The sequence below is a fragment of the Cupressus sempervirens genome, chromosome 8 (genome assembly GCF_028749045.1).
Source record: "Cupressus sempervirens isolate cs-2001-9-10 chromosome 8, ASM2874904v1, whole genome shotgun sequence".
In the NCBI taxonomy this organism is placed as follows: Eukaryota; Viridiplantae; Streptophyta; class Pinopsida; order Cupressales; family Cupressaceae; genus Cupressus; species Cupressus sempervirens.
The window spans coordinates 146758771-146902949 of record NC_143125.1 but is presented as its reverse complement, the minus strand read 5'-3'; the positions used below and the strand labels follow the sequence as shown (position 1 = coordinate 146902949).

The 144179-nt window shown below is 35.0% G+C and overlaps 1 protein-coding gene and 1 long non-coding RNA gene across 6 annotated transcripts; one reads left to right on the top strand and one right to left on the bottom strand.

Moving 5' to 3' along the window:
- The first annotated feature begins 35826 nt into the window (after positions 1 to 35826).
- LOC149541970 (uncharacterized) lies at positions 35827 to 116876 on the top strand. Of its 5 annotated transcripts, none has more exons than XR_016355405.1 (6): positions 35827 to 36027; positions 40746 to 40820; positions 41018 to 41125; positions 73819 to 73876; positions 74291 to 74327; positions 116340 to 116876. It is a non-coding gene; the product is annotated as an uncharacterized LOC149541970 (long non-coding RNA). The 5 variants fall into 5 exon arrangements; XR_016355406.1 differs by lacking the exon at positions 116340 to 116876 and adding an exon at positions 80801 to 81053; XR_016355407.1 differs by lacking the exon at positions 116340 to 116876 and adding an exon at positions 80756 to 81053.
- Positions 37757 to 116590, bottom strand: LOC149541971 (replication factor C subunit 3-like). Its single transcript, XM_089797017.1, has 12 exons — positions 116453 to 116590; positions 111940 to 112564; positions 82758 to 82868; positions 82583 to 82615; positions 82182 to 82353; positions 40978 to 41156; positions 40733 to 40869; positions 39026 to 39121; positions 38840 to 38909; positions 38622 to 38699; positions 38410 to 38512; positions 37757 to 38306 (listed from the first exon to the last, which is right to left on the bottom strand). Exons 2-12 carry the CDS (start codon positions 112369 to 112371, stop codon positions 38251 to 38253), a joined length of 1467 nt encoding a protein of 488 aa, XP_089653143.1. The 5' UTR covers positions 112372 to 112564; positions 116453 to 116590; the 3' UTR covers positions 37757 to 38250.
- Positions 116877 to 144179: the final 27303 nt, after the last annotated feature.

Genomic DNA, 144179 nt, shown 5'->3' with positions numbered 1-144179 from the left:
TTCTTTATCCCTAGCTCTAATCTTTCTCTCGGCTGCTTTTTTGTATTTTTAATTTATTATTCCCAACATATGTAACCTCTTTATTATACCCATGTATTTTCCATCATTGTTTGACACTAGGCATCATCATATATCAGCATTATTCGGTTTCCTATAGCTACAATCAGCAGACAACGTCAAGTATTATCGGCTCTTTTGGATCCTTCTTCTGAGATTGTTAGTATTCTATTTATATTTGTCTGTGTACTTGACGCTTATTTTTTCCTACTCCGTTGAACTTGATTTAGCTACAGTCTTAATATGGAAACCAATGTTAGCTTATTTCATTCCTCAGAGGTTCATACCATGGCATTTAGAGGTAATGTAAAACTAGAAAGATGGAATCATCTTTTAAATCCTGTGGATGACATGACTAGGATTGTTGTTAACCATGTCTTAGGGGAAGGTATTTTCAATTATGAATTCTCTTGGAGAACCAACAACAACATTGTAGGTTCTTTTATAGGTTGTCTGGCCAGAGCCAAAGTGGAGAAGTGGGCAATTATTAGGCTTTTTTATAATGTATTCAATCCAACTTGGTGTATAGGTATTGAAGAAACTGTTAGAGTATAGATGAGAAACTTAGGATCCTTCTCCTAGAGCTTTACATGGTGCATTCACCTGGGAGCTTCAAGTTGGCCATTGTCCCTAGATGTCCCTCTTTGGTAATCCAATAGAATGCCTTATTTTCTCAAGAATGGCTGAAAATGGAAGCCAATATCCATTTTCTTGTCAGGTGGAGAGGGATCTTAGAAGACCATAGAAAGGCCTGGCTTAGGAACTATCTCAACATCTTCAATTCATATATTCAACTGGGAGTGGAGCTTGATAACTTGGAAGCTTTGTATTTTTGTATCTTGAATATGGAAAAGTCTAGTAGGGAGAAAAGCACCTTCGAATTTTTGCCAAATTTCCAAGCCAAGAACCCTAAGGACATAGTAGAAATCATCATGGTGTATTGGAAATAGGAAGGTTATAGTTTATTGGTGTTCCTTGCTTGATAGTTTTTTTCGGTGTCAAATTTTGATCATATCGGATGCTAGTTGGAGGTTTTCTCCCCTTCTTAATCCTTTCTTTCCTTTTGGCATATCTGTATCTTGGACAATATCAGTTTATGTCTCTTAGTTTCCTCCTTCATTGTTTAGGTATTTGTTATGTTTTGGGCCCTTCCTTTCTCCTTGATTTTGTTGTTCTCTAATTATGATAGGTTTCACTTGCCCTGGGTAATCAGTATTAATGTAACCCATGTTCATCTAATTTTAGAATAGAATTATAGTTCCTGATGAATTTTTTTTTTAGTTTTTGCAATATTTGTATGATGATTGTAGGCTATGCATATCGGTCTTCTTATAAATGTATAAATAATGTTAGAATCTTGGTATTAACTTCAGAAATTGGTAATATCAATTTGCAAGCTTACATTCCACACATTGCAATTCATGTAGGGACAATCAAATTTAAATTACATTCGAAATGTGAAAGAAAAATATAAGGAAATAAATAAATCAACTATAGTAAGCAACAACAAAGAGGCAATGAAATCTTTTAATGGAAAATTTTGATCACTCCTAATCTTTCCCAACATACTACAATATAGCATGCATGGATTATTCACTAATATGGGCACTACAAGCATGTATAAACATTAAAAGGACATGAACAATAAAAATTGATAAATTAGATGGTATTCTACCAACTCATAATAAACTACATACAGCTAAGGATAAAAGTGTTAAATTTGTTAAAGAAAAGGTTCTATCCAATCTTGTTGGATCTCTTCATTTACTCTTGTTGGTCTAATACTACTAATACCTGTGGAAAGAAAGGTCATCTTCGATATGCAGGTTAGTAGAAGGACTATCTTAGGAGGTATATGCAGTTGCAACTAGCATCATAAGTCTGAATTTGGAAGACAAGCTGACTACTACAAGAAAAGTTATTCCTATCAATATTAGATCTAATAATTGGACAATGTAAGATCTCATTAATTAGGAATATATTGGGGAATGCCCCTTTTAAACTCTGTATAATATAGGACCTTGGTCCCAAGCAAGACTGAAAATTTTCTTACTCTTTTCTTTCCTACCAGTGCTCATTTGAACGAAGAACATTGTAACTATCTTTTTAACATATAAATATAATATAAAGGCTTCGATCATTTACTAATAAAAATAAAATAAAATAATTATATAATTTTATCTTAAAATATTATCTATGTATTAAATATATTATATTCTATTTTAAAAATATATAAATTATTACATACATTTGAAAAATATGTTTTATATTAAACATATTATAGCTTACATTATTATTTATTTACTTCAAAAAAATTAAATTAAAATCATATTACTGTAATATATAAGTAGCTAAAATGATGGCTTAAAAAATAGTAATTGTTCTCATATAAGACTCAAATCTATTTAGCCAATCAGATAGTTGTTAGAAAGGTTAATCTTTCCTTGGATGTATTAATTGGGATATTCCAAGGATCCCTAAATGTAGTTTGTCCTCTTGTACACATGTGGAGGACATGTCATTGTTTGTCCTTTATTCCACATGTAAGGACAACTCTTTTTTATTCCTTTATTTAGTTTATCCTCCTTAAGAGGATTGTGACACTTTGCACACACCTATTATGAATGTGGCATTCATAGAAATCGGAGTTACAAATGCAACTCCTTTCTCATCTCTATATAAGAGATGCTCCTCCTTCTTTCTTCTTCACTCTTATCACTTTGATGTTATTGTATTGAGCTATTTTTCTCCAACACTCTCTCTCTCTCTTCTCTAGGCATTTGCCTTCATTCATAATACTCACAAGGGGTTTTCTTTGCTTTCCCCTTATAAATCCTTGTCTCCATTGTTGAACCATCTTGGTGTATGCTCTTGGATTTTGCTTATCTTATGGTAACATTGTTTCACACTTAACTTACTTGGATTGTTTCTTGTTCCTTGCTCAATCTTATCATTTCTTACATGGTATCAGAGCTTGGCTATCTAATCCTCGTTTTAAGTTTTGTTTTGAAGGTTGCCATTCATTGGAGCACACCTTATTTGGAGACGTCATTGAGAGAAGAAGTTTGTGTTGCAATTTTCTGCTCATTCTAAGATCCTTTGTGTGCAGATTTTAGTGTATTTTTTTTATCATTGCTTACTAACCCTCTTTGGAAGGCTTGCCACCAAAGGGTTGTCCTATAAAAATTTCAAATTTTTTTTCTTGTTTTGGAAGGTGAGCCGCCAAAACAAGAAATATTATTTCATATTACTCATTTATTATTAAGTTGTGCATTTCCTTTTTAAAATAAAATAAAATTTATTTCTCTAATATTATTATTGTAGGGTATTCTTAAATATCCTAAGTATTACTTTCCTTCATACAAAAGGTTCATTAAACCTCTTTATATTTTTTTTTAAATTTAACTTATATTTTAATCATTATCTCTTTTGAAATTTACAATATATCTCTTTTAAAATCTAAAACTTTATTCTACAAATTTATCTCTTTTAGAAAGAAAATCTATGAGTTTTAAAAAAAAATATTAAAATTCTTTCCCTCCCTTCATTAAGTTTTTTTTAGTATCTTTCCTTAGATCGATTGTTGTTTCTAAATAAAATCTCATTTTTTAAGTTTTAAAAGAAACTCTAAATAGAAACCCTAGCTCGATATTATTGCATGCGAACGCCTCCTCTTCCTACAAGCCGCTCAGTCTCCAAGCAGATCTCAATTTAGTCATTCCTCATAGGCTTTTTTCCGTAAACTAATTCCTCTCTTCCCTACTGAATGAATTGTCATTCTAGTGCGCTAAGTGTTGCATGCGAAGGCAACCGTGCCTAGCTGATCCTCCATGGCTTGAAACATATCCTGGCTTCGTTGATCACGAACTGCAATTTCCCAACGAGAAGCGTCAGAAACCTAGAGGGGGGCACATAAAGAATCTTGCTCAGTAAAATGTGAATTATTATACGCCATAAGCGCAGGCCCTTGCCATTCCTTGAGCTGCTCGCACAACAAAGACTGTGTCCCGTGCGTTCAACGATCTAGACAAAAGCACACTTTGGTGGCCCTAGCATCATCCGCATTCTGAATTATCTCCTTGAGAACAGTCGTGCCCTCTGGATAATTCATTTAAACTTCTTTAATTCTTCGTGTGAGGTCTACTTTTTGCCCGAAGTCTTCCACCAGAAGGCTTCGCCTTGGGTTTCTCTTCATCTGGAGAGAGAAACATTCAAGTAAACACTAGAATGAGAGAGGCAGTAAAGCATCTGAAGATTCTTCATCTTGATCTCGTTAGGGTATCTCTTTCTTTTTAATATTATTTATTTTTAGCATTCCTGAGTTGATGCATGTCACTTTCATTATTATTTCTCCTGCAAATACGGTTTTAACTTTATTCCAAGAGTTGCATCTTAAACGTTTTGGGTGCTATTTTTATCACATAGCCTTTTACGTTATCATTAGAAGCGTTTGAAATTTTGTTTCCTTCTTGCATGCAATTCTATTGCATTCCATCATTGTTTTTATTTGGCATATTATTAATATAGGCATCCTAAATATAGCGAATTAGATTCATTTTCATTTTTTTTTTAGGCTATTATCATCCAAATAATGCTTCTGCAAGATTCTGTTTTAGGTCTATCCTTGTACTAACATTTTGTTGCAGAATTTTATTTTTTTTTAGTTCCATCATCACTTTTTTTTCAAAGTCATATTTCTATTAAGGGGGGGCATTTTTGTTCATAAAAATGTCAACCTTAATTCCAGAAATAAAACTTAGTTATTCTAATTATCATTCCTGGAAAACTCATATTTCATTCATTTTTCGTTTTAAACACCTCTTGGAAATAGCCACTGATCCTTCTCTTGAACCTGGTTCAATGGCTACCCAAGACGAAAAAGATACTTGGAAATCTAAAAATGAAGAAGCTTTAGGTTTAATTGGTATTTCCATTATTCCAAATTTATATGTGTTAATTGCTCATTGTTCTAAAGCTCATGATGCATGGTCCATCTTGCAAACCAAGTATGACAGTGGAGATGAATACCGCAAAATACAGTTGCAGGATCAACTTGAAGATCTCAGGTATGCAGATTTTAAGAGTATGGATGAATTTCTGTTAAAATTTGACTCTCTTAAAAGCCAAATTATTGCCTTAGGTATTCAATTAGAGGACATTCGTTTAATTCATCTTATTCTTAAAAAGTGTCTTCCTAGACAATTTCAACAGTTTATAACTAATATTCATGCACAGCTTGCTATTCCTACTTTAACTTCTCAGTTAACTTATGTTATTTTTCAAACTTTATTAAGACAGGAAGAAGCTAAGCTAATTCAGTTTGGTACCCTTAAATCAACTGAACATGCATTTGTGTCTAGAAATTCAAATAATAATTTTCGTTCCAATAATAATAATAATAACAACAAACAATATAATACTAATTCAAATAATTCCAACAATAAATTTCATGTGAAATATAATAATAATAACAATCATCATAACAACACTCGTAATACTAATAATCAAAGTAAACATTCCAATTCCAAACCTCATTGTTCTTATTGTGGCAAAGATGGTCATATTGTCAATAACTGTTTTAAAAAGAAAAATGATAAAAAACCTATAAACAATAGTAACAATAATCAAAAATCAAATCATAAAAAAGGTAACTCTACTAGTTCTAATTCTTGTCATGCTTTTACTTGTAGCTTTAATCTTTGTAGACCTTTAGAATGGATTGTTGACAGTGGTGCATCACAACATGTAACTTCTCATAAAGAAATTTTTGATTCTTTACAACCTGATATTGCTAACATTCCTATTCAGTTAGCTAATAATCAGACTTGTAAAGTTGAAGGTTTAGGTGATGTTACTATTCCTAATGGTAAATTGCATGATGTATTATATGTACCTAATTTGAAAACTAATTTGCTTTCTGTTTCACAGTTATGTCAGGACTATAAAGTTGAATTCTACAAAGATACATGTTATTGTTGGATACAATTAAGTAATTGTGTATTGTCTTTGATGTTACACAAATGCCATATCAGTTATCAGACAGAGTCTACCGATTTCTGTCGGTCAGAAAAATAGTTTACAGAGTCTATCGAGCTCAGTCGGTCAGTAAAGCCTTTTGTAGTGTACACCGAGCGTTCCTGTATGTCACACGGTGAGTTAGTGTTAACCGAGTTCGCATGGTAAGCTAAGGAAAGTTTAGTTCTTACCAAGATCACTCGGGTATCAAAGGATTTTGTAGCGGACGGTTAGTGTTAACCGAGTTCGCACAGTAAGCTAAGGAAAGCTTAGTTTTCACCGAGCTCACTCGGTAGTCGAAGACAACTTTTACCGAGTCTAGTCAGTTTTCAAAGGAAGTGGCAGGTTTACCGAATTCCCCGGTAATTGTAGTTTTTACCGAGCTCTGTCGGTTAACACAGGAAGCAGTTTTTTTTTGTTCTGTATTGACCGAGCAGCGTCGGCCAGTGAAGAATTTTGTTTGATTGTTAGTTCAAGCCGACTTTGGAATATGTTTTGTCAAGTTGGTTGGGCCGACCTGGTATTATGTATAGTATATAAAGAGGTGCTCAAGATGCGGAAAAGTGTGGAATAGAGAGTGTATACAGATAGTACAAGGAAGTGCAAGGAAGAGACTTGCGTGTGCCTAAGTAGAGTTGAGCAGAGGGAAATCTTGGAGCTGCAAAGATATATTTAATCAGTAAGGATCTTGTGGAGCTAAAATGAGATCTATATTCAGCAAGATAAGTTGCATGTATTTTCAGATCATTCATTGTTGCTTTCTAACCATTGTAACAGTGATTCCAAAATCTCCTAACAGAGTTGGTTTAACAGACATTCCATAAATCCTTTAACAGGGTGGCAATTCAGTTGAATTGTTCTAAAGACCTCTTACAAGGCCACTCCTAACACGGTGATTAAATCCTCTAACAAGGTCACACCTAACAGTGTGTTTTGTAACCTTTAACAGGGTTGGCTCCTAACAGGGCTCACTTCAGAAGAGTGAAAATTGGTGACTAGTTGCTGGTGGTTTTTCTCATATTGGGTTTCCACATAAATCTGGTGTCTATTGTGTTGATGATTACTTTCTTTTGCATGGTCGCTTATTTCAATAAATGCTTAATAAATTAACTAAACATCTATCAAGTTTTAAGCAGTAATTTATGTAGCAGCAGCAACTAAGTTTAAGGCATCTTTGGGACTTTTGAATTTGTTTTTGTGGTAACTGATTCACCCCTCCCCTCTTAGTTACCCCATCTTCATTTTCCAACAATTGGTATCAGAGCTTTTGGTGCTTGCAGGAGGAGATTTCAAAGATCTAAGCCAAAGATCAAGATGTCTTACAAGAGGGAAATCCCAAGGCTTAACCGAAGCAACTTCTCAGCATGGCAGGGATTAATGAGACTTCATCTAGCTTCCATTGGTGACACTGGTCTAAAATATCTTGATGAGAAATATGTAGAACCATCAGGTATATTATCAGTCAATGACATTGCTATAAAGAAGACTCATAACATTATGATGATTGATATTGCATCTGCCTTGAGTTATGAAGAGTTTGATGATGTCAAGGACTGCACTACTGCCTATGAAATGTGGGAAAGACTGAAAGAGATCTATGGTGGAGATGACAATGTCAGAAGAGCCAAAGCTGAAAGTCTGAGAGGACAGTTCGATCAGATGAAAATGAAAGAAGATGAAAACATTGCCAAATATGTTGAAAGAATTAAAACATGTGTCAGTGCTATCAAAGCTTCTGGAGGAAGTATCAGTGAAGAGACAGTCATAAGTAAAGTTCTTAGAACTCTACTTCTAGTTTATGCCATCGGGGTATCAACCATTCAAGAAAGAAGGTGTGAGGCCAATCACAAGATAAACCTACAGGCCATAGTTGGAAGATTGACAACATTTGAACTAGATAATTTTGATAATTATGTTCCGGCTACAAAGAACATTGAGTCTGCATTTGAAGCCAAGCTTTCACTCAAGGACAAAGGCAAGAAGAAGAAGGAATCTCAGTCAGAGAGTGAAGATCAATCAGATCAGAATTCTGACAGCAACCTTGAAGTAATTGAAGCTCTACTTGCAAGGAAATATTCAAGAGGAAGAGGTAAATACAAAGGTAAAATACCCCTAGTCTGCTTTTCATGTGAAGAAGTCGGTCATATTGCTGCAAGGTGTCCAAACAAGAAAGATAAAGATGAAAAGAAAGATAATAAATGGAACAGTAAGAAAGATCTCAAATCATTTAAGGATAAAAGTAAGAAATCATGTTTTATGGCTAAAGATTCTAATGATTCTAATGATGAAGAAGAGGATGAGATTGTTTACATTGCTGTAAAAGATGAATCTGACAATGAAGAAATGGCACTCATCTCTCACATAAGTAAGAATGATACATGGATCATTGATAGTGGCTGCTCACATCATATGACTGGAGATAAAACAAAGTTTGATCAATTTGAAGAGTATGATGGTGGCAGTGTAAGATTTGGAAACAATGAACCTTGTTGCATCAAAGGAAAAGGAAGAATCACTCTAACCCAAGAACTTGTATGTGATAATGCTTATTGTGTAGAAGGCCTAAAGCACAATTTGTTGAGTGTGGCACAGTTACTCAACAATGGACTCAAAGTAGAATTCATCCAAGGCAAAGCAAGACTGCTGAACGGTAAAGGAAAGCTGATTGGATCTGGTACTCAAACTAAAGGTAACTTGTTCTATCTTGAACTTGGTGAACATTCATGTTTTATTGCTCAAGTAGAAGAGAGTTGGTTATGGCATAAAAGGTTATGTCATGTGAATTTTGACAATTTGGTAAAGATAAGCAAATTCAAGAAAGTGAGAGGCATTCCTGATTTAAAGAAACCAGAGGTCGGTTTATGCAAGAATTGTCAAATTGGAAAGATGGGTAAGTCTAGTTTCAAAAGCAAAAATTATCAGTCTGAAGATTTATTAGAAATTGTGCATACTGACTTATATGGACCTATTGAAACTGAAATCTATACTGGTGAAAAATATTTTATTCTTTTTGTTGATGATTATTCAAGAATGATGACCGTCATGTACCTAAGGAACAAATCAGAAGCATTTGAAAAATTCAAATGGTATTTGGCAAGAGTAGAAAAAGAAATAGGGAAAAGATTGAAATGCCTAAGGTCAGACAGAGGTGGTGAATTCATTTCACATGAATTCAATAACTTTTGTATTGAAAGAGGAATCAAAAGATAGGTTTCAGCACCAGGTACTCCTGAACAAAATGGCATAGCCGAAAGAAGGAACAGATCTATCATGGATTGTGCAAGAACCTTGATGATAGAAAAGAATGTTGCTATCAAATACTGGAAGGAGGCTATCAGTACAGCAGTTCATACCTTAAACCGAGTACAGTTGAAAAAAGACTCATTCAAAACTCCCTATGAATTATGGTATGGCTATAAACCCAATGTAAGTTATCTGAAAGTATTTGGAAGCAAATGTTATATCTTGAAAGAATCTAGAAAAGGTAAATTTGATGTAAAAGGTGATGAAGGTATATTTCTTGGATACTCATGCAAGAGTAAAGAATATAGATGCTTGAACTTATCTACTCACAAAGTCATAGAAAGTATACATGTGAAAGTTGATGAGTTTGCAGAAAAGACTGAAGAAGAAAGCAGAAGAGAACCAGAAGATTACAAAAGATTCGTCTTCAGTGAACCGGATATAATATCAACTGCATCTGAGAATCAGAAACCTTCTTCTACCGAGTCATCACTAACCGAGTTGCAGGAAACATCTACCGAGCCAACATCTACCGAGCCAACGTCGATCGAGTCAGAGAATACCGAGTTAGAGATTACCGAGCCAGAGGTAACCGAGCATGTGCATACCGAGCCAGTTGATACCGAACCAGACCAAACCGAGCATAAAGGTGAAATGCAAGAAGATAACAACAAGATTCATCCAAAAGGAAAAGAACCTGTTCTAGCCAAGTATGTCAGGAGACATCACTCAGCAGATCAGATCATTGGAAATAAATCTGAAGGAACCATCACAAGAAGTAAGTTGAAAGGTACTTGTTTACTTGCTGATTTTGAACCTAGAACTGTCAAAGATGCATTAGAAAATGATAATTGGATTGAAGCAATGAATGAAGAAATAAAACAGATAGAGAAAAACAAGACATGGACTCTTGTACCCAGGCCTAAAGACAAAAATGTAATCGGTACAAAGTGGGTTTTCAGAAATAAGTTGGATGAAAATGGTAAAGTATCAAGAAACAAAGCTAGATTAGTGTGCAAAGGATATTCTAAAGAGGAAGGCATAGATTATGGAAAAACTTTTTCTCCAGTTGCTAGATTGGAAGGTGTTAGAACCTTATTAGCATATGCTGCTTACAAAGGATTTAAAGTTTATCAGATGGATGTCAAGTCAGCACTTCTAAATGGTATACTGGATGAAGAGGTCTACATTGAACAACCTGAAGGTTTTATAGATCCAGATAAAAAGAACATGGTTTGCAAATTGCACAAGGCACTGTATGGTCTGAAACAAGCCCCTAGAGCATGGTATGAAAGATTGCATAGCTATCTTATTCAAATTGGATTTCAAAGAAGTAATGATAACAGTAGTTTGTATATCAAGGAAGGACCAGAAAATAAGATTGTCCTGGCAGAAATATTTGTAGATGATACTGTTTTCACAGGGAATGATGATCTTTGCAAAGAATTTTTAGAACAAATGAGAAAGGAATTTGAAATGTCAATGTTCAGTGAAATCAAATTCTTTGTTGGACTTCAAATTCAGCAGAACAAGAATGGCATCTACATCACTCAAGCAAAATACATCAAAGAGATATTGAAAAAGTTTGGTATGGAAGACTATAAACCAGTCGGAACTCCCATGTGTACTGGACTAAAACTTACCAAAGAAGATGATTCAAAGGAAATAGATCAGACATTGTACAGATCTATGATTGGAAAGTTGCAATATGTAGTTCATACTAGGCCAGATATTGCTCTTGCAGTTGGAATTGTGGCAAGATTTTAAGCCAAACCAAGAGAAAATCACATGATGGCAATCAAGAGGATAATGAGATATCTGAAAGGAACTGAAGAATATGGATTATGGTATAAATTTGGAGGAAACCTAGACTTAAAAGTGTTTACTGATGCTGATTGGGCAGGAAACCTTGACGACAGAAAAAGCACAAGTGGAGGTGCATTCTTTCTTGGAAAGAGGTTGGTTTCTTGGACAAGCAAAAAGCAAAATTGTACATCTCAATCAACAGCAGAGGCAGAGTATGTTGCTGCAGCAGTAAACTGTTCTAATATTGTTTGGTTCAAGCAATTGCTACAAGGCATGAAGATGGAAATCAAAGAACCAGTTGTCATGTTTTGTGATAATACAAGTGCAATCAACATATCTAAGAATCCAGTAATGCATTCTAAGACTAAGCACATTGCAATCAAGTATCACTTTGTCAGAGAATTGGTGCAGGACAAGGAAATCAGATTGGAATATGTCCATACAAAGGAACAGATTGCTGACATATTCACAAAGCCTTTACCTAAGGATGCATTTTTGTATCTCAGAGGTAAGTTAGGGGTCATTCCCCTATCTGAAGTTCACTAAAAATAAGTTTTAGTGATGCATCAGCTCTTACAAAATTGAACAATCATCAGTTGATGCAGCAAATCAAGAAAATATTGCATATGAATCAGTACTAAAGGTACAATGAAATTCATTGAAATTGGATTGTCTTTGGCATGTGTTGTCAAAGAGGGAGAGTTTTACTGTCATATCTTTCCGAAATTTTATTATGTAATTCCTTCACAGAGGGAGATTACTGTAAGAGGGAGAGTTCTCTATCTTAGAGGGAGAATTGTTAATTGTGTTGTGTTGCTGTAGACTTGCTTTCAAATTTCATTTCTGCTATGACATGTTGTGTTGCCATCAATGTCAAAGAGGGAGATTGTTGGATACAATTAAGTAATTGTGTATTGTCTTTGATGTTACACAAATGCCATATCAGTTATCAGACAGAGTCTACCGAGTTCTGTCGGTCAGAAAAATAGTTTACAGAGTCTACCGAGCTCAGTCGGTCAGTAAAGCCTTTTGCAGTGTACACCGAGCGTTCCTGTATGTCACACGGTGAGTTAGTGTTAACCGATTTCGCACGGTAAGCTAAGAAAAGTTTAGTTCTTACCGAGATCACTCGGGTATCAAAGGATTTTGTAGCGGACGGTTAGTGTTAACCGAGTTCGCACGGTAAGCTAAGGAAAGCTTAGTTTTCACCGAGCTCACTCAGTAGTCGAAGACAGCTTTTATCGAGTCTAGTCGGTTTCCAAAGGAAGTGGCAGGTTTACCGAATTCCCCGGTAATTGTAGTTTTTACCGAGCTCTGCCGGTTAACACAGGAAGCAGTTTTTTTTTGTTCTGTATTGACCGAGCAGCGTCGGCCAGTGAAGAATTTTGTTTGATTGTTAGTTCAAGCCGACTTTGGAATATGTTTTGTCAAGTTGGTTGGGCCGACCTGGTATTATGTATAGTATATAAAGAGGTGTTCAAGATGCGGAAAAGTGTGGAATAGAGAGTGTATACAGATAGTACAAGGAAGTGCAAGGAAGAGACTTGCGTGTGCCTAAGCAGAGTTGAGCAGAGGGAAATCTTGGAGCTGCAAAGATATATTTAATCAGTAAGGATCTTGTGGAGCTAAACTGAGATCTGTATTCAGCAAGATAAGTTGCATGTATTTTCAGATCATTCATTGTTGCTTTCTAACCATTGTAACAGTGATTCCAAAATCTCCTAACAGAGTTGGTTTAACAGCCATTCCATAAATCTTTTAACAGGGTGGCAATTCAATTGAATTGTTCTAAAGACCTCTTACAAGGCCACTCCTAACAGGGTGATTAAATCCTCTAACAGGGTCACACCTAACAGTGTGTTTTGTAACCTTTAATAGGGTTGGCTCCTAATAGGGCTCACTTCAGAAGAGTGAAAATTGGTGACTAGTTGCTGGTGGTTTTTCCCATATTGGGTTTCCACGTAAATCTGGTGTCTACTGTGTTGATGATTACTTTCTTTTACATGGTCGCTTATTTCAGTAAATGCTTAATAAATTAACTAAACATCTATCAAGTTTTAAGCAGTAATTTATGTAGCAGCAACAACTAAGTTTAAGGCATCTTTGGGACTGTTGAATTTTTTTTGTGGTAACTGATTCACCCCTCCCCTCTTAGTTACCCCATCTTCATTTTCCAACAATGTAATAGATCCTCAAACTCAAAAAGTGATTGCTCATGCTAAAATGGATAATGACAATTTGTTTAAATTCCATGAATTTGCTAGTTCACGATATTCGTTACATACTTCTATTGATTTCAATATATGGCATGAAAGACTTGGCCATTTAAATTCAGATTATATTACTTTCATGCAAAAACACAATATGGTTGATGGCTTGCCTCACATTATTCCTTCTAAGATTGCCTGTATAGGTTGTATGAGTGGTAAGATGCATAGGGAGCCCTTTCCAAGTGGAAAATCATGGCGGGCAACTCATAAGTTGCATCTTGTCCATAGTGACCTTTTGGGCCCCATGGAGAATAACTCCATCCAAGGTTCTCGGTATGCACTTACCTTTGTTGATGATTTTTCTAGACGAACTTGAATCTATTTTTTGCATAGCAAGGATCAAGTTCTTGATATATTCATTGAATTTCAGATATATGTTGAAAGGCAATCTGGTTTTAAACTTAAAATTCTCAGAACTGATAATGGAAAGGAATATGTGAATAATGCTTTTCATTCTTATTTGAAATCATGTGGAATTAAACACGAGCTTACTATTCCTTATACACCACAACAAAATGGTGTGGCAGAAAGAAAGCATCAGACCATTGTTGAAATGGCTAAAAGCATGTTGCATGCTAAGAATCTGCATTATAAATTTTGGGCTGAAGCCATGTTTTGTGCAACTTATATTCTTAATAGGACTCCTACCAAAGCTCTCAAGGTTATTACTCCAGAAGAGGCTTGGTCTGGTAGGAAACATAATTTACATCATTTGCGGATTTTTGGATCTATTGCTTATGTTCATACTCCTAAACAGAAAAGGCATAAATTAGATGCTAAGTCATCTCCTTATATGTTTGTTGGTTATGATGAAAACACTAAGGGTTATCATGTTTATGATTTCACTACTAACAAAGTTCAAGTTGCTAGAGATGTTTGTATTGCAGAAAATGGAGTCCATGACTGTTCTGCTACACATGATGCAGAATTCAGTGGCACTAAAATTGTGCTGGTGGAGGACCAACCTCCTTCTCTTAAACCTACTCCTCCTCTTAACCCTTCAACTCAAGTACCACCTGTTATTTTTGCTCCTACAAGTAATGATATTCAAGCAGCTACTAATGATGCTTTTATTGCTAATGATTCTTCCTCTAGTGATAATTCCATTGCAACTAAACGTAAACCTAAATGGGCTCAAAACTTAATCAATGAAGGTGATGATTACATTTCTAGATTTGGTGGAATTAAACATAGAAGGATTAATTATTGTAATTATTCTTTGATGACTACTATTATGAATTCTAACGATCCTAAGTCCTTTGATCAAGCTAACTCTCAACCTCATTGGCAGAAAGCCATGCAAGAGGAATATGATTCTTTAATAGCTAATCAAACTTGGGACTTAGTCAAGTCACCTCATGGCAAGAATATAGTTTCATGTAAATGGTTATACAAAACAAAATTGAATACTAATAATGAAATTAGTAAATTTAAGGCTAGACTAGTTGCTAGAGGTTTTTCACAAATTGAAGGATTAGACTATAATGAAACTTTTGCTCCTGTTGCTAAAATGCCTACTATCAAATTAGTTCTTGCTTTAGCATCTAAAATGAATTGGCCCATTCATCAAATGGATGTTAAAAGTGCCTTCTTAAATGGTGATTTACATGAAGAAATCTATATGGCTCAACCTCCTAGATTTGTTAAGAAAGGTAGTGAAAATCTGGTTTGCAAATTGAACAAATCTATTTATGGTCTTAAACAATCACCTAGAGAATGGTATTCTAAAATTAATTCTTTCTTTATTTCTCAAGGTTTTGCTAGAAGTAAGAATGATCCTAATTTGTATATTAAACATACTAATGATGATATTATCATTGTTATTGTTTATGTAGATGATCTAATACTCACCTCTAGTTCAGACGCTTTGATTTCTGATATCAAGTTTCAACTTAAATAGAAATTTCAGATGACTGATTTAGGTATCTTACATTACTTCTTAGGTATGCAAATTTTCCAAACTCCTAAGGGTATCTTTCTTTCTCAAAGCAAGTATGCTTATGATCTTTTAGAAAAATTTAAGATGAATGACTCTAACCATGTTTCAATTCCATGTGAATTAGGAACTAAATTAATGACTGATATGAATACTCCTTTTGTTGATGAAACTTTGTATAGACAGTTGGTAGGAAGTTTAAATTATTTAACTCTTACTAGACCTGGTATTGCTTATAGTGTTGGTTTAGTTTCGCGATTTATGTCTAAACCTCAACAAACTCATTTTAAAGTTGCTAAACGAATCTTAAGATACATTAAAGGAACTATTAATATGGGATTATTTTATGATGCAAATTTTGAATTTATTTTGCATGGCTATACTGATTCCGATCTAGGTGGAGATCCCAATGATGGGAAATCCACTTGTGGTTATTGTTTCTTTGTTGGTTCAGGTGCAATTTCTTGGAAAAGCAAAAAAGAACACTCTATTTCCCTTTGCTCAACTGAAGCTGAATACAAAGGTTGTACCAATGCATCTAAGGAAGCTTTATGGATTAGAAGACTTCTTGAAGATATGGGTCTACCTCAACAATCACCTACCCCTATACATTTTGACAATCAAAGTGCTATTGCCTTGGCAAAGAATCCAATTTTTCATGCACGAACCAAACATATTTCACTTCAACATCACTTCATTCGAGAACAAGTTGAAGACAAGCAAATTGCTCTTCTTTATTGTAAAGGAGAAGATCAAGTGGCTGATATTTTAACCAAACCACTTTCTAAAGAGAGATTTCAGTTCCATTGTAAAAATTTGGGTTTACAACCCGTTGATGTCAACTCCCCAAGTAAAGATAAAGGGGGGGTGTTAGAAAGGTTAATCTTTCCTTGGATATATTAATTGGGATATTCCAAGGATCCCTAAATGTAGTTTGTCCTCTTGTACACATGTGGAGGACATGTCATTGTTTGTCCTTTATTCCACATGTAAGGACAACTCTTTTTTATTCCTTTATTTAGTTTATCCTCCTTAAGAGGATTGTGACACTTTGCACACACCTATTATGAATGTGGCATTCATAGAAATGGGAGTTACAAATGGAACTCCTTTCTCATCTCTATATAAGAGATGCTCCTCCTTCTTTCTTCTTCACTCTTATCACTTTGATGTTATTGTATTGAGCCATTTTGCTCCAACACACACTCTCTCTCTCTCTTCTCTAGGCATTTGCCTTCATTCATAATACTCACAAGGGGTTTTCTTTGCTTTCCCCTTATAAATCCTTGTCTCCATTGTTGAACCATCTTGGTGTATGCTCTTAGATTTTGCTTATCTTATGGTAACATTGTTTCACACTTAACTTACTTGGATTGTTTCTTGTTCCTTGCTCAATAAATAATTTTTAGAATTTATGAAGTTAAAAAACTTACATTTATACTATAGAAATATAAAATTTGCAATAAAATCAAAAACTATTGTAAATTGTGAATGGTCCATAAATTTAGTTTTAATCTAACTAATGCATCAAATCTAAATATCATCACTACAAGTATTAATAATTAGCCGATAGACTATTATATGAGAAACTTTGGTTGATGAAGGTGATGTCTCATACTTGAAAATGTTTCGGTTGTGAGAAATTTGCCAATTTTTTTGGATAAATGTGTGTAATGTCTTTCAGAGCAGTATTGTCTTTTGTGACATTTCAACAGACTAGAAATGACAAAAATTCATTAGTTTGGAGCATTGAAAAAAATACAAACAATGAGGTATTTCTTGTACAACAACTCACCTATGGTAGTTTTCCAACATGGGTGTGAGCAAAACCTAGGCTTTGGAGTTTACATCGAATGCATGAATGGTGTTGGTGTAGAGAAGCATCTACCCAGCTAACAAAATAGATGTCATTAAACATTTATTTATTATTTAATATTAAATTATAATTATAATATAATTATTTTATATTTTTTAAATGATTAAATAAATTACCTTAAACAACCATTCTATTACTAAATAGCCCATTTTTTTGGTATAGTGGTTGTCTCTAGCCAGAGCATAGATTTACGTGTTGACTAGGTGGTATTGCGATCAATTGGGATAGAAATAGATGATGCAGAGGATGTGTCATCATCGAGAGTTCACATGGGTTATGGCATGATGAGATTGGAGGGGAGGAGGCACTCATATGCCAACTCATCTTGCATATGTGATTGGGTTTCATTTTCTACTAATGTCGAATTACATATGCTATCAAGAAAATGAAGCAAAATCAAATGGAGTTGAACTTGATGAGTCTTCATTCGATTTTGCTTCATTTTCTATGTTTTCTTGTGTTGGGTGAGAGTTGCATAGGTGATTGGGCATGAGCAACTATTTGTTCTGGTTCAGATTGATGAGAGTGTGGGGCTAAAGAAGCCCCATGAGAGAAATGTAATGAAATTGCATTTGTATATCTTGAGAGGAGGGAGGAAGATTTTGAGTCAATGATCATTTGTGTTCTTGAATGAGTGGATTGATTTGGACCGATGAAAGGAAATGTAGAGTAGAATGTGCCATTTGGAGGCCCCTCGAGACATGTAACTGTGATAGGCATGGGGCATTAAGTAATGGAAGTCAAAGAAGGAAAGGACCTTCTATATGCTTCACAGAATAAGGGAGGAACAAATAGAAATGTTTAGGTCCCATTTGGTTGCTGGAATAAGAGTAGGAAATTAGGAATATATTTTCTACTTTTTGTTTGGTGTGCCAATTAGAATAGGGAATAGGAATACATATTCCCATTTTGCCTCTAAAATGAGCTTATGCCCATTCCAAAAAATAGTTGTTATTGAAATAGCCATTCCTATTCTCAATATGCATTCCTATTCTCCATTCTTATGCTTGCAACCAAACATGCCCTTAATGTTTCAACATGTTAATAGGTCTTAGCACTAAGGTACCTTGTTTAATTGGGGATGTGGCTTACTGTCTGTAGCCACTCCTAGTTTGGGTCTAAGTTCAAGATGCTAACATTAATAAAATGTGTGCAAACAACTTAGTCCTTTTTTAACTAGTCTAAAATAATACATGTTATTCTACCAATTATACATTATATTTTAAAGAATGACTTGCACATTTTTAAACATGTTAAGAAATTAGACTCATTTTAAATTTCAATTTTATATGATATAAATTAGAATAAATATTCTATATTCATTTATGTGATATAGAAATTTTGTGAAATCAATTTTTATTATTTATTGTTAAATTAGATAACATTATAATAAATTTAACCATGTTTATTCAATTTAGCATATATATCTTAAGTACATGTATATAAAAAGCATATAGATATCAAAATTGTTATTGAAAATGATATAGAATAATAATAATTTAATTTTTTTATTTAATGTAATATTAAATTATAAATTTGAATATTAAGACTTTAAATAGTACATGTATTAATCAAATATATGCAATTTGTAAACAAATTGTAATCTACAATGTGTTAAAATAGAAATTAATATCAAATATTAGTGTTATATAATGCTATAGAACTTTATATAATTTTTTTTAAAAATATGTCAATTTATTTAATCTTAAATATAAATGATTGAAACAATTATTGAATGACGATAATAGTGGATTGGATGAAACAAATAATGAAAAAATCTAATCTTTCAGGTGTAAAAAGTGGAGATTTATCATTTTTATGAACTACTATTCTCAATCTAATTAAAATATTAATTTATATATAAAATTTATTCACTTTGGGAGGAGCAAACGAAGAAGACGAAGAAGGAGATGGAGAAGTGCAAGAGAAGAAGGAGAAGAAGATCAAATAGGAGTAGAAGGAGGATAATACACTTGGTGTGCTTCCCCTATGACCCCTACTACATTAATGCGAAAGGAGGGAAAAAAGATGAAAGAAAAGGAGAAGAAGGAGAAGCAACAAAAGAAAGAGGAGACAATGAAGAAGGGATGATAGAGGAGAAGCAACAATAGAAGGATAAACATAAGGAGAGTAAGAATACACTTAGATTTCCCTCTCTTCAACCCTAATACATTAGATAAGGGCTATCAACTTGTTTTTTCAACTTTTATGCACCCTTGAAAATATTACGCAAAGCATATGTTGTTAAGTTTTTTTTCTTTTTATAAATATTTTATATTTTTTTTTAAAATATCGGTAAGAGGTCAAAGCCAAGATTCATTATTATTATGTGATCATATGTTGTTAAGTTATATGAGTACTTCTCCAAGAAAAAGCTTGGGGTTTAGAAGTGCAATTAAATTTGGGTTAGAATTAACATTAGGGCCAAATTTGAAATTATTTGCATATAACATAGATTAAAGATAGAGTCAAGGGTTAGGACTCAATAAGTATTAGAATAATAGTCAATATTACAGTTTGAGTTAATGTGTGATATGTTAAGCTTATAATTTATTTAAGATTTGAGTTCTATCTAAAATCTTAACTATAACTATCATCATCATTTTAGGAGATCTATAAAACCAATCTCAATTGTACAATTATATTGTATATCCTATAATGTATTATTTACCCATTGCATCTCCTTCTTTCTTTTTTTTGTGAAAGACTAGTTAAAATTAATTATTAGCCAAATACTCGAATGGATGACACTTGTTAGCCGATAGACTATTATAGGTAGGCATTTCACCCAAACCTGTTAGTTCATTCAAACCAGAAACCAGATACCATTAGTTGTATTCACCGTTGAAACCTACTCAATGAACGATTAATGTGAATCCTACAACAACCTTTAACACCGACTATATTTATTCGATCTCTAGATCTTGTAATGATTTATGTGAGACGAAGTATGAGGGTTTGAAGTGCCTTATAATTCACAGCTGGGGTCACAGCTGGGGATTTCTGAATTTGTTTCAATTGAATGGTTAACTTTTCCCTTCTGTTTATTACTGTATCTAGGAATGTTAAATTGCTGGTAGTCATTATTGGATGCCTGAGTTTGAATGTCATTGATACCTATTGAGCTTCGATTTGGATGGAATTGCAATATTTGTGAAGAATTCCATATCGTAGTGCTTGTTGGCTTAGGGGTTTGATTTGTTTGAGCTGCTACTATCAGATTATAAGTAGCAATTATATCCACTGTTATCATTGACCTATAGAATCTGCTGTAGCTGCCTTACATGAAATCTGGGCAGTGAGGGTAGTTATTGGTGGTCTGCAACTGAATTGGCAGATCTGCGTTTGAAGCTGGAAGGCTTGTGACACGCCTATCAGGGCCCGTGTCTCATATCAGACGCTTGTACTGGGGTTTAAAGCCCTACGATCTTTTATTAAGGGCTTCATTTGCAAGTCTATCTGATGTCTGATCTGCAATTTGGGGAGCTATTCCAACATCAGTTCTCTGCTGTGGTGTTATGAGATTATCAGTTTGGTGACCAGACCTGTGGACATGATAGCTGATTAGGTGTATGTGCTGAAGCTGAATCTGCATAATTGGTCTTCTGCAATTATGCTAAAAGCTATTCCTTACCAGGTTCAGTCCTTGTAATTTAAGTCATAAGATTCGAGTTCGAGTTCCATAAAATTCAGATGAACTTCGACAAGGTCAAAATTTTTGAAAAAATTCAACATTAAATTCATTTTATATAATTTTTAAAAATATAATTATATAATTATGTCTAGTAATTTTTTTTTTCTTTTGACTCAAATAATACTATTTTTCATTTTTTTAAACATTAATTAGCGAGATCTCAACAATTTAATCTCACAAGAAAAAGTGAAACTTCTTGCAATTGTAGGTCTATTTAAAAAAATACTCTCCATCTCAACTTACAGTTGTTTTGTTTGACTGATCTTTGATCTATTTGAATAACCCATATAATGGGTTTTATTAAAGAAAATAGTGCAATTTCATACATGAGTTATCTAAATAAGACATAATATTTCTTAGATTTTCATGACCTTGAGATATCATTCTTTTGTCAAATTTAAACAACAAATTTTAAACTTTGATTTGTTTCATTCTAATTAAAGGTTTCTATTAATTAACATAGCGCGCTTTCAAAGAAGTTATTTATAAAAGATAAAACATTTATTAGATTTTAATGACCTTGAAATATCACCATTCTCTCATATTTAAATAATAAATTTTAAACTTTATTTATTCAGGATTGAGAAATTATATTGATAGATGAATCTTATTAAGAAAGAGTGTGTGATTTTATTTATGAATCATTAATGAACTAAATCTGAAATACACTAGTCACAAGAAATAATAAAAATATTATTCAAGATGTTTTAAAGTATTTATATTATATATTTATGGGATTTTATATGGTATTTACCTTTGTTTTCTCTTATATGATAAAGTAGTTAATGCAAAATGGAATAATATATTTGCATTGAAACTATTAAAGTCCTCACCATATTCAATTACTCTTTCAAAAGGCAATTCAACCTAACTATTGAAATTAGATGATATATTTTAGTGAAGGTCACTAGTAAACAAATTGTCAATTCAACATAATTGATCCAGTATCTAAAGGATTATAACTATTAATATCTTTGAAATAGTTGACTAGCTTATATATACCTCTATATATATTACGCCGAGAGTAATCGTTCTTGAGGTGCCTATTTTTATTTAATCCCAAAGTTATTTTAATCGAAGTTGGGATTTATAAAAATAAAAATAGGCACCTCGAGAACGATTACTCTCAGCGTAATATATATAGAGGTATATATAAGCTAGTGGCAGTCGTGGCGCAATAGGAAAAATATTTACTTTTTATTTTTTATTTTGATAAGGTTACTATAAAATTGTTAATTAATTTTTAATTAGAGTTGTATGAAGTTACTATAAAATTATGGTTCAAATTTTTAAAAAAAATTAATATAAGGAGTTTAATTAAGATTAAAAATATATATTTTATTTTTGAGATATTGTAATGTAAAATGTTATAGTCATACGTAGATATATAGTTAGGGACAAAGTTACCATTGTAGTTAATGTTAACCTTAGGGATAGAATTAGGGTTAGGGTTAGCATTAGGTTTAGGGTTGGAGTTAGGGTTAGGGTTTGAGCTATGGTTAAGGTTAGGGATAGAGTTATGGTTATGGTTATTGTTAGAGTTATGGTTAAGGTTTAGATTAGAGTTATGTTTATGGTTAAGGTTAGGGTTAGAGTTATGGTCATGGTTAAGGTTAGCATTAGAGTTATGGTTATGGTTATGATTAGGGTTAGTGTTAGGGTTATAGTAAGGCTAAGGTTAGGGTTAGGGTTAAGGTTTGAGTCAAGGTTAAGGTCAGAGTTAGGGTTACGATTTGAGTCAGCATTAAAATTAAGGTTAGGGTTAGGGTTAGAGTATGATTATGGTAGAGTCAGATCTAGGGTTAGAGTTATGCTCATGGTTAAGGTTAGGGTTAGAGTTATGCTTATAGTTAGGGTTAGGGTTAGAGTCCAATCATGGTATATTTAGAATTAGGGTTAGAGTTAGGGGTAGAGTTAGGTTTATGTTTAAGGTTAGGGTTAGAGTAATGCTCACGGTTAAGGTTAGGGTTAGAGTTATCATTATGGTAATGGTTAGGGTTATAGTGGGGATAGGGTTAGGGTTAGGGTTTGAGTCATATTTTTAAAAATTTAATATAAGGAGTTTAATTTAGATTAAAAAATAATATTTTTGGGATATTGTAATGTAAAATGTTATAGTCATACGTAGATATATGGTTAGGAACAAAGTTACCACTACAATTAATGTTAACCTTAGGGATAGAATTAGGGTTAGGGTTAGCATTAGGGTTAGGGTTTGAGCTATGGTTAAGGTCAAGGATAGAGTTATGGTTATGGCTATTGTTAGATTTATGGTTAAGATTATGATTAGAGTTATGTTTATGGTTAAGGTTAGGGTTAGAGTTATGGTCATGGTTAAGGTTAGGGTTAGAGTTATGGTTATGGTTATGATTAGGGTTAAGGTTATAGTAAGGCTAGAGTTAGGGTTAGGGTTATGGTTTCAATCAAGGTTAAGGTTAGAGTTAGGGTTAGGTTTTGAATTAGGATCAAAATTAAGGTTAGGGTTAGGGTTGAAGTCCAATTATGGTAGAGTCAAATCTAGAGTTAGAGTTATACTCATGGTTAAGGCTAGGGTTGGAGTTATGCTTATAGTTAGGGTTAGGGATATGGTTAGAGTCCAATTATGGTAGAGTTAGAATTAGGGTTAGAGTTAGGGGTAGAGTTATGTTTATGGTTAAGGTTAGGGTTAGAGTAGTGCTCATGGTTAAGGTTAGGGTTAGAGTTATCATTATGGTTATGGTTAGGGTTATAGTGGGGATAGGGTTAGGGTTAGGGTTAGGGTTTGAGTCAAATATTTTTTTTAATTTAATATAAGGAGTTTAATTTAGATTTTTTTTTTTTTTTTTTTTGGGATATTGTAATGTAAAATGTTATAGTCATAGGTAGATATATAGTTAGGGACAAAGTTACCATTACATTTAATGTTAACCTTAGGGATAGAATTAGATTTAGAATTAGCATTAGGGTTAGGGTTGAAGTTAGGGTTAGGGTTTGAGCTATGGTTAAGGTTAGGGATAGAGTTATGGTTATGGTTATTGTTAGAGTTATGGTTAAGGTTAGGGTTAGAGTTATGGTCATGGTTAATGTTAGGGTTAGAGTTATGGTTATGGTTATGATTAGGGTAAGGGTTATAGTAAGGCTAGGGTTAGGGTTAGGGTTAGGGTTTGAATCAAGGTTAAGGTCAGAGTTAGGGTTAGGGTTTGAGCCAGGATTAAAATTAAGGTTAGGGTTAGGGTTAGAGTCCAATTATGGTAGAGTCAGATCTAGAGTTAGAGCTATGCTCATGGTTAAGGTTAGGGTTAGAGTTATGCTTATAGTTAGGGTTAGAGTCCAATTATGGTAGAGTTAGAATTAGGGTTAGAGTTAGGAGTAGAGTTATGCTTATGGTCAAGGTTAGGGTTAGAGTAATGCTCATGGTTACGGTTAGGGGTAGAGTTATCATTATGGTTATGGTTAGGGTTATAGAGGGGATAGGGTTAGGGTTAGGGTTTGAGTCAAGGTTAAGGTTAGAGTTAGGGTTAGGGTTAAGGTTTGAGATAGGATTAAAGTTAGAGTTAGGGTTATGGTTAGAGTCCAATTATGGTAGAGTTAGATTTAGGGTTAGAGTTAGGGGTAGAGTTATGTTTATGGTTAAGGTTAGTGTTAGTGTTAGGGTTAGGGTTAGAGTTAGAGTTAAGGTCAGGGTCAAGGTTAGAATTAGGGTTAGGGATAGTGTAAAGGTTAGGGTTAGGGTTAGAGTTAGAGTTAGGATTCAAATTAGGGTGAGGGATAGGGTTTGAATTAGAGTTAGGATTAGATTTAGGGTTATTGTTAGGGTTAAGGTTACAATTAGAGCTATTGTTAGGGTGAGGGCTAGATTTAGGGCCATGGTTAGAGTTAGGGTTAGGTTTAGAATTAGAGTTAGAATTAGGATTAGGGTTAGGCTTAGAATTAGGGTTACAAATATAGTTAGGATTAGAGTTAGAGTTAGGGTTAGGGTAAGGGTAAGAATTAGGGCGAGGATTAGAATTAGGGTTACAAATACAGTTAGGGTTAGGGTTATAAAAACACTTAAGGTTAGAGTTAGAGTTAGAGTTAGGGTTAGGGTTATATTTAGGGTTAGAAATAATGTTAGGGTTAGAATTAGGGTTAGAGTTAGGGTTAGGGTTAGTGTTAGGGTTATGGTTAGCATTAGGGCTAGCATTAGGGTTAGGGTTATAATTAGAGTTAGAGTTAAAATTAGAGGTAGTGATAGTGTTGGTGTTAGTATAAGAGTTAGAGTTAGAGTTAGATCTAGGGTTAGAATTGGGGACAAGATTAGGGTTAGGGTTAGAATTAGAGTTAGAGTCCCAGTTCAAGTTAGAGTTAAAGTTAGAGATAGAGTTGGAGTTAGGGTTAGGGTTAGAGTTACCTAGTTAGATTTAGGGTTAGGGTTATAATTAGGGTTGGGATTAGGATTTAATTAGGGTTAGGGTTGGAGTTAGAGCTATATATATTGTTAAGGTTAGGATTAGGGGTAGGTTTAGAGTTAGAGTCAGGGTTAGGGTTAATGTTAGGGTTAGGGATACAATTAGAGTTAGAGTTAGAGGTATAGTTAGGGTTAGTATTAGGGATAGGGTTAGAATTAGAGATAAAGTTAGAGTTAGAGTTAGGGTAAGAGATAGAGATAGATTTAGGGTTAGAATTAGGGTTAGGATTAGAATGAGCATTAGAGTTAGAGTTAGAGTTAGGGTTAGAATTAGTGTTAGGGTTAGGGTGAGAATTAGAGTTATTGTTAGAGTTAGAGTTAGGATTAGAGTTATAGTTAGGGTTAAAATTAGGTTAGGGTTAGGGCTAGAATTGGGATTAGGGTTAGAATTAGGATTAGAGTTAGGGATATATAGGTTAGGGTTAGGGGTAGAATTAGAGCTACAGTTACAGTTAGAGTTAGGATTAGGGTTAGGGTTAGAATTAGGGTTACAAATATAATTAGGGTTAGAGATTGAGTTAGATTTAGGGTTAGGGTAAGGGTAAGAATTAGTGTTAGGGCTAGAGTTAAAGTTACAAATAAAGCTAGGGTTAGAATTAGGGTTAGGGTTAGGGTTAGATTTAGAGTCAGGGTTTGAGCTAGAGTTAGAGTTAGAATTAGAGTTAGAAGAAGGGTTAGAGATAGAGTTAGGGTCAGAATTAGGGTTAGGGTTAGCACAAGGGTTACAATTAGAGTTAGGGTTGGCATTAGGGTTAGGGTTATAATTAATGTTAGTTTTAGCATTAGTGTTAGTGTTAGAATTAGGGCTAGAATTGAGGGTAGGGTTAGGGTTAGGGTTAGGGTTAGAATTAGAGTTAGAGTTAGGGATCAAGTTAGAGTTACAATTAAAATTGGAGATAGAGTTGGAGTTAGGGTTAGATTTAGGGTTACAATTAGGGTTAGATTTAGGGTTAGAATTAGGGTTGGGGTTAGGATTAGAATTAGTGTTAGGGTTAGGGTTAAATATAGTGTTACGGTTAGGATTAGCATTATATATAGTGTTAGGGTTAGGATGAGGGGTAGGGTTAGGGTTAGTGCTAGGGTTAGGGTTACAATTAGAGTTAGAGTTAGTGTTAGGGTTAGAATTAGGGGTAGGGTTAGGGTTAGAGATAGAGTTGGAATTAGAGTTAGGGTTAGAGTTTGAATATGGATTAAAATTAGGGTTAGGTTTAGGGTTAGAATTAGCATTAGAGTTAGACTAACAGTTAGGATTAGGGTTATATAAAGGCTTAGGGTTAGGGTTAGAATTAGTTATAGAGTTAGGGTTATAAAGAGTTAAGGTTAGGGTCAAGGGTAGAATTAGAGTTAGAGTTAGGATTAGGGTTAGGGTTAAGGTTAGGGTTAGGGTTAGGGTTAGGGTTAGATTTAGAGTCAGAGTTAGAGTTAGAGTTAGGATTTGTGTTATTATTGCGGTTAAGGTTATTTCTAGGTTATTAATCATATTATAGTTGATGTTAGTGTTATTATTATAGTTTATCTTAGTGTTAGGGTAATTGTCAGGTTAAATTTTTATGTGGGTTAGTTCTATTATAGTGCCGATGATTAGTGTTATTGTGATACAAGTTATTAATCTTTTTAATAATGTAATCCCTCCCTATCCCATCCTCTCTCTCTCTCTCTCTCTCTCTCTCTCTCTCTCTCTCTCTCTCTCTCTCTCTCTCTCTCTCCCTCCCTCCCTCCCTCTATCTCTCCCTACTCTCTAACTACACCTAGTAATATCTTCCCCTATCTAAATACACCCTCTAATCTCTCTTTGTCTCTAGTCTCTAGATATACCCCCTAATCCCTCTCTGTAATCTCTAGATACACCCCCTTATCTCTCTCATCTTGCTCTCTAGATCTACCTCCTAATCTCTCCCTCCCTCTATGCTCTCCAGATACACCTCCTAATCTCTCTCTCACTCTCTCTCTCCCTACTCTCTAGATACACCTCCTAATCTCTTCCCCCCCCCCCTCTCTCTCTCTCTCTCTCTCTCTCTCTCTCTCTCTCTCTCTCTCTCTCTCTCTCTCTCTCTCTCGATACACCTCCTAATCTATCTCTCTCCATCTCTCTAGATACACCCCCTAATATATCTCTCTCTCTCTCTCTCTATCTATATATATATATATATTTCCACTTATAAAAAATATAATATTATATCTAGTTTGTAGTACATATTGTAGGGCCCACTTGTCGTTGCACCAAAAGCCATGACTGTTAGTGAACATGGAACACCACATAATTAACCACCTGTGGGAAGGGGAGCACATCGCATCACCCAACAATCTCCCCCTCGACGCGCATACCAGGTGCTTACGCGGGTCGGGAAGGCACCGGGGAGATTTGAACCCATGACCAGGCCAAAACCAGGCTCTGATACGAATTACCGTTGCACCAAAAGCCATGACTGTTAGTGAACATGGACCACCACATAATTAACCACCTGTGGGCAGGGGAGCGCGTTGCATCACCCAACACATATAGGGTTAGGTTAAGATATATAATTTACTAAACGCTTAGTACAGTCATGTATAGAGTAAGAGTTAGAGTTAGGATCCAAGGTTTACAGTTTCATTTATATGACACTCAATGCTATGGTTAAGGTTAGTAAGTGGTTAAATGTTACACTAAAATAAGGGACATGATTAAGGGAAGTATGAGATTTAGGTGTAGTGTTGGAGTATTTGGAGTACAACTATGGTCAAATTTGGGATATATGTTATACAAATGATTCAAATAGTGCAAACCTTTAAATTCATGAAAGGGAAATTATAAGTCCCAACACAACTATTTAGATGATGTAAAAAGTGTGAAATAATATATAATAATCAATTTTATGGAAATTATTTATGCATGATAATGTGAGAACATTATATATTGTTGAATTTTTAATAATGCTAATGCAATTTTTATTGCAATGATTAAGAATAGTAATCAATAAATATACTTATCATTAAGGACATCTATTTAGATTTATGATTTTCTTTCCTAATTAACTTATTTAGTAGCCACATCCATTAAAGAAATATTTTGTACAATATTAAATTTATTTTTTCTTGTTCTCTCCTTCGTGAAAGTTACATAGAACAATGCGGAAACAAAACTGCCAATACAACTAATTAGAAGTAAAATTCTAAAATTGGAGACAAGAATGAACCATTTACAAAAAATAAAAATCTTTGTAATGGCATAAATACATGTCACATTCTTCAATGATTAGGATTCTTTTGTTTGAACAATGATCATGAAAGACTTCTTTCATCATTGAGGGAAACCCATCCACTTTTGTAGATGTGTCACATATGAATTTTTATGCATCTTTCATATGCATTACTTCTATTTCCCCAACATAGTCAATTGGAAATATTGCATTCTCCATAACTTTAATTATAGTTGTGCACATCTCTTTAATTATTTGTAGAAATTTGTCAAACTCGGTCTCAAAGAAATCATTTGAGTTTATTGAAGTAGTCAGGGTAGTATCAAATAATGTTTGATTCTTTGTTCGAGGCATCCATAACTCAAATAGTAACCTGCAAACTTATAAACAAACACCAACATATAGAAATTATCAGAATAAAAAAGTATTCATAATTAATACAAATTCTTTCAAATGAATAATTTTTAAAATAACATAAATAAAAATCAAAACTATTTCAAATGAAATAGTTTGATTGTAATGCTTGAAATATGGTGGCATTGTCTTCCACTTTTCAGACATTACAAACATAAATATTAATAAAAAATTATATATACTGTGAAAAATATTTAAATAAAACACATATTTAATCTAATTAAATAATGATAAAATATAAACTAAGCATATGATTTGTTTATTTTAAATTAATCATTAAATTTAATAAAATACAAATTTTATTGATAAGGTGACCTTGCCATCCATATTAATGATAAAATTTAATTATGAAACATGAAAAACATAAATATTTTAAAACATGCAAATATAAAACTATTATGAAACATACAAATCTAAAACATAAAAACCAAAACCATTTTGAAATATGAAAATCTAAAACTAATATGAAACATGCAAATATTATTCTAAATTGAAACATGCACTTTAAAACTGTGCAAATGAAATGTATTATCAAATATCTAAATCAAATAGATTTTGATTCAATTTGAATTCTAAATCTAAACCAACCATGCAAGGCTAAACTATAACTAATTTTGAAATTAAATCTACATTTAAATCTAAATACATAACTAAATCTAAATCTAAATGCAAAACTAAATTAAAAATAGAAATCTCACATGCAAAAAATTACTCCAAAACTTTAATCTACTCCTCTTCAAAAACTCTAATCCACTCCAATAATCTCCTCCTCTTCCTCCTCATAAAAACACAAAATGAAAATGAAATGTGGAGTATTTGTTTTATAACCCATGAGAGACTCCTCATATCCCCCAATAAATGTCTTTTGACATTCCACGAATTTGTTTCAAATTCCCCCACTCCCCACAAAAGATAAGCATGAATGTGCATGCAAAAATAAATTTAACAAAAAGAAAATATTATATATTTAAAAATTAAATGAAATTATTCCAGTCCTATTTTTTTGGCCTTATTTTTTCGGGTTCTATTTTTGGCCCCTTTTGTCAGGCCCTATTATTTTAGCATCCATTTGGCTTCATATGATTTTGGCCAGCTATTATTTGGAGAATTTTTCTATATTTTACAATCTAATAATGATAAAATATATACTTAAAATATATGATTCATGTACTTTAAATAAATCATTAACTTTAATAAAATATAAATTGTATTGATATGGTGACATTGTTATCCACATAAATGATAAAATTATACTTTGAAATATGAAAATATAAATACTTTGAAACATGCAAATGCAAAACTATTATGAAACATTCAAATCTAAAACATGCAAACTAAAACTATTTTGAAATATGTAAATCTAAAACTAATATGAAACATGCAAATCTAAAACTAATTTGAAACATGCACTTTTATAATATGCAAATGAAAAGTATTATAAAATATATAACTCAAAAGATTTTGAATTCAAATCTAAATCTAAATCAAGCATGCAAGATTAAACTATTAAATGTAAGCATAAACAATTTCGAATATAATTCTAGAAATCTAAATGGAACTAATTGAAATTGAAATCTAAATCAAAGTAGAATATTATAACTAATTTTGAATCTGAATCTATGTCTACATCTAAATCTAAATAGAAAATAGAAATCTCACCAGCAAAAAAATTACTCCAAAACTTCAATCTATTCCTGTTCAAAAACTCCAATCCAATCCTCCAATAATCTCCACCTCTTCCTTCCTGCAAAAACATAAAATGAAAATGAAATGAGGAGCCTTTGTTTTATAGCTTGTGAGAGACTCCTCATCTCCCCCAATAGACATCTCTTCACATTCCATGAATTTATTTCAAATTCCCCCACTCTACACAAAAAAAAAAACATGAATCTGCATGCAATATTATATTTAACAAAAAAAAAATCATATTGAAATTGGTTTGCCCCTATTTTTTAGGGGCATTTTTTTGGGCCTATTTTTTCGGGCCCTATTTTTTTCAGGCCTATTATTTCGGCTTCCATTTGGCATCCTATTATTTCGGCCAGCTATTATTTTGGGTGTATTTTTTATTTTATGATTTAATAATTTAATATTTTATTTAGAAGTTTGTAACTCCTGTCTTTTCTTTTTTATTGACAAGGAATCTTGACATATTCCTGTGCTGGGCATTTGTGTTGCCATTGTATAGAATGCCTCTCGGCGTAATAATAATATTTAATAGGAAAATTTCAAATTATTTAGTCCTAAACAAATTGTCAATTCAACATAATTGATCCAATGTCTAAAGGATTATAACTATTAATATCTTTGAAATAGTTGATAATAATATTTAATAGGAAAATTTTAAATTATTTAGTCCATCTTATTTATTAAAAATGTATATAACTAAAATCAATATACTATATTATAACTATCTAGAGAATTTTTGTTTAAAGTTAATAATAATATTTAATAGTGATATTGGCCAATTTGTTAAAAAAAAATTGCAAATAAGTATATAACTAACATCATCATACTATGTTGTAACTGGTACACATCTTGTCTTCACTCTATTGTAGATCATAGATGTGATCCAATGTTGATTTGAAATCTTTTACATTATTATCATTTTAAAAATGTATTCCCTTATTTCATGAATATTGCAAATCTGACATTTAATTAATACATGATAACCATTCTAATAACTTATTGCATTATTTTTGTTACAAACATGTAAACCTTGATTTAGTTCTTTCATGTTGGTGAGAAGACTATCAACACAAACTTTCAAAAGAAATTTTCCTATATTCCTTTTGATCAACAACCCTAAATATTGATCTACATAATGCTTGAAATGAAGTTGCATACTATTTTCATATCTATAAAACTATATTTGCAAGTTAGCTATGATTTCTATGAAATTTACACATTCACGAGATCCATTTATATTCTTGAATTCTAAATACTTTTTATGAGATATAATTTACAGACTAATGGTAGGAAAAATTGTCATCCATGTAGCTTTGTGTAATTTCCATTGCTTTCATGTTAAGACAACAATGGAAACTATCACAAGGAAAATATTAGAGAGATTTATCAAATTGTTGAGAGACAATGATCCATTTTTATGTATTTATAAACTTTGATGTATGGAAGTAGTGTTGAAAAGGGTAGCTGATAGTTACTCCACGTATCTATAGGTTAGATCACTTTGTTTGTTCACCACAAATAAAGGAAAACATTCATAAAAAAATTGTATACAAAATAATTAGGAAATAGCATTTCAAAATCATGTGTTGTGATTCATTGTCAGGGTACCTAAATATCAATTTAAGCATTCAAAGATGGTTGCATAAAATAAATTTACCCTATTGCATACATGTCATTATTAAGAAAGAACAAAAATCTAAGAAATTCAAAATAATAGAATCTATTTAGAAAAAAGTCACTTCACAAATAGTAAATATCTTCAATTTTTAAAAGGGCAAAGGAAATATTTTATTAGAATATGAGGGATTTTAGATGTATCAATGAAACATGTATCTCTACACATCTCTACGAAAAAATTGAAGTCATGTCACTTTGTGTTTCACTTTGGCAATTGATTCTCAAGATTCAAAGATAATAGAATGATGCAGATGGGTCACTATCTATTTGCATACATTTTAGATTTCATCAACATCAATGCGTAGATCTGTTGACACCTTTGGTTTATTGTTGTACCTTCACATAAATTCCAAATTAGATGAGTGTCTTGCATATATCAATGTACAAGTGGAATAGTAGAGAGAAAATCTATATTCAACAAGTAACAAAAAATGAGTGCATATTACATTCTTGATTAAAATTATTGATAATGTTATATGGATCTATGCTAGTTAGAGAAAGTATTTAAATATATATCCTGAAAATCAAGGTTCAAGATCCAATAATAATCCATTTTGAATATAATAATAACTCCATTTTTCACCCATGGTCGAATCATGTTACAATATTAATTTCATAGTACATGTGTAACAAATATCATGGCAAAAGGATGGTTTTGTGTCTTGAATTTCTACTTCCAACTATATGTATATCATTGAACCTAATTATCACTACATAGGTCTTATGTGTTTTTACTATTGAAGTAATTATTTTAAGAAAATTAGATATATAAAATTATTGTTATGCTAAATACAAAAATGAACAACAACATTGTGTGACTAGGAGTACAAAATAAGTGGCACCCACAAAGAATAGAAGAGAGATTGTGCACTCCAAGTACCTTGATATCGCACTTCATGAATAATTCTACAAATCTTTAATCATAATTTAGAATATTGAATCCCTCCCAACTATAAACTTGGTTGCTACATTTTAACTACTATTATAAAAATCCAACCTAAGGAAAAGCTTGTAGTCTAAGCATCTCAATTTAATTCCCAAGGATGCCACAAGTCAATCTTACAAAAAGAAAAATAGACATTTGGTGAATTTATATGTTTATGTTTGGATTTATTTAAGTCTAGTGATGATCTTTAGCAACAACTTAGTTCTTTATGATATATCTTTAGTAGATTAAAAAATCGATGATTGAATTTAAACGTTTATGATTGCATTTAGTTTGATCCAATAAGGATCTGTACCAATAATATAATTCTTTATGGTATTTTTTTAGTGAACTAAAAAATTGGTGACTGAATCTAGAAATGATGTGATGTTTCTACTACCTTGCAACATCCTTTCTTTACACTACATTTTCATTTGGCTATTGCTCTTTTGGTTTGAGATTGATATTATTCCCATCTTATTGCACGAAGTATTTGTGTGTGTGTGTGTGTGTGTAATTTCTTGGGCTATTGACGTTTGAATTTAGATGTGCAAGAAAGTCCATGGGATTAATTTAGAGAACTAAAACCAAACTTATGTGAAATAGTCAGCCAAGGTTACATCTATTGAGAGACAAAACCTCATTTGTAACAATGTTTTATTCGTAAATGTAAGAAAGTAGGAGTCATGTTTAGGTTGTATTACAATATAAGATCAAATATGACCCATACTATAAGGGTGTTCTAATAGACATTGAATCTTTACAAAATATCTCAGATACAAGTATAGACATTTTAGGCATGCTTCATACTATTGATGTTGACAATGGAACAACAAAGTTTTAATTTTTCAACTATATCAAGAGTTAAGTCACTAAACAACCTTCATATAGAGCCATCATTATCCTTTGACCGATATTCAAGAATGAAAAATAATACATATACTATTATTAGAAAAAAAGGAAGGGTCTCAATTGCACCAACTCTCACTATAGAGAGAATAAGTAGAAATATCATGCTTTCCATTAATATATATGACTCTATGTGTGTTACTTCATCAAATTTTTAATTGGCTACATTTATGCATTCCAATATCATCTTTCCCTAATGTGTAAAGTTGTTGTGTTATAGGTATGGTGAAAAGATTCGTCTTGTGGCAATGTAGTGCAATTTACTAATTTATGCATATTTTCATATATCCAATGTCAACTATTAATGTTGGAATTTTCAGAGTTCACGACATGAAACTCTTTAGAGTGCATCCATCCTAAATGTTAAGATTATCTCCATAAAAATATCATATCTATCCAATTGAATTAGTAAAGGGCAAAACCACTACTCTGGAAACACAATTGTGGTTATAAAACATTTTTTGGTAAGACTCAAATATAAAATTTGTCTGCCTTTGTTTTGTGCAATACCTATGCAATCAAGTAATCAATATGGAGGTGAATCTAAAACAGTTGTGCCTCCAGTCATGTTTGCAACTATGGGCAGCATGTTTTGTCTACACAACTTGGATTATAACTATGTTAATTATAACCCGATGAACATTTTTTGGTAAGACTAAAATATAAAATTGGTGTGCCTTTGTCTTGCGCAATACCTATGCAATCAAGTAATCAATACATAGGTGAATCTGAAACAGCTGTGCCTCCAGCCATGTTTGCAACTATGGGTAGCATGTTTTGTCTACACAACTTGAATTATAACTATATTAATTATAACCTGATGAAACTTGGTGATATTTAATGACAAATCAAAAGATCCTTCTAACCTTTCACAAAACTAAGCAAGAACTTAGATTAAAGAACCTAGTTGGTGAAATTAAAAGGGATGTTAAACTAAAATGTGCAAACTTTATACAATGTCTATGCAGGGACCACCATTCATCCAAATTGTTAATCAATAAAAAATGAAGGAAACTAATTTTATTCTAATTTATTTTGATTTTTAAATTATTATAAAAAAATCTCAAGGTTTCCTCATTGTATGGACAAGCTCCCTCATCCAAATAAGAAGCCAATCTAAAAAATTCTCTTTCGACTTAAAATTGATTATAAAGTAACCCATGGAATCAATGAATAATTTTGAAACATTGTGATTTTTATCTTAGATCTTTATTTTCATCTTCTTATATTAATTAGATGATTTTAACCATCTTGGATTTAATAATTAACTATGTCAAATTAAAAATGTTTAACTTTTTTTTGTTGGTTATATTCCTTTCATATTGTATTAAATATATGGCAAAAATATGCTAGCCACCTGTCTTATATAGACTTCCACCTTTTGTCACTATGAGCGTACGCCTTGCTCCTTTAAGTACAAGTGCTAGTGAATAATAATTGCAATAAAAAGTACGTTTTACGGCCAGGTTTTCCCCTCATCAAAAAATGGGCTGGACACTATTTATGTCCGATAGAAATCAATTAATTTATGTCCAGTCTTCTGTTTTGAATTTCAAATATTAGCTTTCAAAAAGGTAGAATTCAGAAAAAACGACTAACGGTACTAAACACAATTAAACTCTAAACACAATAAAACTGTGTCACGGGACAAATTTTGAGCGTTTGATAGACGATGACATTTTAACGTATATAAGAGAGCCTTCCCACCAAACCAACCTGAGTAATTGAGTTCCTCTTCTTGCAACCTTCCTACTAAACCAACTCAAGTAATTCTGTTCTTGTTCTTTTTCTGTGTAAATTGATGATGAGCCCAACCAATTGTTCGAGTTCTCCTTACTAATGATATATAGAAAGCGTAAGGTTTTGGAGGAGGAAGTTAGCGATCTGTAACTTGTTCAACCTTTTGGCTTGGTTAGTTGAATTGCTCATTCTTTGATGCAGAACTGTCCTTAAATTGGTTTTGATTGAGAAACAAAATCAAATAGTGTCTTCTTCTCTGAGATGCTGAGAAGTGGATATTGCTTGGAATTTTGGGGACTGCTAGTTAGCTGCATTGAAACCCCATCCTTGTGTGGCCATATTTTAGGAATGTAATGGTTTGCATTTTGGTACCGCATTGTAAAAGCAGTCGAAGTAACCGATTCTTTTTTCCCCTTAATTGATTACATGGTAAAACTTCTGCCAAAAACAAAATGAAAATATCCTGCTAGGGCATAATTTGCTTGAAGTATATATCGACGAGGTTGTCTTTCTTTTATCTTCCTTTTAATTTGTGTAAGTATGTAATTGTAATCTGTTCATAATCTTCGTTAGCAAGTGCCCGAGCTATTGAGATTTGGCAAAAGAGGATTTGAGGATTTCTTTCGGGTGATTGCACCTTGAGAAATAAGAGTAATGCAGATCCATCTGACCTTAATCTGTTGAAGCCTATGCTAACTCTGGAAGCAGGACAAATGCTTCTATCCTGCCAATTCTAGAGCCAATTATAATTGCATCGGAGACTGCCATCCTAATTGTTAGTTTATCATGCACAGGTCAAGAATCTAAATTGTGTTCCAGACAACTGTTGTTCTATTTCTTTCTTTGTTAATCTACAGGGAACATTGTTGCCTCCATACGTAATGGTTACATCAGGAATTGAGGTGAAGATACTTTTTCCTAGATCATAAATGTCATGCAATTTGTACAATTCAATTCGAATAATGTGGAAATTCTTATGCTTTCAAAATGTCATTCTTGTGTTCAAGTTGCTTTGTAGGGTCATATGTTCGGAGTCTTTTGCTTTTTGCGGGCGTAACATGTTTTGAATTTCTTTTGGGATTGTCTGGTTCCTTGTCATATGTTCTTGTCGTGAAATGTCAAGAGCCACTCAAATGTTTAAACAGATACAAACTAGACTGATAAAATCCATAGAATCTACCATGTTAAGTTCCAGTGGACTTTCTATGTAAGGTTTGTATAGGGTAGGGTCTAATTTGGAGAAATGATAAAACCATCTTAACTTTCTGTACTGTTCTTTACTTATTTCTCTATCGTCTATGCTGTTTTTGAATTTTTCTAGAATTCTGAAGTTGCCTTTATGACCAAGTAGAAGTTTGCACTTGAAATGTGATTTTTTAATACGCAATCTCATCGTACTAAATTTTTAGTTTGATAAATGTTCTTCTATGCAAGATTTATATGGGCGTTCCTTTAGCATCTCAGTATGGGGATTGCTATACGCCTCTTGCATGTTATATGGGGATTGCTATACACCTCTTGCATGTTATATGCTATTTATAATCAATTCAGTGCAAATAACGGGGAGGGCATCTACTATTTAAATACATGTTAATTTTCAGGGTTACTAGTCACACAATGATGTTGCAAAAATCCGAACAAGCATCAGAAAGGGCTTTCACTAAGATCAAATAACTTTGAAAGAAATCTATCTGTTGATAGGATAATCAATTTGAATATGAAACGTGTGAATTCACATAACAATTACTTTCCACCAACTCCAAGCAGAGGCTATAGATTCCTTGTTTCTATGCTTTCTAAATTTTCTAATCAAATGTACTCCTTTCTTGCCTATTTGTAACATATTTTGTTGACTTTATAAATGTCACATTAATAATACACTACATATGAACAATATACATTAGAGCAATAATATTACCTATCAGCTTAGGTGTGATGGATTTCACCTTAAAACTTAGTCCGGAACCAATGAGATTTTCATTCAAGTACGACAATGCAATGCCATGCAAAGGTCAAAGCTGGGGCACAACTGACTCCATGTTTTTTCTGGTGGAGATTATAAGACTGCATAGCAACCCAATGCCAGGTGAATTTTAGAGCGTGGGCACCATGGCTGACACCTTATTTCTGGTGGAAACAAATAAGACACTCATAATTTCTTTCTTATTTGTAAAAATAAGGTATCGCTTTAGAAGCCATAGTTCAAGGGGAATCAAAATAATTAATTCTGATACTTGGGTAACATTGGCTTTGAAAAAGTCATTTATATTGTTATTAATTTGTTTATATCAAAGTTCCAAATCCATCAATTTGTGGTAAACAGTGCCCATACTTTTGATTCCTGTAACTTCTGAGGAAGACTAGTGGGTCAGTTCCCATTGAATTTGATTTTGATCATGTTGGTCTCATTTTCATTGATTTGCAGACACTCATAAATCTGGCTGTGAACTCTGCCATTAAAATAATAAAAGAGAAATCACATGGAAGTAGAGCAATAAAACGAACTGAAAACTTGCAGTCATAATTCTGCTCTTTCCTTTGATAAATGCTTACCTTCAATTTTCACATAGAGATAGGCATTTCTTTTTGCATGCAGAACACGATCTTGAGTCCTTTGATTTTCTGTCAGAGGTTTTCCATCGTTGAAGCTATTGCCCTTTTCATGATTAACACCAATTAATTATATTAAGTCAGACAGCTAATAAGTTCTTAATGTTTGTTATAAATCACAGAAGCTGTATAACCTGGCAGACTATCATACTCACTTTGAAAGCTACATAGAGATTATGAAGTTCCATCTGCATATTGTCATCTAAGTTGCGCTTAAGTTCTTCCACCACATACTGCAAAATTAAATTTTTTAATGTGTTCATCAAACCAATGAATCCTATTTACAAAAGATACAAATTGTCACAGGCCTTGAAAAACATATAATGATTTAAGTTTCTATACTTGGGTATAATATGACAGTTTTGAAGCTTACACTGAAAACAAAACTCGGATTCACATTGTGCGTTGCTAGATTTTGAAGCTTGCCTCGGATTTTATAGAGCCTGCATGGTTAATGCCAAAGAGATCTGGTGTGAATTTAACGCCCAGTTACAATTTATAAATTTACTGGAAGTTCATAATTGACTGTAATGAATATGGTATTGAGCTTTGAACTCACTGTTTTGGACTTTGCTCCTCCACAATGTATTTTGCAATTTTTGTAATATCATCTTCCCAGCCTGTTAGAATCTTTTGTTCCTCTATGAATGGATATCTGTTAAGCGTCACTGGTGGTCAAGACTCAAGAGTATATTAACCAGATCATAACATTAAAATCACATGAGATTTATTTGATGAATATTCAAGCATATCTCCTAATCTGATTCTTCATATTGAAGTTGTATGTTAAAAATTGCAGAGGCAGCATTAAGAGTATATCATGCCTTAAGATTGGAGATAAATGATCAGCTTATAAGTTTTAATTATATGCCTACATTCGAAGTTTGTTCATACAGTTGCCAAGACAGAGGAGAAGGTCTCTTATTTCATCTAGTTCTGTTGATTTTATTAAATAAATATTCAGTTTTAATTATACGATCACACTTAAACAAGATATCTCCTCTTCTAGACTTGCCCTGAAGCTTCACATATTAGTGTCAAGTCCAAACATTAATGCACTCTTATACATTATTCTTTGATTTGAAGAAGTTAAGATACTTAAATGTATATATGATAAAACTGTGCTCAAGTTTGAATAAATTTCAAAGCTTAACTGAATAGCGTAAAACCACACAAAAAGAAAGAAATTTAAAAGTATAATTTTCATTTAGCAAGGACTACCTCTTACACACATACAGAGTGTTTCTTTAATAAAGAAAATATAAATCAATCTACCACAAAAACTTGTATAATCGATGATGTCATAATAGACAAATGGCATCAAGTCTATACATAACTCAGCGGGTTCGAAGAATCCTGACCAATTATTTTTAAAGTGTTTTGAACTAGCTAGGTCAAATCTTCAATATTTCTTCATCACACAAGATCTGATGTGACTTTTTAAACATATAATTTTTCCATTAAGGATAAGAAGTCAAATTTTAAGTACTTAAGCAATGAGGAGGTAAGATTGTTAATTTTCTGTATGATTAGTACTAATTGCTAACTACTCTGAAAACATAAATGTAATTGTTTCTTGATGCACCTGGGCAGAAAATGTATTGGTTTAGAAAGTGAGTCGACAGAAGAGAATTAGTATTTCTGTTGCAGTTAAAGAGCCTTTTCTTATATGGAGGATCTTTGACTAAGTCAGCTAGGTGGGCACTTTGTTAACTTGAGGGTGCTTGAGACTCAATCTAAGCTGACCACCCATACATTCAAGAGAAGGACACTTAATGAAGATGGAAACTCTATCAGAGGGCTATGGTACTATGGATGATTTGTAAATTAGTGGACATAGCATACAAATCAGTGGACAACCATAAACTAATAAGGGCTTTAGGGCTTAAAAGTAGAGATACAGAAGCCTCCTGACATTTTAATGCCTGGATTTGCACCTCGAAGTTTTCTTTGAGCCTAGTAAAGATTTCATGTGTATAATACTTAATAAAACACTTAATTTCTCATATTTTGGGGGCTAGCCTTGTCAAACATTAATGCCTCATGACCATGTTCTCATCAGTCCCATTATTTTAAAGCAAGAATTTTCTGACCGATTCTAGATAATTACAATCAACTATAAGTAAATTAATCATAGCATGATGCCACAAGATTTATAAAGATATTTTGTGCAATATGCATGGATACGTGTCTTTTGTAATTTTTATATTCTGTTTGTGTGCATAGTTATAGTTATAATAATATCATAGTAACATTTCATACATACTGAGATCTTGTAGAGGCCTCCAAGGATCTGATTGCTTGGCGAAGATTTCTGTCTGAATTCTCTGCTATTCGTTGCACAAAAGGTCTAGGTAAAGTCATCCTCTCTTTCTTTGCAATATGCTCAAGAACTTCTATTATCTGTTAGGATTAAAGTAAAACCACGTTTAAATGATCCTTGTTGCTTAATGCAAAGATTAAAATATTATAGACTCCTAATGTCAGTTGAGAAGTATGACATTTTAGTACCCGTTCATTTGTTGGAGGCTTAATTTCAATGACCTTGCAGATGGAACTTATGGATTGAAGATTGTTTACAGTAGAACAGCAGAAAATAAGCTTGCATGAGTCTTGGTGACGTTCCATTAGCCAGTGAATATACTGTTGAACATCACTGGTAAGCTTATCAGCCTCACCAAGTACTATAACTGCACAGCACAGTGATGTACATTTTCATATTATTAAACTAAATTATTAAAGGGATCAGATAAAATATTGAAATAGAATATTTTTGCCTCTAAAATAAACCATTCATGTAGCTAACTTGACTGATGTATGCAGAGTGCTTTCAGTATGTTAACATGTATACAACAATGAGTTAGAAATCCAACAGATCATGAATTTGTTTGTATCTTTTCATATATATGATGTTTTAACTTGGAATTAGATTATGTGTAGTTTTTTAAAATTAATTTTGTTTAAAGTAAAGACTGCAATTTTTTCAGTTTTCTATACTGATGAATGATAATTAGCAGGGGATCAGCTAGAGCTAGAATAGAAACAGAACCCTACCAGAAACTACCGCAAAGAAGTTGCAGGGCTCCTAGCTGAAGAGACACCCTTGGGGGAAATACTAGAATGCAAGGGACATGTCCCACCACTTAGATATATGTCTATGATTGTAATTTTCCCGTTATAAAACAAATAATAATTTAATCTTTGTAATGGGCCGATTGATTTATTTTATCTCAGACCCATTTTTATTTTTGTTTTCATAGTTTGTTTCGCTGTCGGCTATCTTTGTACACTCTCAGAAAGATTTTCCCGATGGGTATTTAAGCATGGCTTGTAGGAAGTTTGTAAGCATGCTTTGGATTATATTTCTCTGTATTGCGGATTCCTGTTGGAGTTCAAAATTGTTCGCCATTTCGGAAGTGAAAGATCTTCCCTATTTGGCTCGTACAGTTTCGGTGGGATTCAACTCTCACCCTATCCCATTGGGTTCATCTCTATGTGTCTGGCAAATCGAAGTATTATCTTCTGGTGGTAATCAATATTCGCATTCGACTCTCTCTTGTTGTGTAGATTTAATCAACATTCTGTGTTTATGTGCAAGCAAAGTTGTGTTTCTGTCACCATTATGTGATTCCGCTCTACTCGCTCCACTCCCAGCCTTCCATCCGTACTGCCTTTCACCTTCTTGTTCAGCCTCGGTAATCAAATTCCCCATTAAGCCACCGTACAGGCCATTATACTAACCGTATGGCTTCATTGAGCCACCGTACGGCTTCCTTGCTGCACACAACCCTCGTACGGACACCCCCTGCTAGGCAACACCACGGTACGGACAGTATACCATACGACTATCTCAATAGTTCCACCACTTCTCCATACAGGCTTCTTTAGTCACCGTACGGATTGTCCCTTCCTCCATATGGATAGCTCCTGCAACTGCATTTCCTCCCTCACGTTGCCCACTGTACGGCTCCCTTATCACATTGTACGTACATACTTTTCAGACTGTACGACCTTCTTTCAGCAACCGTACAACACTATTTGGGCCCAGTTTGAGTTTTTCCTTGTACTCACAAACTGTACGGCCTCAATTTAGGGTTGGTATATTGATTAAAAGGCTCGTTGCAGGTACAACACATTATAGTGGTATCAGAGCCCTTCGATCTTGCCAGCCTGTGGATGGTGAATGAGAGTTTATAGTCGGAAGAGAAGAAGGACACATTCCATTGATCGAACGGGAACCGATCGGTACCGAACTTGTGGCACTACTAAGGGAACTTGCCCGGAATCAGGCACAGATAACTGATAAGCAGTGACTCATGGAAGAAACTCTCAAGAAGTTGGCAGAGAACAAACTATTTGGAGAACAAAATGGTCACAGCGCGGACTTGGTGTCAGGTAAATCACACCCTTAGCCAACACACTCTTGACCTTCCATGTTGACTTTTCCACCACGGACGGAGGCACATCACGGAGAGAGACAACCAACCTTCGAAGAGATGAGAGAAGACTGGAAGAATGCAAACTTTGAATATGACACTTCCTACAAAGATTACGTAGATTTGAGAATGAGATACTCAGGAGGCAGAAATAGAGGGTACTTCAACAACGATCTTAGGAGAAAGTTGAGTAAGGTGAATCTATCTCCATTTGCCGGATCGGGTTCCATTTCAGCGCAAGCATGGGTAATGAAGGCCGATATCTACTTCCAGTTGAATCCTATGCCAGAAGAATAAGCAATCAAATTTGCCGCATTGCACCTGGAGGGAGTTGCGCATGAATGGTGGCACCACGACACCATCACATCAGGGCATGGTCAAATAAAGACATGGAATTCACGGAGATTGATAGAACGATTTGATGGGAAAGACCTTGAGCTCAATTTCAAAGATCTGGCGTAACTGAGACAAATTGGATTGATAGATCAGTTCATTGTGGAGTTTCAAAAACTCTCTGTTTTGGTCATAGACATTTTCGAAAGAATACGGGTCGTGCTCTTCATGGACAGACTAGCAAAATTGCTGAAAGGTTGGGTGAAGCGATTCAATCCATCCACCCTATCGGAGGCAATCAGTAGGGCACAAAGTATGGCATCGTCGTCAACATCATCCTCATCTTCTTGAAGTTACATCCGAAACTGCCAACGCTTCCTAGGGACAAACCTCCGCCCAAGAAGCCGTCGTTGGATGAAGCCACCCGACAAGAACTCCAAAAGAAAAAATTGTGTTTCAATTGCAAGGGGCCTTGGGAGCTTGGCCATCGATGCCTCGGGAAGGGGAAGATCTATTACATCGAGTTAGTGTCCAATGATGAGGACGAACACGAACAAGAAGAAATGTCAGTGGAACGAAGAGGCACAACTCACCTTTGATAAGCTAAAAGAGGTCATGAGCACTTGCTCGGTTCTTGCATTGCTTGACTTCACCCGACCGTTCATTTTGGAATGCGATGCATCCAGGGAGGGCATTGGAGCAGTTCTGATGCAGGATAAACACCCTATCGCCTATGAGAGCAGGAAGCTTACACCAGCAGAACGCCTGTATTCTATCTACGACAAAGAAATGTTGGCCATCGTACATGCACTAACCAAGTTCCGGCAGTATCTGGTAGGTGCCAAGTTTGTTGTTCGTATGGATCACAACAGTTTGAGATATTTCCTGAAGCAGGGGGACTTGAATGAATGACAACAAAAATGGGTAAGCAAAGTTCAGTCTTTTGATTTCGACATTGAATATGTAAAAAGGAAGAACAATGTTGTTGCATATGCCTTGTCGAGAAAACCCACCCTCTACTCACTAGACCAGATCTCAGCTGACTGGAAGGCACAACTATTGGTAGAATATTCCAAGAATACATTTGCTTGTCAAATAATGGATGGACACACACACGATGATTGGTACAGAGTGGTGGATGATATCATCTACTATAAAAACCGGATATACCTGGTGCCAGAATCCAAACTAAAGTAGAAGATCCTGAAGGAAGTACACGACTCCCCTTTGGCTGGACACCTTGGCTTCCTTAAAACTTACAGAAGTATTCGGGAGAGATTTTCATGGAAGGGACTGAAAGGGAACGTGTTGTAGAATGTAAGAGAATATACGGTTTGCCAACAGAACAAGTCCGAACACACTCTCCCTGTTGGGCTACTACAACCTTTGCCAATTCCAGAACATAAGTGGGAAAGTATATCCATGGACTTCATAACAGGTCTTCCCAAGGTGAACGGAAAGGACACTATATTCATGGTGGTTGATAGGTTGACAAAGTATGCACATTTCTTCGCCATCCCCTTGGACCTTCAGGCTGCACAAGTTACTGATCTATTTTTTAGAGAACTCTTTCATCTGCACGGCTTACCTTGAAACATCGTTAGTGATTGGGATGTACAATTTGTCAGTATCTTCTGGACATAATTGTTTAGGATGGTAGTTACAGAATTATCACCAAGCACGAGTTACCACATGCAGACGGACGGTCAAACTGAGATAATTTAATCTTTGTAACAGGCCGATTGATTTATTTTATCTCGGACCCATTTTTATTTTTGTTTTCGTAGTTTGTGTCACCGTCGGCTATCTTTGTACACCCTTGGAAAGATTTTCCCGATGGGTATTTAAGCACAACTTGTAGGAAGTTTGTAAACATGCTTTGGATTATATTTCTCTGTGTTGCGGATTTCTGTTGGAGTTCGGAATTGTTTGCCATTTCAGAAGTGAAAGATCTTCCCTATTTGGCTCGTATGGTTTCGGTGGAATTCAACCCCCACCTTATTCCATTGGTGTTCATCTTTGTGTATGTGGCAAATCGGAGTATTATCTTCTGGTGGTAATCAATATTCACATTCGACTCTCTTGTTGTGTAGATTTAATCAACATTTTGTGTTTATGTGCAAGCATCGTTGTGTTCCTGTCGCCACTATGTGATTCTGCTCTACTCGCTCCACTCCCAGCCCTCCATTCGTATTGCCTTTCACCTTCTTGTCTAGCCTTGGTAATTGAATTCCCCATTAAGTCACCTTACAACCCATTATACTAACCGTACGACTTCCCTGCTGCACACAACCCCCGTACGGATACCCCCTGCTAGGCAACACCACCGTACGGATAGTATACTGTACAACTATCTTAGTAGTTCCACCATTTCACTATACAGGCTTCTTTAATCACTGTACGGACTACCCCTTCATCCGTATAGACAGCTCTTGCAACCACATTTCCTCCCTCACGTTGCCCACCGTACGGCTCCCTTATCACACTGTACGGACATACTTTTCAGACTGTACGGCCTTCTTTCAGCAACCGTACAACACTATTTGGTCCCAGTTTGAGTTTTGCCTTGCACTCACAGACCGTATGGCAACAATTTAGGGTTGGTATATTGATCAAAAGGCTCATCGCAGGTACGACACATTGCAATGATACGATAAAATGTGACAAAAGTAATGATAGGGAACTAAAAAGATAACATGTAAGAATATTAGGTACTGACTATTATAAGAAGGGTAAATCCCACAGTGCACACATGCACACACACAAAGTTGCATTTGATATGCATTATCAAATATGACTATTAGCTTTCTGCTTATATTTGTCGTCGGTAGAAATTGTGTATCAGCTGACAGGTCCCTTCGGAAAGGTTTTTGTATGTAGCTGATGGGTCCCTTCGGAAAGGAAATTGTGTATCAGCCGACGGGTCCCTTCGGAAAGGTTTTTGTTATGTAGCGACATGTATGTAGCCGACGGACCCCTTCGGGAAGGTTCTTCGAAAAGTATTTATACACCCTTCGGGATTATTGTAAATTAGGATGGAAGCATAATGTACTGTTTGGCATATGCGAATAATAATAAGGAATTCTGCTATTCATATCTATTGTCTGCACTTTGATTTCCTTACCTAGTACGGTAAACATTTGCCGTCGTTGCTCGATGGACCTGGTACACAGGCAGGCGGATATGAATTAAATGCCGAATCAGTTGAACAAGAATAAGAATAAGTTGAAGGAAAATGATGAATTACGCGCAGCACAAGAAAATTTAATTTTGGCACAACAGGCTGAACGCAGACGGAGATTTCAGCAAGTTACCGATGGACACAAAAGCACTGAAAAATTGTTAGAAGAGACTCGACAACGACTTGATTTGGTGGAAGAAACGAGGGAGGAGTTTTGAACCTGCATACGCCCCGGGAAGAGAATCCTGACGGAAGGAGATTGACTCGCACGGCTCGAAGTGCCGAAGGAGCACGAGTGTGGAGTGACCTCTTCGTTCGAGATATACTTCCGGAATGAATAGCTTCGGTTGACGAAACCTCTTCTTCACCAAACAGCGCAGAAGTCGAAAACAACGCAGAAGTCGAAAACAGTGCGAGTGTTGCAAACAGCATAGGTGTTGAAAACAACACGGAAGCATAAAACAGTGCAGGTGTAAAAAACAGCGCGTGTGTAGAAAACAACGCGGGTGTTCAAAACAACGCGAGTGTGCAGAACAACGCGGGTGTGCAGAACAGTGTGGGTGTTCAAAATAGTGCGGGAGCTCAGAACAGCACGGGTGTTCAGAACAGCGCAGGTACACAACACAACCCCCAACATACAATAATAATGGCAGGTCCAAAAGAAAAGTTGCCTAAATTTGATGGTGAAGGAACTGCCGATCCGATTTGACATTATAAAATATGTGAAATGATCTGGAGAGCAAATGGCATAATAGATACGAACGAATGGGTCCGGCAATTTCCAGCCACCCTAGGGGTGTTGCCATTGATTGGTTTACTGACACAGATCCACAGAAGTTAAACAGTTGGGATAATATTAAGAAGGAATTTATTGCAGAATTTCAAATATTGCGAGACGATAATGAGATTGTGGTGGAGATATTCAATACTAACCAAGGGAAGAATGAAACAGTCTGAGTCTTCACCAGGAAGTTAAAGGACCTAATCAATAAAATGGAGAATAAGTCGGTTGTGGGCTACAAAAGAGATGGTTCATTGAAGGCCTTCGCCCGAAGTTGCGAAAGAAGATGAAGTTCGTGCCACCATCAATATACATTGAAGCGTACAATCGGGCAATGAACCTCGAAAGTGACCAGAAGACAAAGAAGAAGAAGAACAACTCGTTCGATTCAGATGACGATGCATCTTCAGAAGAAGATAACAGTGATGATGAGGGCAGCAACAAGAAAGTCCGTGCCCTCCAGAAGGACATGATTCGGATGATGAAGGAGTTCAAGAACATGAACAAGGAGACTAAGGGCAATGACCTATGGTGCATGAAGTGTAAGAAAGAAGGCCATACGAAGGGATCCTGCCCAAAAGATCAATTTTGCGAGATTCGCCAGATTATGGGACACTCGGTAATAGAATGCCCTTTCAATTTGAAAACAAGAACACCGCAGCAAGTGTTCCTGACATCGGAGGCATCCTCGTCAGGAGGGAACGGGAACACCAGTACGGAAGGTGCCACATCGGGTGGATATAGAAACAACCGACACGGTCAAAACAACAACAATAATGGCGGAAGGAGTCGAATTCAATATGATGCCAATGGTCGGCCAATTGTTCAATGCCGTGCATGCAATCTGCGGGGTCACTTTGCCCGAGAATGCACAACGGCGAACACACCGAAGTTGCTATGCCGATGGTGTGGACTGGGCGATCATGATGATGCTAAGTGCCCGAAGTCCAGAGTAAACTTGATTACCGTCGGGATGGACAAGGAAGAAGTTCCAGCAATCACTCGGAAGCAGGCAAAGCTATACCTTGATCCGACGGAGGAAAAGAAGAGACTGGAGGAAGCATGGGCAGAGATCCAGAGAGCAACGCAGATAGAAACGACACACCTGAAGGACACGCTGAGTACCTTCGTACGAAACTGCACAGAACAGAACATTGTACAACAAATATTGCAAGCCGAGATACCCGTTAGGATAAATGATTTGTTGCTCACTATGCCTCAGCTCCAATCGGCACTCACAAACATCGTTCTTGTTGCTCAACTACTAGGAGAACATGGAAGGAAGCAGGAAAGTGGAGCAAGTACAGTGGACAAAAAGGAGAAGGAAAGTGGCGCAAGTGCAGAAGATCCGATGTTGTTAGCTCTTTCATCCGGACGCTATCCAGCGGTTGTTGAAATGGGCATTCTCGGGACTGTGCTAATGGACACGATCGTGGACGGAGGGTCTGGTGTCAATGTGCTGCCAGAGGATACCTAGAAAAAGTTGGGACAGCCGACATTGTGGCCACCTACCTTCCAGTTGTTAACAGCCGATCAACATGGAATCAAGCCATTGGGAGTACTCACAGCGCAACCAATGACGATTGGAACACAACCGTTCCTGTTGGACTTTGTCATGATCCCACTGAAGCAGAGAGGATATGATGCCATTCTGGGCCGGGGGTGGCTGATACAAGCGAAGGCAAAACACGATTGCAAGAAAAATACTTTATCGCTTGAAAGAAAAGATCGGAAGTACGTCATCGATTTACACACCCAAATGGTCGAGGAAGAAGCTCTATCGTCAGATTTCGAAGAAGAAGAGGATGAAAGGAGGCAGAATATGGAACCAGATCAGGAGGGAGTCCTGTGGTTGGAAGGAGGATCGATAGACGATGATCTGGATTCAGTGAACGGTCTTTACCACTGGCAGATAGAGGACTACGAACTCTTTCCGAGCTGTAATATGTTAAGAGTCGACGAAGGTAAGAAAGAAGGAAATGAATGTCTGAAGGAACACAGAGAAGCTGAAGAAGGAAATGAATGTCCGAAAGAACTTAGAGAAGCCAAAGGAGGAAATGAATGTTCGAAGCAACACAAAGAAGCCGAAGAAGGAAACGTGGGTATGACTGAAGCTGAAGGGAAGAACACAAAGTATGAACCCGAAAGGAGGAAAGATTCCACTCTACGACCGCGTAGGAAGAAAATATTACGTCAAACCACAGATATAGCAGAAAGGTGCTAGCAGTAAGGAAGACACATCATACGGTCCGCACAAGAAACAAAGCGGAAGGGTTTAATAAAAGTTGCAACAGTACGGAGTGAATGTGTTATTGACAACTAGAAGGGGCAGTTGATAGAGTCCATGGTACCGAGCTTCGGAAACAAACCGGGCGATATGGAGAACCGGATGGAGAAATCGTGTATCTTAAATAAACTTGATGAGCAACAGTTGCAGGAGTGGGCTACAGAGGTGACACAGAACAGGTGTAGAGCATGGCACGATAAGCACTTGAAATGAAACAGGTTTCAGACGGGGAAATGGGTGTTAAAGTATGATGGCCAGAATGAGATCAAGCCAGGAAAGTTCAAAGTTAAGTGGGTCGGACCATATCAAATTCGGGAAGTGGGTGTTAACGGAGCAGTAAAACAATGGATGCTAGACGGAAGGGAAGTGTTCAATGTAGTGAACAGGTCAAAGTTGAATGTCTGCCATGAAAGAAGTAACTCACCTCCGTGGATGAACAACTGAGAGAAGAAGACTATAAGTGTTGTATATATGTAAATATTGTACATAGTTGTTAAAAAAAAAAAAAATTGGGAAAAAAAAAGTGAGAAGTCACCGTACGGACTTCCCAGGCCCGTACGGCTTTTACCAGCTCTCCATTGTACGGATTTTATCGTATTGATGCACTATGAAGGCTACCGTACGGTTTTAACAAAAGGATGCCACTGTACGGTTTTTAAAGGTGCCACTGTACGGTTCTAAGAGACAATTGCTACACAGTTCCGTACGGATTTGTGGAGACATTGTACGGTTTTCTAATAGCGTATGGATTTCGGGTTCTAACCACTGTAAGAATTTAGCAGAGCACTTGGCGAATGGACTTTCTTGACGTACGGATTTCCCAGGCAAAGCCTAGCATACGGATTTCTGAGACAAAGCATGGCGTACGGATTTTAAAGTTTTCATTATACACTTGAAACATTAATTGGATACTAATGCCGTACGGATTTGTATGGTTCTGAGATCCCTAGACGGATTTTGCATAATATGGGGTACGGTTTTTGCATAATGTGGCAAATTGATTATATAGGTTTTGGTGTACGGCTTCTACCTGTTATTGCATTCAGACTTTGGAGGATGTTACAGGATATTGCATAAGGAAGGAGTCGATACGTTGGCAGGATGTATGGTGTAGCTATACATTGGTAGCATAGAAGGGTGATGGGAGGTTTTCTAAAAAAAATAAAAAAAATCGACAAATCAGGAATGCTCAGAATGAGTAACGGATGATGCCAAAGGGTAGAGGAAGAACTAGCGATTGCCAGAAAGAGTGTAGAATTGATAGAACATGACAGGAACGGTGTGTTCCATGCATTTTTCTTTGGGTTTCGGAGTGCTAATTTGGTCTTGGCTGCACATGGCAGGACCCCGCTGGGGGCGTTGCCCCCTGGACCCCCAGTCGTTGTGAATATCAGTCGTGGGAGTCTAAACAATTGAGAAGACTTGGAGCTGTTGCAGGCATGGAGTGTCTGTGTACCAGAGGCACTGAGAGTAGGTGTTGGCCGTGAGGTTGTCTTGGTGGATGCATAGAGAGCTCGGGAGGAGCTGATCATCCAGTTGGAGGCAGTGCAGCGACACTTGGCTCAGGGTATCGAGGAGTTGGAAGCAAAGAAAGCAACATAGGTGGCTATCAAGGTCAACTTGAGGAGTCAATATTGTGTTAGCAAAGGCTATAGATGCAACGGGATGAATGTGAAAGTGATGTGGCAGATCAATATTGTTGTATTAGTTGTTTGAGTTTTGCTCTGTAGTCGTCAGGAGACTACTTTTCTTTTTTGGGGGGATGATGTCGTTGGTAGAAATTGTGTATCAGCCGACGGGTCCCTTTGGGAAGGTTCTTGTATGTAGTCGACGGGTCCCTTCGGGAAGGTTCTGGTTATGTAGCCGACGGACCCCTTCGGGAAGGTTCTTCGGAAAGTATTTATATCCCCTTCGGGAAGCATTGTAAATCATGATTGAAGCATAATGTACTGTTTGGCTTATGCGAATAATAATAAGAAGAGTTTTTCTGTTCGTGTTCGTGTTCATTATCTGTGTGCAATTCTTAATTAACCTATGTGGTAAACATCATTCTGTTCAGCAGTCTATTCACGATCTGTGTTAGCTTCTTATCCCTCTCATACTATTGAGTTTGGAGTATAAATACAACATATAAAAATTGCTTGCTCAGTACTTTGGTTTGTTTTGCCCCATTTTCTTGCTAACATTGATTCTGTTGCCGGGTGCTTGGGTAGGCAGTATAGAGGAGAGCAAAGACAGAATTTAATTATAGATCTAAACAAGAGCACTAAAGGAGATAAAAAGTTGCTAATAAATTGTGGCACTATTTCCTTGGTGTCAGCCTCATGAATAATGGAAAGGAGGGGGAAATCTCCGATAGGAATCCCTAAAAGGATGTGACCGATAAGAAACAGTTACAAAATAATTACCGTGAGATGAGGTAAAAGAGTCATGTACCACCAAACCAAAACCACTCATGGTGAAAGGATTAGGAGACTAAAAAGTTAAGAGAAAATAAGGAAATACAAATTAAAGTGAGAATAACATGGCAAGCCTAAATGACAAGGAAAGGAGATAGAGACTGAAACATCCTTCATCAATTTTTTTCAGATTTGTATGGACATTGAATCTCAAACATCCTATGTGCACAGCATAATTTCATAATTTCACAACAGAAAACTATATTGGTTCTTAGAACTGATTCCTCTTGTTAATATTTCTCAGCATTCTAAAGATCAAACACAGTAAAACTTAATATCAACATCAGGAACTCAGACGTCAGCCATAGTCTCAGTTTGTTAACAAAGATGCCTGAAGCATCAAGCTCACAACCATATCTTAGATTATCTGATGAATCACAATATCATATACAAGTCACAATTCAGATCAAGGAGGCACATAGATACTGACTATTACAGAAAGCTCCAATATTCAGGTGATCCAAATCTGTGAGACCTTCATAACTTGTTTTCATCTCGGAGGACAGGACATCTGTTTGATGCAGTTTGATATAAAATTCATTGATGAATATCTTTCCACACCAACCCCTATAAATACAAATTTGTCCCAAGGTCCACCTTACAGAAAATAATTACCTAATTAGGAAGATACTTTTACAAATGAAACAAGTTGGCCATGATAAAACTAATAATAATTGCATTTATTTATAGTTTCAATTTATAGATTATTTAAAGCTTTATTTATTTATTTATTTATCAGAGTTGGCTAACCCAGCCAGGAATCAGGAATGTTACAGAGATCGGATGCTGAAAGGGAAGAAAGACATCACAAGAGATGGGAGAATGTGGAAAAGAGAAGAAATGAACACACCAATGTTGTTGTTGCTGAGCGCATCAAGGTGGGTGCTACTGAAAGAGAAAAAGGGAAATAAATTGGAAAAGGAGCATAGAAAACCCTAGAGCAATTGAATATTTATTGGGACAAAGCTGGATGAATTCTGAGTATAAAAGAATATGGGGATCCCAAGAAGTTATTGTGGTGGACTGTAGAAGTAACAAGGCTCTCACCCTACCAGATATCTCTAAGAACCCATTAATTAGGCTAGATCTATCTAACATTGTAATCAAGTCAGATTATAGATTTCTTGAATTTCTAAAAATCTAGATAATATGTTATCCATCAAAGAAGAATATGTGGAAGAATGAGTTAATGAAAGTGTAAGGAGTAGGTGTAAACCATCTCTAGGAGAACAATTTGCAAGCAAGTGCCTTTGCACACAAAGAGAAGCATGAGGCTTTTTAACCAATGCAGATAACTATATTGAGATGTGGAAATAATGTACACATGCCTTTCCTATAAAGGCAAGGAGAAAGAGAGAGAGCCAATAGAAAACAAATGATGCCTAAGTGAACTTAAGCAAGGGTAAATAGGATAAATTAGTGCTACACAGGTGCAGGGATGCGGTGGGATGAGTTTTGGTTGCGGGCAAAAAAAGGGCCTCAATTTGGGAATGGTGGGGGTGTGATGGTAGGGGTGCAGAGGGGCTTATACATATATGACTAAAAATGCTAATTATGAAATGATACTTCAATATAACATACCATATATAGTTGAATATAGAAAATTGAAATGCGATTCACGAACCATAAGTTCAAACTTGAAACTTGAATCTTCGTAACCATTACCAATGACCATTGAACTTAGTAACATACTCATAGTAAAATACTAAAACTTTTAAACATATTAACAATAATGATCATAGTTTAAAAGTTCAATATCGGCAATATCTCGGCCGACCCAATTTTTTTGAAAAACTCAGAATCGGCAAAAACTTGGCAAAAAATTCAGCAATAAATCGACACTTTTATCAAACATTTGAAAATATACAATTTCTTAAAATATTCTTAAAAATGCATATATATATATATATATATATATATATACACACACCAAATTTGTAGAATATATAATAATTTGAGATATCCACCATATATCAATCAAAGTTTTTAGTTAAACAATAATTCACAGCAAGTAGAACTTAGTAGATTAACATAGTGCTAGAATCATATACCAAAAAACAAGTACAACATTTAAATATAAATAAGTTCAATACATATAAAAGTTAGACTCCATGAAACTACTACTTTTGAATACATATTAAATTCAAGTTTCAGTATCAATGAAAACTAAAAGTTGCAATCATAAATTGCATCTATAAGTAAAACTCAAAAGAGATCGTTGCAGCTGGGTGGGTGTTGTTGAAGTAGTTGCCATGGCAACATCCTCAACAAGTGCCCTAATTGGTGCCTCACGCTTGACAAAAGCCTCTGATGGATGACCAAACTCATGTTCCTCCTCACGTGCTGCCAGATCCGCATCCTAGTAATCTGTTTCTCTCTCAAACTCAGCTAGTTGCTCATCTGTCAATAAAGGTTCACTCACATCCACATCTACATTCTCACCATTAGGAGGAGCAATCCAATCTGTTGAATATGGATCAATATCGTCCAAGTCTAGTGCTTCATATGACGCTTGCCCTTTCACCTTCTCGTGCAAGAGAAGGTTGTACTTCACATAAACCAAGTCATTCAAGTGCTTTTGAGTTAACCTATTACTTTTCTTTGTGTGTATGTTTTGAAAAGTACTCCAATTTTTCTGGCAGCCAGAAGCACTACAAGGCTGCGATAAAATTTGGATGGCAAGTTGTTGAAGATTAGGCATTGTGGCACCATAATCTTCCCACCACCACAAATCTGCAAGGATTAAAAAAACCATTTATGATGTGGTAAAACTTCCAATAAACTTCAAGAGTGAAATAAATGGTCTGATAAAACTAAACATATATTCTTTTTTACCTGGCTGCAAGGTGTATTTCCTATTTTTGCAATCTTGAGAAGAAAAAAATGGACCCTCTTCCCTCTTGTAGCTCAACAACTAGTCAAGTATGAGGTCTCAAAAGTCCGTATCAGCAACCAATCTTTGAATACATATGTCCAAGCCAATTTGAACCTCTGCATCTGCTTTAGAAGTGTTGGAGAAATAGTACTTGGGGTTCAAGAAGTAGGCAGTTGCATGAATGTGTTGGTGGAGTTGTCGGTTCCATCTATGATCAATGATGTTCCATATGGGTCTATAGTTGGTTTCATTTGACCTATACAAGTGCTAAATGGCCTCTTTTGCCCTATCCATGGCCTCATATAGAAACCCCATGGGGTTTTTATCCCCATCCACAATTTGTAGAACCTTCACCAATGGTTTTGACACGTGGACATAATAAAACATACAAAAATTAGCCCATGAAAATATTTCAAAATTAAATACTAAATCATCAATAAAGACTTGAAAACTTACTTTGAGGGTCTCCTCCATTAGCTTTTCAAAGCTAGCATCAAACACAATCCTCACAATCTTCTCTACCTCAGGCTTCTTGGCATAAGGACGCTAACCATTTCTTATCAAAAAACATGCGCTTGAGGTCTAACAATGTCTCAGATATGCTTTGCAAGTTTAGAAAATTAGTAGCAAAGTGTGTGACCCTTGCTCGTACAAGATCCTTAACACTAGTGTGCTCTCTCATAAGACCCAAGACCCATGTATGATTGTAGATGTACTTTGCAATATTCCTTCCATCTTCAATCACCTTCTCCACCCAGCTCAGTCTCCCTTGATCCTCAAAAAGCAAGTCAAGACAATGGGCAGCACAAGGGCTCTCAAATAATGTGGGATGTCTCTCCATTAGAAGTCTACCGGCTGCCACATACGCAACTGCATTATTAGTCACAATCTGGATGACATTAGCCACTCCCACTTCTATTACCACCTCATCCAACATGTTACACATATTTTCTGCATTTTTAATTTGATTAGAGGCATCAACTGATTTTAGAAATACCAATTGCACCCCTGAAGCAACTACAAAGTTGATGAGCATCCTATTCCTGCCATCCGTCCACCCATTAGATATAATAGTGCAACCTTTCTGTTCCCAAACTTTTCTTTGCTCTTCTACAAGCTGATGAATGTTTCTTAATTCGCCATCTAACAATGACCCACTCACCTCATAGGGAGTTGGGGGCTTGAACCCCTTACCAGACAAAGAAATGAAAGTTACCACTTGATCCCAATACAGACTACATAAAGCATTCAAGGGAATATCATTGCGGATCCAAAATCTTGTAATTGCCACCTTTGTTTTCTCATGCATCTCTTTGTTCCATGTAGTGCCTAACAAGCCGAGTTGAGCACCAGGAGTGTTATGCGGAATCCAAAAGTCTACTACAGACCCACTTGTACTTCTTGAATCTCGTATCCGAGGCCCAATAGAAGAACCCTCTCCACCTGTTTGTTATCCTGTAGAACTAAAAGTCCCCATTGGGGCTGTCATGGCCTCGGGTGTCCTCTTTTTTGCTGCCTTTGTACATATTTTTGTAGGCTTGTCAAAGTCTCTCTTGTAACCTCTTTCGAATATATGTCACACGGTGTAATATCATGGCATGGAATCTTCACAAGATGGTATTTCAATTGGCTTATGCCCGAAGTCATATTCTTATGGCAATGAATACATTTGACATGTTCATTGCTTACCCCTGAGATTCCATGTTTCCATAAAGGGTCCTTACCTTTACCACCACTAGTCATCTTGTAGACTTAGAGAACTTGACAAAAAATAGATAATGTATAGTTAGAAAGCATACATTATCTATTAAAAATCCAAATACTAAATTATAAATCTTTTAGAAAATACACTTAAAGTTAATACTGTTATATATAAATTATAATAGTTAAATAAAATAACTTTATTGTAAATTTCCTAAATACTATTACATAAATTTCAATAAAACAGTAAATTTAATCACAATAATGCTATTTTATTTAACTATTATAATTCACATATACAACAAGAAGTTTATTTTTAAAAAATCATAATTTAGTATTTTAAAATTTCAATATATTCAAATTTATTTATAATTTATAAATATTGATAATTTGTTAAATATTGTTGGATAACAGTTATATAAATAAGAAAAATAAATAATACAATCAATTTTAAATAATAAATACTAAATAATTATATAGTGACTTACAGTTTACTATGAAATTAGTGTATTTTAAACCTTAAATTTTTTATCAAAAACAAAATAATAAAATTGTAAATCATTTGATATATTTTAATTTTTAGTATTTAGTTTAAAAAAAAATTAAGTTATAAACATTTTAGAACTAAATTACAAATAAATTAAAATTTACACATTTATTTGCGTAAATTTTAAACATACCTGGGAAGTGTCGACTTGCAGCCTGTGATGAATGCGGTGAATGAAGTGTTGTAGTCTGTCAAAGCTCAATATGAATGTCAAGCTCAGGAGGTTGATGCTGTTGTGAGAAAGACCCATTGGAAGTTCCTTGTGGAGGTCGAATCTGAAGGTTCTTGAATCCCCACAATGTTCTAAGTCTTGATTCTTGATCACACTCAAATCTTGACCAACTAGCTTGGCATGAAAGTTGTGATTCAATGGCTCAAGGCGGGAGTTCTATGAAGTATGAACCATTTGTTTGTACATTTGTTGAGAATCACCTCCGCAATTGCCAAATGGAGACCTAAAATCACCATTAGAGAACAAAAAAGCTGCAACTAAAAACAAAAAACGTTAAGTCCAATATATTTGGCTTGTTAAACCTAAAGTGGAAATGACTTTTCAATGCTTTTTCACTATGTTTTATGTTTTTCACATGATAGAAATAGGAAAAATAGTGGCATTATTTAACTTTATTTTGCCAGCGATATATTGTGTGTTTATTTTGGCAGCCTTAGCATTTCGTGATATTTTGTGGTTTTGACGAAATATCATAGGTTTTTAAAACTATGATAATGATAAATGAAAAATTTAAACCATACATAGTACCATCTAAGTGAATCATTGACTATCAATTTAATAAATGATAAAGGTGAAAGATTCAAAATTCATTGTTCAAAAACAAAATCAAAAACTTATTTTTATTTGACTTTTTCAGCTAATCATTGGACATACGCTGCTCACACCTGAGCACACACCCTTGCACCTGGGACACACCTGCATTTTCGAGTCCCACTTAGGTGTGCTGATCAGCGCAACCATGTTTTGGCCACGGTTGCGGCACTCGAGTGCGTTACATACCCGCACCCGGGATATACGCACACCCGATGTGGGGGGGTTTTAGGCCAGGTGTGTGCACCCAGGTTACATTGGGATAAATCCATATTTATTCCAATAACCTCCCTTAAATGCAACGTAGGGTTCCAACTACACAACCATTTTAGGTACCCATGTACAATGCAAATGCAAGGAAATCTTTCACAAGTAGAGAAAAGTAGAAAACCACAGGGCAGAAAACTCCTCTAGAAATGAGAGGAAAGAAACAACAAGATGATGAATGGATACATGGAGGATTCAATCATATCTCCCAAGGACTACATACATCATGTATACACAATCAAGTATTCCCCCATAGGAAGGAAAAATAGAGATATGATATCTCCTCCATAATGATTAACGTCTTGTAGAAATGGTGAGTACATGAAGACGAAACATAGTCCAATGCTCACAAACAACATTTCTCCCCTTCGGAAGAATATAAACGAAGTACAAATGCAAGAATGATTCCCATTCTAGATAAGAATAGGTAAGAAGCAAAATCAAAATGTAGAATGATGATGCCTCTAGAACTTTCTCATGTATCACCAAGTAAATAATTAGGTGAACGCCCAATCACAATAGAAGGTGACAAACAAGGAACCAATGAAAATTGATATTGAACAAGCTTTAAAGACAAAGACGAAGTGACACCAATTTTTCAACAACAATAATCAAATAAGAGAGATAAACCCTCAAATGTGTCCTCCAAATCTGAAATGTGAGACTCCACAAACAAGGGACCAATTCTGGCAAATAGGAATCCCAATTAGGAAGACAAATAGATACCTCTTGCAATGCACCACCAACAAGAGATAAATGTGTGATATCAATTGAATAAGCAGGAACTGCAGAAGGAGTCACTAGATCATTCCTTTACTCTTAACTGCTGCATCATATTCAAAATGAAAATCCTCTATGGTACCATAACCAAAGGGATTATTATTAAGATATTATCTCCTTAGTTAAATACTTTCTGTAATGGTCAACTACTTGTCTGTAGTCCGTCTTTCAGTCTAGATAGGAATGTTTCCTATCCTGTCTTCAATTATGTTTCTAAATTCGTCTTCAGTCTACGTTGTTTCTTTTAGAAACAATGTCCTTGTAATTCTTTATAAGGAACACATTTGTTCCTCTATTAATCAATCAAGCATCCGGAAAACCATTAATCTGCCAATTCTTGAATCTTGTAACATGGTATCAAAGCCAATTTTCAAAATTATTCTGTGATCTTTGCTTTTTAAAAACCCTGAGATTTCGACTAGGGTTTTTGTTTGAGGATTTTTGTCTGAGATTTCGACCAAGGTTTTTTGTCTGAAGGTTTTTTTCTGAGATTTCGACCAGTCTGCCCTAAAAACCGCAACTTTCAAATATGTTTTTTTTGCAAAATTTGTGTTTCTATTGCACAATTTTCTCTCCAATCACAATTTTTTCTTTGGCCTCCGGATTTGTGACTAGAGTCAACTTACTTCTGGGCCGCATTTGTCTACAAAATCGTGGAACAAAAAAAGGCTCTGCATTTTTTTGTTGCCGTTTTTTCAGAATGGCTTTGCATGTTTTACAAACCCCTGTAATAGCAATATCATCTGACAACTCTATGTTTTTTCTCAGCAAACACTTGCCACTACAAAATCGACCATTTTCTCAATGAAATCGCCATTCTTTTTTGCAGATTCGACCTCCATGGCCGCCACCTGATTTTCTACCTGACACCCTAATTTTTGGGTCTGATTTTTTTTTGATCACATATTCTTGGTGGGCTTTTCGAGATCTCAAATGGGTCTTCATTGGATTTTTGCGGGTGCCTTGTTTTCCATGCCTCGATTTTCGAGCCGACAGATTTGAAATCTGACTTTAGATTCCTTTTGGGTTTTCTATCTACTCTTCTGGGTAGTAGTCATTTTTTTCTGGGTCAGCCTCAACATTGCCTCAAACTTCGTGCAAATGGCATCTTTGACTAATCTGATGTTGGAGGGTAATCTACAATTCAATGGCCACAATTATAACCACTGGAAGCAGTAGATGTTAACCATCTTCGAATCTCGTCATTTGGATGAGCTTGTTCTAGGCACAAAGACTCGTCCAACCTTCGACCAAGCAGAACAGGACAAGTTTGATGATTGCAATCGAGAGGCTATTATGCTTCTCAAGCTCTCTGTTATCAATGATCAGCTGCTGCAGATTCCTTCTGGCAAGTCAGCTGCAGAAATTCGGAAATATCTGAAGGAGTTGCATGAAACATCTGACAAGAGTCGGGCATTCTTTTTGAAGAATCAACTGTTCTCCATTATGATGGATGAACGTATGTCCTTGCAAGAGCATCTGACAAAGATTAAGGACGTCCGCAATCAGCTTGAAGCTATCGGTCAGAAAATGGAGGAAGAGGATATGGTAGACATCACTTTGAAAAGTCTACCATCATCCTATGAGCACTTCATAGAAACACTCAGCATTACATCAACTAATGTTGATCTGAAGTTTCTAGAATTATGCACCAAACTTCTACATCAGGATTGTTGAAAACAACAATTTGGCAGCAATGCTTCTACAGCCTCCTCAGAGTAGGCATTTGCTGCAAAATCCTTTCAACAAAACATCGACAACCATCGGTCTTCTCAGCCTTTCCAGCATCAACCTTCTTAATCCTTGGATGGCTCTACAAAGCAAAATGTATAGTGTAATTACTTCACAAGTTTGGCCATATGAAGTTCGAGTGTCGGAAACGTTTGGCTGCCCAAGCAAGGCAAACTGCTTCCCAGCCAACAACACAAGTTGTCGAGCTTCCTGATCAAGGCAAAGCTGCATTTTTCGCCTTCTGAATCTGTTTCTATTTTTCTAGGTTTGTTGATTCTCCTCAAAAATCATTTCATGTTGTCTGTAATACGCAAGGTTGCGTGAGATTTTGGGTTTTACTATTTTTTCCACAAAAACAAAGTTTTGTAATTGCAATTTGTTTTGAGTCATAGCACTCTTCTGGCAAAGCTTCTTGGTTCAGCATTCTGTAGATCCAGGGAGGGTCTCAGTTATCATAGAATGTTTCGATATCTGTACATTGACCATTAAGGGAGGGTATTCAGATAATATCTTTAATATCTTTATTAAGATATTATCTCCTTAGTTAAATGCTTTCTATAATGGTCAACTACTTGTCTGTAGTCCGTCTTTCAGTCTAGATAGGAATGTTTCCTATCCTGTCTCTTTCTCTTCAGTCCAGATAGGAATGTTTTCTATCCTGTCTTCAGTTTTGTTTCTAAATTCGTCTTCAGTCTATGTTGTTTCTTTTAGAAACAACATGCTTGTAATTCTTTATAAGGAACACATTTGTTCCTCTATTAATCAATCAATCATTTAGAAATCTGTTAATCTGCCAATTCTTGAGTCTTGTAACACCACCAACAAGAGATGAATGTGTGATATCAATTGAATAAGTAGGAGCTGCAGAAGGAGTCACTAGATCATTCCTTTACTCTTAACTGCTGCATCATATTCAAAATGAAAATCCTCTATGGTACCATAATCAAAGGGATTATTATCAACATCATCAAGTGGAAGAAGGCAATCTAAAGTAAGATCTTCTGGAAATGGAGGAACATGTGGATCTCCAAAAATCTCCCAAATAATGGTCCAAACTTTGCGTGGCATTGAATACCACAAAACATGGGTTAAATATCATGGAGGAAACTTTGACTGGGGCTACAACAAATCAACCCTATAATACGATCATCTCTATTACCCCAAACAATTGCTTCCATTGTGTTTTTGGCTCAGGTTTGAGTTGGTGACAACTCAAAGGAGATAAAACGAAAGGGACTCTCAGTCTAGATCACAGAAAAACAAAGATTGAAAATGTCCTTTATGTATAAGGATCAAAACAAAAACTAAATGTTGGTCAACTTTGTGATCAAGGGCACATAATAACATTTCTTCTTAAAGGATGTGAATTAAGAAAGATAGATGATCAATAGCAGATGCTTATAGAATATCAAACAATCTTCACATCTTGAAAGAAATCAATAGTGAAAAATGTCACATGGTATAAGAAGATGAGCACTGGTTGTTGCATAGGAGATTAGGCCATCTTAACTTTGATAAGTCGATCAAGATTAGTCATAAGGAAGTAGGAAGAGACATCCCCAAGATTTTCAAACCCACAAATGTCACTCGTAAGCAATGCCAACTTGGGAAACAACCTAGAGCAAGCTTTAAATCAAAGGAAAATTCAACATCAAAATCAGGAGAGCTTATACTCATGGATCTTTGTGGACCAATTTGTTTAAAGAGCATATAAGGAGAAAGGTACTTAATGGTACTAATTGGTGACAATTGTAGAATGACTTGGGTTACCTTTCTAAAATGAAATCTTGAAGCCTTTGATAAGTGTAAAGCCTTTAAAGCACTAATAAAAAATGAATCAAGCTTAAGAATCAAATGTCTCAGATCAGATGAGGGAAACTTGCTTTAAATGAATTTGAAGAGTTTGGTGAAAACATGAGATGGAAAGACAATATTCAACTGTTAGAACTCCACGACATAATGGGGTTGTAGAAAGGAAAAATAGAACTATCTAACAAAAGGCTAGAAGCATGTTGAATGAATAAAAAATAGCTGATACATTTTGGAAGGATGTAGTTCACATTGTGGTGCACATCTTGAATCATGCACAAATTAGAGTAATAAGTGCCAAAACACCATATGAATTATGGAAAGGGAGACATACAATGAGAGACTCAGTTGTGGTCTATCTAGACTCTATATCCATGTGATTGGTTTAGCGTTGTTGTAGACTTCATTAGTTGGGCTTGTCTATGACTATTTGTCCATTGTTAAGTTTGTTAGAGATGAGAGGATGGATGATGTTTACACTACCTAGATTGTTTTGGGACTTACAACATATGGTTTATCACAATGTCATGATAACTTAGTTATTCATTGATTGCATTTTTAGTCAACTTTTGGCAATGATGAGTTGGCGGTGTAGGTTTGATTCTTGATTGGTTGTTATATGTATCTACTTAGTTTGGAGATTTTGGTTTGACGTGATATTACTAACTTGTCAGTTGTGTGTATAGAATTGAAGGATCTTCATTAGGAGATGGCTATCACAATGCCATGTGTGACTTAGTATAACAATTTAGTAAGAGTTGTTGGTAGTGATGTTGATTCACAATTAAATGGTGGATAATCTTCTTTAGTGTTGCACATGTTGGAAAATGCATTAGATCGTGTTGCTATAGAAGGGCCTTTCTCATTTTTTGCTTCACAAGTAGGAGATGGTTATCTTCATGACGATTGGAGATGTTAACATCTTGTGGCACTTTAGTTGAGGTGTGGTTTTTTGCTTTTCATTTGACATGTTATCATGGTTGCGATAATGTCATGACACACTCGATATGCATTTGGAGTTTTGGCATGTTATAGTTATTTGATATGTTCACGTGGGAAACACTATCTCCTAGGAGGATTTGATTGGATTTTGTTGTCATGTTTATATTCCCAATTTTGCGGTGGGAGCCTTGACATTAATCTCGGTTCAATTTCCTTTGTCTTGTGTACGTGATCATTTGCTTGACACTTAATGATGACGTTGTGCATTTGGAGTTTGGCATGGATTGATGTTATATGTACTCATGGACACTTGGAGCCTTGGGTGATGCTGGTATGCTCTTGTGATTAGGAATGTGGTGATATAGTTGATGCTTTCAGTAGAAAGATTAGAAAGCATTCACTTGGTATGGACTTGAGAGGTTAGTGTTTTTATATGATTCTTGGTGACTTGGACATCCTTATGAACATTCTCATTCCTCACTCTTGGTGTACTCGATAACTTACTACTTGAGAGGTATTGCCCATTGTCCATTTCAAATGTATTATATTTTAAGCTTATCTTTCATAGCTATGGATCTTGAGCTATGTTGATTGTTAGTTCTAGAGGATTCAATTTGAGAGATGTTTGGTTTTGGTTATCTCCTTGTGCATTGGAATTTTTATTATGATGGTATTCATTGATGATTGGGTTTGGGAGATGGTTTATTTTGGCTTATTCTCTAGATTGGGAATGGTAGTGGTTTGATCTTCTTTGTTATGAGAGGCTTACATCCATGTTGGTTGCATGATATAGTTGTTAGTTTAGTTTCCTTATATGGTCATTAAATGAATGCAAGTTTCCTTACATTGTGTGCAAAGGATATGCACAAGTACTAGTTGCATGATTAGAAGCTATCAAGATGTTCTTAGCTTTTGTAAACTTCAAGAACTTCACAATCTACTAGATGGAGGTAAATCATCCTTTTCTAGAGTGAAGTCTTGGAGGAAGAAGTGTACATTGAACAATTTGAAGATTTGTGTTGCTAGAAAACAATGATTAAAAAATGGTCTTCATGGACTTAAAAAGCCCAAACAACTTGGTATTAAGGTTGGACAAGTATCTTAAAAAATAGGGGTTCAAAAGAGTTGCAGATAACAATCTCTAGATTAAGGATGAAGCAACTAATTTGTTGATTGTGATTGTGTGTAGCAAAGAGAAATGTGCAAAGAATTTGCCATCACTGTGCAAAAGGAATTTGAAATGTCTATGCTTGGGGAGTTGTTTTTCTTTCTAGGGTTGCAAATTTCTCAAACAAATAAGGGCAAAATCATTTCACAAGCCAAGTACACTAAAGAGATGTTGAAGAAATTTAGAATGGAAGATTGCAATCCAGTGAGTACTCCCATGCTCATAGGTTGCAAATTGAGTAAGATGACGAGTTTCCTGATGCTAATCAAACCCTATACAAATCTATTATTTGGAAGTCTACTATATGCTACAGTTATGAGGTCTGACATTATGCAAGCCATAGGATTGTGTTGAGGTTGGTTTTGTACCACTACATAACATATAGCAATTGAACACTTGATATGAAATATCAAACACTCAATTCCTCTCTTTAAAAGTTAATACTCATGAAGACATGATAAAAACTTCAATGTTCCTTACACCTGTGGATATTAACTCAGTTATATTGATGTGATTTGTTGGTAATCATGTAGGAGGCCTTACGCTATTTGTTTGAGGACAACTTGGACTTTTGGTGGGATGATGGTGACGATGTTTTGTATGAGTTCCAGATAATGTTGATGGAGATGGTGATGGTGATGGTGGGTGTAGTGCCAGATAATGTTGATTGCGTGAGGAGGAGGCAATAATGCTTCTAATGACTTTTACCTTCCTAACTTTCTAGAATGAAATTCGACTACTCAACTACTCGCTATTCTACTACTCCTATGAATGGAAAAATTAGCGAATGCATGGGGATCCAATCTAATGAAAGTTAACCAGCGGCTCTACCTCCATAGATGCAATGATTCAAGGGAAAGGAACTAGTTTACCACACAAGGCTTCCCAACAAGCCACTAGGATGCTAGTGGCCTAGTTATAGATCCTTATCAAACATCCACTAATACTACCATGCAACTATCCATCTACTTTTCTCTCTACTTATCAAACTTCTTGAAATGAAATCTACTTTAGCAACTTCAAAGAAAATCTTATTCTAACTATTGGAAGTAGAAACCTTGCAACAACACCAAAAGTTCTTAATCACCATGCAAGTCACAATAATGAGAAAGAAAAGCGATTTTGGCATTATCTTGAGCAACAATTTTCTTCAACCCTTTACAAATGAGAGCAAATGGCCTTATATAGAGGCTCAAAATTACAACCGACGGTAGAAATAAAGGGGCAAAACCAACGATCCAGACTGGATCCTAGAAACCCTAATTAGGGTTGCCATCCCATCGGCCAATGAGAAGATGCCACCTAATCAATGGACCAATGAAAAAAAGAAAAAGTGGCAACCAATGAGAAGGCACCAAAATGGTAGCCAATTAGAATCAAACACCTAACCTATTGAAGAAGAAGGAGAATTTGCCACTTGGGCTTACATCAAATGATCTTCTAATATAGTTCTACCCTTTCCTTTCATCTTTTTAGCCAAAGCAATGAACTTGGCTAGCTTGTCGTTGACTTCCTTTATGGGAGGGCAAGGTGTATGTTTCATCTTGAGCTTATCTGAATTCATCATGTTGCTTGCTGCTTGCAATGTTTTCTCATGATACTTCTCATATTCTTTCGCGTATCCAATAAAGGCATTGAGGGAGGCAAGGGTGCCCAAATGTTTCTTCTTGATGGGAACCTTCCCCAACTCATCCAATCTTGATCCAAATTCTGTCTCATTAATGTTCTCCTCTTGTCCACTCGAATTATCCCTTTGGTCTCTAGCCTCAAATATTTTCAAATCACTTCCTTAAAATGTGCTCTTCTTAAAACTCACTCTTCAATCTTCACCACCTCTAAATCAAATAAAAGAGGTAGGAACTCATATAGAATTGCTTTTGATTTTGCACTATCCTAAGTTGCAATTCTAAATTTTGGCTTACAATCCTAGCCCAATAAAATCTTCTTTTCCCTTTTTCAATTTCATCAATAAAGAAGTACATCCAGTTTTCGAATTGCATAGCTTGAGCTAGGCCCATGATCCGGCTGAGAAGCACAATGAGATCACCATAATTCTAATTTGAAATCTGACACGGTGAGCCTTGATGATCTGGTGGCTCCCTTTTTGCCTTCATGTAACCAATTTTGTTTTAGGTGAATGAAATAAGCCTCTTGGTTATCTTGGAATAACTTAGCCGCTTAATCCATCATTACCACTGTCATGTTTTTGTACTAGGGGATATTGAATGCTTCTTCAACCACTTGTCCCCCAATGTTGGCTAACACTCTCTCTCCATAAAAAATGATGAATTTACTAACCAAATCAAACTGGGATGCACATTCCATTACCAATTCTGGACAAGGCAAGGTAGGAGGGAAGGCCGTTGCATGTACAATTCCGTTTTTGTAGATCTTCTTTGCCATGGGGAATTGCCCTTCCTTCAGTTTGTCCTTTAGCTGTATCATGTTTATAGTGCCGATATTGGTATCACTTATTCGCCTCACTTTCGAGAAGAAGGTGGTCTTAGGCATCATGTCTTCCTTGTCTTTTTTGGTATTCATTCCCTTGGGGTTCTTGCTTGCACTAACGTCTACCATCCTAAACACTTATTTCTGCCTCTTCATTCTAAGCGATATGGACTACCCTTTATTGATCTCCAACCTTATTTCTATCAATGGATTTTAACTTATTTCTGCTTCGCCAAGTCCTATCACTACACCTTATTAATCTCCAATTTTCAACCTAGGGGTGGGACTACCACTTATTTCTACCTCTTCATTACCTTAAGATGGATTACACTTATATCTCCCAACTTCATTCCTAGGGTGGTTTAGCTTATTTTTGCCTCGCCAAGTGTCATATCATGAAATCTATACTTATCTCTCCAATCTTCAACCTAGCAATGAGATGATGAAGTGGTAGATGATGAATGCAAGAAGAACATAAGGGAAACGAAACCAAGCAAGAACAAGGAGTAAATTCCACCTTCGAACCAATCTTCAGCTCTAAAATGAATTGAATTTTGCTTTAATTTTACCTTTACCAATAGCTGGACTCTCTTTGAATTTGGATCAGACCTTAAAAAATCCAAGCCTCCTTGCAAAACTAGAATTTTAATCTCTTGGAAATTGCCCACACTCTGCCAAAAATCAGACCTTCAATCATGTGTTTCCTCCAAGTAAAATCGCCCAAATCTGGTGTAAAAAATCACAACCCTTCGCAAGAAAATCAGTCCTTTCCAATCGCCAAGCAAGAATAAGATATTCTGATCTGCCCCAACAAAATTGCCAAGGTCTAAAATTTGCTCAATTTGGAGGAAGGAGAATGCCAAGCACATGAAAATCTGCTCCTCAAGGAAAATCAGCTAAGGTAGAAAATTGCCTCCTTTTGTGAAAAAAAATCGCCAAGCAAGAGAATATTCAGGTCTGCTCCATCATTGCCAAGGTTGAAATCTGCTCTCCAGAAATTGCCAAACACATAGAACTGCCCTTCCTTAGACAATCACCAAGCTAGAGAAGAAAGCTGCTCCAAAAAAAATTGCCAAGCAAGAGAAGGCTTGTGATGGAATGAGAAAATGGGAGAGGGAGGAGCCCTCTTATACTATCCCATTACTCCTCTAGGCTGGCCGACTAGCTCCTATAGGAGAAAACAATTAAATTAGTATTTCATTAATGGTCCCAATTTGAATGCCAAGCCAAAATTAATTTTTCCTATAGTGAAATTTGCACATTTAATTGCCAGTTAGGACCAAAAATTGCAAAATAATATTAAGAAAGCCTTGGAGATGTTAAGAATTTTCATTTAACAATGTCTTGGTAATTAAAATATCACTAAAATCAGATTAAAATTGATTTTCAATTTTAATTTACCAATCTCTTTAAATATTTTAAAAATCTTAAAGGCAAATTTAGCCAATTTAATGCAAAATTTTGCAATTTGATCCATTTTCGATTTTGCAATGCAATTTTAAATTTTTCCAAGATAAATCATTTTCTCTAGTATCCAAAATCAATTTTCCAATTTAATTTCACTCTTGCAAAAATTTTCTCTTTCACCAAAAATTTAAAATTTTTCCAAAACAATTAAATCTAAAGAATTTCATTTTGAAAATGCTCAAGATTATACAATTACATCCAATTTCCAAAATCCGTCTGAGTCCAAAAAAATTTGTAAATTTACCCTGCCGAGTATTGTTGTAACTGTCGAAAAAAATGTTTTCTTTGAAATCGTTTGGCCTAAGGATAAAATTACAAGTTCCGGAAAATCAAGTTAAGACTAGGTGAAGAATGAAATCCAACCACATCCCTCTTAGCCCGAAGGTGTCCAAAGTGTAAAATTTCCAAAATCAAATTTTTTTGGACAACTCGAAAAATTTGTCAAGGCAATCCAAAAAAAGGGGGTCCCCAAAATTTTGGGGTGATTATGTGAGAACCTCACAACAGATTGGTGGCACACTTTCAAGAAACACCAAAGGAGACACAAGGGCTGTCAAGGATTTTTGAGTATCTAAAGGGTACAATAAATCTTGGCTTGTGGTAGAGGTGAAGATTTCACCCTCAGAGCATATACACATGTCAATTGGGCTGGCAATGGTGATGATAGAAAGAGCACAAGTGAGGTTGAATATGAGCATCCTATCTCCATATTGTGTGATAATACAAGTGCTATAAACATATCCAAAAATCCAGTTATGCACTCTAGGATGAAGCATATCTTGATAAAATACCACCTCCTTAGAGAACAAGTACTTGAGCTACAAGCAAGTTTGGAATTTGCACTCATTTTCACAAAGCCTCTTCTAAAGGAGACTTAGCATCTAAGAGAGAAGTTGGGAGTAGTGTCACTCTCATGTATAAGTTCTTCATGAGATGCATGAATTCAAGGGGTGTTATTCATTTAGCCCCTAGATACCTCTTGCAATTGGTTTCAAAGAGGGAGAGATTGGAGAAAGTGGGAGCATAGAAGTAAAGAGGATCAAGATCATATCACTAAGAGGTTGCCATCAATGACCAAGGTGGGGATTGGTGAAAAAACTGTCATTGAGGTCAAATATTGATAGTAAGAAGATATGGTAAATATGACAATAACAAATAGCATGTGTTACATCCCAATTTTTGGCTCAATTTAAAATTGTTCATATAGTCGGTGAGGTTTCCTGTGAAGTTAGTTGATAGGTAAAATTAGTTACGATCACATGAAATGGTAAGATAATTAATTGTTATAATTTCATATGAAGTTGGCATCCTAGTTAACCGTTATGATGATATTTTAATGTTATCTTAGAAAGTTGGTTATTCATCATGAATTCATGGGAAGTGAAAAGGCGGTTAGTTGTTATGATGGTTTATGAAAAATATGGTTATATTGAGGAATATGATATTATCATGGAGAATTTCTTCCTTGCAGGAGCATGTCGAAGGGGGGGGAAAGCATTGCCACAAAGGAGTTGGGCACGGGGGCCACCACCTACCATTGATAAAATAGATGGGAGTCCCAAACCACCACGACCAAGGATGAAACAGCTAGAGAAGTAAGAAGAACAAAGGATAGCCATGACTTAATTGGTTAAATTAAAAACATTGTAAAATTTTAATAAGAAATATTACGTTCATTTTGTGGATGATCTCGGTATATCTTGCAAAGCTACCATGTCTTAGTATAGTAATATCATGCCTATACTCATGCTTGTGTGGGTATTAAATATTTACATATGTATACACATATATGTATATATATGTATGCGAAGTTCATCAGTAACGTATTATATATATATATTAGTTAGGCAAGCTTGAATATATATAGAAACGACATTAATATACTAAGGCATGGTTAGGCAAATGTTGCCACCTTTTATTTTTAATGTATTTCTTGACCTTGTCCATGGCTATTTATTTTAAATTGCTTTATCAACCTTATTGCATTTTGTATCCACCACCTTGTGGCATTGAGCTATTATATTTGTCTTTTTGAAATTTTAAGAGTCTTGCAACGTTCATGCCACCTCAATCTTGGTCTAACCGAACTAACATGGGAGGTCATTTCCCATTTTGGCTGAGACTTGTTCTTATTTATGTTCTTAATCATGCTGCAGAGGCACACCTCTCTTCTATCTCGCTGCACATTATACCGAACATTACAGATTTCCATCAATACCACAACATATGTTGCATGATTGAGCTCTTGCAAGTTATTAACAATGGTATATTGATAGAGTCAAGGATTGTGGACTAAGTTTGTGATTATTCATCGAATTGTTTTGAGGTCTTGGTGCTGGTAATACTACAGATTTCCATATAATGCTCGCGTGGGATCATGCTATGTTTCCCATTGTATATAATTTGTTCTTCTTGAATATGCGATTGCTATTAACTCGGCCTCTAGATTTTATTTTCTGGTTTGTAAGTACAGAGCTGAATGTGATAAATTTCCATAGTGACTTTATCGTTTCACTGATATGCTTCGTTTGGTAATAACGTTGCATTGCATATATATGTAATCTGAAAGGAGCACTATACGAGGATAGAATCGATATATCTCTAAGATGGAATGCTCTCTCATAATTGAAATCAAACCAAAAACAAAAGCATAATAAGTAATGATGCAATAGGCCGAAAATGGCATGAAGCATGGCAAAGGAATAAGTGATCATAAATCTAGAAAATATAATGTGAACCTCTAGAGTGTGAGGAGCTTTATGGTCAAGCTGAAGGGAGAAAAGAGTGGGAAGAGTTCCTGCAATAAAAGAAAGAATATAATCAGTGATAACATTCAAGTACAATAAAAAGATGGCTCATGGAAATCCTTTGTATAAAATTTTGTTGCCAAGCCAGGCGGTGGGTTTACATTCTAGCATTAGAATGCTCAGTGACTAGATTGTGGTGTCCCAAGCCAATTCCTAGGGTAGGGAGGGCCTTTCTCGATTGAGATTGTGTAAAGATATTCAAAGGTCTACGGTGGGAGGTAAAAGCCCTTGACAATGTTTCCCCTCTCCACCAGATGCCAAGACATGCGCAAGACAAAGATAAGTTATGCATTTAGCATTTGTTGGTAACAGGTAATTTACTAGTGTTACATGAGGACTCGCACCCCCCTCCTGAACCTTGGAGTATCCATCCCTGAGACGTCCTTGCACCGGGTACTCACGTACCCAAGTGCCCCCACCTCTGCCATTCTGCAACCATGCTGCCACTAGTATGGGGACTTGGATTTCTATTTGACTTTTGTTTTTTGAATTTTACTATTGGGTATGTAATATGTTTTTGATTAGATAAACAGGTTTTACAGGGATCCTGAAACCCAATAGTTAAAACATATAATGCTGATAATAAGCGTGAAAGCCCAGCCAAAAAAGTGTAAGTTCAGAGGTTGATAATAAGCATAAAGCCCAGCCAAAAAGTAGAGTTCTGAGAAAAGACCAGGAAAAAAGACAAGTCAAACCACGGCCTAAAGCTAGACCAAAAGCCAAAAGACAGAAAAACAAAAGAACAGGCGAGAGTTATTCCTCTCTCTTTCGCTCCAGCTCTTGCATAACCTGAGAAGCCTCGAAGGCCAGTTGGTTCTCCTCCGCTTCTAGCTGTTGCGCCCTTTGGTCGCCCTGGTCCTAATCAGGAATGTAATATGTTACTATGTTGAATGTTCAATGGTTTTAGTTCATGTTGCAATTTGGCTATGTTCAAGTATTTTAATTTGGTATGTTCTATTGAAACATCATTTCATAACAAGCATTTCAAGTTCTATATGTATACCATACAACACTCCTCCCTGCCCCGTCCTCCCCTTGCTACCATCCCCTGGCCGTCCCCCCATCGTCTCGAAAATGAGGCCTAGTTTTCCCCCGTCCTGGAAACTTGTTCCGACATCTCTCCGTCCCGATGTACAATTTACATTTATGATATTTGAAATTACAAGTTGAAGATTTATATTGTTGAATTGGTCATTTCCTTCAATGAAATCAGTTTTTCTTGCCAATGTAAATGACAATTGGTTAGATCATTTGATCTTCCAATTGAACATGAAATGTATTTGTATGTATGAGATGGGCTTATCTAATGGTGGTTATTTTCTGTCTTTCTTTTATGTGAATAATGAATATGAGCATATCTTTAAACTACATGTTATTGCCATATTTAGCAATAGGAAAGAAAAAGGATGATACATTGGTATTTGATGCCCTAGATGGTATTTGTCATTATGATGCAGTGGTATCTGTTGCGCTAAATGGTAATTGACATTTCGATAGTGGTATAACTATTTGTGCCCTAAGTGGTATATGTGGATTAACTTGGGTTTTGCAGATGTTGCCCTAGGCAGATTCCGGTTTATGAATTTAGGGTATGACAACTCAAATTCTCTATTTAGATTTAATGATGATGCTATCAATTGTTAGTTATGAAATTTTTGTTTAACTTATTGTAACCGTTAATCTAATTCATATGAACATGACTATTATAGTTGCCTTCTCATGGATATGGACTAGTAACTATACTTTTATGATATGCTAGTTGTTAGTTAAGACCCGAAAAAAGTGGTTGTTACATATGGTATCAGAAAACTGGATTCGACACTGAACCTTGGGCCGAACACTGTTTCAGAGGAACTAATAATGTAATATTGAATGAGATTTATTTTGCATAACTGAATATTTTACAATGGAAGTTGAAAAAAAAACACACCGGGGATCATCTAGAAGAGCTGGGGTGAAATAAACAGATGGATAAATTGCAAAATCATAAAGATGAATCAAAACTAAGGAAAATGACATGATTGGTAAGTCGAGTGGTGGTGATAAATCCTTGGCCAAGGTTGATTAGAGGCATGCTTGCCTAATTTGATCACAAGATATTGGTGGTGCTAGTTAATCAGGCATGCCTGCCTATTAATGAGCAAACATTCTTAACACTAGTATGCTCGAATGACAGGACCAAAATGGTACATGTGCTTTATCCTAAGAGGAAGGGCCATTATTAGTAGAGAATAAGAAGATTAAACTAGGTCCAAATGCTGAAGCTTGCACAATACAAACCAGTTTCTATAACCCTAATGCGGTGTTATCTAAACCTTGATGGTCACTAGACATCTCTTTTTAGTTGCATGTTTTCAGCCTTATACTTTATGTAGTTACATTCCTGTTCATATGAAATGGTAGTTAATATTTTGTTATCCATTTTGGACTTGAACTTCAAAGGAAAAATAAAATTGTGAACTATGATTTTGAGAATTCTTTAACTTGAAAATGTTTCTCCTCTCCACCAGATGCCAAGACATGCACAAGACAAAGATAAGTTATGCATTCAACATCTGTTGGTAACAGGTAATTTACTTTTATGATATTTGAAATTACAAGTTGAAGATATGTTAGAATGATTTATATCGTTGAATTGGTTATTTCCTTAAATGAAATCAGCTTTTCTTGCCAATGTAAATGGCAACCGGTTAGATCAGTTGATCGTCCAATTGAACGTGAAATGTATTTGTATGCATGAGATAGGCTTATCTGATGGTGGTTATTTTCTGTCTTTTATTTACGTGAATAATGAATATGAGTGTATCTTTAAACTATATGTTATTGCCATATTTAGCAATAGGAAAGAAAAAGGATGATATATTGGTATTTGATGCCCTAGATGCAATGGTATTTGTTGCCCTAAATGGTAATTGACATTTCGATAGTAATATAACTATTTGTGCCCTAAGTGGTATATGTGGATTAACTTGGGTTTTGCAGATGTTGCCCTAGGAAGGTTCCAGTTTCGGAATTTAGGGTATGTAAACTCAAATTCTTTATTTAGATTTAATGATGATGCTATCAACTGTTAGTTATGAAATTTTCGTTTAACTGATTGTAACCGTTGATCTCATTCACATGAACATAATTGTTATAACTGCCTTCTCATGGATATGGACTAGTAGCTGTACTTTTATGATATGCTAGTTGTTAGTTAAGACCCGGAAAAAGTGGTTTTTACAACATGTTTTAGAAGATATCATTTTAGTTGGACTTAGAGAAAATCAGAGTTAGCAATGTAGTGATGACAGTGATTGCATAAAAGAAATGATTATGGCAGCAACTAGTATGAACAAAAATGAAACATACCACAACGATAAGATGAAGAGCAACTACTGTGAACAAGTGAATGAACATACAACAGTGATAATATTAACAACGCTATAACCGTGTAACTCAAAGAGGTATGATTACAAGATTTATAGAAAATTTCTGACTGTATAAGGGAACAAAGCAGTGATCATTATAAGAGCAAGGATCTAAAATCATAAACAAGGTTGTCTCCCTTTGAGAAAATAGAAACAAGAGATTGGCTTATAATTTGATAACCCGACATCATCATAATATGGTTGACTTGGTAAGATAAACAATTTAGAGAACATGACAACCAACTTCTTTTGAGCAATTCGTATATTCAGTGTTCCAACTATTAAAAAATACAATTTCAAAAGGTGCGATTAATGGTGCTGGTTAAATTGAGGTTTTTGATTAAGAAGCTATTCCTTAAGATGTGATTTGGCTTTTGTATTGTTAAAAAATTAAACACTCTCAAAGGGTGCGATTTAAAGAAAGCATCCATTAAGACAACAAATTGTCAAAACAAAAGATAAACGAAGATGACTCATTCGACTGAAGAGTAGTGATTATTAAGGAGACTGCCTCTCTTGGGGCAGATAGAAGATCATAATAAGAATGGGAGTTGAGAGTGTGTGTTGTCTGAACAAAGAAGATAAAGTACATACACCAGGACAAAGAGCAGTATATAAAGTAGATTGATTCAAGAGGATATGAGAAGTCCATAAGCAGATGCAAAGAAGAGATTGAGACAGCTTTGGAGCATATTTGTGATCAGGTTTGTAATGGATTGAAGGAATTGATATGCAGATTCTAAAAGGATCTAGTGTTCAGGTCTTGTCAGTGGCATGACCATCATTATAGCAGAATTTATTGGTGAAGTTGGTGCTTCATAATGAGGAGGTTGGTGCCTCATTTTGGCTAAGTTAGTGCTTCATCTTTGAGAAGTTGGTTATTCATATTTAGGGTTTTGTGCCTCTAGTAGATTGGTGGCTATAAATACTGTAAAAGGAGATTCATATACACACATTTATTGCTGTGGTTTTCCCTATTAGAGTTTAGATGTAAATTTTTGTGTTTTAGGGTCCTTATTTGCCAAAGTTTGCATATGTTCTGATTACATTCTATTATTTAATCAGGGTTTAAAAAGGATAAATTAGTTTATATACCAAGTGCCCCCCCCAACCACACACTTACAGCCTATGAGGGAACAAAACATTCCCCTATACCTCTTCTGTCGTTTGGGTTTTCTCACATCTAACACCCTGTGCAGCTTTTCATTGATGCCTCTCAAACTTCTGGGTTGCTAAGCTGAGTTTGATTCATCAAACTTTGCTTTTCATCATTATGTTTTACAATTTTTGACATTCATAGTGCAAACTATAGCCTTTGGCGCATTTTGGTGTATGCAGTACTACTATTTTTCATATGCACACTGATGAATTATCAATTATGGAAGTAATTACATATTACTATTAATTTGTTTGACTCTCATGTGAACTCTATCGTTGTGTTTTACCATTGATTTTATATTGTATATGTCAATGTGATTACCTTGCAATGTTGTCAATGATATCATATGACTAGTTGAAATTTCCCTATATTTTTACACATACATGCATGCGACATGCACACACAGATGCGCACACACAAAGAGGAAGTCTGTTTTGTGTAAGATGATCTTGGGCTGCATTTGGAGTAATTAAGCTTATGATAAGAATAAAAGAAAATCTATGTGTAACTAGCACCAAAAAATAGCTCTCTCTTTGTAAATCTCCTACCACTTAGTTGACAGAAGGATGAGAATTAGACAAGAAACACATTTGGATTTCGGTGCATGGGCAACCAACAATTAATATATAAGATTGTTACAAACTCTACACCATATTACAAAAATTCTTTGCTATCCTTATACCTCAAAATTTTGGAAATTGTTTTTTATTGCTAATGATAGGAAGTAGCATCTAACCAAGGTATTTGAGCTGCCATAAATGTATTTTTAATAGCTGTTAGCATCCAAACACCTATGTCCAATGCCTAGCCACTCAAGTTAAATATTTTCCTATGAAATGCTCCCAATTGGCTGTAACAAGTTCATATATGCCTTTTTTAAATTAATAAACTATATTTTCCTGTGATTTCTTTGATGGTCTTTGAGAATAGACAGAAGTTGCAGAAGGTTTTGTTTTTGTTTTGTGATTTTTGATAGTTTTCACAATAATAATGAATAATGAACAATAAACATGAGAGGAGACTGAAAATAAATAAGAACATAGAGCCAAATCAGAATTGCTATAAATCGTACCAGGCAGATTTCTGATTTATAAAGCCAAATAATAAATCCAATGCAGTTCCAAGGAGCTTACATCCAACAATGATGCCAAACTGCTGCGAATGGCAGCCGTAAGACTGCAAGGAATCACGTCCCAGCTGAAAGAATCAATCTGTAACGCTGAAACCATAAATCTGCAACCTGAATCCACAATAAAGAATGGTGTACTCTATCCCTGATAGCAACGCACACTGTCTGAAGAATCCAATGCCAATAATTGCTGAGGGCTACGTCCCAGCCAATCCAAAACCTGGGGTTTGCGTCCCAGATGAAGAATTGCTCTCTCAGAGCCAATTCACAAAAACAAGTTTTTCAATATGCAAAAGATAATAAGAAATTAGGTCTCCATCTCCTTATATCCCCTTCCAATTGTAAATTGAACCCTAAAGGGAAATTACACTTTGCCCTTTAAATAAAATATAATAAAATAACATTTTCCCAATTAAAGTCGTCCATGCTATACGAAAAACATTACTTTATTAAAATTCCATAGCTGAAGGCACCAAAAAGTCTATAGATAGTAAAAATCATGTATAATAATTCGAGACCTTTCCAACAAGCTATAACACATAGGTGTACCTGATCAACTGAAGCCAAAATCCCTTTATTACTCCAAAATGGTTATATTATTAACCTTATTTTAATTTATTTAATCACCAACTTAGAAAATATTTAAATATATTCAAATATTTCCCAAATGATCCCAAAAGGCCCAAAATGACCAATCAAACATGAATCTAACCTTGTCACCTATTTGTGACTGATGCCGGACAAGATGGGTCAACTGGCAGTCCATCCCTAAAATCTAGGGATGCTCCTAAAAAATAGGAGAGAGCCCCAATCAACCAAAATTGAGTCCCAATGACTCCTTTACTGTGTGCACCTCTGAGAGAATTGTCACTGAACTGGGAGTTCCTCCTAAAAAATAGGATATACACTCTAAGTCTCCAAAACGTTCGCCGAGGTCTCCAAATGCCTCCTAGACCACTCCTAGTCAATCTCTACAAATTAGGAATCCCTCCTAAATTGTAGGAAACTGTTGTCTACTGCTCCAAACTACTTGGGAAGCTCATGCATGACTCTCAAAGCCCCTGGGTTGGTTCCCTCTATGGTTTGCTGGCCTATGGGAACCAAATAATAGACCAACCTTGCTAGAAATGTTGTCACTAAGGAAGGGCAGAAATTGGGGACATGACACCAAGGTTGGGGTCGGTAAAGGAATGACTACATACAATATAGGAAAGTTTTCAAATATATAGGGAAATTTGCAAGTATACATGACATTCATTTGAAAATATGGATAAAGCATGCCATTTAAACATCATATAACCTTGACATACAAGATAACAATATTTCATTGTTTCAAAACACAATATGCATTCAAAATTCAGAAATTAGAATTCGATGTTAATTGTCAATATCATATGTGCAAGTGATAACAAAGAAAGTGTACATAAGTTTAATATACAAAACCAAAAATGCCCAAGGGCTAAGGGCTGCCATATAATTTCATGTAAAAACAAAGCACATTGCTGCTCCTATTTTGATTCAGCCAACTCTGCATCAAAATCAGAGTCATCTAAAGGGACAAAAGAACTTCAAATAGTTCTGTTTGAAGCAGCAAGTATTGAATAGGTAAGTTTGAAAAGAATCTATTTGACTCATGAGCACTTGTGATGATCAACATCTTGGTCTACGAATGCTTGTGATTGCAAAGCCAGGTCTATTATTGTATGAAGAGATTAATGCTGTGATTGTCATTTGTTTTTGCTTGACTTTAAATTGATTATGATTTACAATTTTTGTCCCATCTCCAAATTTACTATCAATGACTTTTAACCTTCTTGTATTTATTTTAACCTTGTTGCCGATGTCAATGAGAGAGTAGAAGTAAATGTAATGACCACCCCTATTTTTTTCAATGAAAGAGACTTGCAAACTACTATGTGATATCAATTAAATTGCTTAATAATCAACCTGGCATTTTATCAAACACTTGACAGACATACAACAATATATGCAATTCTTATTTGCTGTTAAATTCTGATTTGCAATATAAATGTGCACATTCAACTGCCTTATGGGCTGCGATAATTATTCAGGTTTGTATTCAACAATTACAATGCTTAGTTATGAAAATATGATAGAAGAGACCTGGAATTGAATGTTGTAGTGGTCTGTAGGTGTAATGGTAGTCTTCCAAACTTATAATCAGCAGGAAAAAACAAGTAAACTTCATACCAACATTGTTCTTGCACTATAGCAGCACTATTCATGGAATTGTAGCATTTTTACTATTCACACAGCACTGTAGCAAAACACTATTCATGCGGTACTGTAGCAAAACACTATTCACGCGACACTGTAGCAAAATACTATTCACGCAGCACTGTAGCAAAAACAATATTCATGAACCTGCACTTTCAAATCCCTCTAAAATCTTCATGCGAAAGCACCCAATGAAGCCCAATGTGTTTCCTGAATGAAAACACCATTAATCCTCCTGACTGTGTCTTCCAACAGCGAAGAGAATGCTAGCAAAGAGGGATTCCGTCCTCCAAGCCCAATAATTAGATCTCTACGAAATCCAATAGGTTAACATTAATCTCATCCCAGCCTATCTCCAAAAGCTCTCTCAGCCTCTATTTATCTATTTCCCCAAGAGGTCTAATCATCTCATAGGCAATGTGGGATATTAGAGAACACATTTTACTTTTTAATATTAAATTTCCCATATTAAGTTGCCCATGTACTTTTAATGAAAGGGAACATTTAATAATTAATTTAATTTAACTTTGTAACTTAAACTTTATCAAAATTGTATCAATTAAACTCGGATTGGCCTGAAATTGGACATGCCTAGGCCAAATATCCCCCAGATCCCTCCTGAGTCCTGGTTAGCCTACGGGACCATGAAGAAATAGGCTAATGACAAAACATGAATTAACCTGTTAGAAAGGGGACATTATAGTAAATAACTTGAAAATTCTATGTGTGTAAAAAGAATGGAAAAAATGCAAGCATAATCCATGTTTTTGGCTTTCTAGGACATGTAAGAAGGCGGTACCCACAAACCGATCCTCACAAGGAAAAACAAATTAGCATTTTTAATTATTCTTGACTTTTTTGTTTGTAAAACAGTGGGGATGAATAACCGTCCCTGGTATCGTTGGGGGACGATTATGGCATCCCCAGTAATCCCTAGAACTTCCATCTGTCCCACTTTTTTGGGTGATGTCCCCAAGTTTCTCTGACATCCCCACCAAATCTTCAAAAATCAGGGATGTGGTTGGACATCCCTTGGCTATCCCAAAGTCCCCGAAACATCCCCAGTACTAGAAGGGAAAATTAGACCGGACAAGCCACTCACAATCAAATGATATTTCTGATTGCGGTTTGATCTCAAGGATATAGAAGCAAGCTTAAATGGTAACAAGACTGTTCCTAGGATAGAGTTGCTAAGTCTGAATTATTGCACCTTGCACTTGCATAACCATTCAAGTCTCTCACACACATCACCCCAAGAGCATTTCTACCTGGTTAGTCCAAAAGATAACACACATATAAGTACAAGTATGTTGTCAATAAGGCTTCTTTATTGGCTTTGTCATTGAATACATACCAATGGCAAGGTTTTTTGTTTAATCAGTTTTGACATTCATTGCCTAACTAGGATTAGGCCTAATCGTTGGTAAATTTGTTTCTTGTACTTGATTGAATGTCATTATTTCAGCTATAATTTTCTTTACTGCATTGATCAAATAACTTTTTGTTTCCAGCATTTAGACCATTGAGGATCATATTTTGAGCATGAATTTTGCCAGGCACGGGAAAGTTCATCACATACTGCTATATTTGACTTTGGGGATGCCAATTATTTAGTCGTGAGGAAAGGGGTCAATGGTATCATTTGAGAGGACTTGATAGGTGTAGCTGTTGTGGTTTATTTCTTGTATGGTTGCCCTGTTGTACCTATAATTTGCAATCAAGTAATTATTTTTGGGTTTTCAAAATTTAGAGAAATACTGATAACTTTCAATAAATGGGAATAAAGGGATGGATCAAGCTTGAGCAAGACATCACCGAGTACTCAAATGTTATGATGACACGAATAAAAAATAAAATAAGTAGAAGATTTTATCAAACAGGTTAAGTGATTCATTCATCTTTTCAGTCTTCTGGGATATTTATTAATTAAATATGAATTTTCAGTTAGGGTTGTGAAATGTTTTAGCTACCTCAAAATCTTAACCATTATAGGTAGTGATATACCTGCAATTATATTTTCTGCTTGTTCCTTTTCACAGTTCTGTCTCATTGGTAAACCTCTTTCTTTATTTCATTTTCCAGCCATATTTTGTCTCCAAATAACAAAAACAATAAAAATAAAATACCACTTGATTGGGAAAAATCAGGACAGGGTTGGTTAAAACATTCACAGCAGGGTTAGGGAAAAATAAGAAAAGATAGCCATAGAGATTGAAAAAAATCTAGAAACTCTAATTTGTTTTAACAAAGAATTATGTTCAACATGCACAGCACAGACTTGTATTAACTAAAAATTGCGTAATGTGATTTTTTTCTGCTTAGATCTTTGTTAAAAATTGTGTTTTTTGGCGGGTTTTGTGAAATCTAGTTTATGTTTCTTTTTGCAGAAATCAGTTTTTCTGAAGAAATTGTATTTTCTAAAGATAAAAAGCAATTTTCTGGTCTGATTTTTTTTGGTTTGATAATAGACTTCTGTCCTTTTCTTTATTAAATTTTAATTAACTTACATTTTACCCCATTCAAAGTGCAGGCACTGGGGGAAAAAGAATGGGGAAAAAAACCCTGGTGTGAACTGGGACATTATGTCTGGTCTGATGTTTGATAAACCATGATTTATTGCAATTTCTTTTCTATATTTGCTACTATGGGCCTTATTGTCTGCATTTATCCAGAGTAATTTTTGGGTGTGTGACATAAAAAGACATAAATTTTAATTAAATGGGGAAGGATGTACACTGCTAGTACAAGTTTTATTATAATACTACAATTATCTAGAGTAGCTCCTTAGTTATAGATAACTATTACTATTTTATTTTCTTGCAGGTGTAGCATTACAGAATCTATGAAAGCCATTTAAAATTTAAATCGTATCTGCAAGCAGTTTGGTTTTTATCTGTATCAAATCTGTGTTTTGTGAACAAGCAATTTACAGGATACCTTTATAGTCCACAGCAGTTTCTGTCATATTTCTTTCAAGGCTATCCTTGTGGAATTCCTTGATAAGAAAGCCGATAACATCCTTCTCATAACCACTCAAGCTGCTTAGATTGATTTCTATGTGGTTTGAAGTTGCTTTAATAGGTACGACAATTCTGGTCTCCGATTCTGCCTGAGGCAGACATGCATCAGAAGAATGAATAGCTTGTGAAAATCAGCAGAAAACATTCAAGTACAGTGTTAAAGAAACTGAGAGAGGACAAACACAACTCAAAACATTCATATAAGAAAGTTACAATTATGCATTATATTTCCTGAAAACCACGAACTGGCCAAAATTTCTTGACTACCAGCTCTATTTGTTCTGATGCAATCTAAATCACCCTTATAATAAAAATTACCCTCAGCTGGATTGTTATTTTTCCATGTCTAATCTGCAAAATCAAACCAGTATAAACAGGTTGTAAGGCCCATGGAATGGGAACGCTGTTCAACGTATTAAATTGATTCCATGAAAGAAACATTGAAAAGCTGTATAGGGCTAGTGTTTAAAACTTTAAAGAATTGAAATCATACTACTTGCTCTTCACTTTGAAATATTTCTTGGATCATAGCTCGGACAAGGGAAGTTTTCCCTACACCAGGAGGACCTTCAAAAATCATGTGTGGACAGCGCCTTTGAGAAACCTGAATCACATCATAAAACAATTGTTTGTGTAAAGACAATCATTAAGATTCAAGATACATCTGTTCTACTGCATTGGCATATTTGGATCGACAAGGTTAATTTTTTTATAGATATTTCCCACGTATTATTTATGTATAATTTCAAGATTTTGATAATTATTTTGATTAAGGAAAAATGTCACATATACTTGGAAACTGAACTTAGTTTGTTTAGATGTAGATAAAGACCATGTATGTTTTTTTGCTTATCTACAAAAAAAATTACTCTTTAATTATTTATACAAGTACATATTCAGCATTGTGATACATCAATTATGTTTACAAACATGTATTTAAGATACGATAATATTAAAGATAAAGAAAATTTAAATATTTTAAACTATTTTTAATGTGTATATATCTGCATGAAGAGAGACATCTGAAACATTTTAGATGCTATTTATTTCACAAATATTGATTATATTGGTTATTATCAGAAAAAAATGGAAGAGTAAAAGTATATTAATATTAGCATCTCCAATTTTATTTAACATAATTATAAATATTCATTTTATATATAAAATGAATAGAAAAAATAATTTGTAATTAGTATATATTAATTTTTATAATATGTATGTGGTAGACATAACACTTAGGAAGTGATATGCAAGATTTGAATATTACTAAGTAGTAAGTTAATTTTGTGTTGCATACTCAGGGGGCACTTGATTGATGGTGTGACAATATTTCTCCAACAACTTAGCAGTTTTGAATAGTTTGGCTTAGCTCTGTTTTTTTTGATAGCTCTAGATCCGTATAAGAGCATAGAAACCATAACTAGTTCAGAATCTCGATGAAAATAATGACCAACTGTCGAGTTATCTGGATTAATGGTCTTCCAAAGTTGAAGCAAAATCTCAATTCTGAATGAAATGAAAAGCTCCATTTTTTATAGGAACAAGCCTGAACTACTCAACAGAGCCCACAACCAAGATGACTATTTAGGATAAAATGGAGTGAAGAAATAAATTGTTTAGAACCAAGATCTTTAGCCTTTAGCCAAAACCAAAAACTGAGGACAAGCCTTGAAACATCAAACACCAAATAAAATGGTCTTTTTTCGGATTTGATATGGTAAAATTATTTCAAGTAATTTATTATATAGAAGCAGAAATCTGCGAAAAATCCCAATTATAACCGATTTATCTTGAATCTTAGAGCCAACTGATTTTCCCCGCAAAAGTTCTGATTCATGAAAAAATTGTTGATCCAATTTTCAATGACCTTCTTGCATTAAAGTACATTAAGATCATATTAAATTCTGTAAAAAATGGCAAACAAACGTAAAAAAATCATTGCAAAAACCTATGAAACCCTATATAATAACTGACAAAATTGACAAATCGCTCAGAAATAGGGTTCATTCCAGGATGCAAGCAAAGTCAATACAGAATTGACGTGGGGAAAATTGTAGGTTTTCCCCTTTAGTTTTCTTTCTCCCCTTTGAAAAACCTTAAATATAGGAGTAGGAGGAGCAATGGTGGTCATCAACAAAATATGAAATGGCCTCAATCATCCTATATGTCGGGGGGCATGTGAGATATTGTTGAAACGGTCAATGAATTTGTTCCAAATTGTGGTTTCAATATGAATGGAGTTTTCTACATGCCTCGATTTTTGATGAGGTCAAATATATAATTGATATTTATACACTAATTTTAAAACTATAACTACTATGCACTTTTATAGATGACCCTTTAATGGGGAAGCAATGAACCCCTATAGTTTATAGTTAATATTATAAAGTAGTTTCAAAATTTAAGTTATTATTGATTATTAATATATATTAATAGTATACAAGAAGAAAATGGAAAAAGTTGCAATTATACGCAATCAATCGAGTCTGCATGTGCAGCAATCTATTCCCTAAAAATGGAGATTTTTTGGTCAACAACTTTCAACGCTTCTCTGGCAATTTATCAGGCAATTGATTGTCAAAAAGCGACACAATATCATTTCTAGGCTTGCCAATTTTGACATATAAGTTCTTATTATTAATGAAATTGCTGGATATTTAAAACTCTACTGAGAATTAAATTATATAATTCATGCAATTCATTCTCTAAGTTCAACATATATAAAGTTGTTTTGGTATAGACGTGTATATATCACTTCATATATGTGTATTCCATGCCAACTTTGTATATATTTTTTTGTTGAGTATATATAACAGAAGGAATTTGAGAGAATTCTAGAAAATGAATTCTACTTATATGAATATTAAGATTTTCTTTTATCGTCAATATTTTGCGAAGAAAGCTTCACTTTGATTTTGAGAAACGAGAAAGCCTGAATCATATTTTGGTGCTGCTTCAGATCTGCTTCAAATCATAGCCTGATTGAAAATTTATACAAACAAAATCAATTTTAAGAATTTGAGTCCTCCAAGTTAAAATATATTAGGAGTTGTTCAAGGGCAATGAATCATTTATATGAGTCCTTTATCATCTATGTTATGGGAATGCTTAATTTGTTTTTTAAAAAAGTACTTAATTGACTGTTTTTCTTCAATATTTCACATTTTCTTGTAAATTCAAAATTTTCCCAATTTTTCTAAAAACTCCTACTCCTCTAGTTTGCTGATTTATTCTCCAAATGATTAATGCTTCTATGGTTAAATCCATGTGGGGTTGGTTAAATCAAGATACCAGCTATAAGCAAGAATCTTACAAAGGATCATCTTGTGGATGAACTGTTCATATGAAAATCTTGTTGTATTCATGTTGAACATGATTTATGCAAGTCATTTCAACTGCCATCACCTATGAAGGGGGTTGAGCTCAAGCTTGTGAAGAATATGACTAGTAAGCGTTGGTGTCAATAGTGGACCCCATAACTCTTAGAAATCATGTGTAACCAAAACAACTAACACATTTGAAAAGGAAAAAGCTATGATGTTACCCCAAGCTGATCTACTATCCATAGTGTCATGATCAATATTAGAACAAATTAGTCGTACGACATGGTCAAAGATGTTACCCCAAGCTGATGAACACAAACACCCATGATTCGTCTCAAATGAAAAAAAACAGAGATCAATGACATCAATACATGTTAAGCACATGAAATGAAGTCCTGTCATGCAAATAGATCCTTTTCAGGTGCCATAGCATCCAAGTAATTGACTAGAATATGAAATCACAAAAACAGATTAAAATATACATGGGGCAGATTCTGAAATAAGTGTATGTACTATATATGGATACCTAGAGCTCTAAAATACCTTTCCAACACAAAATTACAAAAAAATTAGATACAAGAAAAAAATTGCAAGTTTGGAAGCCAAAACTTATGATCTGACTTCAATAGATGATTGTAATGTCCTCAAATTAGGAAAACCCAAAATTTTCTGTAGATTATAGTTCCTATATAAAAACAGGTGAGGTTTTCTAGAGACCTTTTGTTCTTTGATTAAGAACTTGCAAGCAACTTAGGAAACATTATGATCATAATTTATAATTAAACATTCTTGAGTTAGAAATAATTATATGTCAGGTTAATAGATTGCATGAATCAGTTTTAAGATGGCTCAACCATAGAAGTAATAAGGTAAGAATGAGGTTCCTCATGTGGCCCTTTCCATATGAATGAGATGGTGTACCTAGTAAGGTGTCCTATCATCATTTTCCTCATCCTCGTTCCTTCCACATTGTCTCGATTTTCTTGTACCAATGCATTTGTTTACCATGATAGAGGTCATAAGGAATATACTGCAGGGTGCCCGGAAAGTCTCTACTCCTTAGCCCAAAGGCAGTCCTTTTGTCCCCCTTTGGCCTCGTGGGACTCCTTAGTTCAGCATGAGGTGGCATGCTTAGAAGCTGACCTCATCACCATTTTCCCTCCTGTGACTATTTCATTTTCCTTACCATGGATAATTATGGTAGGCAGGAAACATAGTATTTAACATGTAATTTCATCATTACAGCATATATAAGTTATCAAAGCAATGTATATATTAAACTACTGAATGGCATGTACAAGTGTGTGTGTCTATATATATATAACAGCATAATAACATGTCACTAAAATGCATGCCAAATCAATATAGATTACAACTAGCAAGTACTTATTATATATTGTTTATATGCAGAAATGCTGTTCTGAGATGATTACTGAAGTCTGTTTCTTATTATCCTCTTCTCTCTTCTGGTGGTTCTATCTTATTCAATGGGAAACTTATCTACTTCACAGATTCTGTTATTCCCATTCGATTTTCTCTTTCTTTTTCTGTCCATGATGCCCAATGAAATGTGTTTGAACCTCATCTCATACAACATATGTGGGAATGGTTGTCTTTCCAAAAGGCGCATCTATTCCTCAACCATATCACCTCATTTTAGATGCACCTCTTTGATAAGCCTTCTTTTACAGCTGCTATCTAATAAGTCACATGTCTAGTTTTTAACACTGTCAGTTGTTAATAATTGAATGATGGTATTAAGGTTATTGGTTATTGACTTCATTATTTGATAGTAAATGACATCTCTTTGATTAGTAGATTCTTTGGTTTATTTGTCTAAATTCAATTCATCATACTCCATCTATCTTTGTCTAGGTCTTGCCTGCAACTCTTTATAATGAACAGCGGTGTGAAGTAATTTCCAGCATCATGAGTCTTTATTGCAGCATATTTCAAAGTCGCTGTTGCTGTCAACTAATTGCCATTCCCTACACGCAGTTGATAAACTCTGGTTTACGTTTTTATCAAAATGCTTATGCTGCTTAGTCAGATTTGGGGAGATAGTATATCCTCCATACCAATTGATATATGCTTCATATTGACTGATCATTATTGCTGCCTCTATGATAACAGGGATGTTACTTGTAAATCTTTGTAGAGAAGGATTGAGCTCCTCACAATTGCTGTAGATATTCGTACTTATCATCTTGATAGCCTTTAATGTTCCCCATTGCAGATTCTAGCTTTGATACTAGTATACATGGTACATATGTTCTCCCATAATCTGTATTTTTGGGCTATCAATCTCAAGTAACTGAGTGTTGCCAGGTGTGTTGCTATAATCAATGGTATATATATTGTAGTTTCTGATCCTATACTTCACATCCTTGATAACATATCTTACTTCCTTTGACAGAATTTTCTCTCTTGAGAGACTTTACAAAATCAGAGCACTTGGTTGTCGTGATGTGAAAAGGATACAGACACTATAATGAGGGTTTTGAACAGGGATACATGACAATTTTTCCCTTCCAAAATTGCTTGTCCTCAACAAACTCTATTCTAATTCTTAAACTAACCCTTAAATTTCTAATATCTTAAGACCTACGTTTCTATCTTTATTTTGAGTTTTTCAATGGAAATTTGATAATTTAGACAAGTTTTTTCTCACTTGCATCATGCCACATACACCTCCTTGAATAGAAGCACAGACATACTTTTCTTACATTAAGTTGAGAGTTAAAAGTATGACATTTATCTAGAACGTTGTGTGTATTAAGAATGGAGCATATTAACCTCATTTTGTTGTCTTGCTAGGAAGCATTAATATGGATCTAGGACTTATAAGTACTCACACGCAGAATAACTTATTGAAAACCCTTTAGACATGAGGCATACATTAGAAAAGTATGCACAACCATGAAGTAACCATGCTTATAACACATCTATCATGAAGCAAACATGTAAATATCCCGAAGATGCAAAGCTAATCCATGAGTACACATGAAGCATACACATAAGGCATGGGGCATCCTTTTAAGATAACATGTACGTACACATGAATACACATAAGGCATGAGTCATATAATGAAGTGTGCAAATGAATAGATGTAGAGCATGGACCATACACAAGGATACACAAATATGCATAAATGATGAAGTATTCACTCGAATACACTTAAGGTGTGAAGCACTCACAAGGCATGGGTCATACACACAAGTACATGTAGCACATAATTTACATAAAGCACAAATCATACATGTGAGCTTAAGTCATGGAGCGTACACATGAATACACAACATTTCAAGCATGAAGCATACACATGAGTTCACTTAAGTCATGGAGCATACACGTGAATACTCATAGCACATAAAGCATGAGGCATACACATGAATTTACTTAAAAAGTACATATGTGAATGCACATAGTACATAAAGAATAAGTACACATGAACTTGTTGAAGTAAGGGAGTAAACACATACATATAGATCCACTTTAGCATACATGTAGCACATGAAGGATACATGCGAATACACTAGGGCATGAAGCATACATAAAGCATGAAGTAGTAATATGCATAGGTACACGCAAGGCATGATATGTACACAAGGCATGAAGTATAAATACGCATAGGGCATGAAGCCATATAAATGCATGTAAGGAATGAAGTATATATGTCAGGCATATTAAATACACATCAGACACAAAGCATGGGGTAAAACAATCACATGCCAAGCACGTAAGTCATGGAGCAGTACATATACACTCATTAGACATATAATGTATGCAGAAATGTAGAAGTACAAACCAAACATGTCAGATATGAAGCAATGAATACACCTCAGACACATAAGACATGAAGCAATCATCAAATATACATTGTGAAGCAGTCCATAAAGCATATATTAATCACGAAGTTCATCAATCATAAAACTAACACAAGGTATACACATGAAGAGAAATACAATTAAACTAAGCATTTAATTCAAGGTTCATGTAGACATGCAATCTTGGCCCACATGATTATATTCTTAACCTACTTAAGGAAAGGGCTGAATAGTTAATCCTTATTTAAATGGAAAAAATGGTAGATTTGTCCCACAGGATGGCAGGATTATGCTCTGATACAATTTATAGTGTCCCCAAATTAGGAAAACCCAAATTATGTCTTAGATTACAGTACCTATATTAAAGCAAGCAGGGTTTTTAGGGTACGTTTTGCTTCGATTGGAATCCTCCAAACAAGTTAGGAAACATTATGATCAGAATTCATAATTAGATATTTTTTAGTTAGAAATAAGCATATATCAGATTAGTAGATTGCTTGAATCTGTTTTAAGATGGCTTAACCATAGAAGTAATAAGGTAGGCTGATTTGATGAGCTGCCTGAGAGACCCCCTACCTTAGGCCCAAGAGCAGATATACCATCACTCTTGCCCTGATGTGGCCCTTCGCCATATGAATGAGGTGGCATGCCTAGTATGGTGTCCTATTACCATTTCCCTCATCCTTATCTCTTCTAGCTTATCTCCAATGATTTAACATCTCAATGCAATTGTTCACCGTGATATAGGTCACGAGGAATATACAAGAGGGTGCTTGGAAAGTCTCTCCTTCTAAGTCTAAAGGCAGTCACCTTGTCCCCCTTTGGCCTCGTGGAACTCCTTAGCCCAGTATGAGGTGGTGCGCTTAGAAGATGGCCTCATCACCATTTTCTATCCTGTGACTATCTCATTTCTTCTATCATGGCTAATTATGACAAACAGAACTTAATATTTCAAATTTGATTTCTATATTACAGCATTTATAAGTTATCAGAGAAATGCATATATTAAACTACTGAATGGCATGTATAAGTGTGTGTGTTTGTATTATCAGCATAATAACATGTCACTCAAATGTATACGAAATCAATATACAGAACAGCTAGCAAATACTTATTGTGTATTAATTATATGTAGTGATGCTGTTCTGAGACTATTTAATGAAGTCTGTTTCTTATCATCCTTTTCTTTCTGCTGATAGTTCTATCTCATTTGAAGTGAAAGTTATCCATTTCCTCAGATTTCCTTATTCCCATTTGATTCTTTTTCTTTCTCTGTCCATGATGCCAACCTCATCTTATACAACATACATGGGAATGGTTATCTTTCCAAAGGACACTTCCTTTTTCTTAATCATATGTCATTTTAATGCACCACTTTGATAAGCCTTCCTTTAAGGCTGCTATCTAATTAGTCATGTTTAGTTGTTAATATCATCAATTCTTAATAACTGAACAATGTTATTAAGGTTATTTATATATTTGATAGTATATGACATCCCTTTGATTAGTAGATTCCTTGTTTTATTTGACTAAACGCTATTCATCACACTCCATCAATCTTTGTCTAAGTCTTGCCTGTGACTCTTCATAATGAACAGACGTGTGAAGTAATTGCTAGCATCATAAGTCTTTTGGTGCAGCATATGTCCAAGTCGCTGTTTCCATCAACTAATTGCTGTTCCCCACATGTAGTCGCTTAACTTTGGTTTATGTCTTTATCGAAATGCTTAGCTGTTGCTTAGTTAGAGTTAAGGAGGTCGTATATTCTCTGTACCAATTGATATATGCTTCACATCATGTGATCATTATTGCCGTCTTTCTGATAACGGGAATGTTTGTTTTAAATCTTTGTAGAGAATGATTGAGCTTCTCATGATTGCTGTAGACATTCATACTTATCTTCATGGTAGCCTTTAATGCATAGTTCCAAGAATCATGGCGATTCACGCGATTCGATTCAAGCCAAATGATTTTTTATGAATCGGTGAATTGAATCAGTGATAAAGGGTTGTAATGTCCCCATTGGTTGCCATCATCAGTATTTCAGGGATTAGCCTAATATTGAATCCTCATAGGCTAATGAGGATGGTTAGAGGGTCTTCTAAGGATTGGTTCATATCCAACATTCAGCGGTTCATGGATTTGGCCTTCGTTCGATTTCGTTCGGAATCCATTTGCCATACTTACTATGTATAGTAAGTCAGGGTTAATAGAGATGGACCCTTTCTATTTTTAGCAAGTGTATTTGGTCACATGGGGAATTATGAGGAGAGATTCCTATTTTAGACGGCATGGCAATCAGACAAGTATTTCAAGAGATACTAAAGTTTGAGTGACATAAGTGATTTATTTAAATATTTAATGTTATAAAGTTATAAGGTCACTTAAGTGACTAAAAGATGAAATTGGCTTTTAATCCCACATTGCCTAGTTGTTTGTGTCTTCCCTCATATCGATGTTATAAAAGCGTGGAGCTACATTGGGATTCACACAATGAATATTTGTTATTATTCAAATCCTAATCGGTTGCTTGAATGTGACTGGGTATTTCCAAAGGATGAAACCCCTCAAGGAAAAAGAGTGAGAATAGACGCAAACCTAGCCTCTCACCATTTGCACTTCGGAGTTATGATTCTAGCTTGATTCATTGAAAATCTTTGAGAAAGTGGGAGCAAGGTAGGCAGACTTTACCATAGCCAAGTAAGGAGGGTTTTTGAAGATTACAGTCTAAACATAGTTGGAGAATCGGGCTATTCAGAGCAGGGATATAATCTTTGGTGAAGGAAGGTAGCAATAACGTTGCTTCTGCATACGGATAACTATCTACAGCACCATCATATACAGCAGGGACTCTCAAGAATCCATAAGCATTGTCACTTCAGGTGCTGCATAACCCTTCTTGCACTTGATATATTTATTAGAACCAAATCTTTACATTGGGTGAGTGTAATACTGCTGTATGCACATTTTAATATTGATTTGTGAGTGGAATATCCATTTCTGAGGTTGAGCATTTATACTGCTGTATGAACATTGTTATGAGATAGCCTTCTATCATTTCATAATAGGTAACTTGGAATTCTCAAGCATACTAGAATAGCTGTTTTATTTATATTGTCTAGCTGATTGATATTTGTTCAAAAGAAATTGGTATTCAAGCATTTAGCTCAGTTGCTTGCAAAATGTTCGTAAAATGTCCATGAAGAAACTCTGAATTTTTTTATAAGCTAGGGAAGGGTTATTACCAAGGTTACATTCCAATTGTTGACATAATGTCAGTCTACATAATCATGATTAAAGGATAATGTGTACTGAGTCTGAAGTCTAGTTAAGATTATTACAGGTATGTTTCTAGAATCAAATATTCAGTGAGTCTGAAAAGGTTACTAGTAAATTGTGAGAAGTACACCAATTGTTTGATATATTGTCTAGTGTTTGGAACTCTCATTTTGAGAGATATTGCTCAGAATAACTAAATCAGATTGCTCACCAATTACTTGTTCAAATTCCTATGTTCAAAAATATGGGTTTCTTCAAATATAATCAGTGCTGACACATAATAATCTAGTATGGATTATTACAGTGGTATCAGAGCCACAAGACCTGCCAACTTGTGGAGAAATAACAAAATATTTGCAGATTGATTTTTATCCAAAAATGACCCGGGAATGAATAAAAGACAGTATAAATTCAGTCATCTATAGTTGGAACAAGCAGAATCTTCAAAACATATTGAGATTAGAGATAGTTATTCAATGGATGAGGAATTGATTTTTGGAACAGTTGAATAAACTGAACAAACTAAACAGGTTGATCATTTTGAACAGGCAGAACAGGTAAACAACACTGAAACGGTTCGTATTGAGAATAAACAAGGACGAGAAGTGAGGGAAACTTTGAGGGCTATTAGAGATGAGGGAAACTCTGAGGGCTATATAACCATTGCATTTCAACAACTTCCAGGTGCGAAGCAATTGTTATCTCCGCCTCACAGGGCAGCCCCAAGTCATCATAGTGGAGGTGGTAGTATGGCAGGGTCACCTCGAGCTGCTACGGCCCCCACACGGTACACTGACAGGCCTTTGATGCCCATTTTTAATGTAGAGGAAGAGGTAGCACCACCTGTAGCACCAAACTTACTACCAGATAATGTTATGGCAATATACAATGAATGGGATTTATTCCTTGATTTGGTTAAGTAGAATTTGTCCTTTGTTCAATACTTAAATAAAAAAATGGAGAGCTTGTCAGATCCAGATATAGTTGAGAGGGCAACGAGGTATACAGTTTATGCTTTTAGAAGACCGACATCGAGATTGTAGGGAAGGAAACTTGAGTTTCTCTTGATAGGTGTCTATGATGCAGATGTACCTGTATTCAGTACGAGACCTACTAGTCCTATCTATAGTGTTGCTCTAGTGTAGGAGGTAGTTGCTTTCTCAGGTGGGACCAATGCATGTGTCGAGTCACCTAGCTGTGATGCCGGTGATTTGGGTGTTACAACGGAGTTAGTAGATGCGGGTTCATGCTCTAATGTTATTGATTCATGGCCTGGCATAGAGTCATGTGTGCAGAGTCAGGTGATAGTAGTCGAGACTCTATTAGCTGATAGGGATGTAGACTATGTGGAGATTGAGATTGCGAGGCCTTCTATTTCTTCAGAGGAGTTGTTTGAGATACGTAGTAGTTGTATCTCGAACGCAGAGTACAAGGACGATAGCACATGTATGAGTGATCTTGTGGTGGACAGTTTGGATTTAGTTTCCTATCATAGTATAGTTAGTGAGACACAGAGCTTGCATAGTTGTCAGGGGTTGCAAAGGCATTGTGTGACTTCTCAGCTGAAGGTGAGTGATAGTGACATTTATTCATCTCTTGATCATTATGATGTTATTTGGCATATGCTAGCTACATCTGGTATGGGTGCCGCAGTGTCAGATGAGCATGATGATAGTAGTTTTTCCCTATTAGAGGTTCATGCACTTCGAGAGGCTATTAGGATCTTGAAGCATAGTTACTCTCACTTTGTTGATGACAAAGATTACCTTCTAGAGTGGGGGAGCACCTGCTATGAGGCGTTGTTAGGGAAAGAGGAGGAGGTGGTTGAGCTCACTTGGAAGCTTGAGGTGATGGTGGACTCTCTTTAGTATTCTCAGTTGGCTCTTTAGGAGTCAGAGTCACAGTTGGGTAAGGTTACTGTGCAGTTAAAATGGATACAATCAAGACCAGCCTCAGACCCTGTTTAGTTACATATTGTGGTTGGTGGTGAGTTTTCTTTTATGGTTGAGGATGAGGGACGTGATGATGTGGCAAACACCTTCGTCCAAAATATGAGTGTAGCATGTACAGAGGAAGTGAGAGCATCAATAGAAACGAGATCTTATGGTGATTTGCTTCCTTCTATTGGAAGTGAATCTATTTCTTCTTTTCATATAGTTGGTAGCATGGGACAGTTCGCATTGTCACATTTTCAGAGAGATCAGCTGTGGATTGCGAGGGAGCAGATTGATGCTTCCACTTATTATTTCTACTGTACTAAGTCATTCATGGAGTATTTGCTTGAGAGCTCAGATTTGCGAGAGGTCCACAGTATATCTGAGGGTGCTCTCATTTGGGATCCTCGTGCTATTCGATGTTTGGTGAGGAAGATTGTAGAGACCTTGGCTACAATACTTCCCAATAGGGATTTTGTGGTTGCACTTGCTGAGACGGTTGCTCAGGATCCTACTCGACCAATAGCTCAGAGTCAGAGATTAGAGTCATCTTTTGATTTCTAGTTTGATGACGATGGGCCTTGACAGAGATCAAGAGTTTTTATCGGCATTACACTATTAGGAGTGCTTATCACTTTTCTTTTGACCCACAAGTCGAGGACTTGGTTTTCTACATTAGGGATGGTGATAGAAGGTTTGGTATTCATTACACCCAGGGAGGGCGTACTTCTCTGCCAATGGAGGGAGATTCTAAGATACAGGGTTTTGTGAAACAGTTGGATGTGCTAGTGAATGAGATGAATAAAAATCACAAACGGATGTCCCAATTGATTTTGAATCCGAGATTTGATGATACAGTTGTAGCTTCAGATTTGTAGGACATTTCTTATGAGACACTGCATGAGTTGGTCATACTTGAGGTGGAATGTGATGAGGATTTATGTTAGGTCAAGTTAGATGATGCAGTTGTCAGCATGAGTTCCCTAGATCATGTTTTTGATGGTGATGTAGTGGTAGTGGGAGTAGGAGCATGCGAGGATATTGTCATATCAGCAGCCACTTTTGTGTCGGTTCAATCCATTGACGAGTTTAGCAGTATGCATGTGGTTGTATATGTGTGCTCCGATGATAGTACACTTGTTATTGTTGATGAGGTGATCGATGCAATGATAGAGTCATGTTACACTATCGATCAACAAAGTGTTGATGTTCACTTCATGGATAATTCTACATTTGACATGGATGCAACATTGTCTAATGACAATCCGTTGTTTGAGTTTGAGGTTGATCACTCACCTAAGTGGAGTTGGGCTCAGTTTTCACCATTTGTAAAGATTTAGTTTTGTGTTGTGGCAAATAGTAACATTCTTGTGTCCACAGATTTTGACGTGGCTACACCTATGGTTGATACAGTGGGCCTGAGTGCAGATGGTTCTCCTGTAGCTATGTCTCTTCAAGGGATTGTTGATCTAAATTCCAGTCCAGTTTATATTATATGGGTGAGAACTAGGATGGAGATATTTCTTGTGGCGGATTCTTATGGTGATATTCTAATCCCTACATCATTAGCACAAGTTTTGAGTGCTATACTGCAAGTTATGTTGTTGGTCCTGTTGATGTTAGTAGTATGCAGTTGGTTCAGTGTTAAGTTTTAACAAGGGTGTCACCTACTACTACATTTGGGATCCAGGTGGAGGTTGGAGTTCACTGTTATTGCTGGATTACTTGAGGACAAGCAATCTTAGGAAGGGAGAACTGTAATGTCCCCATTGGTTGCCAGCATCGGTATTTCAGGGATTAGCCTAATATTGGATTTTCGTAGGCTAATGAGGATGGTTAGAGGGTCTTCCGAGGATTGATTCATCTCCAATATTCAGCATTCATGGATTTGGCCTTCGTTCAATGTCATTTGGACTCCATTTTCCATGCTATGTATAGTAAGTCAGGGGTAATAGAGATGGACCCTTTCTATTTTTAGAAAGCATATTTGGTCACATGGGGAATTATGAGAAGAGATTCCTGTTTCAGATGACATGGCAATCAGACAAGTATTTCAAGAGATATTAAAGTTTGAGTGACTTAAGTGATTTATTTAAATATTTAATGTTATAAAGTTATAAAGTCACTTAAGTGACTAAAAGACGAAATTGGCTTTTAATCTCATATTGCCTAGTTGTTTGTGTCTTCCCCTATATCGAGGTTATAAAAGCGTGGAGCTACATTGGGATTCACACAACGAATATTTGTTATTATTCAAATCCTAATCGGTTGCTTGAATGTGACTGGGTATTTCCTAAGGACGAAATCCCTTAAGGAAAAAGAGTGAGACTAGACACAAACCTAGCCTCTCACCATTTGCACATCAGAGTTATGATTCTAGATTGATTCATTGAAGATCTTTGAGAAAGTGGGAGTTCAGTGGCAAAGAGGATACAGGTGTCTGAAGACCTCCAAGGAATTAATACATACAGGTTAGTGCTTGTGTATTATGTGGGACAACAGGCAAGGTAGGCAGACTTTACCATAGCCAAGTAAGGAGGGTTTTTGAAGATTATAGTCTGAACATAGTTGGAGAATCAGGCTACTCACAACAGGGATATAATCCCGGGTGAAGGAAGGTAGCAATAACGTTGCTTCTGCAGATAACTATCTACAACACCATCATATACAGCAGGGACTCTAAAGAATCCATGAGCATTGTCACTTCAGGTGTTGCGTAACCCTTCTTGCACTTGATATATTTATTAGAACCAAATCTTTACATTGGGTGAGTGTAATACTGCTGTATGCACATTTTAATATTGATTTGTGAGTGGAATATCCATTTCAGAGGTTGAGCATTTATACTGCTGTATGAACATTGTTATGAGATAGCCTTCTATCATTTCATAATAGGTGAATTGGAATTCTCAAGCTTACTAGAATAGCTGTTTTATTTATATTGTCTAGTTGACTGATATTTGTTCAAAAGAAATTGGTATTCAAGCATTTAGCTTAGTTGCTTGCAAAATGTTCGTAAAATGTCCATGAAGAAACTGTGAAATTTTTTATAAGCTAGGGAAGGGTTATTACCAAGGTTACAATCCAACTGTTTGACATAATGTCAGTCTACATAATCATGATTAAGGATAATGTGTGCTGAGTCTGAAGTCTAGTCAAGATTATTATAGGTATGCTTCCAGAATCAAGTATTTAGTGAGCTTGAAAAGTTTACCAGTAAATTGTGAGTACACCAATTGTTTGATATATTATCTAGTGTTTGGAATTCTCAATTTGAGAGATATTGCTCAGAATAACTAAATCAGATTGCTCACCAATTATTTGTTCAAATTCCTATGTTTTGAAATATGGGTTTCTTCAAATATAATCAGTGCTGAGTCTGCTGACACATAATAATCTAGTATGGATTATTACAAGGGTTTATGAAATAAGTTGCTCACTAAATTTCAAGGGTTTTTTAAATTTGCCGATTCATGGCCGATTCGATTCCGATTCATGGCTGATTCACGATTTGATTCAGCCTTGTCGATTCCGATTCTTGTTACTTTGCTTTAATGTTCCCAATTGCAGTTTGTAGCTTTGATACTGGTATTCACGACACTTGTGTTTCCCATAATCAATATTTTTTAGGCTATCAATCTCCAAGTAGCTGAATGTGTTGCTAGGTGTGTCAATATAATCAATGATATTTATATTGTATTTTCTTATCCTATACTTCAGATCTTCATTTAATTGTTAAGATGTTTGTCTCTAGCTATCCTTGATAATATATTTGACTTCCGTTTATGCAATTTTAGCTCTTATGACACTTCACAAAATTGGAGCACTTTGTTGCCATGATATGAAAGGGCAGGAATAATATAATTAGGGTTTTGAACAAAAGGATATGAGAATGATAAATTGTAATATAGAATCTAATGATGTTTCTAACATCTTATTTCCTTGACTTTGTCACTGTATGTTCAAGTTATGGCAAAAAGAAAAAATGCTCCCTTAGAGCCAAATGGGGGCTAGGAGGGGGGGACTAGGGAAGGGTACATATGGTGATGTTAACATTAGTGAGGATATGTTTGAAATAATGATTTGGTTTGTCGAAAAAAATTATTGTCCTTGAGAAAAGAAGATTCCTTGAAATATTCATCAAGGTGGTTAGTAAATGTTGGGGTTAAAACGAATACTCCCCGTTTGTCATGAAAATTCGGGGAAAACTTCGGTTTGTTGGGATATTCATATTGTGCATTGGTATGCACTAGTTTGTTGCAAGTCAAATCAACATTCCCTTGATTTTGTTGGTGGTGTTGAATGGGTGCACTTGGTGGTTGAAGGCTTGTTGGTGATGTGCTAGGTGATGGTACAAGTCATCACAAGTTGACAAGGGGCTCATGTGGTCAGTTCAAATTTGTTGCCAAGGTATGATTTGCACTTAGTGCGTAGAATTAAAAGCTTGCGACCTTTTTGATTGACTCTTTTGAAAAAAATATTTTAGAAATCAGAAATTTTGTGCATGTATTAGGTGATGTGGGTGTGATTTTTGTACAAAGTTTAATGGCTGAGAGTGTATGAATCTATACAAAGGATGTATGAATGGCCTCAGATCTTGTACTCATAATATTTGGGTACTTGAATAAGGTTCTCATGGTTTTTTGCTATTTTAGTTCAAATGTTGATGCTTGTTTTGCTATAGGATGAACAAGCTTTCCCTCAAGGCACTAGATCTCTAAGAATTTGGATAGTAAGTTAAAGATTTGGTTCTTTGATACCATGTTGGATTCGAATAATGAACACCACATCTCCTAGAAACCATATGCAACTAAAACACCCATTACATCTGAGAGAAAGGTTGATCCAAACAGGAATGCTGTATCAAGACAAACTTTTTTAATTGGATTTGAATACAAGGTACAAATGAATGATAATAAAAGAAAAATGCTAGATGAAAGCTTAGGTAAGGATTAAGTTAGATCATGACAAGTGCTCTCATCAGATGATTTGAGACAACATGACCTATAATTGGCTCTATCTATATATGGAAAAGTACTTCCAATTTCACCTTAAATGAATAAAAACATTTATTATAGGTGAATAACACATGTATTCCAACAATATGGAGGCATGGATGATATTTATGCCAATCCTCTTATTTAATTGAAGTTCAAACTTACATAAATTTGAGGTCTAACCAGCCACCTTTTATATGTTTTGGCAAAAAATTAAGAACTTGGCAATAACTTTTTTAAATAGCTCAAAGTCTTTGATAAAGGAATTGTTTGGGGCCAAACATAGAGCATTGACAAGGAATAGAAACCATCAAATGCAATTGTCATACATAGAAAGTCCTTTCTTCAATTGGTCCTCAGGGTAAATGAGATACAATTCAATTTTCTTTCAACCCTTTGAATACTTTTAAAGTGTAAAGGTTCCTACTATCTTTACTATAGTTGAAAACCAAGGCCTTTTTAACAAACTCTTCTCAGAGGGTAGTCTTGAGTGATACATATTTAGACTAAGATTTTTCAAGGCCCAACCCCCTAAAAGTCTTAAGAATCCACTTTGCACAAAGAGCCATTCCATGAGTTTGACATCAATTAGGTCCATACTACTCTGAGCTTTTCAAACAACATTGCAACCAAGACACCATAAAGATTTGTTTATGAATGTGTTTTAGGCCAGGAAAAATCTTTAAGAAGCCTTTCTAACCTTCTTTTGGTAATGGTTGAAGGAGCCTATAACAAGAGTAATAAACACGAGTAGCAACAATATTTTTAGACTTCATCTAGATGTAAGAATTTAAGACACAGGTTTAGTGATCCAGAGCTACTTTGTTTTTCACCCTTATTATGAAATAACTTTAGAGGATATGGGTGGCATGGAAAGCAAAGAGGACACCCCAAAATTTGAGCATAATACTTGTATCAATCTAGGGCCAATCATATTGATGCAACCGAATCAGGAATGGATGCAGAGATTATTTGAAGTATCAAGTTTCTAAGTTTATCACAAGTGAATCTCAGAGCTAGAAATTTAGTAGAAAATGCTAACGAAATGAATGACTTCTCCAAATAACATCTTCCTTAAAAATAGCAAGAAAATAATCATCGAAAAATGGTACCCTATAAAATTTTCTAGAAAACTTTAGGGGAAAAAACTACCTGAAGTTTCAATAGAAACAAATAAAAGGAAAGGGCAAGAGTATACCACTGCTTGATACTACAAAGGCCAAATCCTTCCCATATATAACCAATTGTGGCTAGATAAGAAAAAGAAAGATGCTAAAGAGTTTCTATAGCTTGATTTAATTTGACACCAAAATCTAAAATCAGCAGTGTAGTCATAGTGAAGGGCTATACTTAGCATTTTGAAATCGATCTTGATGAGGAAGACATGTTACAAACAAGGCTTAGCTTATTGTATACCTTCCCAATAGTGCTACAACTAAAGGCTCAGCCCATCTTTGATGACATGTATGACTTTGAAGGAAAGAGCCTTGACAATAACTCTATAGCAAATGAAGAAGCTGTTAATTTCAATCAGTAACTTATAACATATAGCAAATATTCTTCTCTTCTTGAAGTTGGTAACTGGCTTATTATTTGGGAGTGAAACTTAGAGCAACAAGCCACAAAAATGTTTCCCAAAAAGGTACCGGAGAGAGTTTTTCATTTATATAAAGTGAAAATTAAAGTCACTTATGTGGCTCTTGCTTTGCTTATGGCAGGTTCTTATTAAGGCACACTCACCTTTTTAGGTTTCCAATGTTGAATGGAAGTTATTAGATCTCTAATCGTAAATGAAACTAAGTAAATAAGGATATATATCTTGTTGGTGTTTCTGGAATTGTAATTTTTCTCCAACATTAAGATATCAATATGAAGAAAATAAATAAATTAGATTAGCATCAATGGATGACCCAAAGAGATCAATGAAATTTGAGAGTATATTTGTATGTTATAGAGAATTATAACAGGATGAAAGTCTCTTAACACATTAACTGATCTAATACTAATCTCAGAGAAAGGTAAACCCAATCCAGGTACATATATACAATGATGCTGAAGTCAATGGCAACCTAAGCAAGTGAGAAGACCACAGGAAAACCAAGCATAGGAGAAAACCACAAGAAAAAGGAGTTGATGAAAACCCAAGCAAGTGAGTAGTGCCTTGTATAAAATCACCATTATCACTTCCCTTGATCAAACTTCGGAAAAGAAGATATCACCAATCACATCAAAAGTGCCATTCTAAGATTTGAATATATCGGAGAATATATAGAGATAAGGTGCTTATGTTTGATAAATCTAGGAATTCACTAGAAAAAGGAGTTAGTGATGACCCAAGTTAGAGATTGGTGCTGTCTAGAGACACCATTATCACACATTGTTACCAAAACTTGGATAAGAAGATATGTAGTCACCAATAATTTCAGAAGGACTAATATAAGATCCAGTGATGTCAATAGGCAAATGTCAGGAACTAAGGTTTTTAGGTTGGATAGTTCTAGGAGGAAAAATGACAGCTCCATTAGAGCATTTCCTAACATTCAGTGGTGACAAATTGTGAGGTAGAAAGAAAGCTGGTAATGTGGACCTGGCTTTGGTCCATGTGATATCAGTTAGAGGTACTAGAAGGACCTTGATGCCAATAGAAGATAGAAATAGGATGCTTGAATATTGGATATTTTTGCAGTGAAAACAACAAAAATGGGCTCTAGTTTTTGGTCATTTGGTGCTGCTGCGATGTTAGGCATTATTAAATATAATCTTGAGTAAGTAGTGTCCAAAAATAAATAATGTTAACAAGTTTGAGTTTTTAGATATTTGAAGGGCAAATTATGCTTGCTAGGCTTGTTATATATGTGTGTGTGTGTATTTGAAATAATCAAAAAATTTAGCCCAGAAGTGGAGACTACTGTGCTTTGACCAATGGCTTTCATGACACAGTGACTTATTTTTTCAAAGAGCACTCGTCTAAATAACAGTCAGCTAAGCAAAGCCTTGTATTGAAGGTGACAAACCCAGAAAAGGGATAAATTCCTTTGGTTAGAATACTGAATGTTGGTGAGGAAGTCCACGATCTTCATACAAACACAAATATTTATATTCTCCTACTAGACATGACATTTGATTATAAATAGAGTCCCAAATCCAAACACTGTGGAGCAAGCACCTCTTATAGAGTTTTCAATCTATGCTCCTTAATTCTAATAATTTAAACATGTAGTTTAAGTTAGGAACCATGTATGCAGAGTTTTACAAAGCTTAGCCTTACTCAAGTTAACATGTTGTTGCCAGACTTCCAATCCATCCCTTTTTAAGCTTCTCATCTCAGCAAGGTGATACTCTAGCCCTTTCAGTTACTAAAGCAATTGCCTTTCCATTTGCTAGCTAGCACAAGGTAACACCCCCAGTTGTAAGGAAGCTCTTTGATCCAACAACCCTGCAATCAACACTCAATGTCCTTTCAACTAAGTCTTGGTTGGTGATGGCTGTATTTTCACTAGTGTTAAAATTCTAAAGAACCCATTGTGAAAATCTAGGTTAAACTGATGTAATTAGGGTTTTGCGTTTTCATGTTGTAGAGATCTTCCTAGAAAAACCCTAATTTTATGTTCATATGCATATTTTTTCATGTCTTAACCCTCTTGTTTCAAATGAATGTGCTAAAGGTTTCACACTTTAGTCTTTTCTAAGGCGCGATGATGCGACATAGTTAATTGCAGGTGTTTGCAAAGTTTCTGCGGTTTATTACAAAAGGTTAGTGCAAACAAGCGAGACCTTGCGTCCTTGTGATGCAATTAAGAGATGGAGAAGTTAATGTTAATGCTTGGTTCGTAGCCTGAGGTAGTTTTGAGTTTGGAGGAGTTAACAACAGTAAAAGAGGAAGTTGCAAAGTTACGCCTGACGATTAAGGTTAGGATGAGGGCGATTTAAAAAAAAATCGTGAGACATGGCATCAAGCCGACCACGGTTCGATCAAGTTAGATCAACGATTCCAAATGAATTTCGGGCTGATTTTGGCAAAATTGACTTGTATTCACATATTCTCCGGAAAGAGGACATGTGGCATACTTGACGTAACATCTATTGCGGCATCGACATCGACATCCTTTACAGTGTTACACACCATTCGATCAACAAAGATTGAGTGGCCCTAGTCGTATTTTAGGCCAAAGATTAAAAGGAACAAAACTCACTTGAAAAGCCATCCGAAGATACGAGCAAGGCAGTGAGCATAAGTTCATAAAGGATTTTATGTCTCTTGAACTTACACCCAAAAAGGAAGGCATATGAGCGCAAGTGCAACTTAAGGGTGGTCACGATGTTACGTCCAAAGAGGAAGTGTAAAGGCGTGCATCCATGGGCAGTTAAGTGTAACATCGTATGGTCAAATCTGAAGACTTCTGGAGTTACGCTTTGCTGCCAAGTGACTATGTAGGAGGCTTCACGTGTTGAAATCTTGCACAACTGCAAGCCAGAGCTATCAGAGATGAGAAGCGGCAAGATGATGCCATGTGGCAATGACATGGCGAAGCACCCAAGTGTATTATGACAAAGCTGGTGACATGGATCAAGCAACCAATCACAGAAGACCGTGTGTCAAGAAGAGTCAACCAGGGTTTGACTAAGTTTGGAAAGGGCCTGATTTTGATTCAAATATATGAGCATTGTATATCAATAGAAAGGGGAAGAGATGAACTTTTCAATTTTGCCATAAGATCAAATGCAGGTATTAGTGGGTTACTGTGATTTTCAGATGTATCCAATGTGCTCCACTCTCAACTGTATTTTTGTTTGATAGTGCAAATTCAGTTTTGAGCTTAATGGTGAAGTGGGTCATCTCTAGATTTGGTAGGAATGTTCCTAGTAGGATTATTTTGCCATTAAAGATTGCTTTCCTCATCAATGAGTAGTTTCAAGTGTGCTTTTCAAACAGTAGGATGAGATTTCAAGTGGACACTTGTCATATACAAATCAGATCTGGGATTCTTCACTCTTCTATCTCATTGTAGGGGGGTTGGTTTGAGTCTATTGGGCGGAGCTGACAACATCCTCATTCCAGGTGTCATGGAGCTGAAGAATGTAATTGATGCACAATGAAGGCCTACAGAGCTAAATTTGTAACTCCAAAGAAGAACTGATGCTCTATCAAAAAGTGTTACATTCTCCCTGCAAGATGTGACAAGTGTCATCCTTTCCTCTTTTTTTTTGATGTTGTACCCATATATGGCATTCTCCTCATAGGCTGAGGCTTTGTAATGGATGACTGATCAGTCAATCCTACTTTCAGAATACATCTGTCCAAAGATGCTCTGTATTGTAATCATGAAATGTAACAGGCGAGTTCTAAAGGGCTTATAAATGTAACTTTTTGAGAAGTAAATAAGATCGACAAATTATTATATGGGCAAACCCTTATAGCTGGGACCATTGTTGGCATAATCGCCGAATAATTGGTGAGTTTCTACTAATCGCCGAGTTTTTGGGACTGGCGAGTTTTTCACAAATTTAATCCCGACTCGGCTATAGAAAAATTCGCTGAGTTTTTGTGGAAAAATCGTCAATTAATCGTCGAGTTTTTGCAAAAAATGGGTGAGTTTTATAGAAAAACTCTTTTTAAATTTTTAATTTTTTTAATTTTTTAAATATTTAATTTTTTTTTTGTTAAAAACAAAAGGCAAAAAGCCTATATATATTATGTAAAATAGAGAGTTACAGTATGCTAGTAGAGCTAGGAAGAGGAAGATGTGATTGTAATGATGTTTTTACTTCCAGTTCGACACAAACTATTTACTATTATGCTTCCCACCATTAGTAAACCACATGAAAATGCGATTTTGTACCCACTATGCATTTATATATATCTAAACTCTTGCTTGTTTCTTTTTTGTTCTCTATAATGAACTCATTAAATGCATCTTCTCATTGAAATTTACAAAAAAATGTATTTTGAATTAAATTTTAGCAGTTTTTTTAGGTTCCTGAGTTTTCCCAAGTTTTTAAAAAAAATGGCTGAGATTTTCCCAATTAAATTTTTGGGGGGCTTGGCAAGTTTTTGGTTTTGGCGAGTTTTCCAACTATGACTGGGACTACTGTGTGAGACTCTGCATCTATATTTTTATTTTTTTGTTCATGTTAGTTTAGTCTTAGCTCTTAGATGGTGTTTGGAATGAAATGTGTTGTTAATGGAAACTGTGGGATTAAAGATAAATTGGGTTTTGTTGCTTTCTTTTAGTGGTTATATGACTTATCACCATCATTCATAGTATCTTCTTGTTTCCTCTATTCTATGCAAGTTAGTTTCATGTGCATTTTCATGGCTGTATGAGAAGTTTGGGATTTGGTTAATATTATGTGCTGAGTAGGGGAAGTAAACGGTTGTTGGGTAATCTCAGTAACTTGGGCAATTTGGGTATGGTTTAGTTAATCACATTCTCTCTTCTCATGCAGTATGCATTAGTAGATAGTCTTGTATTTTTGCATCTTGCATTCAGTAGACAACTAGACTACATTTTAGGTATTAAAAGAGCTTAAAATTGATTCATATGCATTCATACGTGTGGAGATTGTGAGTCATCATCTGAAATCCGCCTGGATTGCTTGAAATGTTGGGCAATTTGGTCATACCTCTTCTGCTCTTTGGTTAAGAGTTGATCTACTAAAAACAATATTCATTGCGAATCTTTGCACAGAATGGAGTTGTACCTTTCAATTCGGGGGTCCTTGATAGAACACCTACATTGACCCATTCTGTTGCTAACTACTTCGTCTTTCACCACATTGGACACATCAAGACTCAGGTAAACCAATATCCAAGGAAGACAAACTGTTAACCAACACATGTATATACTTTGAAAGAGGATCTCCCACTTCAATTCTTCCTTGCTAGTTGTTTACTTTTGCACTTTTAAGAGGCTCACATCCATCATCCTATTCCCATGAAGATTCTATCTGCTTATATAAAGATTCCTTTTTCATTGGATCCAGTCTCCTCAAAGGAAAAAGTCAAACCACCACCTCCAATCGAATGGAGCACTTAGAGTTTACTTTACCAATTATGCTCTATCTACTTTGTCATCCAACTTGCCAGCAATACCATCTTTTGTTTCTAGATTCTTGTTGACTTCAAAAAACTAGGATCAAATTTGTGTGGCTTTATGGCTTAAAGAAAAACAGAGAAATTTTCCCTTGATAATTTTAGACTGTTTTATTCAACTACACTTCCAAGAGACCATATACCAAATAACAAATACAAGATCTTGTACAATATCCTCGAGTTTGTGATGTTCCCTATCTGAGTTTGGATTTAATAATAAATAATAATTTAAAATTAAAACATTCTCAATGGGCCCTTGGTTTACTAGTGAAGTTGAATGGCTCACAAAGAGTCCACCAGGGATCAAGTCTTGCTGAGTGCAAGGCTTCGACACCATAAGGGATGAGGTTGGGATTGTGACCTGGGTGATTTTTGACGGCATGGATGCCCCTCAGTCCTTGGCTCTAAGGTTTTAGGCACGAGTGGGCCCGTATCAGGCTCCTAAATCGTTTCAGTGGTGGCCTTCGTCAGTTGGTAGCTTGCAGACCTCTTGCCTCACTGGGTTGCCTTGTAGGTCTGAACCCTCCATAAAAAAAATAAAGACATAAAATAAATAAATAATAGTAAAATTAAAATATAAAACATTGCTAATACAAAAGCAATTAATAATAACAAGGTTACAACAATTAATGGAAGGCAATAGTTATACAAGGTATGTTTTCAATCATTGAATGATGGTCATCGATAACCATCAGTCAACTAGTCAAGTGCATATTAAAATATGCAAGGTTTACATGGCTGATGAAGTGCAAAGATATTAGGTATTGAAACTTAGCAGTGATCAGTTATCAGCGATGATGATATAAAGAACAAAACAGCAATTTGGTGGTCAAAACATTATACTGAAGTTTCATATGACCACAAACTGTTCCAAGCAGTGAGATGTAATGACCATTAAGGAGTGAAGCAAGAGTGTGAAATGGCACCCATGCTGACAGCAACTCTTATATACCCTTAAGCACTGTCAATACTAAGAATAATTGTCAGCAATCATCGATGAAGATCCTTAAGCTAACTAGTTTAAATGATAAGAAACATCAATATGGGCAGCAATTATACTATTAATCTATTACCATATGGGATTGCCGAGGCACAGTTAATAACTATAATCACAAATTTTAATAATAAATGAAGCAACTGATATGATAAACAGTGTCTAATAGTTATTATGAAGAGTCCTGAGTGTGAAGAGGCATGGGATATTTCCTTTGCAAAAGTGACTTACAAATCTGCCATTTTATAGATATATAACAAGACATTCATATCCTTTCATTCAGGCATTGAAGAAAATAGATTATAAATATACTTGATTCTGAACATGAAAGAAAATAGAATATATATATATATATTTGCTGGTAAGCATCAAAGTAGAGCAAATAAGCTTGCTGTGACTTACCTATCGATCCACATTGATTTGCAGAATATTATAGATGATTGCTGCTAGGGATAAAGGGAGCAATCCATTAATTGAGGCTTTGAAGAAAATAGATTATAAATATATTTGATTCTGATGACAAAAGGAAACAGTGTATATATATATATATATATATGCTGGTAAGCATCGTATTGGAGCAAATAGGCTTGCTGTGAGTTACCTATGGATTCACACCGACTTGCAGAATACTATAGATGATTTCTGCTAGGGACAAATGAACCAATCCATTCATTGAGGCATTGAAGAAAAAAGATTATAAATGTATTTGACTCTGATCAATGTAGATCATATTAGAGCATATAGGCCTCCTGTGACTTACCTGTGGATCTACATTGATTTTTAGAATATTATAGATGATTGCTGCTAGGGAATAAGGGACCAATATATGGTCTAGCGTGTGGTGAAGTATACGTAACAGTTTATAATGGTGCAATTTGAAAATTATATATTTATATCAGTTTATGTATGTATGCATGTGTGTGTCTCTGGGTGTAAGTATTTATGTATATAATATTTATTCATAACTAATTAAAATTAATAGATCATAGTCTATTACTTAATTGTCTGCTATAGCCTTGAAGAGTATACAACGGTATTGTGTAGGGAGAGGCAGAGTAAATCCTCACAAGGGGTAGGTAAGCTCCAAGATGGATAAGAACATGTATTTTCAATGGCTTGATGGAAAGTTCTGAGATAGGTATGAACATACATTTCCAATGCCTTGAGTGAACCTATTTGTAGATTGGTGTCAAGCCATCCTCCTTAGGGTTGATGTAGAGGAGAGAAGTAAGGAATTGGCACTTAGTCAGATGCATTATGAAACATTCATTGACTTAATCTGATTTAAAATGTATAGTGATGTATGTTAATCATTGGAAATTGGCGGCCTCATAATAGGGGACATTACATTGTAACAACTGGATTTTCTACAAACTAATTACATCATTAAACTAACTTATTTATAATTCAAATTCACATGACATAGAAATAAAAACTGAATTTTGAGTCGTACAAATTAACTATTAGTTGATATATTCAGTTGAAAAATTAAATCTAATCTATTTATAGATTACTGAAATGAAAATGCAATTTAATATGCTCATGATCAACTAAGTAATTCTGAAAAATAATATCTAACTTTTCAGTAAATGTAATTTACAACTTTAAAAGAAAAATACTAAACTTACAGGGTAAATAGAACATACTATGTCTAATTGAGAGACTTTCTGATTGGTTGCCCAAGCTTTGACTTTGGTGAGAGGAGAAGCATTATCATAGGCTTAACCTCCCAATCGCGGACCTTTTTACTTATCCCCACAAGTTCTAATTTAATAGAACAGCCCTCCCTACCCCGAGGTCGGGCATGGGACGTTCATTGATCCAGTCATCGGAGTAATCAGGTGGATTGAGGTCCCAACAGCTATTCGAAAGAATAACTGAAGCATTAGGACAACAACACGATCAATTGTTGTGGCAAGTTTGCTTTTTACCACCCTGACCAAGGATTTCGAAATGTGGGTTTATAACTCAATCTCCACCACTCAGCTTGACAACTAATTTCGAAAGTGAAATTTGCATGAGCTAATTTCATTAGATATAATTTATATATATTAATGGTTACTAATTTCATTCATGTATTTCTTTTACAAGTTCATCTACACCTCCTCACCATAATTAGGCCATCAGGCCGGTGACTCTTTGGTGCCTGAACATTTGTCTTTATTTGCATATCCTACACCTTCATCACCTCATTTTGGCATTAGCCGGGTGATATCCTTGGTGTTCTCATTACTGTTTATCAGCTATTGAATCGTATCTTTCAGAGATTAATAGTACAGTTATTAAATGAAGAATCTTTAGGCATTACTCATAAAGATTGGTAAATTTAATTGTATTCTGCTTCTACAAGATATTCGATTGAATGGAATTGCTTTGGCAGATGACTAAATTTAATTCAGACTTTTTAAAGATGGTTACAGACTTTCCATTGAGGACGGCATGATTATCACATAACATGGAAAAGGTTAAATTAAGAACTAATTCGGCACATAGCATGGAAAATATTTTAACAAAGTTGATTCATTACATAGCATGGAAAGAATAAAAGTCGACTCAGCACTTGTATGGAAAGATTTTAACAAAGTTGATTCATTACATAGCATGAAAGAGTAAAAACCAACTCAGCACTTTGCATGAAAAGATTTAGAAATAGACTCAGCTGTGCAAGGTAAAAGGGAAAAGAAGAATTTGTGAAACACCATCTTACGTGATACACACTTGTTCTGCAGTTGTTTTTGCTGAGACTGACCCAACGTCTCCTTCCTAGACTTCCATGGGTGTGCCACTGATTTTGGAATGCAAAATGATAAATTTTGAGTGCTGTAGGCACCGTATCAAGCAAGGAAACTTGATGAAAACTTGCAAAGAAATGAAGTCGAATATCGGGGAACAATGGTATGCCAGTACACGACAAAGCTCACATAAATATGTATTTCAAGCTGACCTTACGGCTTCCTTGCCGTTACAAGAATTCATTCGAATTCTTTTATTATTCAGTTTGAAAGAAGTAATATGAAAAGAGGGAAAATTGAAACGAAAGGAAAGATGAATAGTTTATTTTTTATATTATTTAATATTATATTATCATCTTGGTTAAGTTTATAAATACGTAATTGCAAGGTGGCATTATTGGATTAATAACTCTAATGTAATGGTGCCACGTTGTATTTATTTATTTATGATCTTAATCGAGAGAGTAAAATAATATTAAGTGATATTATTATTTAATAAATTTAATAAATGTAAGAACTTTGTTATTTTTATAATTATATTGCTTTTAATTTTTAATTATAGCTCATGCAATTTTCTACTAAGAAATTTATTGTCAAGTTCTAATAACCTTGCCACGGCGACTTTAAAGTCAAACCTGTCATTCTTGATGACTAAATCTTATGTTCATCCCATTCTGATGACCTCGATTCATAATGCTTCCCCTCTCTCTCCGGTCTTCATCCTATAAACATTTTTAACAATATTCTTACCAAAACATCAATTCAAGATTCATAATTTGTTAAACAAAATCATCAAGTGATCGTTAGGAAATTTCATTGTACAACAGCTAAAATTAACTAATTCCGTTTCACATGAACACAACGACTACATTTAACTCACTAGTTTCATTTGATAATCAAATCGATGCAACGGCTATAATTTAACTGATTCAATTTCATATGAACATGAAGAAATAAATAATGACTATAACTAATATGATATAACAATGGCTATAATGAACTAACTCGATTTCACATGAACATGAAAAATTAATTTGGTTCAACGGCTATAAATAGCTTAAAAATTTTAGGACAAAATTTGGGATGTAACATTACATAGCCGCAAACAAATACTGCTCTAATGCTATGAGAAGTTAGAAACATTAAAATCCTACGATAAATGCTGTATTTCAAGGAATGGTTACATTCTTATTTGGATCGTGTACTTTGTAGGGTACAACTAGACCAGGGTTAAAATATTATCTAAGATATAGCTATAAGTAATGCCAGTAACAGCTACAATGTTTTCTGTGTAAAAGACATCTCTTATTGCAATGAGGCTGAAAGTGAACAACTGGTATGTTATTTATTATTTGGGCCTCTGGATGTCTCAATTAACAAGATCATGGTATCTTTTTAAGCTCTACCACAAATTTATGCTTAGAAATAACTTTCCAAACAATCAAGCAAGAACCTCTTCCACAGACAAAAAAACAATAAAATAGAAAGACTTTACCAGCAACTGAAGTTCTTGTACTTGTTGCTTGTGACAAAGGAAATCTTCTAATCTTTTTGGTCTCCATTTCTCTGCCCATAATAACTGTATATCTCTTTCTTCTGTTTCAGTTTCCCAACTTCCGTCTGATATTTTGGGATCAACAGTTGCTGTTGCGGCAGACGTCTCTCTCTCTGAGACCAATGAGCTTTTTGCTCTCAATAGCTTTAGTGCACATGCTTCAAATGGAGAAATTAGTTTGGTCTGTGTGTTGTTGGACTTAAGTTGACCACATTTTTGTACAATTGTAAGTGTATGCCATAGAAGACAGATCACTTTACTAATGGAAGCTTCTAATCTTCTGCGGAACTCCTCACCGGAGCTTATAACCTTGGGTTTGTTTTGGATGAATTTCTTCTCAAAATTTTGAGCAGTAATTTCTCCACCTTCCATTCTAAAACACCTCTTGCCCAAGGAAACAAAAGTAGAAAGGGTAGTATTACTTTCCTTGCCCGAACTGAATGGAGATTCACAAGTTGGTTTACTGTTTGTATGAGGGCTTGGACGTTGGCCTATGAAGAAATGCCTGATACGATTTGGCTGGGAATAATCATGATCTTTAAAAAATTTGCTAATTTCCTCATTCCTGCAAGAAATAATAATGATAACGTGTAAGCAATATAGAGAGAAGAAAGGAAATAAGAATGATACCATGCTAGCTTGCTCTTAGATTACAGCTTTGTTGCTGTTTGTATCTTATTGAAATTTGGTTGTTCTTGTTAAGCTTGAGTCTCATATTGGCTATGATCTGTATAAGAGAGTGGGGGTACCTTAAAATCTATCTATTTTCATTCTATCAAAAAGACAAGAAAAGGTCAATAGCAATTGATTGTAAGTCATATCTTATTCCATATCTGAGAAACAACTTACTTTTAGCTTAATAACTGAATGGAGCTGAAAGCAATTTTCAAAAGAGAGGTAAAAGTAAGGGAACAGTATATTCGAGAAAAATGAGTCTAGCAATGGTGGATGTCTCCGCCATATGGTTTTCTTTATTCTGTTTATCTTTTAATCTACATAGATTTATGTAGATTAGCACTTAAAAATATCAATAAATATTTAGTTTTTAAAAAGTTTTTTCATTAAGTTTATATAATTATGTATTATACTTAAATATGTTATTATGTGCATAGAATTCTATATTTTAACAATTTTTAATATGATTTTAATGTATCTCATATTGTAAAATGACCATCATGTTCATTTCAATATGCATATTGTTGTATGCTCACGTAATACTATGGTAAATTAATTCACTTTCAAAGTGTATATAAAGAGACCACTGTTTAAATTTCATTAGAATATCTTAGTACTCATTTCACTGGGGGTTTTAATATTTTTCGTTTGAAAGATTAAGATTACAATATAGAGTTGGAAGGGAGAAAGAGTTGTCGGATTTCATGAGGGAGTCTCCATTAATATTGAGTTTACACAATAGGATGGAAATAAAAAGAAGAAAGTAAATAGAGGGAAAGAATGAGAAATAAAAGTTTCTATATAAATCAGAGTTTCAAGACTCAGACTTGTCAAGGCTGATTCGACTTGTGACACGACAAAATGAAAAAAAATCCTTGAAATTTAAAGGTTTTGAACAATGCAAAACTTATTTCATGCACTAATTATTAAATAAAGCTTAAAGACACTATAACATTATCAAATAGAGCCAATTTGATCATATACATAAACTTACATCCATCACACAAGTACAAATATAAATTGTAGCTGAAAGAAATAGAAAACATAGATATATAGAAATCATAAATATTGTCAAATATATATAAAATCCCCTCTGATCAGCTACGCCTAATCATGCTTTATCCCCCTCCTCGACCATAGCTATAGACTCAGTCTACAACCTTATTATTTCATATAGTTTATTAGAGAGATTGAGACCTACAACCTCATATTTCACTTTTTATGCATAGTGAATAATGGAAAATATTATATATATGATACACAACTTTATATCTGGTTGTGAAGTAATGAAACTTGTTATTCTATGTAATGGATAATAAAGGAAGATAAGGACCTTTTTTCAATCCTGAACATATAACTGAATGCAAACACTACTATTTATTCGGAAACTAATCTGGATGTTCATTAATCCTCATTTCTATGTCATGGGTCTCATATTATGCATTGTTTATGCATTTTTCTTGTATTCTGTTTAAATTGTATTGATGAACATTTGGCTGGAGTGAAATTGTTTCTTCTATTTTTTTCAAAATTACTATTATTATGCTAAATAGGTTGGCCACCGTGGTCGGGTCAGAGACCACGGCCTCAGCGAGTCAACCAATGACACGCTGACTCCACATCACGCGCGTCAGATGGTCTTACCCGCCGGATCAGCGTCATTCTGACGTGCTGAGGGTGGAACGCTTGTATAAATATAATTTTCAGTTAATTAATAAGTAAAATCAAATATGCATCCAGTATGATGAATAAATCGTATATCATATATATTGATTAAAGGTTGAATTTTATATTCAATGAATAAATCATATATCATATATATTGATTAAAGGTTGAATCTTATACTCAATGTATATGATATATGATTTATTCATCATACTGGATGTATATTTGATTTTATTTATTAATTAGTTAAAAATTATATTTTAAAATTCAGTTGATCAATAAATATAGTTATTTGTACATTCAGAGTGTTGGATACGTTGCTGTGCATCCAGAATGTTGGATAGACGCTGCTCACCCACCCAATTCAAATCATGGTTCAAAGTTGGAGTCTACGCTATATTGATAAATTTAAACATAATTTCATCTAACTTACAGTTCTAAATTTATATTAAAGAAATAGATGATTTGGGGAGTAATGACTGCAACAGCCTCAAATCTGAGGAATACCTCGACAGTTTCTTGTGATTGCATGCTACTTCTGGAACCAATTCAGACCGAGAAACATCATCAGTAGTCGGTTGGTGTGGCTGGATAGTTTCAAGGCAGGTTTGAACTATCTCACACCCATCAGAAGGAGGCGTTTGGAATTGAGAGAGCTGATTTTTTTAGCCACTTAAATGATTGCCTGAGACCATCATAGCGTCAACGCATGATAAAGAATGCCTTCGCGTAGAAAGAACGAGCAAAAACTGAAAATTAAAATTAGCCGGGATATTTGATGTGCTTGAGGTGGGTTTGTTTTGAAAGAGCATAGAAAATCTCGACGACGAGTTCAAGTACATACAAGAAAGCTAAATATATCGAATATGATTTTATTATGCTTTAGATATGCTTCATCTCTTCGTGGGAAGATAGTGACTCCTGATTTGTTTGATATTTTGAAGCATTTTTTAACTTAAATTTTGAGGTTACATGTTTTTAAATTCGTTGTTTAGTAGATTTTAAATCTGCCAAAATGAAATACCATTCACTTATTCACTATAAGGAATTATATTTTATCCTAGAGTGCATTAAACAAATCAACAGCTGAACGAAAATTTCATATATTTTGACTTTTAGAAAATTATATTTTATTATATATTGGGTTTATATAATTTTGATGTTATGTTAAACTTCTATTAAAAATAAATTATTCAAATTTTCAAACGTAAATATCTAGGAATCAAATTTGTAGTTTTTTGAATCAAATTCATTGATCCATGTTTCATGAGTACTGGTTCACATCTCCCACAAAAATAAATGAAACACTTGGTACAGATTGCATCTTGATGCAAACCTACTTTTCCTGAAATGAATGAAATACTTAGCACTGATGCGCTGAGACTACCCCTATATGATTAAACCTACTTTACTTGCAACTTCATTTGTAAAACCGTCAACAAGTATCGTGTCTTAATAATTATTCATTATAAAGCCCTTTAAGATTATCAGTTGACAAGGAAAAATAAATAAATTTTCACAGCAAGTTGACTATACAGAGGTTAGTATTTACGTGGAAATTGTGGAGTTAAGAATTGCCCTTCAGTAGCTAGTTTTTTCTCTAAGATTGTAGCTTCTTAATGTTACAATTTCATTAAAAAAAAATTATTGTGAGTGTTAGTAGATTTCTACAATTCATATAGATATATGCTATGTTTCTAAACTTTTGATTCTGTGAAAGTTTTCAATAAACATTTTGGATCATATCGGTGATCCATCATCATCAGAACAAGAGAGCTTAAAATATATGAAAATTCACAGTCTTTTATTGCTGTTCGTTAGGCTTTGTTGCTAAACCTCTATTTACAAAAAGGAAAACTACCATATACTTCTAATTGAAAATTTCAAAATTAATAATTATGTGAAGCAGGAAGAGGGTAGTGGTAGGGTCTCTGTTGGTGTGATGAGTTATCTGTATAATGAAACAATATAAAAACACTTGAACACAATTTTTGGTGCAGAGGCAACAAAAGAAATAAATGATTTGGGGATAGCAACACAAATGACTATTGGGCACTTCCAAGAACAATCAGCCAATTCAAAGGACTGCAAAAGCCTCAAATCTAAAGAATACCTCGATTGTTCCTTGTGATTCAATGCTACTTGTGTAACCAATTCATACTGAGGAAAATCACCAGTTTGAGATTTGAGAGCGTGTAGATTTTTTCCCACTTAAGTGGTCGTCAGAGGTGGTTGTTACGGTGATTAAGGGCGCTATTGTGCTGAAAGAAATAGCAAAGCATGCACATAAGAAGTAATGTATGACTTAATCTAGAATAAGTTGGATTTGTTTTTAAAGTGCATAGGAAATCACGTTGGTAGAATAGAATATGATCTCAGTATGCTTTTGAAATGCTCATCTCTTCGGGCAGAAATATGTTTATTATGTCTATCTTGCACTTCGGCTGCCCCGCCAGATACCGTCAATTATATTTTTGCTCGTTGTTTTGCCTCATTATTATTCATTTTTAATGTTATTTTTATCTTAGTTTTTTTAATTTCAAATATTAATCTTTAGTTTAGTCAATAGAATATATTTGTGGGAGGAGTTCTTTTTTTTTAACTATATTTTTGAATATTTCTCATATTCATTTTTTATATTAATTTTTAGAAGTTTTTAAAAATATTTGTATGATTGAAGTTTTAGTTTTTAAATTGTTTTGATTTATTTTTTAAATTAGTATAATTTCTAATGTAATATTGATTTTTAGTTTAGCCAATATGATATGATATTTGTGGGAGTTGCTATTTTTAAATATTTTTCATGATAATTTATTAATATATGATAAATTAAATAAATAAATATTATTTATTTAATTTATTGTAAAATAAAATATTATATTACTTAAAATAAACACCTAGCGGCTCATCGTTGCAAGCACAAAAGCTTGTGACTGCTAGTTTTTATCTATTTAGCTGTAATTTCAGAATAGTATATGTTTTGCCCTGTTTCTATTATGTTGTTTTTATTATTTAATTGTAATCTAGGAGTGTAGGAGTCAATGACTTAGTTGTGGCTTCGATTTTAACTAAATCAAAATAAGAGATTAATAAAATCTTAAAATAGAAGACAAGACAAATAAACTCACCCACTAAAAAGAAGAGGAAAACAAGGAGGGTGAAGTGGATCAACAAGGCAATAGGAGGGGACCAACATGACAAAGCGTCATTAGGGATTAGGATGACCACGACTATAATAGGAGGAGAGTACTGCATGATGCCAAGATGTATTGAGACCCCAACCCACATCACGATTGAGCTAGGGCTTGGTTCCACTCCAGTGATGTGAGTTGGGATCTTAGTACATCTTGTCATCCTAAACTCTCCTATAATAGTCATGACCATCCCCATCCTCGATAGTGCTTTTTCGTGTTGGTCCCCTCCTTTGGGCCTTCTTGTTGCCTCGCTAGTCCCCTTCGCCCTCCTTGTTCCCGAGTTTCCTTGGTGTCTCCATCTTTGCATCTCTCCCCTCGATTGTTTTTGTTAGAGTAAAGTATTAATTTAATTGTATTAATTAATTTAACTTTACTCCCTTCTTAAGATTTCAATTTCATGCACTTGCATTGGCCATTTAATAATTAAATTAATTATTAAATATCTATTTTCCTATCAATGTTTCTTATTAGGTTTTTTGATCTCCTTCTATTAAAGATTGATCCATTGTACTTTGATTCATTCTTTTGGCTGATAATTCAATCCTGGATATTGTTCGAGCAAATTCCTTGTACTTTTTCCCTCTCTTCTTCTTTATGACAGGTTTTTTGCATGCGGGTTTCTTAGGCTTAGAAGATTTGTTTTGCATCAAATCTTATATGGTATCAAAGCTGGATCTACTACAACTTGTTCGAATTTTTTGAACGGATAGAGATCAAGGGTTTGTTGGATCAGATCTGACATTTTTTGGGTATTTTCTGTGGAAATAGGGGGTCTCTAAATTTTGGGGCACCTTGAGTCCAAATAGACCTCACAGTTGGATTTAGAGGATATCAAAACCCTTATTTCCATATAAAACACGTCTATTTTGGAGTTTGGGCAATTCGAGGTGAATTTTTTTGCCTACTAGGGATGTATGACTCTTGACACACAAAATGAGGCAAAGAAATTAGAACTAATCATAATTTTTTTGATTTTAAAAAAAGATTTTTGTTTGCATTATTTTAAATTTAAAAAAAAACTCACTTTGTAAATGTTGCTTTGCTAAGCGGCCACCATTTTGCTGCCCAACAACCATCTCAACTCCACCTGTGCCAATGACACTACCCAGTAGCCACCAACACTTGACCTTCGCTCGAATGTTATTCCGTAACCACCTCTGCCCACCTTCTCTTCCCATGCGCCACCAGTAGTGCTCCAGCCAAGCGACCAATCACGTGAAAGCCCAAGGGGCTTATTTTTGGGGGCCTAAGGGGGATATTTGTTTTTCCTTGGCATAACAAGGTACTTGTCAATTTTATTGGCTCTATCAGGAGCATATGGTGTCGAAATTGGGCAAACGAGATACCATCAAAAAGATGATTTCAAGGTAGACACATTTGTGTAGGTTTTACTAGTGATTTTTCTAGTATGGTATATATTTTTGTAGTCAAAGTCAGATGATTGCTCTTGCATTCCAGGGGACATAACTTGCTCAATTTTGCTTTGTTTTTCGATCTGAAAGAAGTGTTGAAAATCTCTTCTCAAGCACTTTCTAGATTCTCTGTCATTCTTATCAAGAATTTGCAAAGGTACACATGATACTCATTTGAAGTTTTTCTTTTCTTGTACACACATTCCTTCTAGCTTCTTGTTTATGTAATTTACTTTAGTCAACTCGAAATTATATCAAAATGAAACCCCTTCTCAAAAATATGGCTCAGACCTCTTCTTCTCTAGAACTTTTGACCCCTTGTAACTATCACACATGAAAATCCTTGATGACATGATTTCTCTAGTCAAAAGGGTTGTGGTCTTGTTTACACAGAGTGCAACCAGTGTTACAGAGGCCTTTCAGGGTCATATAACACAAGAACAAGATGGATGAGGCAATAGGGTTGATTTCTTTACATGTATTAGACACTCTACAATTTCAACTTGATGGGTCAAATACCCCTCTAGCTATATGGACCAAGCTTAACGACTTGTTTGGTACAGTGAATGAGTTTTGTACCCAATTATTTTCCTTCCATTGAGGACTTCTTGATGAAGTTAAAACAACAGAGATCTTTATTGCAAGGTTGTGGGAAGATCAAGATTGACACTAAGTGCATTTACCTGATCCTTTCTAAGCTTCATGGAAACTTTCAAATTTTTGCTTCTACCTTCCATTCCACCATGGATGCTTTAGGTACTAGATTTACCATGCCATCCTTTGAGGTTTTCTGTGATCATTTGACTCGAGAGAAAGCTAAGCTCTCTCAGTTGGATTCTCTCACAAGCTCACAAACTCATGCATTGGTAGCTTAGACATCTTTTAGGAAAGAAGGAGAAGAAATAGAAGTCACATCCTATAGTCTCAGATTGATTCTATCCCTCCCCTTTCATCGGGCCCACCTCCTCATAAGGGAGATAAATTAAAGCCAAATAGACCGAATTGTGCTTATTGTAATAAGCCCAATCATGATGAGTCACATTGCTGTGAGAAGAAATTAGATGGAAATGCCAAACAAGTTTCATATTTGATAGCTCTCCTTCAGAAGAGCAACATTGATATTCCTTCTACTTGTCATAGGTCTTCTTCATCATCATTTTAGTCAGATGGTAAAGACATAGGAAAGGGTCATGTATTATGTGCAACTACTACTCCACATTCTTCTAGATGGTTACTAGATTTAGGTGCTTCACACCATATGACATCTTCTCAGGATTTGTTCTCTTCTTTTGAGGCTCCTCCTACTCCACACATTTTGATGGGGAACAACACTATTATGACTGTATGTGGAAAGGTTCTATTGACATTGATGATGGTACATTTCATGATGTACTATGTGTTCAATCCTTGTCCTCTAACCTTCTCTCTATTTATCATATTACTCATAGTGGGATAGGGATGACAGTTGAGTTCATAGGAGGTTGAGTGCACATTAGAGATTGTGAGACATGCAATATTGTTGCTACAAGGATTGTTGATCATTCTTTTTCCTTGTACCATTTCTCTCATTTTGGTCCACCATCAGAGAATCACTCTTTTTCTCCACGAAAGCTAGTTGAGGTGAAGTTAGGTCACTTGAACTTATGTGTTGTTCTTGAGACTAGTGTGACTTATCCACCTCCTTCTCCTATTCAAATTCCATTTGTTACACATGATTCCCCTTCAATATTGTCTGAAATTCCAATTCCATTCATTGAGCCACCCAATGTAGTTTTTTAAGGCATATTAGAGGACACTCATCTCCTCTCTGATGACAGATTCAACACACATATTATCTCACCTCCATTCAAAATTCCATTTTAGGATTCTCATGTGTTCTCTTTTGAGCACTAGTAAGGACTTTTAGCTTCACCTCACATTGAGGGGCATGTTAGGATAGACATTTATAAATAGTATATCACCGCAGCCTGGAGTAACCTGGTTGGGGGGTTACGTCCTAAGATAGCCTTTTATACTGAGCACTTCTTGGTTATCACCGATGGGATTATTACGTGACCTAGTTGCTTGTCACAATGTTGGTGTCATGCCTTACACATCTCCCTTGGATCTTTCAGAGTCAGCTCCCACTAGTTACAAATCCAGACTGATCATCATATGGATAGAGAGGATCGGATCTATCACTTGTGCTCCTTGGTTGAGGTTGAGACTGAGACCCATTTCATCTTCTACTGCTTGTCCTACTACAAGATCAGAGGGAGATTCTATTCTCTATTCAAAGAGTGTAGTTCCCTTGCGACTTTCTTTGCATACACAGATCAGAGGTGTCTGACACTCTATCTTAGGGAGGCGATGCAGTTTCGGGACCACACTTTACAATGCTTGACCCCCCCATAAGGCCTCGTATCAGCTCCTCATCACCTTCTTCTTCTCCCCCTTGACTCTAATGCAAGAGATGAAGCGGATCTCCAGTGCCTCCAGTACCCCCATAGTTGGCCAGTCTAGATCAGTGAGACCCTACACCAGGTTTACTCTTACTCTTTAGCGGCACCACTCTTGTAACTCACAATGATGAACCAGAGTTCCTTCCTACCTAGAACCATCTCATTCAGTGTTGGATTATTTTAGTGAAGGAAGGATCCCTAGTTCTTGCCTCTTTGTTGGCTCCTTTATTGCTTTGTTGCTTTTGTTTCTTGCTTTCTCTTTCCCAGACATCGTTTGGTGTCTTATTGTCCGCTGCTTATTTGGTTGTATGCTCTCAGTCCCTTAGACCCTTGGTGGTCTTTTGTTGGATATTAATAGATTTATCTTATCTTATTGGAGCCACATTGGTCTCATCAGCCACATAAGAATTCTACCATTCTGGGGGGGGCTGTGGGGTCTCGATCCTCTATCATGGGGGGTTTCATTGTATTTATGGTCTAAAGAGAGTCTCTTGAGATTTCTTTTTTTCAGCATTCAACATCTTTCTATCTCTTTTTTGAGTAGGGTTTTTCCCATGTGGTTTTTCTTGTTTCTTCATTTCATAGAGATTTGGTTGTGATTGTGTACCTCATCAGGCCATGTTGTCGGTACCCAAGTTTCTTTTTAGTATTGTAGTTCCTTTGCTTTCTTTTTGCATTGTTGCTCATCTTAGGGGGGTGTTAGAGTAAAGTATTAATTTAATTTAATTAATTAAATTAACTTTACTCCATTCTTAAGATTTCAGTTTCATGCACTTGCGTTAGCCATTTAATAATCAAATTAGTTATTAAATGTCTATTTTCCTATTAGAGTTTCTTATTAGTTTTTTTCAATTATCTCTTTGTATAGTGATTGATCCATTGTATGTTTGATTCATTCTTTTGGCTAATAATTCAATCTTGGATATTGTATTCCTTGTACTTTTATCCTCTCCTTCGTGACAAGTCTTTTGCATGTGGGGGTTGCCTCACTTAGTTTTCCTTAGTTCTCTTTTTATTTTCTCTATTTTATTTAATATTTTGTTTCTCTTTATTATTATTATTCTCATTATTTTATTAGAATTTTTTTATGGTTGTAGTTATTATTATTATTATTATTATTACTACTACTACTTTTTCTTGTTATTATTGTAATTTTTAGTACTATTATTATTGCTATTATTATTATTAGTGCTATTATGCTTTTTATTTTTATCATTTTTATTAATTTTTGATCAGTAAGAGGTTGAAGCCAAAGTTAATTATTATTTGTTGTGATTAATTATTTCAATTATTAGTTAAGCTTGAGAAGATTCAAACCCAAGACCTCCCGATTAAGAGACTCACAATTTACTGTTGTGTTGTAGGCTCTTGTCTTCATTTTATTATTATTATTATTTTGATAGGTAAGCAACTGAAGCCTAGGTTATTTATTTATTATTATTAAGATGAATTATAATTATGTGTTAATCGTGAGTAGATTTGAACCCAAGACCTCCATGATGAGAGGCTCACAATTTACCGATGCGTTGTAGGCTCTTGCCTATTATTATTATTATTATTAATCTTTTTGGGGCTTCTATTGCCTTTGTTTATTGATTTTATTGTGTTGTTTGGGAGTCTAATGTTATTTTTCACTTTTTGGTTGTGGTTGTTTTGGTATTTTATCCTTTTTTAATTTTAATTTTATTCATTCTATTTTTGTTGTTAATTTTTTTATTATATTATTATTATTATGATTACTACTACCACTATGACCACTACTACTATTTCTTTATTCTATCGCTACTAATTGTTATTATTGCTTTGTTATTATTTATTTGTGGTAGTTTAATTTTGGTTTTATAGGTGTTGGTTTGTGGTATTGCTTTCTTTTCTTGTTATTTTTCTTTCCTTTTTCTTTGTTTTTGGTTTGTGGGGGTTTAATTTTCGCTTTATCCTTTTATTTTCTTTTTCCTTTTTTCCTCTTTTTTATTTTTATTTTTTCAATGGGTGAGTTTATTTGTCTTGTCTTTTCTTTTAAGATTTTATTAATTTCTTAGTAGTTTCGTTTCTCTTATGTTGCAACTTTTATGGTGTGTTAATGGTTGTTTCTTCCCCTTGACTCTCCTTTTTTTTAGTCCCTCCCTCTCTTTTTATCCCCATATTTTCTTCTAGGTTTGTATTCTCTCTATCAATGCTTTTGTGCTCTCTTTCATCCTGAGGATGGATCACAAAGTGTGATCCGAAACATTGATGCAAAAAAATGATACACAATCGAATCCAAAAATATTGCTAACATACTTATGGATTGTGGAAGCTTATGGAATTGTATTACAATGTCTATTTTTTAGTTGCAATTTGAATTTTAACTGAATTGACAAGCAAGTAGCTCAGTAGACAAGCAAGTAGCTCAGTTGTATTTTGAATTTTAACTAAATTGACATTATTTATATTTTCTTGTCATTATAATTATGTTGTGTTCATTTTTTGGTACAAGTTGATTCTAGAAATATTGTGGTTTAGGTGTGGTTTCAAATTTAATTATTCAAGACTATCAAAAGATAAAATAACTACTTAATACACATTTCTAGGTAAGTTGATAAGGTTTTTAACTTTTAAAATTGATGCCATTGGTTTGCTAAATAACACTTTTAAATAACAAATTTAGTACAATCTAATAAAGAGAACCAAAATTTATGTAAAACTATATGCAAATATTATTCATTTTATTTTATTTTCAATTCTATATAAAATTTACATTTGTTAAATTGTAGTTAAATTAAAGACATTTTAATTCTTCATTTTGTTCCCATCAAGAGAAAATAAACCCATGCTAAAATTAGGAGACCACTTTCTTGGTTGTGGTTCAAACTTTTGCTTCAATTAATGCCTATGAAAAGTATTGGAGATGATTCATAGGCATAGCAGTTGCATGAAGGTTCTAGAGTTTACCATTTGGCTGGTTCCTTTATTTTAAGTTCTCATGGGTGAGCTTAGAATAGTATGCCCCACTTTTGGGTGTGAAGGAAAGCCAGTGGCTTCGAATGAAGGGGGTCGAGCTTTGATTTGAAGACAGATTTGAAGACATCTCTTTGAATGAGGCTAGATTTTTTATAAAGTCTGATGGATAACAATCATTTTTTAGAAATAGGGAATGTTAAGAGAGGGGGATCAATATTCTACAAACTTTAGCCCAAAACTAGATATTATTAATTGCCTTGTAAATTGCATATGAAATCAAACTAATTAAATTGAATAGTAATTTAACCATGCAATAAGAGAACTCATAACACCATATTTTGTTAACTAGGGAAACCTTGGCCAAGAGAAAACCTTGATAGGGATGGTACCCACAAAATGATCCACTAATCAAAAGAAACTAGTTAAAGATATTGACCGTTTTAGGAGTCTATTACATGCATATAGTGTCTCGGCCCTTCTTAGAGGACTTAGGCCTTATTAGAAGCCTCAACCCTGTTAGGAGTTGGTACATATACAAAATGTTGTACAAGTTGAGCCCACTACCCAAACATGTAACTTACAAATGAAGTTCTTTAATATAAGAGATAATTACAAAACCTCTTTACAATGTTGATATCTTTTATATATGATCTTTGCCTTTTCTTCTCATCACATAACTCAGAATCGTTCGATTATAAATTTGAATTCGCATTAGATAAAGTTTGCATAGTCTTCCTTAGAAGGACACATAACTTTGCATTACAAACTTTCTTTTTATACCTTTGTAATGAACAAAACATTGTCCAGTCAACCTTCAAGCTTTCACACACTTGACTAAATACAAAATTAACTCTTGGTCTTTTAGAGTTAATGTCTAGGATGTCACCCCTAATTAGTCAAGTGATTATCTCATAAACAAAGTAATCCCTTAACTCATAATTACCCATTTTTTGTTATGCTATGTTCTTGTCTGTATACTGCCACAATTGGTAAAACTATCATATCTTCTTCCATACTGACCATATTGACTAGCGCACTTGAACACATCATCTAGTCAACTTGTACAGTCCATACCTAACTATGCTCATGCTAATAATACCTCTATCAACTATGCACATCAAAATTGTATTTGCTCTGCCAGATAACTTAGTTGATACTTAGACAATTTTCTAAGTTTGACTGGTGAATCTTCATCTTCAAGATTTGTCTTCTTAATAGTAGATATATGTTTCCATAAATGACAACTCCAAATTATCTTCTTAGACAAATTGTCAACAATCTCCCCCTTTGGCATTGATGGCAACATATGGAAAAATTGGCTAAGTCCCAAAATGTTAAACAAGAACTTTACAAAAACTTGGCCTTAACAAAATTTACAAAAATTCAAAATTTTGTGGATCATCATATCATATTTTATAACCATCTTTCCTTATATTTCCTATTACATTTTAATTGATTTTTTACTATAATGCTTTGTATGATTATTGCTCCCCCTTTCTTCATGCATCATACAATTTTCCTATATTACCCCCCCTTTGACATCAAAATTTATATACAAGTCAAAATTGTGGATATATACCTTTGCATTCAGGTGGATAGGCATGAAATGTAGTCATCAAAACTTGTCGTCAGGCTCTCAAATTCCTTTTTCCATGAGTCTCTAACTCCCTCTGATATGCTAAGAAGGGTGCAAAGTCCATGCTATGTGTACTACATTCAAGTCTAAGTAGATAAACTTCTCAAAAAAATGTCTTTGCCTTGAGCCATTTCACAATCTGCTTCTCTAGAGTTGTTATCTTCAGAGATAAATGTTCTCTCAGAAGTTAGAACCTCTTGGTTATTCTTTCTCTATTCACTTCAATAAGACTTATTTCATCACAAGTCTTTCCTATCTGAACCTCAATATCTTCAATCTTTCAATCTAGCTATTGAAGCTGATCTACCAATGCTTGTAGACCTTCATACTTTCTCTTCAGCTCATTATATATATCCTTGGTGAATTTAAATGAAACTATGCACTTGGCATACAATGCTTTACCTTCTTGCTCACATCTTCTTAGCTCCTTGATGCATGTATCAAGAGCTCCAAGGTCATTTCTAATGTTTTGATAGACAATGTCAAACATTTTTGCATAATGCTTTGTTTGGGATTGGATGGCTGCAATGTCAGACAAAGTTGTGAACTCAACATCAAAAGCTTGTACTACAACTTTAGCTCTGTCCTCTCGGTGTAATTCTGTCAATTTTACAGTCAAGTTGCTTTGAAGTTTCTCTGAGATTTCCATTAGAGATCTTTGTAAGCTCTTTACATTTATGTTTTTATCAATGATCTTGCTTAGTAATGTGATCAATTCAGTCTAATCATCATCATCAGAGACTGTCAGTGCTGCAAGTGTGAGGGGTGTCCTAGAGGAACTAGGTACACATACTTTTTCTTCTTCTCCTCTTCTTCATTTTGTTTCTTTTCTCTTCATTTTCTTTCTTCTTGTCTTTCTTTTCTTTCTTTTTCTTGTCTTCCTCTTCCTTCTTTTTCTCTTCCTCTTCCTTCTTTTTGTCTTCCTCTTCCTTCTTCTTCTTTCCTTTACTTTTCTTCTTCTTTCTTCTTTTTCTTTTTCTCTTCCTTTTTCTTGTTTTCTTCCTCCTTTTTCTTTCTTTTTCTCTTCTTCCTTTATTCTTCCCTATTCTTCCTCTACCTTTCTCTTCTTTTCTTCTTTTCTCTTTTTAGTTCCTTCTTCTCCTTTTCTTTTCTCTTCTTCTAGCCATTTATTTTCTTCATCTTCTTCCTTAGAGCTGGTGTCAGCAATCAAATTGCCAACATTGGAGCCATAATCCTTAAATGGATCTTTAGCTATGTCAAGTGTGACCTTTATGCTGTCAATCAATATTGTGTTTGATCCAATAGTAATATGAGGTGTTGCTGCTACTACTACCTTATTTAGATCTGCCATCATTTGCACAATAGCCTTTTCTATCTCTTCATTGACTTTTTGATAATTACCTCCCATTATGAGTATGACTTGTTGAAGTGGATGAAAGATCAATCCCACAGCTCCCTAGAATCACTTGCATGCAAACACTTGTCACAAAAGAGAGAAGCAAAAAGCTATGGAGGTAGGAATTGCTAGATCCATAGATGAGACATTCTTGATGAGCAAAAAAGAGATTGCTATAATAAAAAACAAATTGGTTAATAATTACAAAGAGAGATCGTCCTTATAAAGGAGATCAAAACTCTAAAAAGGTCTAACCTAGGTTGTATCATAATAATTAATTATTAGATGCCTAAAGTTTAGCTTAAGTAGACTAGAGTTAATTAGGAAATATCTAATTACTCTAACACCCTCCTTAAGATAAATTTAAGGAGTAGCTAAAAACCTAGAAACTACTACAAAAAGTAGATTTGGGTCTCAACAACAAAGCTTGATGAGGTACCCCAGCACAACCAAGTCTTTGAAAAAAGGAGAAATAGAGAAAACCACATGGAAAAAATCCTACTCTAAAAAGAGATCGAAAACATGCTGAAAGAAACTAGTGAAGGAATGAAGAAGCCTCCAAATTAGGGAATGTCCCATAAGATAGGAACAAAAGTTGATCATGAAGAACACCATTGAAGCATGTAGAAGCTGCAAAGCTCTGTCAAAAGTAACTGATGATCTGAAGAACCTCCGCAGAAATAGAACTTGACTAGGTAGAGAAGACTATAATTTGCATCAAGTCAAGAGGCACACAAAGGCAAACAACTGAACTCGAAGATACAAATGACATGAAACACCAAAGCTTGAAGACATGATCAATTGAACATGGAAGGCTGCATCCAAAGTAGCAACAAAAAGAAGAGTGTCTATATGGTAAATGATTGATCTCACTGAAATGCATAGGTACCCAACCACTGCATCCACCTAGTAAATAGGAACAAATACTAAATACATAGCTCACTTCATCGAACCAAGGAAGCATGAGAAATGACAAAATAACCCCCTTAATGCAAACAAGGGTAAGGTAACAAGCAACTGAAAAAGTGGTCCAAAAGAACTGCATGTCAAGGAACCATTATCAAGATGCACAAAAGAGTACATATGTGTGTAATGAGGTGATTAATCGTAGACACATCATGAGCTTAATGTCATAGGAGGGAAGCTTACTAGACAAAGGGACATAATAATCGAAGGAAAAAATCAACCTCCCGTGACACTTTAATCATGAGTAGTGCATGTACAATAAGGCACAAGATACAGTGAATCCCAAGAATACAATAATCTGTATGAGTGTCCTTAGATGACACTACTCGAATCAGATGGCAAAACAATTGAAATAGAAATACAGATGGAATACAAATGCAAGAATAATGCTTATCTTAGTGTGTTTGCAAGAATACATACAAATGATGTCTAAATAGACTAGAAGAGACATAAGACTAATACAATAGATAGTATAAGTCATAACGATTCATCTGAAGCAATGAAATTGATCCTCAAACTTGAAGCAATGAAATTGATCCTTAGACTTGAAGCACTGAAATTGATCCTCAAACTTGAATAGAATGCAAAAATGCAAAAGACTAAATAGAATGTGCCTGGCACAGAATCTAGAAAAACAACTAGCATCACTAGAAAGATCTTAGAAAGACCTTTCCAATGATATAAAGAATTCTCATATCGAAGATCAGATGCTCAAGATATGTCTCCTAGAGTGCAAAAAGGAACTCCTAACTTTGACAATAGAAAATTCCATTAAAAAATATCAAAATTGAAAATCACTTGTACCATTGTGATGGGCTCGGGACAAGCTTTCCGATGATATCTTGTTTGCAAAAAAAGGAGTCCGCATGCCCAAGATATGAGAAAAAATGCAAAGGTATGTCCAAATAGATCCTAAAAGACAAACAAGTTGATGATGCAGTACTAACTTGGCATTGATGTCAGTAAGGACGAACCCAATTTTGATGGTTAAATGGTCATCGAGGCAAAAAAAAAGCTAGAAAAATGACCCCTACTGGAAAAAAAAATCTAGCCACCATAAATAATCTAGAAAACCAAGGGCCGGTGCTAGATTAAAACCCAGTGACCAAAATCAAACTTTCACATGTATAGAAAAAAAATTGCAAAAAAATAAGGCAAAAAATTTCCAAAGCACAATGGAAGGAAAAACATTGTGTAGCCGAAACCTCTGATGACATCACAAGAAGGCACCAACTCAAATACATGGCGAGGACAAGGGATTGATATGAGAAAAATTTGGGCTGAAAATGGAGCCGCCCCCTTTGCAAAAACACCAGATGATGTAGTAGCAGCAACAACGATGTTGGGCATTTCGCCCACAAAAATGCACTGGGGTTGTTGGTTCGAATCTCTGGTCTAGCTGGTCGATCATTTCATTAGATGACAGGTCGATCATTTCATTAGATGAGGGGCCATGCATTCGGAAATATTGGTGAGTAATTGGAGATTGCATCTGACAATGGTGTCAACAAAGATGCAAGTCTTGACACAACTGTTTCCAAGAGGCACATCAACCACGTACGATTCAATGATTAAGGTAACAAAAGCTGTAGTGGTAGAGGAAGGAGGTCTATCTGGTAACATAGAGCTCGAAAAAATGTATGATTTTCTTTCCTTAATCCCCTATCTATCTATATCCTTTTTTATTTTGAATAAATCTTAAATACTAAATGTTGGACGGGGTCTCCTTGAAAACTCAACCACCCTCGACAGTTAACAAAACAATTAACAAACCAAAAGGTTCAAAAACAATTCCAGCCAAAGTTTTGGTAATCCACAAAATCGAAAAACAACTAAGTAGGCGAGCCATGACTCTCACCCATGTTCCCTGTCTTCTCCTCATTTCTGCTTGAATCTGGGACTAATTTCTAGCTACAATAAAACCTGCAAATTCATGGAGTACACTTGTATTTGCAATCCTCAAATTCTGAATCTGTGCTCTCCACATGTCACGGTCCAACTTCATTATCTTGAGTTGATCTGTAAACTCTGACAACTGCTCCATACAGAGGGATAAAGTAGAGTTGATATGAGCTACTTTAATGAGGTCTGCTGAAGTGAAGGTTACCATCTCTTTAATTGCTGTGAGATAAGCTTTGAATGGTTTGAAGAATGGTTCAATGTTGGAATTGGTGGGATCTAATGGGACTGCATTTCCAGGGCTTATAGCTTCCATGCCCTTTGTGAATCCTTTATACATTTGTTTTATCTCAGCTTCAATATTTTATGAATTGGTTATTGCACCTCATAAAATGGGACATCTCCATATCATATTTCCCTTGATTACATACAGTACACCAATATCCACATTTTAAAAGGAATTTTCAGAAAAGAACTTATTTAATCCATATTCTTCAGTGTCAGATATTTTAGTGACAATAGATGCCCATTTGTTTTCCTCTATTTCCCAGTAAGGTACTTGAGTTTTTAATTCATTTAGGAAGGTATCACTATTGTTAAAAATCAGTACATACTGCTAGAAGAATTTCTTACCTTTTTGAATCACTTCATCTATCCACTCCTCCACAACAGACACTAAAGATTTTCCTCATTAAACTTGGTTCAACAATATTTTATTACCAGAAGATGATGGATCAAAGCCTTTGGTAACTTGGACGAGAGGTAGGACTCACGAATCATCCAATGAATTGATGTATTCTACCATAGAATCGACTAGTTGCTTCAATTCCTTCTTTTCCTTAGCATCTTTCTGAGATTGAACCAACATGTGCTGAGTTGACTCGCTAAGCCAATGCTCTTTATTTTCTCTAATCAATCTCCCCAAGCTTACTTTGGAGATTTTGAAATCCCCAATATTCAGATCCGTAGAAGTATCTTTAGGCTTATACAAGGCAACATCAACAGTTACCTCTCCGGTCTTGGCGTTTGTCATCAATCGAGTATAATTCTTCATTTTCTTGGGCTTTGGGGTTTTGGAAGCATACTTCTTAGCTACATCCAAAATAGGAACAATGACTGGGATCAAACTTGTTTTTCTATTTGTTGAACCAACCAACCAGTCAGGGGCAACCTGAACTTTCTCAATGCTCTTTGACTCTTTATTGGGTGTGTTCAACGAGTCTAAGATTTGCATCACATTGTCAAGTGTAGCTTGAACATGATGTTCTCCATCAATTGAATCTTCCCCTTGCATTTTATCCAAATCTATCTTGGCTTGTTGGGGTGTTGACATGGTGCCCTGTTTGTTAAATTTAGATTTATACTTGGTTCTCTGTACAATAGGTTGACTTTGAACCAGTTTAGAAGATGTAGTCTTCGAACCTTTCTTTCAACCTCCAGAATCAGTAGAAAAGACCACGTTAGCACTAGAGGAAGGAGGATATTCTTCATTCACACTCTCAACTTGAGGTAGAGACGACATCTTTCTTTTCTTTTTTAGCCATGTTTTTGTGTACTGAATTACACTCTAAGATATCCGCATCAAATCATCTATTTTTGGTTTAGACTAGTCTATAGGAGGGAGAGGTTGATTGGGTTGGTTCAAATATTCAGGTTCAATGAGATTTGAACCGTCTTCTCGGACCCCATTTGAACTTAAGTTCAAACCAAAGGCTGAAATCTGTGAGATGGTGAGTTTGAAGTGGATTTGTTTATGAAGTTCACGTTCATTTGAACAATCCACCCAAAAATCTTCCAAGTGAGGGATGGGTAAGACCTGCTCCATTTTTAGAAATCTATCAACAAACCCTTTAACATCAAATCCTTGTCTTGGAAAATAAAATTTTAAATCAAAAGTACATAGGTCCATACCAATATCTAGAGCATCATCCAGAGTCTTGCATGAAAGGTTATTCAAATTCAAAGGAAAGAAACTCTCCTTCTTTTCTTCTGGTAAGAATTTCATAGTTACCACAGCCAACTGACGATTGATTTTAGGCAAAATAGAACAATCAAAAGAATATTTGTGTAATCTTGTGGGTTCCTCATCAAAACCTCCCATGCTCAAGTAGGTGAACCTAGGAAATTGGGTGAATAGGCTGCTACACATTTGAACTAACTGCAAAGCCTCTTGCGAAACTCTTTCTTCTACTCAACCTGCCAATTCAAAACATAGTTTGTTGATGAAAACATCATGAACCTTTCTGAAGTCAGTGAGGACTTGCCTCTTTTGTAAGAGTGGGCAATATTGGTATATGAAGGTCTCAGTAGTCCAAGGTTCATGTGGTAATGGAGTCAAGTCTTGAGTGCAAGCTAGACAATAAATGAGGTATGGTGACATGAAGAAATCTTTCCTAGTAGTCTGAGTCAGTTTTAGCTAACTCCTCAAAGAGCTTGCTATAATTCTGGGCTAGTCAAGATGTTGTTTTCAATCCAAGATGATTTGGATAAAATGCAACATCCAATCTTCAAACAAAAAAGATTCTGACGAACCTCTGACTTTATGCAACAAAACTACTAAATCACGAATATGAGATTTCATGTGATCTTTGTTTAGGGCCTTGGGGATTCTTGAACCTCCCTTATAAAACTTTTCAGTCTAATGTCGAGCAATTACTGAGCGATTTTTCTTAGAATTTTTGTTGAACTAGACATGAGAAAAACTCTTAGTGAAATCAATAAAGGTTTCATGTGATATTTTGAAAATAGAGGCAATAGAATCCCTATCAACTAAAACCAATATGTTTCTATCATTCTTTATGATACAATGGGCCTCAATATCATAGTGGTTAGCACATTCTTGGATCAATTCAAGACTTGTTATAGATTGAGGAAAAGTTGTGGCCTCTAGAATTTCACTATCTAGGATTTCACGCATATACCCATCCTCTACATTTGACTAAAATCTATCACAAAATTTATCAACTTTGACTGCCATTAAGTCTGTGTCAGTTATTAAGGGTACCCTACACTCCATACTTAGACAGTTCCTAAAGAAATCTAGGGATCATTTTGTTCTCACTCTAGGCAAGAGATATCATAAACTTAACTAGGCCTAAAGAGGAAATTTGCTGAAAATTTGAAACTGGAAGGATTTGAAAGAATTACCTTTAATCCGCAACTAAAAAACTAGGTGAATCTTTGGCTTTGGTAATTCCTTAGAGAAAAATCCTACAAAGAAAATGATTTCACAATTTACCTTGAGCTAAATCTCTTAAAGGAATGTCTAGAAAATGATTAGCAGGAGTGGTAAGAGACAAACTTGTATTTCTTGAAATGGTAAAGATATAGTAGTGCTCCAGGTGGTAAATGTCATGAATGAGCCATCATTTCACCTTTCTGTCATTCGCTTAACCATAATTACCTTGACACATGAGTGACTTGCTCGACTTGACAGGCTAGATTTGTAGGCACTTTTCAAGTAATGATTTCTTGTTGTATGATAAACTTGACATGATCAATTCATTTCCCTTTTGAGGGTGCAACCGCCACTTTAATCTATTCCACGTCCACATAGCATTATGGGGACCCAAATTTTTTTCACCAACATCAACCTTGGCAGCTTCAACTAGAATGAACTATTTTGGACTTAGTTAAAAAAGGTTCAAAAGGTACAAAGAAGTTCAAAAGGTTCAAGAAGGTTCAATGGGTACAAAGCGGGTTGAAAGGTATCAAGGGTTCGAGACAAGACCAATTGGCGAAGTAGACTAGTTCAAGACATGAGGACAGTCAAATCCAATGGTTCAAAAGAGAATAAAACCAAATAAAAATATGACAACTCTTTAAATAAAACCATGAACTAACATTGGCTCTAACTAGGGACTGGGTTTTATGAAACATAGAGAACTTAGAAACTTTGGACAATTGAAAAGAAAATAGGAAAAGCAAGAAAGACAAACAAAACAAACACAAAGACACAAACAAAACAAAATGGGGAAAAAAGGAATATGTATAGAGAGAACAACAAACATACATCATATTTTATAAAGTTTTAGATCTTGACCATTATAGGTAAATGGTAAGATCTCACCATCAGTCTATTCCAACTTAAATGCATTCGAACCAAATTCTTCTTGAATTGTAAAAGGTCCTTTCTAGAGTGATTCGAACTTTCCATGAACTTCTTTCACTTCCCTGCATTTATCCCATAGGAGAACCTAATCTCCAACATGAACTTCTTGGGTTTAGCTCACTTATCAAAGATCTACTTGACTTTCATTTGATGTCTTCTAATATAATCCTTCAATTTGTCTCTTTCTTTGTTTAGTTTGGTAAGATACATAATTCTTTTCTCAAGGGAACTCTAGAAGTCTTTGTCTTTAATGACTAAGTGTAGTTTTGATGAAGCTAATTCTAAAGACAGTGATATTTGTTCACCTATGCATTATACTGTCTCAAATGGGCCATTCCTATGGTTCTTTTCGAAGTAGTCCTATCTGACCAATGCGCTTCATATAATTTCTTATGCCAATCTTTGGCATTCTCACTTACCAGCTTCTTCCTGATAGCCACTAAATTCTTATTGCTCAATTCAGCCTACCCATTTCCTTGAGGGAAATAATCTGAAGAATGTGATTGGAAAATGTTTTAATCATAGCAAAATGAAGTCATTTCTAGTGATGAGAAATAGGTTGCATTATTGGCAACTATCTTTTGAGGTAATCCAAAGATAGACATAATATACTCCTTTAAGAAATCATAAACAACCTGAGAATTGCTCTTCTTAGTGGGGATAGGTTCTACTCACTTGGTAAAATAGTTTGTAGTAGTGAGGATATAAGAGTGACCTGCACTTGACGATGGATTTATAGGACCTATAAAGTCCAAACCCCACTATTTAAAAGGTTCATCCATTGACATTGGTTTCAACGGTAAAGCACCATTTGAACTGAGGTTTTACCATGAAAAACTTGCACTTCTCATTGTTCTTTACACATGTATAACTATCTCAAAACATACCAAGCCAATAGAATCAATTCTTGAGAATCTTAAAAGCTATCACCGTAGACAAGAAATGGCCACCACAAGAGTCAATATGAAAGGCTTAAGTAGTTTCTATTGTTGACCTTTTTCGACACATCTCAAGAAAGTCCCATCTAGACCTCATTTACGTAGAACTCCTTGTGCTATAAAAAACTTATTTTCTTTAAGCTTCAAATCTCTTTTTCCACACGAAGTCAGGTGTTTTGCATATTCTCCATAATTCAGGTAATGGGCAATATCAGAGAACCAAGGATTGATGAGACTTATTAGTAGAGCCTTAGGTTCTTATTCATAATCATGTTGGGGGGAAGCATTATCTTTTGCTATTAGTTTGCAAAGCCCTTTTCCTTTGACTAATTTGGTAGGTTTCAAAGTGAGGTCATATTCTTGTATCTTTTCTATCCACGTAGCCCTTTTATTTACCCTTGCCTCCTGCCGAGTTAAAATACTTTTTATAGTTGAATTTGGGACATAGACGACTAAGTGGGAATGAAGGATGTAATATCTAAAGTATTTCACAACCTTCATGATTGCATAAGCTTACTTCTCTATTAAAGAGTATTTGAGTTCATGTTTCTTTAACGGGGCATTCATGAATGAAATAGGTGCTGCTGCTTCTTGGTCATTTTTCTAAGTAGGAATTTCGGAAAGAGTATTTTCTAAAGCATAGCAATACATAAAAAAGTCTTTCTTGTAATCTAGGAGACCCAACATAGGAGCATTAGCCATGGCAATTTTAATTAGATCAAAAGCTTTCCTTCCCTCACCATTCCACTTGCAATGCTCTTTTCCACTCATCATATCTATGATATGTTTGGTAATCTCTGAAAATTCAAGGATAAATGCCCTCAAAAAATTCACTCCTATTTGTTGGTAAGCTTAGTTGTTGAATGGCCTTCACTTATCTAGATCTATTCTGATCCCCTTTTTTGAGAGTATATTTCCCAGAAGTTTACCTTCTTCAAAAAAGAAAGTGGATTTCTTTGGGTTAATAGATATATTGTGTTCTTTACACCTTTTTAGTACTACTCGTAGATCTCTCAGATGATGTTTTCTCCTTCTTGAGAATATCATAAGTGTTAGAAACAATAGTCCACCAAGATAACTGAGAGAGGGGGGAGGGGGGGTGAATCAATTATCCAACAATCTAAACATTTATCTTCTTTAAACAAACTTAACCATTCAACCAAAGTAAACAACAACCACTTCAATATGCACATAGACAATTACACCAGATATGTTAACTAGAGAAACCCTTGATTAGAGGGAAAACCTCGGTGGGAATGATGCACACTAGATGATGCACTAATATAAATATTCCTTGTTAGAGGATGAACTCTGTTAGGAGTCTATTACAACATTTAGTACATAGAGTCTTTGTTAGGAGACTTTGAATCCTTGTCAGGAGATTCCAACCTTGTTAGGAGTTGTAGTACAATGTATGCAAGAAGAGCCTACTACCTAAACATGCAATTTTAACTACAAGAAAAGCTCAGTGCTCAAACATGCAATTTACTGTTACGTTCTTCTTTCTTTTGTTCTGTCAACCAAACCAAACACTGTCAAACCTTGTAGACCAAGTCATGAACCTTGGATCCAAATATCGAATCTCAGATCACACAATAAAACCTTGATAATGAAGTTTCCTCCACTTCTGCTGTACTCTTCTCAACTTTGCATTCCACTCTTGTGCTACTTACAAATTACTTCTTCATGTCATCCACATCTATAATGATAAAGGAAAATGTCCTTCCTTTATACCAAGTCCGTAAAACAATTTCCTAAGTTGACTGTTGGACCTTCTCAATTAATCATTATAGGACCACATTAAGTACATGTTACACTTAGCGATAACATTAATCTACCACCTTGCAACTTGAATAACTTTTCGTACATGTAATATTATGATGAGAGAAGTGACCTTGTCATCATCAACATGTCTTCTACACATCCTAAACCTCGATTCTCATAATAACAATTCTGCTAATAGATATAACAAGTTTACCATAACATGCCTCTGTAAACACTATCTCAAAACAAACATCACCAAAACTTACATAACTTCTTCTAGACTTATCATTTCTTCATCCGAATTCAACTAAATATACCATATACTTAGAAGCATCTCTTCTAACCTTAGATAGTGAGAATACTCAACTAGTCATCTGTACCAACTTGATCTTTCCACTGTTCTTTTGTTAGATACCACATAAAGCTACTATGTTGACATCAATGACACACTTAGTCATGAATGTAACATATTAGCATAGTAACATATCTACAATACTCCCCCATAGGAATATCATCAGCATTCATGCTTCCAACAATATCCCTCTTTGGAATTGATGACAACATAGATGAAAAACATCTAGTTCCAAGAATACCAGCAAGACTGTTAATCTTTCTTTTCAAATCCTCTTCATCAATCATCTCCCCATTGATATACCTCAATGTGCTTTCCATCAAATTGTCATTCCATGTTATACTTCTCCTTGTCTTTTCTTTCTCCCCATGATGTTCTTCCTCATGATCTTCTCCCGCATGATTTTCTCACGTCGTACTTCTCTGCCATTGACATCAATGTCAAAGGTTTTAGCAACCATCAAATTTTGCAATAACTAATTCTTACTAGCTCAAGTGTCTCAAGACACTGTTCAAATTAACATCCAACAAGAGTCCTAGATGACTCTATCCATCATAGATACTCCCCCATCTAGGAACCATCAACATTCAGTCCAGACAAATAATAGTGCTCTATTACACTAGATCTACTGTAGTGTAGGAAGGGGCATGACCCCTAGCATACCTTGCAAATACTCAAAAGTCTCTTTGGGAAGAGGCTTAGTGAATATATATGCAATCTGCTCTTTAGTGCTCACATACTCCAATCTAATTTCCTTTTCAACAACTCCCTCTCTCAACATGTGATACTTAATAGAAATGTCCTTAGTCCTCAAATGCAACACTAGATTCTTGGACATATTTACTCTGCTTGTGTTGTCACAATGTATGACAACAAGTTCACTGATTTCTATCCTTATATCCTTCAACATCTGCTTCATCCAAGCAACTTGATTGCAATTTTTTGTTGTTGCAACATATTTTGCTTCCGCTATACTTTGTGAGGTACAATCCTGCTTCTTGCTTAGCCAAGAAACCAATCTTCCTCCAAGAAAGAAGGCTTCACCACTGGTGCTCTTTCTGTCATCCATACTTCCTACCCAATCAACATCAGTACAAGCACTTAGAGTCAAATCATTAGATCTATCATACCACAATCCGAACTATGATTTTCTTTTCATATATCTACATATCCTTTTAGCTGTTGCATAATGTGCTTCTCTAGGATCAACTTGGAATCTTGCGAAAATTCCAATTACATTTGTTATATCCGACCTTGTGTGAGTCAAATATTGCAAACCTCCAATCATAGATCTATACTTCTTTTTCTCAATAGTGGCTGTCTCATCCTTTGTAGATAACTTGTTTCTAGTTACCATAGGCGTTCCAATGGGTTTGCATGCTTCCAAACCAAACCTTTTCAAAAAATCCTTCAAATACTTAGTATAAGAAATAAAGATCCCTTCCTTATTTTGTACAATCTGCAATCCTAGAAAATATTTCATTTCTTCTATCATTACTCATTTCAAATTTTTTCCTCATGTCTTGTACAAACTTGTCACTTTCATCATTGTTTCCTCGAAATACAATATCATCAACAAATATTACCAAGATCATCAAACCATCATCAATTTCTTTCCAATAGAGATTACTATTTGCCATACCTTTTCTATATCCAAGCTTTGTCAAATGCTTGTCCGACCTCCCATACTAGGTTCTTGGTGCTTGCTTCAAGCCATACAATGCTATCTTCAATCTAGATACTATGTCCTTGTCATCTATTAAAGGACAACCTTTAGGTTGTTCAATGTTTACCTCTTCTTCAAGTTCTCTAACTTTAAATTTCTTTTGTGCTACATAAGCTAAGAATAATCTTACTACTTCTATTCTAGCCACAGGAGCATAGGTCTCATCATAGTCTATTCCTTCTTGTTGTGAGTAACCTTTACATACCAATCTTGCTTTATTCCTTACAACTTCGTCCTACTCATTCATCTTGTTCCTAAATACCCATTTAGTTCCTATCACATTCTTGTCTACTATTCTTGGGACCAATTCCCATGTCTCATTCTTTACTATATGATCCTATTCCTCTTTCATAGCTTGTTTCTAATAATCATCTTTACATGCTTCATCTGCATTCTTAGGTTCAACTTGAGATATCAAACATAGTTCTTCATTGACTCTGCTTCTTTTCATCATACCTTTATCTTTTCTTCTGATGATCTGCTTAGATAGGTGATTATTTATCATATTCTTTCTCGAAGTAGGAGCTGCTATCTCAACTCTTGGCTCTACTAAAGGTTCTGAGCTTTGTTCCTACCTTTGCTCTCTTTCATTCTACAAATCATTGTTAGTCTCAAGAAATACTTCATCATTCCTTAGTTTAGTAACAACATCATCGTCTGCATTGTAATCAATTATTCTCTCTTGTATCGTAAATTTCTCATCAATTCTCATATTTACACTTTCCATATAGTCTTAATTCTCAAATTATAACATCCATAAGCCTTTATTTTTAATGAATAACCAAGAAACATATCTTCATCACTTCTAGCATCAAACTTACCAATATCATCATCTCTTTTGATATAACACATACTGAAAAATAAATTCTAAAATACTTAAATGTAGGTGAGTGACCAAACCATAGTTCATAAGGGGTCTCATTTGTGTCTTTCCTGGCCTATACTCTATTCAGAGTGTATACTGTTGTGTTCAAAGCTTCTCTCCAAAACATTTTGGATACTTCATTCTCAGCTAACATAGCTCTTATTTCTTCTATAACTGACCTATTCCTTCTCTCTGCAATGCCATTCTATTTAAGGGTTCTCAGAGCTGATAACTATCTTTTGATTCCATTTTGTTTACAAAATATGTTAAAATTGTTTGAAGTAAATTCTCCCCCTCTATTTGATCTTAAACATTTAATCTTCATACCAGATTCATTCTCAACTCTATTCTTGAATATCTTGAACTTATCAAATGCCTCAAATTTCTCTTTAAGAAATGCAACTCACATCATTCTAAAAAATAAATCAACTAGAATCATAAAATACCTTTCACCATAGAATCCTTTAGTCTTTGTAGGATTGATGAGATTTGTGTAAAATCTCCAAATTTTCTATAGTAGTAAACTTCTTGCTGGGAAAAGAAATCTTGTTATGCTTTGCCAAAACACACTCCTTGCAAATTGTGTTAGAAGGTTTTACAATCGTAGGAAAATCTCTAACTACAAACATACTACTAGTCTTCACAATATTGTCAAAGTTTATATGAAAAAATCTCTTATACCATAACCAATTGTCATCTACCTCTGCAACCAAACATGTCATTTTAGTAGGATTCAACTGAAATACATTACCTCTAGATTTGGGTCCTGTTCCAATTACCTTTCCATTTTTGTCTCTGATCATGCATGTCTTTTCTGTGAACTGCAATTGATAACCTTTGTCCACCAGTTGTCAAACACTCAAAAGATTTTGCTTCAAACCATCAACAACATATACATCCTCAGTATTAGTTTTACCATCAAGAGTTATAGATCCAATACCTTTAACTTGGCATGTTGCATTGTTTCTTACTTTGACAATGCCTCCATCCTAACTTTTGAAGTCAACAAACTTGTTCATATCACCAGTCATATGATGTGAATAACCACTGTCAATTATGCAATTAGATTTCTTTTGAACCTGTGACACCAAAGCTACTTTCTCTGGACTTTTTTCTTTAATTGCCACAAATCCTATTTCATCATCACTAGCACTTACTGCTTGTTCATCACAATCATTTTCTTCATTTTCATACAAACACTGTCTATCTCTTCTAGATTTGTAATTTCCTTTATACTTTCTCTCTCTTTTAGGACACTAAGATGCATAATGACCATATTCATTACATGTCCAATATTTAAATATTTCTTACCATATTTTTCTCTTCTTACCAGAAGGGCTACTCCTTCTTCAATCTTTCTATCCTCATCTGCTGCTACCAACAAAATCTCCTATAGCAATTTTGCTCCTTGATAAAATAGGTCAAATATTCAAGGTACTGAAAGCTATATTTTGGTCAATTCTCTGAACTATCTAAGCTCATTCTCATCCACTTCAAGTCTTCCAAGCAATGTCTCCTTTGTGAAATCTTTGGTACAAGATATCAACAATTGTATCATTTGAACATCTGACTTAAATGGTGGTGTTAGAGTCTTTAATATCTTCCATATAACCTCATCATCTTCTTTGGTTCCTCCTTGTGATATAATACCTATAGTAATTTCTGATATCCTACCTACATATGTTCTTATAGACTCATCTTCCATCATTTTAGCATCTTGAAATGCACAAATCCAACTATGTAGCCTCAACTTCTTAGAATGTACATAACCTTCAAAACTAGTTTCCAAAGCTTTCCAAATCAAATATAAAGTAGCAAGCGATTTTACCTGATTGTATTCAATTTTAGGAAGTGTAGTCAATAGTGTTTCTTTAGCTTTCATGTCGCACATAAAAAGATCTCTTTCAACCTCAGTACAATTTTCCAAATCCTTTTCAACAATGATTACCTTTGCTGATTTTGTCAAGATCTAATATCCTAGACCCATACACAATAGACGTGTCTTCATCTTTTCTTTCTAGCTATCATAATTTGTTCCATTGAACTTCAAACTATCTTTCCTAAACATGCTTGCCATGGATTTCCCAAAGTTATTAAACTTTATCTTCAAAGACCTGATTCTTTGATACCAATTGTTAGAAACAATAGTCCACCAAGATAACTGAGAGAGCGAGGGTGGGGGGGGGGCGGGGGGGGGGGGGGGGGGGGTGGTGAATCAATTATCCAACAATCTAAACATTTATCTTCTTTAAACAAACTTAACCATTCAAACAAAGTAATCAACAACCACAATAAGATGCACATAGATAATTACACCAGATATGTTAACTAGAGAAACCCTTGACCAAGGGAAAAACCCCAATGGGAATGATGCACACAAAATGATGTACTAATATAAATATTCCTTGTTAGAGGATGGACCCTATTAGGAGTCTATTGCAACATTTAGTACATAGAGTCTTAGTTAGGAAACTTTGAATCCTTGTTAGGAGATTCCAACCCTGTGAGGAGTTGTAGTACAGTGTGTGCAAGAAGAGCCTACTGCCCAAACATGCAATTTTAACTACAAGAAGAGCTTAGTGCACAAACATGCAAGCAATTTATTGTTATGTTCTTCTTTCCTTTGTTCTGTCAACCAAACTAAACACTGTTAAAACTTGTAGACTAGGTCATGAACCTTGGATCCAAATATCAAATCTTGGATCACACAATAAAACCTCAACAATGAAGTTTCATCCACTTCCACTTTGCATTCCACTCTTGTGCTGCTTACAAATTACTTCTTCGTGTCATCCACATCTATAATGATAAAGGAAAATGTGTTTCCTTTATACCGAGTCCATAAAACAATTCCCTAAGTCGACTGTTGGACCTTATCGATTAATCATTATAGGACCACATTAAGAACATGTTACACTTAGCGATAACATTAATCTTTTTCTTTACAACTTGAATAAATTTTTGTTCATGTAATATTATGATGAGAGAACTTGAACACATCATCATCAACATGTCTTCTATGCATCCTTAACCTCGATTCTCATAATAACAATTCTGCTAAGAGATATAACAAATTTACCAGAACATGCCTCTATAAACTCTATCTCAGAACAGACATCACCAAAAATGACATAGCTTCTTCTAGACTTATCATCTCTTCATCCAATGTTAAGTAAATATACTAGATGCTCATAAGTATCTCTCATAATTTCAAGTAGTGAGAAGACTCAACTAGCAGTCTGTACCAACTTGATCTTTCTATTGTTCTTCTATCAGATACCACAGAAAATTGTTATGTCGACATCAATGAAAAACTTAGTCATGAATGTAACATATCATTGTAGTAACATCTATAGTACTCCCCCATAGGAATATCATTAGCATTCATGCTTCCAACAATAAGATCATCTAAATATACCACTATAATCTTGTTCCTCAAATCTCTGAATGATGAATTCATGGCCCTTTGGAAAGTTTCACCTGCATTGATCAAACCAAACAACATTCTATTGTAAGCATATGTCCCCTAGGGTGTAATGAAGGTTGTTTTGTGTTGATCTTCTTCTGTCATGTTTATCTGGTTATAGCCAAAGAAGCTATCTAAAATGAACAACATCTTACAACCAACAACTTGAAGCACATGTTCCATAACCAGTAGAGCATAGTTGTCTTTAAGAGTAGCCTGTTTCAAGTTGCTAAAGTCAACATAAATTCAGATCTCGACATTTCTTTTCCTCACAAGCTTAATGTTGGCTATCTAGGTTGAATGGTGAGTCAGATAAATGATCCTTGCTTTAAGCATTTTATCCACGTCCTTCATGATGAATTTGGAGAGATTTGGATTATAATTTCTTAGTTTATGACAGAAAGGAACAACTTTTAGTTTCAAAGGAATGTGATGTCTGAAATGCCCACTCCTTCAATTATTTAAATCTTCATACCCCTATGCAAATACATCCTTATATTCTAACAACATACTTATGATTTTGTCTTTCTCATAGGGAGAACGAGTTTTACCAATCATGATCCATCTTGGTTCTTTCTTAGTTCCCACATTGATCTTATCATGTATTCCTTGGCAACGTTGGTATGTGATAGAATTTGGTCACATAAACTTTCATCTTTATTCTTAATGTCTTAATCTAGCATTCTTCACAACATACTTTTTATTCACTTGGTTTACAATGAGTTCAACATCTCCTTTAGCTTGTAAACATTAGATTCCTTTTAGTTTGGATT

What these genes read in the sequence shown, in the direction of transcription:
- LOC149541971 (XM_089797017.1), bottom strand. Translation starts at nt 112,371, where the DNA reads ATGGAAGGTGGAGAAATTACTGCTCAAAATTTTGAGAAGAAATTCATC. An exon ending in AGCCTCCAACAAATGAACGG is followed by an intron (nt 40,870 to 40,977) that starts GTACTAAAATGT and finishes TAATCCTAACAG; the next exon opens with ATAATAGAAGTTCTTGAGCA. An exon ending in ATCCGAGTTTTGTTTTCAGT is followed by an intron (nt 38,700 to 38,839) that starts GTAAGCTTCAAA and finishes TTAATTTTGCAG; the next exon opens with TATGTGGTGGAAGAACTTAA.